Here is a 144,179-nt window from a genome sequence, read left to right as displayed (position 1 = left end):
TCTCTTTGAACATCAACATTCCAAATAGAACAAACCAACAACAAGGAAAGTATAAAAAAAAACATAAACATAAAAAGGACAGACCATTAAAATACTTATATTAACAATGCCACATGGAAATATATTGAAAGGAGTGAAAGTCCTGAGAAATTGGAAAGATGCAAATGAAATTAGAGAGCAAATTAGTGCTGAAGAGAAACTTGGAAATTCGAAGCTGCATCCTAAACTGAGATTGGAACACGAAAGAAAGGGAGAGTTGGGTATGATGCAAGACGAATTTTAAAGATTTATGGCAATTGGGGTTGATGGAAAGACTGAGTGTGGATTGATGATGAGTTTTTGTTTGGTGTAGAGCAAATATTTAGAGAAATATATTATGTGTGAAGTAAGACTGTCTATTTTAACTTGCCTCGTAAGTGGGTGGGTATTGTTATCTCCCTCTGATGTTCACTCAGGCTTAGCATGTGAATTGAATGAGTGATGTTGATTTGAAACTAGTGAAGCATGGATTTTAACACACTGGGATAGGTGTATTGGGTGTTATGATTCCGTCTGTAGGTGTGGCTATGAATGGTGTGAAAATCAGAAGAATATCTATGTCTTGCTTCTAACACTGCAGGAGCACTAACCAAGATTAATCAGGAGGTAATGGCTATGCGTGCTGTGATTATGCAAACTACCTTGTGTTAGATATCCTTCTTACGAAGGAGGGCAGAGTCTGATGGATTTTGAGGGTCTGAGTGTGCTGTATCTTCATCCAAGATAACAGTAAGTGTATTAATGATTATACAAACAATATGACTAACTTATCTTGTGAAGCAAAAGCTTTTGAGGAGTATAGTTTGTGGGAATCGTTTGGTTCTGTCTTTGGTGAGATTGGAAATGGTTTTAGTAAGGTTAGTGAATGGTTTGATAGTTTGGGTATGTGCATGCTGTATGTCATACTAACCTCCAAAATCATTTTCTCAATTTGTGCAATTGTTCTGCTGCTTTTGCTTAAATGTGTTGACCTAATATTTATAAAAATGGGACCAAATTATGGGTTTAAGAAGAAGGTCTTAAAGATGTTTAAGAAGAAAATGCAATATGATCGAGCTGAGAGACTTAAGAAATGAGTCTATGATAGCATCAAAATGTTTACAAAATTGATCCGCAAGAAACAGAAAGTGATTGTTGGACTTGGCCCTTCTTAGGGGAGTTGCCTAAAACGTTTTGCTTTACTCCTCCTGCTTTTTGCTGATTCTCTTTTCGTGGCTTTTGGACTCTGGGCTCTTTCCCACTGTATTGCAATGTGAAAGTGCACATGCACTTCCTACCCATGCTTACACTTCCTACCCATGCTAGGAAATGGCGCTTACTTGACTGGTTTAGGTGTTGTACCTATGAGTGACCAGTAAAAAGGTACACCACATGCCCAGGGCAGGTACTGCACTGGCTAATGGTGGGATGCAGCACTGATTGTACCACCCACCAGAATAGCCTTTCAAACATGTGTCAAGCCTGCCATTGCAGGCCTGTGGGTTGGCATTTCTAACTCATTAGCTAACCCTGAGTGGGCCTTTCACTAACACTAGAGCACCCCTAGGATAATCCCTGATGGGTGGGACAAGTGGTAGGTAAAAGGCATGGCAGGTACACACGGGTGTTCCATGTGGGTATTCCCTACCTAGGCGGTCCGTTCTTCCCGTGGGACAACACCAGAGTTTTGCCGATTTTCTTTTAGAGGCCTTAGGGTCTGAGCTCCTTCCCACTATAAATGCAGTGTGAAAGTGTGCACGCTGTTGCTACATATGTTAAAAAGTGGTGCTTACCTGAGGGTATTAAACATGTATCAAGCTTGCCATTGCAGGTCTGTGTATGTGCACTTGCACATATGATGCTTTTAAAACATGACTCAAGCCTGCCATTGCAGGCCTGTGTGTGTACAATTGCACTTATGCTCAGGTTGGCCTTTATAAATCACTGACCAGCCCTAAGGGGACCTTCCACAACCACTAGGACATGCCTGGGGCAAGTCTTAAGGGGTGAAGCAAGTGAAAGGTAGTACATGTACACGTGTGTTCCCTCTCCAGGTAGTGAAGAATACCCATGTATGTTTTCACTACCTATGAGGTTTGCTCTTCCTGTTGGTTAACATGGGGGAATGTTTGAAAATACTTCAAGATTCAATAGTGGCTTACAATGGAGCAGCCTCATAATGTTTCCTATAATTTGGTCCACGATGACAAACTATCTCCTGTGGTTCAGAGGGATTTGTCATTAATAGCTTAGAAATACCACTTCTGAAAATGAGGCATTTCTTTGTACTAAATCTCTTTTTGTGCCTTTTAGTTTGTCTCCAGTCCACACAGGAGGCTGGGGGAGCATATCTGTGCATTCCCCAGAGACAGCTATAAACACTGGGCATGTAACTGGAACGACAGACCTCTGCCATTTGAGGGCCGGGCTGGATATATTGGAGGGAGAGATTTTGACACTTGGCCTCTGGGAAGCCAGAACATGGCCCCACTAAAGATTAAGATCTACATTCCCCGACCTCATGGCAGACAGGGCTGAACTTTAGGGGAGGCCTCTGTGGTTCAAAGGGAAACCCTTTGAACTATTCCCAACTTCAAAGGCACACTACAGCATAACTACTGGTGGCATAGCAGAGTAGAGATGCACTTGTGAGGATGTGGGACTGGAGATCCTAAAACTATGTGGTGTACACTGCCAGAGGAATCTGTTGTGCACCAGGAGGATTACTGCCATTGGAAGGGACTGTGCACCCTTCCTGAATAGTGGCTGGCCTGGGCTGACAACCTGCTGCTGAATGACACCCTGAAGAATGCTCTACTAGGGCTTGTTGGCTTTACCCCTGTTCTCTTGAGGAGGTCACAGGGACATCAAAGACCTCCTGTGAAGGACCCATACCATTTACTTGTGACACCTGGAGAGTGGTGCCCTCTTACAAAGCTCACATTGTTTGTTGGATCCCAACTGGTAACGCGGCAAGAGCATGGAACTAAGTATAGTGCCTGAAGACCGGGTTGCCTTGTGTGGTGCCCCAAAATTACTGCCTGCGTCTAAGGAGTGTGGCCCATGCATCGTGGGGTTACAACAAGCATAAGCATCTTGGTGGTGGGTAGATTAACCGGTTGCGGGACCCCGCATCGCCCGCTTCATCAATTGTGCCACATCTCACTTGTGCGGTACAAAAGGGGGTGGTGATGGACGGAGCATCAGAACCAATCAAACACTCACACCCAGTCAACAGATCTGGGTTTGATCCATCACCGTTCTTTAGCCCACTCTGCCACCCCAGTTCAGACATGGCCATAGGCAAATCAGTCTGACCCTGTGCCTCGTGGGAACAGTCCAGCCCGAACTGCCAAGCCATGCCTTCCCTGGACCGGAAACAAGCTTCCTAGGACCGGTTTCTGGCATTTCAGCCGTCTTCAGCCAGGCTTGCTTGAATCCAGTGACAAAGTGAGCAAGGGACTCACGTCTGAGCATACCCTGCCAACTTATGGCGAACAAAGCGGTACAAAAGGGGGTGGTGATGGACGGAGCATCAGAACCAATCAAACACTCACACCCAGTCAACAGATCTGGGTTTGATCCATCACCGTTCTTTAGCCCACTCTGCCACCCCAGTTCAGACATGGCCATATGCAAATCAGTCTGACCCTGTGCCTCATTGGAACAGTCCAGCCCGAACTGCCAAGCCATGCCTTCCCTGGACCGGAAACAAGCTTCCTAGGACCGGTTTCTGGCATTTCAGCCGTCTTCAGCCAGGCTTGCTTGAATCCAGTGACAAAGTGAGCAAGGGACTCACGTCTGAGCATACCCTGCCAACTTATGGCGAACAAAGCGGTACAAAAGGGGGTGGTGATGGACGGAGCATCAGAACCAATCAAACACTCACACCAAGTCAACAGATCTGGGTTTGATCCATCACCGTTCTTTAGCCCACTCTGCCACCCCAGTTCAGACATGGCCATATGCAAATCAGTCTGACCCTGTGCCTCATGGGAACAGTCCAGCCCGAACTGCCTAGCCATGCCTTCCCTGGACCGGAAACAAGCTTCCTAGGACCGGTTTCTGGCATTTCAGCCGTCTTCAGCCAGGCTTGCTTGAATCCAGTGACAAAGTGAGCAAGGGACTCACGTCTGAGCATACCCTGCCAACTTATGGCGAACAAAGCGGTACAAAAGGGGGTGGTGATGGACAGAGCATCAGAACCAATCAAACACTCACACCCAGTCAACAGATCTGGGTTTGATCCATCACCGTTCTTTAGCCCACTCTGCCACCCCAGTTCAGACATGGCCATATGCAAATCAGTCTGACCCTGTGCCTCATGGGAACAGTCCAGCCCGAACTGCCAAGCCATGCCTTCCCTGGACCGGAAACAAGCTTCCTAGGACTGGTTTCTGGCATTTCAGCCGTCTTCAGCCAGGCTTGCTTGAATCCAGTGACAAAGTGAGCAAGGGACTCACGACTGAGCATACCCTGACAACTTATGGCGAACAAAGCGGTACAAAAGGGGGTGGTGATGGACGGAGCATCAGAACCAATCAAACACTCACACCCAGTCAACAGATCTGGGTTTGATCCATCACCGTTCTTTAGCCCACTCTGCCACCCCCGTTCAGACATGGCCATATGCAAATCAGTCTGACCCTGTGCCTCATGGGAACAGTCCAGCCCGAACTGCCAAGCCATGCCTTCCCTGGACCGGAAACAAGCTTCCTAGGACCGGTTTCTGGCATTTCAGCCGTCTTCAGCCAGGCTTGCTTGAATCCAGTGACAAAGTGAGCAAGGGACTCACGTCTGAGCATACCCTGCCAACTTATGGCGAACAAAGCAGTACAAAAGGGGGTGGTGATGGACGGAGCATCAGAACCAATCAAACACTCACACCCAGTCAACAGATCTGGGTTTGATCCATCACCGTTCTTTAGCCCACTCTGCCACCCCAGTTCAGACATGGCCATATGCAAATCAGTCTGACCCTGTGCCTCATGGGAACAGTCCAGCCCGAACTGCCAAGCCATGCCTTCCCTGGACCGGAAACAAGCTTCCTAGGACCGGTTTCTGGCATTTCAGCTGTCTTCAGCCAGGCTTGCTTGAATCCAGTGACAAAGTGAGCAAGGGACTCACGTCTGAGCATACCCTGCCAACTTATGGCAGACAAAGCGGTACAAAAGGGGGTGGTGATGGACGGAGCATCAGAACCAATCAAACACTCACGCCCAGTCAACAGATCTGGGTTTGATCCATCACCGTTCTTTAGCCCACTCTGCCACCCCAGTTCAGACATGGCCATATGCAAATCAGTCTGACCCTGTGCCTCCTGGGAACAGTCCAGCCCGAACTGCCAAGCCATGCCTTCCCTGGACCGGAAACAAGCTTCCTAGGACCGGTTTCTGGCATTTCAGCCGTCTTCAGCCAGGCTTGCTTGAATCCAGTGACAAAGTGAGCAAGGGACTCACGTCTGAGCATACCCTGCCAACTTATGGCGAACAAAGCGGTACAAAAGGGGGTGGTGATGGACGGAGCATCAGAACCAATCAAACACTCACACCCAGTCAACAGATCTGGGTTTGATCCATCACCGTTCTTTAGCCCACTCTGCCACCCCAGTTCAGACATGGCCATATGCAAATCAGTCTGACCCTGTGCCTCATGGGAACAGTCCAGCCCGAACTGCCAAGCCATGCCTTCCCTGGACCGGAAACAAGCTTCCTAGGACCGGTTTCTGGCATTTCAGCCGTCTTCAGCCAGGCTTGCTTGAATCCAGTGACAAAGTGAGCAAGGGACTCACGTCTGAGCATACCCTGCCAACTTATGGCGAACAAAGCGGTACAAAAGGGGGTGGTGATGGACGGAGCATCAGAACCAATCAAACACTCACACCCAGTCAACAGATCTGGGTTTGATCCATCACCGTTCTTTAGCCCACTCTGCCACCCCAGTTCAGACATGGCCATATGCAAATCAGTCTGACCCTGTGCCTCATGGGAACAGTCCAGCCCGAACTGCCAAGCCATGCCTTCCCTGGACCGGAAACAAGCTTCCTAGGACTGGTTTCTGGCATTTCAGCCGTCTTCAGCCAGGCTTGCTTGAATCCAGTGACAAAGTGAGCAAGGGACTCACGTCTGAGCATACCCTGCCAACTTATGGCGAACAAAGCGGTACAAAAGGGGGTGGTGATGGACGGAGCATCAGAACCAATCAAACACTCACACCCAGTCAACAGATCTGGGTTTGATCCATCACCGTTCTTTAGCCCACTCTGCCACCCCAGTTCAGACATGGCCATATGCAAATCAGTCTGACCCTGTGCCTCCTGGGAACAGTCCAGCCCGAACTGCCAAGCCATGCCTTCCCTGGACCGGAAACAAGCTTCCTAGGACCGGTTTCTGGCATTTCAGCCGTCTTCAGCCAGGCTTGCTTGAATCCAGTGACAAAGTGAGCAAGGGACTCACGTCTGAGCATACCCTGCCAACTTATGGCGAACAAAGCGGTACAAAAGGGGGTGGTGATGGACGGAGCATCAGAACCAATCAAACACTCACACCCAGTCAACAGATCTGGGTTTGATCCATCACCGTTCTTTAGCCCACTCTGCCACCCCAGTTCAGACATGGCCATATGCAAATCAGTCTGACCCTGTGCCTCATGGGAACAGTCCAGCCCGAACTGCCAAGCCATGCCTTCCCTGGACCGGAAACAAGCTTCCTAGGACCGGTTTCTGGCATTTCAGCCGTCTTCAGCCAGGCTTGCTTGAATCCAGTGACAAAGTGAGCAAGGGACTCACGTCTGAGCATACCCTGCCAACTTATGGCGAACAAAGCGGTACAAAAGGGGGTGGTGATGGACGGAGCATCAGAACCAATCAAACACTCACACCCAGTCAACAGATCTGGGTTTGATCCATCACCGTTCTTTAGCCCACTCTGCCACCCCAGTTCAGACATGGCCATATGCAAATCAGTCTGACCCTGTGCCTCATGGGAACAGTCCAGCCCGAACTGCCAAGCCATGCCTTCCCTGGACCGGAAACAAGCTTCCTAGGACTGGTTTCTGGCATTTCAGCCGTCTTCAGCCAGGCTTGCTTGAATCCAGTGACAAAGTGAGCAAGGGACTCACGTCTGAGCATACCCTGCCAACTTATGGCGAACAAAGCGGTACAAAAGGGGGTGGTGATGGACGGAGCATCAGAACCAATCAAACACTCACACCCAGTCAACAGATCTGGGTTTGATCCATCACCGTTCTTTAGCCCACTCTGCCACCCCAGTTCAGACATGGCCATATGCAAATCAGTCTGACCCTGTGCCTCATGGGAACAGTCCAGCCCAAACTGCCAAGCCATGCCTTCCCTGGACCGAAAACAAGCTTCCTAGGACCGGTTTCTGGCATTTCAGCCGTCTTCAGCCAGGCTTGCTTGAATCCAGTGACAAAGTGAGCAAGGGACTCACGTCTGAGCATACCCTGCCAACTTATGGCGAACAAAGCGGTACAAAAGGGGGTGGTGATGGACGGAGCATCAGAACCAATCAAACACTCACACCCAGTCAACAGATCTGGGTTTGATCCATCACCGTTCTTTAGCCCACTCTGCCACCCCAGTTCAGACATGGCCATATGCAAATCAGTCTGACCCTGTGCCTCATGGGAACAGTCCAGCCCGAACTGCCAAGCCATGCCTTCCCTGGACCGGAAACAAGCTTCCTAGGACCGGTTTCTGGCATTTCAGCCGTCTTCAGCCAGGCTTGCTTGAATCCAGTGACAAAGTGAGCAAGGGACTCACGTCTGAGCATACCCTGCCAACTTATGGCGAACAAAGCGGTACAAAAGGGGGTGGTGATGGACGGAGCATCAGAACCAATCAAACACTCACACCCAGTCAACAGATCTGGGTTTGATCCATCACCGTTCTTTAGCCCACTCTGCCACCCCAGTTCAGACATGGCCATATGCAAATCAGTCTGACCCTGTGCCTCATGGGAACAGTCCAGCCCGAACTGCCAAGCCATGCCTTCCCTGGACCGGAAACAAGCTTCCTAGGACTGGTTTCTGGCATTTCAGCCGTCTTCAGCCAGGCTTGCTTGAATCCAGTGACAAAGTGAGCAAGGGACTCACGTCTGAGCATACCCTGCCAACTTATGGCGAACAAAGCGGTACAAAAGGGGGTGGTGATGGACGGAGCATCAGAACCAATCAAACACTCACACCCAGTCAACAGATCTGGGTTTGATCCATCACCGTTCTTTAGCCCACTCTGCCACCCCAGTTCAGACATGGCCATATGCAAATCAGTCTGACCCTGTGCCTCCTGGGAACAGTCCAGCCCGAACTGCCAAGCCATGCCTTCCCTGGACCGGAAACAAGCTTCCTAGGACCGGTTTCTGGCATTTCAGCCGTCTTCAGCCAGGCTTGCTTGAATCCAGTGACAAAGTGAGCAAGGGACTCACGTCTGAGCATACCCTGCCAACTTATGGCGAACAAAGCGGTACAAAAGGGGGTGGTGATGGACGGAGCATCAGAACCAATCAAACACTCACACCCAGTCAACAGATCTGGGTTTGATCCATCACCGTTCTTTAGCCCACTCTGCCACCCCAGTTCAGACATGGCCATATGCAAATCAGTCTGACCCTGTGCCTCATGGGAACAGTCCAGCCCGAACTGCCAAGCCATGCCTTCCCTGGACCGGAAACAAGCTTCCTAGGACCGGTTTCTGGCATTTCAGCCGTCTTCAGCCAGGCTTGCTTGAATCCAGTGACAAAGTGAGCAAGGGACTCACGTCTGAGCATACCCTGCCAACTTATGGCGAACAAAGCGGTACAAAAGGGGGTGGTGATGGACGGAGCATCAGAACCAATCAAACACTCACACCCAGTCAACAGATCTGGGTTTGATCCATCACCGTTCTTTAGCCCACTCTGCCACCCCAGTTCAGACATGGCCATATGCAAATCAGTCTGACCCTGTGCCTCATGGGAACAGTCCAGCCCGAACTGCCAAGCCATGCCTTCCCTGGACCGGAAACAAGCTTCCTAGGACTGGTTTCTGGCATTTCAGCCGTCTTCAGCCAGGCTTGCTTGAATCCAGTGACAAAGTGAGCAAGGGACTCACGTCTGAGCATACCCTGCCAACTTATGGCGAACAAAGCGGTACAAAAGGGGGTGGTGATGGACGGAGCATCAGAACCAATCAAACACTCACACCCAGTCAACAGATCTGGGTTTGATCCATCACCGTTCTTTAGCCCACTCTGCCACCCCAGTTCAGACATGGCCATATGCAAATCAGTCTGACCCTGTGCCTCATGGGAACAGTCCAGCCCAAACTGCCAAGCCATGCCTTCCCTGGACCGAAAACAAGCTTCCTAGGACCGGTTTCTGGCATTTCAGCCGTCTTCAGCCAGGCTTGCTTGAATCCAGTGACAAAGTGAGCAAGGGACTCACGTCTGAGCATACCCTGCCAACTTATGGCGAACAAAGCGGTACAAAAGGGGGTGGTGATGGACGGAGCATCAGAACCAATCAAACACTCACACCCAGTCAACAGATCTGGGTTTGATCCATCACCGTTCTTTAGCCCACTCTGCCACCCCAGTTCAGACATGGCCATATGCAAATCAGTCTGACCCTGTGCCTCATGGAAACAGTCCAGCCCGAAATGCCAAGCCATGCCTTCCCTGGACCGGAAACAAGCTTCCTAAGACCGGTTTCTGGCATTTCAGCCGTATTCAGCCAGGCTTGCTTGAATCCAGTGACAAAGTGAGCAAGGGACTCACGCCAGAGCATGCCCTGCCAACTTATGGCGAACAAAGCGGTACAAAAGGGGGTGGTGATGGACAGAGCATCAGAACCAATCAAACACTCACACCCAGTCAACAGATCTGGGTTTGATCCATCACCGTTCTTTAGCCCACTCTGCCGCCCCAGTTCAGACATGGCCATATGCAAATCAGTCTGACCCTGTGCCTCATGGGAACAGTCCAGACCGAACTGCCAAGCCATGCCTTCCCTGGACCGGAAACAAGCTTCCTAGGACCGGTTTCTGGCATTTCAGCCGTATTCAGCCAGGCTTGCTTGAATCCAGTGACAAAGTGAGCAAGGGACTCACGTCTGAGCATGCCCTGCCAACTTATGGCGAACAAAGCGGTACAAAAGGGGGTGGTGATGGACGGAGCATCAGAACCAATCAAACACTCACACCCAGTCAACAGATCTGGGTTTGATCCATCACCGTTCTTTAGCCCACTCTGCCACCCCAGTTCAGACATGGCCATATGCAAATCAGTCTGACCCTGTGCCTCATGGGAACAGTCCAGCCCGAACTGCCAAGCCATGCCTTCCCTGGACTGGAAACAAGCTTCCTAGGACCGGTTTCTGGCATTTCAGCCGTCTTCAGCCAGGCTTGCTTGAATCCAGTGACAAAGTGAGCAAGGGACTCACGTCTGAGCATACCCTGCCAACTTATGGCGAACAAAGCGGTACAAAAGTCCCGTGCTCTCCATGCCACTGGAATCAAGCTATCCTGGCTGAAGAGGGGTGAAACCCTGAAACCGGTCCTTGGATGCTTGTTTCCAGTCCAGGGAGGACCTGGCTTGGCAGTTCGGGCTGGACTGTTCCCATGAGGCACAGGGTCAAGACTGATTTGCATATGGCTGGGTTCAAACTGGAATGGCATGATGAGCTAAAAACGATGGATTTAGGCCCAGATCTCTGTACTGGGGTGAATGTATGACATTGTTCTGCATTCTGTCCATCAATTGTTGTTTTTGCATTTGCCACCCCGAGTGGGACGGGAATGCTCAGACGTGAGTCCCGTGCTCTCCATGCCACTGGAATCAAGCTATCAGGGCAGAAGAGGGGTGAAACCCTGAAACCGGTCCTAGGATGCTTGTTTCCGGTCCAGGGAGGACCTGGCTTGGCAGTTCGGGCTGGACTGTTCCCATGAGGCACAGGGTCAAGACTGATTTGCATATGGCTGGGTTCAAACTAGAATGGCACGGTGAGCAAAAAAACCGATGGATTTAGGCCCAGATCTCTGTACTGGGGTGAATGTATGACATTGTTCTGCATTCTGTCCATCAATTGTTGTTTTTGCATGTGTCACCCCGAGTGGGACGGGTATGCTCAGACGCGAGTCCCATGCTCTCCATGCCACTGGAATCAAGCTATCCTGGCTGAAGAGGGGTGAAACCCTGAAACCGGTCCTAGGATGCTTGTTTCCAGTCCAGGGAGGACCTGGCTTGGCAGTTCGGGCTGGACTGTTCCCATGAGGCACAGGGTCAAGACTGATTTGCATATGGCTGGGTTCAAACTGGAATGGCATGGTGAGCAAAAAAACGATGGATTTAGGCCCAGATCTCAGTACTGGGGTGAATGTATGACATTGTTCTGCATTCTGTCCATCAATTGTTGTTTTTACATCTCACTTGTGCGGCACGCTGATTGCGTGCTCATTGTGCACTTTGTCTGATTCACAGGTTGCGACCCTCAAAAGGTGACGGCGTACCCGTAATAGAACCTCATTCTACCATGTGCAGCACTGCTGAACTTGTGCTAGTGTTTGTGACCGGAATTGTTAGGTGTGATGTGTATCAACGCACACCAGGCGTTGTGCCTTATTTCAAGAGTGCAGCCGAGAATTTTCATAAAGAGGGCTTGAAATCAGGACTGTTGCCTGGCTCCCCTGAAGGACCTCATTCACTCCGTGTCCTCCGCATTTTAGAATTAACTACCACATCAAGTTAGGGTTTGACTTTATGAAGCAATCTTCACTCCTTGAACTTATCTGATACATGCAGATCCTCTGACGCCTTTCACCGAGCAAGGGACGCCTCAGCGAGTCACCCCACCTTTTGGGCTGTCAACACTCCCACTTGTCCTAAAGAAGACCCGCCATGACACTCCAATAATGCTCTGCCAGGGTCGAAACATCGATAAACATAGATGGTTCAGACCAATCAAATCTCTAGGTGTCAAATCAATAGGCAAACCTGCTGTTCACCAGAGTTATTGCCTACCCTCGTTCTGACTGCATTCTAATTCTTTGTGTAAATAAATTATACATAATATCACCTTGTATATATGCAATGCAGCACTATCACTGGGCACTGAATGTCACCGTACCACATGTCACCTTTTTCAGTATTTCTTGTTTTGACAGCCTTCTGATTACTTGTAAATATTGACTTAAGCTTAACTTGATATAAAAGAAGAGTCTTTTGCAAAGCATATACATGTAAGTGTTTTGCTTCAATCTGTATTCCAACGTCATTTGATATGCGTTCCAACGCTATTTGATATGCGTTTCATGATTTAACCAATGTAAATGCTATACGTGTAATATTTATTTAATAGGTATCAAGCAGCTCTTCCAGGTTCTCTTTAATATTACTTTTAATTGTATTTTTTCAAAGCAATTAGGTTCTCCCCGAACCATTGTAGCCTATTATATACATACTCAGGTTCTGAGGGACACAGGGTCGCCCCATTGTCGCTATATTTTATTTCAAGGGAGGGCAGGAATTTGCAACTCTTCATTGTGTTTGACCGGAATAGTCTGGTTCGACTCAGATCAACATGCACCACACTGTTCCTAATTTCAAAGGAGGTACTTAGTTTGCGACTCTTCATTGTGTGTTACCAGAATTGTCAGGTGCAACTAGTATCTACGTGCACCAGACGTTGTGCCATATTTTCAGAAGGATGCGGAGGAGCGGATGTGTGTTCCGAGGTTCCCAGATTGCCTGGGTGCTACTTTGATAAGACATTTGTCTGACCGGGTCCCTCCTTCTTCCAAGAGGCTCCCCTGCTTTCTACCCCATTTATCAATTGGTCCTTTAGTGCCCTCAATGCAGTGGACCAAATGCCTTCTCCTCACCTGGCCCGATGACTTTGTGTTGCCAGGTAGTACTGCCCAGATCAGGCCTGAGTGGTGAGAGTAAATGAATGGTCTAAGGAACGCTTCAGAGAGCGACTTGAAGCGAGTCAAGAGAGCTGCATAACCTCACCCCCTGTGCTTCGCAGAACTGGGATGGTGCTGGAATCTTTTGATTGAACGACAATTGCCCTCAGCCTGTATCTGCTCTGCATACCATGGGTGAACTTACCGAGTAGTGGCCAAACCGCCATTTGTCAACTGCTGCCTAATTAGCCCTGCTACCGTCTCTGATCTTTCTTCCCTGGGACCCTGACTAAGTGCGACTCCGGTCCGTGTTCGGCCTTGTATCAGGGGGAAGTTTTTCTTTATATCCAGCTCATGGGTGTAGGGTAGTCGGGGTTAGCTGAATAGTGGAGGAGGTTTTGGGCCACGGGTCTGCATGTGTATTATCAACTGACCTGCCGAATATCAGCTGCACCACTGCATCGGTGCTGAGTGTGTGGGAGTGACTGCTATTACCCTGCACAGCAGTGTTGCTTTACACGTTGATTCCCTGCCAACAGAATACTGATTTTGATATTTATTTTTACCCATGCAGCCTTAGTCCACAGTGCTATTTAAAAGTGTTGTAATTATCTGTATGTACACATTTCTGATATCGTGATCTAGGTTGCACCCTATAACTGTGTGGTATTGAATTATAATAATTGCTATGGTGGGCCTCGTTCTGACAATGTTTCGCACCGCTTAAGGCTGGGGGGTTAAACTAGGATCTTTCCCAAGTGTGCATACTACTAATCATCATTTTAACACATTTGGCCCGAGTACTGCTAGTGATAATTCCAAATGTCATTTTTGCCCAGAAATACATGATGTTCATGTTGTGTTAGTTAATGTATGTGTTGAATACAAACTTTATTTACATACACCACATGCAATGTCTCTTTTGTGATGCTCAGTGTATATATTGTATGAGAGTGCTGTGCCAATGCTTTACACATTGCCTCTGTGATAACCCTGACTGCTCAGTGCCAAACTACCCAAGGCTGAGTGCAGGTTATACAGTGAGTGTAATTACCCACCCCTGAGGGGAGTGGTAGGTCCTTTGAGATTTAGCGGATTTTTACAAATTTGTTATCCTTAGTATGTAATTTCTGTATTTGAGAGCCTTAATGATATTTGAATTCCATGTAACTGAATTGATTTGCTGATATTGCTACAGCATTTGCGTTGTTCGATTTTTTCTGTATTCATAATTACCAATGTTTTCAAGTTACGAAGAAGGAGAGTTGAAAAGATTCCGGGCTAGATTGACTAACATGAAAGCAAGTGCTATAATAAAGCCGTCTTAGTCTTGAAAAATCGGAAGTCTTCTAACTGAAACAGATCTGCTCGCTCATTTGTTATCAAAAATTAGGAAAAAACGTATTTATCAATATTTAAAGTACGGTACACATTAAAATTGGAATAAGTGCGTTCTTTTCCTAATTATTGATCTCAAACTCCCTATTTATGTCATTCCTTTCATATTGATTGCATTTCAATCAATCCATCAGGGGTTAATAGAGCGTGCTACTCACCTGTGAGGGTCTCAAGGCGCTAGAGGGGGGGGGGGGAGCGGCTCTGGATCAGTTGAAGAGCCAGGTCTTGAGGTCATTCCTGAACGTGTGCAGGGTCGGGGAGCGTCTGATGTTCACAGGAGCTCGTTCCAGGGCTTGGCTGTGATGTAGGAGAAAGCTCTCCCGCCTGCTCTGTTTCTGCGGATGTGCGGGACTTCTGCCAGGGCAAGGTTGGCGGAGCAGGGGTTCCTCTTGGTTACATGGAAGGCGACTCTCGTTGAGGTATTTGGGTCCGATGTTGTTGAGGGATTTGTAGGCGTGGGTGAGGTGTTTGAAGGTGACCCTCTTCTCGACAGGGAGCCAGTGGAGTGCTCGTAGGTGTCTTTAGATACACAGTACCTCATAGTTTCCTTAGGTCAACCTTGTACACAACCCTGCAATTAGGCGCCACTATCATGGGGATTAGATTACCTTATAGTGAACACTCAAAATTATTTCCTGAATGGTGCACTTTGAACTCACCATGAATATTAGTTATGTTGTACTATTGTAATCCTCAGGGGTGCGCTGTGTCCTCACTAATCAACCATACTGAAAAACTCACTTGTCAGTGGGGTTACCCCACCCCTCTCAAACTCCACTTTCATTGGCGTTCTGGACATTTAAGTCTTGGGTCAAAGGTGATGTGGATCATTAAACTTCAAAAGTTGTTTCAGTTTGATAACAAACAAGCGTGGGCGCCGGCTACAGCAAAGAGCGCATGCCCATACAATTGAGACTTAAGAGTCCCTACCCCTCTTTCGAGGATTTCCTTTGCGACTATGAAGAACCATTTAGTGCTAACGTGGTCGGAGGCTTTCATCAGTGTGATCCCGTTTAAGTGACCAATAACGAAAAGAGTCATTTGCCAAGTTGGTCGTATATTTTAGAGGATCCCTACACGTTTATAGAAGAGTTTCAGATATGTATATTTTGTTGATTGAACTGTCAGTTTACCGTTAGCTATTTTAAATATGTAGCAGTATTTCTAGATACATATAACGTGCAGTATAGTCCGCTTTTTAAAATTATTACACATGATGCTTGGTGATGTCAACAAAGCACCACCATTGGCAACACTCCCCACCCCACCACACATAGAATGCATGCTAATAAATAAACACACCACACATTTTCTGTTTGGGTAAAATTGCTGCAGGTTTATTACATGCACCGTTATGTAATATGGTGGGTTATCTTAAGGTCGATCCAAGATCAGACAACCATCAGCAGCACTGGGGTGAACACCATCTGTGCTGCCCCTTCTGGTGATCCTCTTCCCGGATCACGTGACACATGGTCCCTTATTACTCATGCCCCTTTCAGGGCGGAGCGTAGCAAGGCAAGCCGCCGGTTGTTCAGGCCCCCAACCGCCCGAAGGACTAACAGGGCGCCGACACGGTTTCCCAGGAACCTCCCATGAGGCCCCTGAATTTGGCTCTGGCACCCCCTATGGTGCCACTCAGAGGTACCCTTCAGTACCCCTTTGCTTCCAGATCGACCTGTAACTCCGCCACAGCTCTGGAGGTGGCCTGCCTCCGTCGCCGCCAGAGCCCCCCACCAAAACAGCTATGGTCTTATCTGCAACCTCTCCTCTCTAGAGCCTCCCACAAATCTAGATGAAATGAACCCCATCTATCTCACGATAGCCCTTGACGTTAGTCTGGATCAGCTAGTGTCTGATGAAACCAAAGCCCCTTTAGTCTGTGACTTGTGCAATTAACTATTCACCCTTCTGCGTGAAAGTTCCACTGCCTTACATGACTCCACCCCGTGCCAACTCTGGGTACCCACTGCCAACACGGAGCATCCCCATCAGTGGAAAATTATCTGCTCTGTTAAATGTTAGTTTTTGTTGAACACTGGACGTGCCAAATGTTCTATTGACATAGTAGCTCATTGTGCTTGACACCTTGTTACCCCATTTATTGGGACGGCAGCACATGTTGGCTGACCGCGTCCACACCAAGCATGGCTAATCTAGCTGACCGTGCGGGGTTTTGAGCTTAACTGCAGCCATAGGTCACCTACCCTTGGTTCTGGGGTGCACTTACTTCACCCCGTTGACCAGCCAATTACACAGACCCCTTTGAGTGCTAACCCTGGTGAACACCTTATTGGTGTGTTATCTGGTTTGACCATATAGGTATTATGCCCGCTGTTGGCGACACCTCGCCCTTTCATATAGTGACAACTTACACAGTGCACCTCGCTTGCTTAACTGTCGTTGGATCACAGAAGCCAGAACCTGCTAACCATCTCTGACCCTGGATGCTTAAACTCGCAAAATTGTCGGAATCCCAGATTCCCAGTTTTATGTTAGCTGCAATACACCCTCAGTGGATCTGCTGGGAAATACCACAAACTGCACTGGTCATGAGAACCTTAAGAAGCACCCAATTCTTAACTGGGCGTACCTCTAAATGAGACTGGCTTCACACAGCTGTAAGGCCAGAGACACACATCTTAAACCTATTTACTGGTTTTCGCCACTTGGCATCCTTCTGGTTACAGCTCTGTGTTTTTGTGTCGCGCGCGTGCCCCTGGGGCACGATGTCGCTGAATAGCCGGTGCATGTTACCCACTCGCTGATACTTATCTATCGCTAACTGCCCTTACTTGGAATGAAGTAATGCTGGATGCTTCCTAAGGATTGTAGACTTAATGCTCCAACCTAGTTTGACCCCAAAACTTAGGGATAACCCAAGTAGTAATCATGCCCTTCATGGTACATCTACCCCTGCGGTGACTATCAACGTGTTTGGGACACTGGTCGCAGAAGATGCCCCTTCCAGTCTCAGGTTCTAGGCCATAGAAGGATAACCCAGGGGGCAGACAAGTCTGTGGGAACCAGAGGGGAACATTCTGTGCAAATACCTGCCCTTTACTGAATATTTGGAATGCCAAATGGTCTATAATACCCTGTCGCCATCAGGCGCTAACGCAGTGTTTACCAAACTTTTTTGCACCGCAACACACTTGTAAGATGACAACTACCACCACCTGCCTGCTGCCCTGGCTAAAGGGCGGGAGAATAGGTCTTGACTGAGGTGACCTGAAACCTGCCTTTGGTTGCAGAGGAATGCCCACCCAGTGTACATGGTACTTGTTTCTATATGGTGCCAGCAGATGTTCCTCATGAAGGCCCTCGTAGCCAATTGCATCATGTAGTCTCAGCATTTCGCAGCGCCTCTCTTTGCGTTGTCATTTCCAGCGTAAGTGTAAAATTATACTTTCCCACCATTGGGCTGGTAACCGGTGGCAAAGGCAGACAGAACCTGGGCATAAGATCAGTTCCCTAGAGTAAAACAATAATTATCCCGCACCATAATCACAGGCAGTGAGTGTGCCCCATGAGACACCCCCCAGTTCTGTGACACAAACCCTAACGCACCGTGTACAAGTTTGTGCATATCATTCTAGGGTGACTAAGCCCTCATGTGCCCCCTTCCCTGGATGATCCCCAGTACGAGGGTACAGGCTGATTACCAAGTGCTGCGCCAGCCAATATCACCAGTCAGTGAAACCACTGCAGGGTGGCATGCCAAGCTAAGCTCACCCAGAATTTGCCTGCCAATGCGAGAGGACCAAGTATTCATCGCTTCTTAAGCCATCACTGTCGATGGTAGGCACGCCCAGCCGGTGAAACCACTCTACATGGGCAACGGTTGTCTCACACAAGGCCTGTGTTACCTCAGTCTCTGTCCTCCTGCAGCACAGTGCCCCACAGGCAACCTCCTGGTTGCGCGGTCAATGCAATCTGGCATGGCTGACCCGTACGCTATCATTTAGTGCTAACCTTAGTGTGCCGCCGGCTGGTGTTTTGCGGCTTCTGTCATTGCCTCTGGATATATACAAAAAAAAACACACTACACCTACAACATGCCAGCACCATTGGCTTTAACAATGCTTGTTGGTTGTATAAATAACTGAAGCCACAATTCTGGCTTCGCTGCGTAGAATATTGAAAATGCTTCTATTCTGAAATGATGGTACTGTCACCTTTACGTGTTGAACTTTTGCATTAAATGTCTCCCTTCAATGATAGCAAGCTCTACCGCAAATGGGACCATTACACTAATCAACACCACCAATCAACTGAAAACAACCATACCCACCTGTAAAACTTGTAAAATGTGTGTAAAACCCAGCCATAGCCAGACGAAACCATTAGAAGCAGTTTACCTGGGGCATTGTAGAGACGTATCAGATACTAGATAACCTGTCCCTTCTATCTTAAACTCGATAATCTCTAACAGAATGCCAAGTGACTTAAAAAGAAGCATATTAGTGTAACAGCTCCACGCGGTGCAAAGGCTCTTGCTATAAGAGGGAACCTCAAATAGGGTGCTTTCTTTACCTGCCTTTGCATAATCTACAGTCATGTGACTGTGGCTGGTGGCGAGCTATACCTAAACATAACGGAAAATGAAAACTCTGGAACTGCCACCATGAAGGCTAATTAAATGAAGACCACTGAACCGAGGCAACTCCTCAGGAGTTTATCCTCGCAAAGCTGAAGTCATGAGACTATCCACACCTTTCGGGGTACCAGAGCATATTGAAAAGGATCCCTTAATAGCTTTCTTGAGTGCTTTAAACTGATGGTGTATAAGGATGCTTTGACCACCTTTGGAATTGCCCACATTTATGAATGGTCCCTTGATTTCTGTTAGCCACCCACAGGTTAGCCAACTCCATGTGCTTGCGAAGACAATCTCTTATCAAATTGGCACCAAAGAAAGTACAAGTTTCTTTTTATTCTTCTCAACCTGTGAGAGCAAAACTAACACCAACGGTCGCACTACCGACCCACAGCGCTCCGATTACCGACCCCGGTATGCCTCCCTGCAAAGCTTTACCATGCGCTGCTTGGGCCATGTGTTCCACACTTACAACATCACTAAAAGGTTTATTTTCTATCAAAACAGAACCTCCTATATGCTAAGTGGTAGAGTCACCTATTATTTTCATTATTAGTGAGCTGCTGCTGTGTTACCGTATTGAAAACACGTCACCATCCCCGAATATTGTATGCAAACACATTTAGAAATTGGAAGGGTGTGTTCGTGCATGGTCAGTAACTTTTCCCACAGTGGGCATGAAAGAGCTGGACTGTATAAAATTCAAAGCTGTTCCAAACAGGGGCCCCCAAATAAGTTTCTATCAAGGGCTGCTGATAATACTACCGCATGTGTTGTTGTGCACGAGAACGCACTCCTGACCTCAAACCTTCGAAATGCCATGTTAAACGCGCCAGAGCCCCCCACGCATCCCAAAGAAGGCTGTGAGAGAAAAGGTATTAATAAATCAATGTGCGCCCAGGCAACATCAGGCATGTCTTTTTGCTTCCCCAGCCGACCATCAAGATTTGCTGCGATACGATAACTAAACATCAAAAGCCCCTCTGTGGCAGTAACTGCAAAACCTACTCTCCTCCGTAACGAGGGTTAAGGGTATGGCTTAACCCGTGCAAGCAAAATTCTTTGCATAGCATGGTGTGTTGTCCGACTAGTATGTTGCTGTTTCTGCCCTTGCATTCCAGGTATATGATACAGCAAGAACATCATACCTGCAGCATGCCACGGTTCTTGGCTTGGTCACAGGTTGTTAGTTGCCTAAGATAACTAGGCAGCACTATGGCTTGTGTATAATATTGAAAAGCTTTCACTTAAAGCCACTGACACCATGACAATGTTGCCGCTCTTGAGTTTCAAAAATAGAAGGGAAATCCACAGAGAAAATGACTCTCTGCAAAGGATTTCCCTTCCTCTACCGCTCACCTGGCCCCGGCGCATCAGAGCCACCGGCGGGCTCGTCGCGACACGACACCCACATGGGGGAAAACCTGTGCGATTATCGCAGCATCACAATTGCACAATAAACCCCCGAAGCCATAAGTCATTTCATGGGTTGCGCCAAGCGGCGCGTTCAATTCCCCGTAACTGCACATCACGTGCAAGGTGGCCGCCCTTACTGCGAACGAGCAGATCCGTTGAAGGATAGGAGTTAACCTGTAGGCAATCTTGATACTAGTTCTGCAACTTTAACTACCGGACTTATAGGGCACAAATTAAGCGCTTAGCGGTCACAAACCTGTCGGTCCTGGTGCCACAACAAACTGCTCTCTTGTCCCCCCCACCAACCAGGGAAGGGGGCGGCACTCCAATGCCACAGCCGCCGTCCCAGCCCAAACACTACACAAACGAGTCAAGGAACCCAGGCAGTCTCAACACCCGACCCGCCCTCCAGGCGGCTGGTCGGCCCAAGCAAATGCCCCTCCTGGCCCGCATTCACTATGCTTAAAATTACTGAGGCTGAGGTGCTCCTTATCTTTCATCCCCTTAGCGTATGGTGCGGCACAACCCCACGGTACCTGGAGGCAGGAGCCACGCGGGCTAGTAGGTCTCACACACAGACAAAGCGCGCTAAAGTTTTCATCAAGCAATAATCAGGCCCCAGTTAGACCTCAGTGGCTGCGATACTGCCACTGAGTATCCACTGCTGACTCTTGCATTCTAAATGAAAGTGTTGCTACGCTAGAACCTTCACTGTATACATTAATCCTGCCGCACCAAATTAAATATCCATACCCTTCTACCACTTGATTCTAGGTCCGAGGTGCTTCTCTAGAGCCGGAGGATCGTGAGCATGTGCGATTGTAGCTCACGGGAGCTGGCCAGCTTGTTATTATGCGCTAACTTCCATAACGTTTGGAGCTATCCTCGTGTCGCCATTAGAGCGCTTCACTTTTGGGCCTCTCTCTACGGCCCGGGGAGATTAAGTGATTAGCAACCTGTCCCGGGATTTTGAGGGGGTGCCGGGAGTCGAGCTGGAGGTTCGCGGCGAACCTAAGGGCATATTTACTAGGACGGCAATAAATAAACGCAAAGCGCACTTAGCGCTTGTTTATTTATCGAAGTCTATTGCAGGAATTTATCCCCCTGGTAACGCGTTATTAACAACGCGTTTCTCCAGGGCGATAATATTCTAGAGAAATGGGCCAACATCGCTGGAAAACCAGCGATATTGCACCCAAAACGGAGATAACCTTGGTGATACAACCCTGTGGTCGTATCACCATAATCCACCTCCCATGTTAGCTATGCCTTAGTCAGGAATTTAACAGACATTAAATTCCTGCATTAAGGCATAGTTAACGGGATTTAAAATATCGCTACCCCTCGTTGATGATATCACGAAGCTGGGGTAGCGATATTTTCCCATGGCGTTTTGTCAGGCACGCCTCCTTTGCATCTCATTAGAGATGCAAAGCGAGGCGTGAACAAAACGGGAGCTGAAACAAGGAAACACGTGCTAGCGTATCCTTGCAAATAATGCAATATAGTTATCGGCGCTTTTCGTCCGAAAACGGCCGCAAAAGTGGCGATAATTATGTCACCAGCCCTTGATGATATGCGCTAGTTCCCCCATTCTAACGTCTGCAGCTTTACCCGCTACGGCCACACCAGGAAGATTTCTTTTTTTTTTTTAATTTTATTTATTGACTGCAAACAAGGCACATTGACATACATAGCTCTGCGCCACCAACCAGGGGCCGGCCACCTTTTCGCAATTATCACTCCAAAAGTATCGGCTATCCCACATCCCGGAGGTCGGGCATCGCCGTGCATCACTGGTACTGGACCCACTGCATGCCAAGTGTCCCTCTCCCATGAACCTTGGCAGTGGGGCGATCCCCTGTCGGCGGGCAGGCCCGAGCGTGTTCCTCCCGCACAGTCCCGTTTTGTGGCCGTAAACTCTAAACCCCCTCCCCCTCCCAAGGGTCCCGCCCAACTCCCCCTACCCTCCCGCCCGAACTAAACAGTTGAGGTCCTCTGTCGGTCGCAGCCTCATCTGCATCCCGCACTCAGTCACCACTCGTCCTCCGCCTGTGTAGCACTCCTAACACATTCTGTCGCCTCTACTCTGAACGTCGTAGGTGAGTCATCATGCTTCCCCCACACGCTCACCCCCCCGGGAGCCTCCTCTTCTGCCATCCCCGAGAAGGGGCCCCCCGCGGGGCTTCCCGCTGCCTTTTCCCGTCTGCCCAGATAGTCTACGTACAGTTCCCAGAAGTTTTTTGGCCGGCTACGCGGTGGCAGCAGCTCACTGAACCTCTCCGTTTGGGTGCAGCAGTATAGCACATCGCGCCTCCACTGCGCCACAGTGGGCAAGGGACCCCGCATCCAGCACATCGCAACTCGTCGTTTCGCAACCAGCATCCCCATATCCACCAGGCGTCGAGCCGCCTTTGGCACCACCTTGGAATGTCCCAGCAATGCCACAGCCGGGTCCGGGGCCATCTCCACCCCCGTCACCTCCACTATCTGTTGGTATACCGCCTCCCAGTAGTTGTATATGCCCGGGCATCGCCACGCTAAGTGCAGGAAGCCCGCCGTCGGGTGCTTGCACCGTTCACACGCAGGGTCCTCCCGCAACCCATATCTGTGTAAGCGCTCCGGAGTGTAGTAATACCTGTTGAGGTACTTGAAATGGACCAGCCGATGTCTGCCATGCAGGGAGATGCGTCTGATCCCCGTGCAGCAGTATGCCCACATGGCATCGTCAATTGTGATATCTAAGTCCCTTTGCCATTCCAATCTGGCTTTAGCGAACTCATGCACCCTCTGAGACTGCGCAATTCGGTACAGCTTTGAGATCAACCCTTGGGGGTTGTCATTGTTAATTATGTGCGTCAATTCCCAAACCTCCGCAGGCTCCGCCATGTCACACCCCAATAACTGTTTCCAGGCATGCCTGACTCTGTGGTATTGGAAACGTTGCAACTGCGTGCACCCCGCGCCCGAGGCCGCCACCGCCTCCCCTGTCTTTACCACTCCGTTATCAAACAAGTCGCCCATGGTGTGCACACCTATCTCACCGAGCGACCGTATCACTCCGTCTTCCGTGCAAGGGGCCAGCCATACCGCCCAGGCAATTGGCATTGCCGGCGAATAAAGCTGCGCCCCCGACGCGCGTTGTAGTATGCTGTTCCAAGCATGTCTAGTGGAGTTCAAGGAGTCGAGGAACCCCGTGCGGCGGTCCAGGCGTTCAAAAATGACAGCGGGGAGCGGCAGCGGCACTGCAAACAATGTCTCTAACTTGAGGTGCGGGACGGTCTCACCACCATGTATCTAGCTATGCGCCTGAGCCCCCTGCGCCACCCTATAATACAGCTCCATATCGGGCGCTCCCAGGCCGCCCATATGGTAAGGCAGCGTCAGGAACCTCCGGCTGATCCGCGCCTGCTTGCCAGCCCACGCCGGCCATAGCATTGACGCCTTCAACCGCGCGAAGAAAGCGCGGGACAGAACCATGGGGATGTTCGCAAACAGAAACAGGAACCGAGGGAGCACCACCATCTTCATGATGGATATGCGTCCCAGTAGCGAAAGGGGCAGCGTGATCCAAGTCTCCACGTCGTCCTCAAGTTTACTGATGGCCCTTCCGTAATTCTTAGATAGCACCACCTCCGAGTCCCTATGAAGCTGGATCCCCAGGTATCGGACCGGATCCTCAGTCCACTGCAACGGGTATTCCATGACGAAAGGAACCGTGACCGGCGTCAGCGGGAACACGATAGACTTGTCCCAGTTGACCTTCAGCCCGGAGAGCGCTCCAAACTGAACCACCTCCCTCAACACTGGGGCCAGGTTAGTTTCCGGGTCCCTGACATACAGCAGGGTGTCATCTGCATATGTGGACACAGTTATCTTGTAAGTTGGAAAATTGATGCCCCGTAGGCTGTGGTATTCCCGCATAGCGCACGCCAGTGGCTCCGCCACCAATGCGTACAAAAGGGGCGACAGGGGGCAGCCCTGCCTCGTTCCTCTCGAGATTGGTATCGCTTCTGTGACTCGATCACCCACTCGTAGTCTCGCCGTGGGGCCACTATACAGCACTCCTATCATTTGAAGAAAGACCGGGCCCAGCCCCATTCTTGTCAGGACCTGCCGCATGAATGTCCACTCTACCGAGTCGAAAGCCTTTTCCATGTCAAGGAAGACAGCGAGCGCGCGCGCGTCGGGGCGCACATGCTGCATGACTCCAAACACCGTCCGTAAATTGTATGTGAGGTTCCTGCCCGGAACGAACCCCGCCTGTTCTGGGGCAACCAGTTCCGGCGCGAGCAGGGCCAGGCGCGTGGCCAGAACCTTGGCATATAATTTCGCATCTACGTTAAGCAGTGATAACGGCCTATAGGAGCTGCACTCCTCGGGTGTTTTGCCTGGTTTCGGTATAGCGACCAGGAGCGCCTCACGCATGGACGGCAGCATATGTGCTTTAACGCACATGTCACCGAACAGCGTCGATATGTGTGGTAGGAGCTGGTCAATAAAAGCGCGGTAGAACGCAACAGTGAGGCCATCCGCTCCCGGGGCGCTATGCGCTTTCATGCCAGCAAGGGCCTTAAGAATTTCGTCCCTCTCGATTGGCAGGGACAGAAACTCCCTGTGCTCGCGAGCGAGGAACGGCAACTTTATATAGTCCAGATAGTCCCCTATGCTATCTTCCATACCGGTTTGCTGAGAAGCATAAAGCCCGGCGTAGTACGACCGAAATCGCTCTACCATGTCTTCCTCCGCCGTTAGTAGCGAACCATCCGCAGCCCTGATCTGGGTGACGGCGGCTCTGCGTCTACGGGCCTTGAGCAAATTAGCTAACACCGACCCCGGTCTGTCGCCTTCCCCATAAACCCTGGCCGTAGCATACTTCCCCAGATGCAGCACCTCTGCATCAGCAGTCTCGTGGTACTCCGCCAGGAGAGTTTTTATCTCCTCTGTAACTTCCTCCCCGCCCGTTTCTCGCAGTCTGGTCTCAAGAGCCTCCAATTTGCGCTCCTGCGTCGTAAGCCGCTGCCTAATATCTCGGAGCACCCCCGAGTGTTTGGCCATCGCCACCCCTCGAATGTAGACCTTAAAGGTCTCCCAGATAGACTGGAAATCCTCCACAGAGCCCAGATTGGTATCAAAGAATAGCTCAATCGCAGCCGCCAGCTCCTCCTTAAAGAGGGGATCCAGCAGCGAGTAAGGGGGAAATCGCCAAAGAAATGGCGGGGGGACTTTTCTGGGCGTGGCCAGGGAAACCAGTATCGGCGAGTGGTCGGAAAGCGTGCGCGGGAGCACCGTGCATTCGTGCACCTGCGAAAGGAGGGACGTCGATAGTAGCCAGTAATCTATCCGCGTGTGCAAGTTGTGGTATGCAGAGTAATGTGTGTAGCCCCCTAATGCCGGGTTACGAGTTCTCCACAAATCCGCGAGATCTAAGCAAAGCATTTCACGTGTGATCGCCTTCGCTGCCGCTGGTTGCGCTCGTCTCGGGCCACCCGATCTATCAAGCTCAGGATCCATCACTACATTAAAGTCGCCGCCCCAGAGCACATTCCGCGCGTCTGTATCCCCGATCGCGCCTGCCAGCGCTGTGAAAAACTCCGGGCAGTCATAGTTCGGCCCGTAACAGTTAACCAGGAGTAAATCTAGACCCATGCCCTGGAAGCGTGTGAGCACAAATCTGCCAGCGCTGTCTACGGCGACGCTCTGCGCCCTGTGTTCCACCCGCGGGCTAACCCAAGTCAGAACCCCTCTAGAGTGTGTCGTGAACCCCGCCGCCTGCGCCTCCCGTAGCTCCCTAGAGCGTAGGATGGGGCTATTATTAGGAAGATGCGTCTCTTGAAGGAAAGCTATATCTATCTTATGTCTCTTAAGGTAGTGCATAACTTTACGGGCTTTGCGGTGATCATTCAGGCCCTTGACATTCCAAGTTAGGATTCTGAGCGTGTCTCGTCTCTCAGGCATAGCAGTATCGGTTTTCATTAGCGTTGACGCCAGGGCTCCAATCGCCCCACGGAGCGCCTCTCAAAGTGCAGGAGCACACAAACAGACAGGACCATGCACACCAACATTGTGACCTCAAACCCCCATAACACAAACCCCCTCCTCCCCCCCGCCCACAGCAGACCCACCCCAACTTGGCCTTGCCGATTCCCATACCTGGGCACCCCATACCTCCCGCCACCCCGCCCTCAACTTGTGAACCCACAGAAAGGTGTGGAACGCACTCGCGGGCGGAGGTTGCTCAGCGCTCACACCCTAGTGTGGAAGCGCCTAGTACCTAACGGCAACTGCCCGTCCCGGCGAGCCACTATTTTCTCTTCCATCCCGTCCCAGCGTTAGTCTACCACATCTCCTATGCCCTTCTCAGTCATAAGGGCCTAGTCGTTCCCTTGAGCACCATATAAAAGAGTGGATAAATTGGAGAAGCCTCACTGGCCATGGGCGTTACATTCGCGCCCAGCCAGACATCTCTTCGCTGTGTACACTCTCCAGCGGCTGCGTCACTGTCAAGGGGGGGGGGCGCGCCCCACATTTTACTGTAATCCCCGACAACATCATCAATCAGCACCCCATCCGTTCTCCCCCAAGCCTACCTCCCTACATCCCAGCTCATCATGCCTGAAATGCAAATCAGGTAAGTCCGCACTACGGGGTCAGTCCTGTTCTTCCATATCGCCCTCTCTCGCGCCTTCCCGCAGCGGCGTTGCGGGGCTCCGGCGCTGCTCCTTAGCCCAGTCCTTCAGCGCCTTTTGCAGTGTTTTAGGGTCTTGGAAGATGTGTGATTTGCCCTGCCTATTGACCCGCAGCTTGGCTGGGTAAAACATCGCATAATCCACTCCCATTTCCCGGAGCTGCTTTTTGGCAGGGGCAAACTGGCGTCTGGCTTCCTGCACTCTAGCTGTGAAGTCCGGGTAGAGGGAGATAGGTGACCCTTCATACATCAATGTCTTCTTTTCCCGGGCAACCCTCAGCGCGGCATCCCGGTCTCTGTAGTTCAATAGTTTGGCAATTATCGGTCGGGGTGGCGCTCCCGGCGGAGGCCTGGGGCCCAGGGATCTGTGCGCTCTCTCCACCACGAACATCCCGGAGAACGCCTCTTTTCCCAGCAGTTCAACCAGCAGCGTTTCCACGAAGCTCTCCATCCGACCCGTGGCAGTGGACTCCGGAAGGCCAGTAATTCGCAAGTTACACTGCCGTGAACGGGCCTCTAAGTCCTCCGTTTTGTCCTGTAACACCTGCATTTGACGCTCGAGCTTCTTGTGTTCAAGATCCAGAGTTGTCTGCGCGCCCTCCACCTCCGATAAACGTCTGTCGGATTGGTCCAGGCGCTCCGAATGTTTGTCCAGGCGCTCCCCCATGCGGTCCATTCGGTACGAGAGCGCATCTATCTTGGCGCCGAGGGAGGTGATGCCGCTCTGCAACCCTTTCTCCATGGACAGCAAGAGCCCCCGTAAGTCCTGGTCGTCCTCCGGGGGTGCAGACGCGCCTCCCGTCGCCCCCTCCAGCGGCGTCTGTGCCTTGGGGCGCCGCTGCTCGAACGTCAGCCTTGACTGGGTTTTGTCGGATTTGCCCATCGCGCTTCCCCACGCGACTCAGCGCAGCGCCGTCTTGCCTGGGGACTCTCTAGTCTCCACGCGGCTGTGTCACGGTCAATGGCCACCCGCGCGTCCTTCACTCTGTGGGCGCCCGCGTTGCTTGCTCTCCGCCAGGCGCCTCCACCAGGCGAGCCGGTCTCTTGCCGTCTGTCCCGCTTCTCCGCTAGGCCGCGCGCCTGGCCACAACTCCACTCCCTCCGAGTTCGATACGTTGGCACCAGGCCCAACTCGGGAGGCACACCGATTGCCAACTCAGCGCCTCGCCAGGTCCAGCGTCCATCAGGGGCTCCCGCCCGGCATCCTATAACCCGACGGCAAGCTCTCCCCTCCTGCTGCCTTCTCTGCGCCGCCGCAGCAGGGTTGCGCTAGTCTCCCCCGCTCAGGCTGCTACTGCTATTAGGCCCAGGCCTGCCTCAAATTATTGCACACAGCGTGCCTCCAGCGTGCCCCAGGGTCACTCTTCGCCAGCTACCACCTCGCCGTCCGCCGCTGCCCGTGCCCGCTCAGAGTTTCAGGGGCACTCGCCGCCACAGCAGACCCTCCGTGCGCCGTTCGCTGTGTGGTCATCTCCAGGGCCCCCAGAGTGATCTCCGCAGCTCCCGCTCAAGCCCCAGCAGCACCCTGCTTACTTTGCCGCCGGTGCGCCCGCTGCAGGGTGACGCCTCCGGTCTCTCCTGTCCGCCGCGAAGAGCCTCGAGTCCGTCCCCCGCGGCCGCTGCTGGCCGCCCGTTACACCACGTCGCCGGCCGGCCTCCTCACGCGAGGTCGGGGATCTTCAGCCTAGTCCGCGCTCCGGGTCTCCAGCTCCAGAAGTTGCTTCACTGCTCGCCCGGGCTCAAAATTCCGCCGGTCGACTGCACAGTACCCTATGGAGCTCCGCTGGTGCCGCCAGTTGTTCTAGGCGTCGTTGGAAGCAGGATTGTTGACGAATCGATCGTGTGGCTCGCCGGAGCTCCGAGCTCAAGCAGCCATCTCCGCTGCGAGCTAAGCTCCGCCCCACCAGGAAGATTTGTAGCGTCGGGGTACCGTGTGGGAGTTAGTGCCGCTCACCCCCATGCCCACTGCCGAGCCGCACCCAGGGACATTACGCCAGCTCCCGTGCCCCTCATTCTAAACCAAAGTGGCACAGTTCCATCCCCAGGTGGGATGTGTTACGAGTGAGTGCAGTCGCGGTGTACAGTGTGGAAACTGACTTGCAGACTAAAAGCACACCTTGTCGCTCTACTGCGCCAGCTCCTTTCCCCTGTACAGCTAGGAGACCGCAGCCCGGCCTGAAGTGGGTGCCAGTGAAAGCTGCCAAGTGTGTGTGTGTGTGGGGGAGGGGGTGAGGTGGACGCACAGCAGAAGAGAGCAGGCACAGCCCCCCCCACGGATTCAGCTCAAACATTTAGCTGCACCGGGCACACACTGGGGGCCGATTGAGGGCGTTGGTATAGCCCTCCCACCTCTCTTCACACGCAGATACATCTTGCGGCCCCCCAGCCCTGGGGCGTAGGAGACACAAATTCGGGGTGGGACGGGGGGGACAGGGAAAACCTTGTGGACTTTCCAGTGACGCTATACAAATCACCGCCCGTTAAACAAATACAATCACATACTTTTGAAGTGAAATATTGAGAAAAGCAGGCATGTAGTCACAGTTTGCATGTATGCTTTATTGCCATTTACATTCATACAGTAATGAGACCAAATGTTTAAAAAAAAATATGTATATGAATCTTGAATCTTCATGCACAAAGCAAACAAAGGCCGCTGACTTACGGTGGGGGCGTCGTGTTTGCAAGTGCATTATGGTTTGAAAAGTACCTGCTGCTGCATTCCTGGTCTCCAGCAATTTTCAGGCAACAATAAAAATGTGAAGATAACTTTGGTGATTAATGTTCTTTATTGAGAGAGATCGAATGTTTGTCTAGTGGAAGTTTTAACTCATGGTAAGGTAGCCTCAGTGGGGTAATATGACTGCTGCAAAGAACGTGTACCACACAGATCACAAAATGCATATCATGTAAATAGGTCATTGAGTTACTGCTTTTGTGTGAGAGATTCTTTTGGTATTTGCAGTTTATAAGTTAAAATCCTAACATTGAACAGTGAGCTATTAACCGTCATCAAAGAGCTGCATGAAAACTTCAAGGTATAGATTAGAACGTTATGATTTTTCCCCAGTATTTCCCTATCCTAATGTTGGAAAATGGGTTCATTAGGATATAAATCAATTCTGATTATTAAAGAGAACCCCCCGACCATGGTGTTATGTTTTAAATTCTGAGTTTGTGTTTCTCTAGAGTTCCAAAGCCACTCTGTGCCCTGGGCACTCCCCAACTATTTGCTGACTGGTACTGGTGGTACCTGACTGACTGACCTTGGCCTCTGCCTAAACAGCCAGTGCTATTCTGAAAGAGACACTTAAAGATTCAGTAAAAACACCTACATACACTAGGGTGCACTATGGGTTAGGGTACCCCTATGATTGGCATGACCTCTCCTATAAGGCCCTAGTACATAATAAGGCAGGGGGATTTGATATACCTTTAAGTCCCTAGAATATAATAGGGCATGGCAGTTTAGAGGCCAGCAGCCCTTTCTGCACTTGCATGTGTGCACTGCTGCAGCCTGAGGTCAGTTTAAAAGTAGCCCTGTGTTGTAGGACTGCTTTTAAAATGCTAACTGTGCCCAAACTCGACTTTGGGGTTTGGGAACTTACAAATTGATCAACTACAATGTTGGGGCAAAATTAAGTTAAGTGGAAAAATGTTTTCCACTTAACTATGGCTGTATAATATTTGCCACATAATACATCATCTGCTGCATAATCTAACGATTTCCCCCAAAACAATTTTGTAGCTCAAACGGATGACAAATTATTAAATGAAAAGTGACTTATGTTGCTGTGAAGTGTAGGGCCCTTTGCAAAGGGTAGTAAAGAAAACAACTGGTCCCAGACACTCCTAATTACACTAAAATTAATACCTGTAGGAGTGTAGTATGCAATTGTCGGATGTCAATGGCATATGCATGTGATGAGCCACTAACCTCTGAGGATCGTCAGCGGGAACAATGGTGTGCAGAATAGCCTCCCTCGTCCCCAAAGCACAGTGGCGCATAGGGTATGTACAACTCCCACGCGACCCTGCACCCCGGGGAAAGGGGAAGTGGATAAAACAAAAAAGGAAACTGCCAGCTGTTCTCCTTCTCCTGTTTACCCTCTATGGCCCTGGGGGATGTGTAGAATTCGTGGGAGCAGGATGAGACTGTATGCACACAGGAGAGAAAATAAATGATTAATCACTGTAGTAGTGCGTACCATATACTACTATTCTATGCCTGCGGTTACTCACTCAGAACAATGGCAAGCGGATCTGAGAACAGTGCAGTCAACACGGGAGGGTCCAGGAAGGCTACACTGAATCCGGATACAATATCCCTGTCAGCGATGAGGGCCCTGAACACCAACCACGACAATAATAGTCCCAAAAACAAAGCAGCGCAACCGCGCACAAGTCCAAAAGAGATCCAACCTAAATACCTGATAATCCGTTGATACTCGAAGGAGTCGGAGTCACCCACAGAGCCCAGGGAAAGTGGCTCACGGAGCTACAGCAGTCCTGCGGGGAATACCATCCGCTCTGCCTGACTCCGTACCACCACGAGTGCTATAATAGGTGATTCTGTGGTCCCTCTTCCGTGAGTAAATGTTCAAGGGAGGCAAAAATGGCATCGGCACTTGAATAACGAACCGAGGAAGTGAGGGCAGCGGAGAAGCGGCGTGACACACCCGCTGCGAGGCTGCAATCAGGAACGGCAGAGACTGCTCAGCGGCTTCGAACAGGGAAACTCGGCAGAGAAGGATTACGGCAGGAACCTGGCTGCAAGGCAAATTGCAAAGCCCCGCGCTGAACCAGGGGCGGGGCTTTGTAGCGTCTCTTCCGGCCGAAATGCGAGCTTCCCTTTCCGGTGTTTCCGCTGTGGGGCTTATGGGATTTGTAGTGTCCTGCGACCTGAGGGATCATAACTTGTTTTATGCCGCCCACCCTGCCTCTTCCTGGCACTCCACCCAAGGGAACGCAGATATGGCCGCCTGCACCTTGTCGAGAAGCTAGCGAGCGCTACAGCAATCAGTTCATACAACCGAAAATATATAATGTAAAGGCACTTTCAACAGGGAAAATCTCATATTTAAGAGGCCAACCAAAGTCAAGGTTGTACCTTCAGAGACACCGACGGATGCGGTACGTATCCTACTTGTTCTAAATTAAGAATTGAACGTCCCATGGGGACCAATGGCAGCATACGATTAGAAGGTCTCACGCCGCTCCAGTTCAGCGGTACCTCGCGGTGATTTCTCTCCCATCCTGAAGTCATTTCAGGATATTTTGACAGAGTACAGCCTGGAATTTAATTTCATCACACCACAACCGTGTTCGGGTTCTTTTTCCTTTATCCTGAGGAAAACCAGCAGCAGAGGAGTCTACTTACCCTTTTGCGTCCGGGTCGAAACGTCGACATTTCCCCAGTGAGCCTACACCCAACAGCTACTCTCCTCCTAGTCCAACCACAGATTAAGTTTCACTGTGCCTCCAATTGAGAAACATTTACCAAAAATTAATATTGCGACTGAGCTTATGGGAAGGCCCGTTGAATGCCTTTTGATGATCTTCATCTTCCTTCTCTACCCCACACATGAGCACCTACTTTCACTTCTTTCTCCTTTCTTGGAAATAACTGCGTTAATATCACATGCTGCATACTATGCCTTTGTGTATGTTTTTCATTTTATGAATATGACTCAGCGGGAAATAAATTGATGTTTGCAATTTAATTGAGTTTGGTTGGCCTCTTACCTATGAGATTTTCCCTGTTGAATGTGTCTTTACATTATATATTTTCGGTTGTATGAATTGATTGCATACTACACTCTCCTACAGGTATTAATTGGAGTGTAATTAGGAGTGTCTGGGAGAAATTGTTTTCTTTACTGATCGATACCCAGGTCCTTTGACACTATACTGGGTTACCCCATTTATTACAATGGTTACCTTTGCAAAGGTTGACTGGTCACCTTTCCCACTGCTTTATTTGTATTTTACACATGTACTAATGAGGCGAAAGCTTTGCAGAGGCTGTTAATATGTATAAATATGTCAAAATAATAAAGTATCATAAAATGTACCGCATTATGCTGCAGCCTTTTTATTGTTGCATAACTTAGTCAACACTGCGACATAATTTTGGCCTCCATTGCTGCATAACTCCAGTGGCCCGAAAGCAGGCTGCACATGTTAAAAGTGTTTGTGCATGAAGCACAGACCATGTTTGCAAACTTAGGGGCTGATTACGATGGCAGGCGGACTTCAGTCCGTCCGCCATTGAATCTGGTAATGGGACCGCTGGCCTTGAAGGTGGCGGCCCCAAGATAGGCATTACAATGCGACCGCCACTACGGTGTTCGCAGTGCCTATCTTTTACATTGCAGCAGCTGTTGCTGGCTGCATCATCCGCCGCAATGTAAAAAAGGGATATGTTACATATATCACTGCACTACGTGGCAGGCACAATGCGGTGCCTGCCACATAGTGCAGTGATATGTAGGGGGGCATCATAGATGCCCCCCAGGTCCAGTGTCTGGGGACGGGGGTAAAGGAGCCTGCTATGGACCCCCAATGTCCCTTTCCGCCAGCTTTTCCATGGCGGGGGACTGCCATAGATAGGCTGCCGGGTAAGGGACATCGTGATCCCTACTGCGGTGCCTGGTAGGCACCACCTTATTATATAAATACAATGGTTCTGTCGGGAATTTCTAATTTCTTTTAGAAAGTTCAAAAAATATTCATTACATGTAACAGATATCAGATAAATGAGGAAAAAAGCACACACCAATAAAAAGTTAGCAATTTGGTAATTTAAGGGAATAAAGTATTATGGGCTGCCGTAATACATAAGTTCAAAAGAGCAAAATATTGGTGACTTGTGGTGATAAAGTAACATGTGAGCATAAATAGTATATACAATATATTTCAAATGCGGTAAAAGTGAATAAGTAGAATAGAAAGGTACATTATTTCTTGATATGTCTTTATGATTTTTTACATATGCTACAAGATCCTATGTGAATTAATCTGTGATCAGAAGCATTGTGTAGACATACAAGGGTGCGTCGACGTTTCGACCCCGTGTACTGCGCAAAATATAATAAGCGTCACGGCGGGTCTTCCTCAGGACAGTGCAGATGGGTATATAGCCCAAGCGCAGATTTTGGTTAATATCTGCGGGTGAGAAGGTTTTCTCAGTCAAAGTTGTAGTCCTGGTGAATCAGGAGGCGGCCTTGAAGATTTATGAGGTAAAAGGATGAGGTGTTCAATAAATTTGGGGTTTTAAGCCAGTCGCTTCATTTACGCGATCTGTAGTTCAGCACGTCTTGTCAGCTATCAGTCCGGTGGAATGATGTTTGCAAACTTAGGGGCTGATTACGATGGCAGGAGGACTTCAGTCCGTCCGCCATTGAATCTGGTAATGGGACCGCTGGCCTTGAAGGTGGCGGCCACACGATAGGCATTACAATGCCACCGCCACTACGGTGTTCGCTGTGCCAATCTTTTACATTGCAGCAGGTGTTGCTGGCTGCATCATCCGCCGCAATGTAAAAAAGGGACATGTTACATATATCACTGCACTACGTGGCAGGCACAATGCGGTGCCTGCCACATGGTGCAGTGATATGTAGGGGGGCATCATAGATGCCCCCCAGGTCCAGTGTCTGGGGGACGGGGGTAAAGTGGCCTGCTACGGGCCTCCAATGTCCCGTTCCGCCAGCTTTTCCATGGCGGGGGACTGCCATGGATAGGCTGCCGGATAAGGGACATTGTGATCCCTACTGCTGTGCCTGGTAGGCACCACCAACATTGAAGGAACCACGAGCCTCTCCACCGCACCGGCAGGCTCAAGGAGCCCGTCGGGTGCGTGTCGGTTGGTCTTTCCGACTGCTAGGGAACCACCTGCCATTGTAATATGGCGGACTGTGATGCAGTCACCAATGGCGATGGGACCGCCACTGACGGGGCGACGTGGCGGTCCCACCGCCAATATAATCACCCCCTAAGTTTGGTGTGCATGCAAATCCTACATTGCCAACCCCTGGCAAGTTGCACTACTAGTGCTGGAAAAAGACCAATGGAGGTACCAATGGGTGAGGTGGACTGGCCTCAAGGGTCTTATGACCTCAGTGACAGATTCACTGTTGATCTAGGGTGTGCTTCTTCGTATGTCTGCCTGTAAGACTGGAAGTGAACTGCAGTATGGATTTTGGTGGACAGGCCTTCAAGGTTAAGTACACTTGCCACCGTTAGGGTTCACCTGCGGGTGCTAAGACACCTGGGCATCTAAGGTCTATCGGGATTTCTAAGATGTAGCATTGGAATAAGCTGTCAGGAGTGTGGTCTGGTGGACTGGTCATGAAGGCTGAACATGGTTCTCCAGTTCCAAATTCAGCAGCTCTGGCAAGAGTGCCACATCCTCTCCCACACTGAACACCATACTGCCCCACTGAGAGAAACTCGCACTGCCTTCAGCTACAACTCAATTGTGCTTCGACTAAATTCAAACTATGCACTAGACAACAGTAAAATGCGGCCTAAAACAAAATGTACAACACCCTGGAAAATGCAAACACTCATAGGGAATGCAAGAATAAGCAAAGCATGTGAACTGTAATCAGTAACAACATGGTTACCTTAACGGTTTTAAACTCATTATTCAGAAATCAGTAAGTGATTTTGCCTGAAAAGTTCAGGACATGGCTACAGGACCATGAAGGGACCCGTTTTAATACCCATTGCTTATATCCTTTCAAAATGTAAGCAGTTTGGTTTAAAAAAAAGACCACATCCCAGAATACAGAGCCGCGTTTTATAAGCTAAAATAATTAAAACTGTTAAAAACGATCATATTAAAAGTTTCCACTCTACCCATCAACCAGGTATTGCAGTCTCTTTAGGAATGGTGTACTTTCCCACCCTGGGAAAACAATGTTGTTAAAAGAAAGAAGATAAAAAGAAAATGGGGGCATATTATCAAGGACGGCGTTAAAAATATAGCTGGTTTAGCTGCAGAAAACTGCCGCTAAAGCACCGATAATGGGCTTGATAATATGCCCTGGAGAATTTCAATATAAGCTCAGGTTCACACCGGAACATGGGCTTCTATTGGAATTCTCCAGAGCACATTATCAAGCCCATTATCGCCGCTTTAGCGGCAGTTTTCTGTCGCTAAACCGGCGATAATTTTTAACGCTGTTCTTGATAATCTGCCCCGTAGTGCTTTCACTGGCAAACTCTGTAAAGTGGCGCTGATGTGTGTGGGTGTAAATAACAATCTGGCCTGTCTGCTGACCAATCTGTATTGCTTTATTTAGGTATTTAATAATTTTTTCTCTCCGTCCCGAGGTTTTTCTTTAAAATAGAAAACAGTCAGAAAATGAGGACATTTAACAAATAAAGAAAAAGAGAGGCAAGAGAGAGTACCTTAAGAGCTGCCTCTTGAAATCAGCACGCAAGCAGGAACGATACAGAGACAGAACGAGATGAAGGAATAAGGAGAGGGAGAGGGCAGCTGCCAGAGGCAGATCAGGATTAGTGGACACGGTCCTTCCCATGAAGGAAAAGAGACAGCGTTTTTAGGTCTCGCCTGACCCAGCGCATGCGCTGGTCTGGCGAGACATTTTGTGAGGGCTCCAAAAAGTGCTACCAGGCCAGCCTAGACCTACAGTGCAGGTGCGCGGGCACGCGCGTTGGCTTTACCGCGATTACTTTCATTTTCGCTGCCGCAGGGCTGCTTTGTTTGATCGTGATCACTTTCGCGGCCGCTTTGATGTTCTCCGTGAGGCTTAAATAGATTGCAGCAGTTAAAACAAGCATTGGCATAGCTAATATGTCTCGCTTGTGGGACCTTATAAGTGTTTAGTTATGCAACTGTTGCATGGCTAAACACTTATAAGGTCCCAAAGGCGAGACCTATTGGCTATGCCAATGCCAGTTTTCCTTCTCTGCCCTTCCCACAATGTGTGAGCCTTACTGCAGTATAACAAAAGGCAGAGGGTGCCAGGTGGGTGGCCTCTTTGACTCCAGGCAAGTCAAGTACAGGGCCATTAGGTAGCGCTTTTGCGTGCTAAGGGCCCTGCGAATAACAGAAGGGCGAGGGGAAATTCTTGTGTCCCCTCGTCCCCCCCACCCTTGTCCCCCCCTCCAAAATCTGAGGGGGATATGTCCCCCACACTTCCAACGCCCATGCCCAAGCCTTTCTAAGCACCCAGTCGAAGTTTAAGTGAACGTACGCCAGACCCACGCAAGCCCACAGAAGCAACCAGCACTTTCTACCCATTGATCCGCGGACTTACCCCTAGGCGGCGCAATTTACGCGAGAGAAACAACCTCCTCTGTACGTAGCCTAGACATCAGGTTCCTCAGAATGCCTCAGCTAATACGGCGCCCCAGCCTTGCCGATTTGCTGGGGCGGTGCGCTGCCACACACTGTGGCCAAACGGAAAGGCACGATTACTCTGATCCCCTCCGCGGCTTCCGACCGATAGGGTGCCTTGCCAGCGCACCCGGTTGACCTATGACCTCGTGTGCCGTTCACCGTTGCAAATACCTGGGGTGATGTGCGGCAACAGCCAAGCCCCTTCAGGCCATACCACCGGCGGTTAATGGGACAAACATCCGCCCCACAAGCCCCAAGCACTGCTGTGTGCAGGGAGCTGCGGCTTACGCACTATTCGCTCAAGGCACCTCGCTGCAGTAACAGAGGGCAGCAGCAGACACCGCATCTTCACAAGATGGCTGACGTAGAGCCGACCCAGGACAACCGATCTGAACGTTAGCTAGTCCGTCTTCAGTTTCCATGAGAGAGCGAGCCCTGGACAGTCTGAAGATGGCGGCGTCCGTGGTGCTGAGCCTGGACACACTGCCCACTGACCCTTTGCTGCTCATCCTGTCCTTCCTGGACTATCGCGACCTGACCAGGTAGCTGGGGGCGGGTAGTAGGGAGGGTGTAGGGGAAGCGACGAAGAGCGACACGGAGTGCAGAGGGTCGATGTTAGCAGTGGAGAGGGAGCAGGAGCCTGACAGTGGGAGCTACTTCAGCTGATGCACTTTCCACTTTCTATGGTGCGAAGTTGGGCGCTGTTACGTTTGACGCTTGGAGCCAGTCTTGGCTTTTAGCTGACATAAACTGCTACTTTGGGATTTTAAAACTTTACCTTCACCTGAAAATATGCAAATTGCAGGTTTCTCGGGGAAGATGTCACACAGGACACGGGGATGTCCACTTGGCAGCTCAGTTAGTCATTACGTGTTTGGCATCACTGCTCGTACAGGCAATAGAGTTGTTGGCACGTCTCTCCACACCCCCAAGTTAGCTTTAAGATGCCCGTCAAAAATGTCTAGCTCCTTACTGGCGGTCGCTCATTCAGCCCAAACTAGCGTTTGAGTCATTAGCACATTTTTTTCTGTTCATTATTACGTTGCTACAAAAATGGTAGGTAGATTGTATTTAAGATTATATTAAGTTAATAGAGAATCCCTTAAAAATTCAAACATCACAAAACTATTTTCACTGTCGAAATAAAATTTCATATAGCATAGACTACATCATTATATTTCAGTTCACCATTAAGTTTCCTAGCCTCTTTATGGGTAAAACAACTGCATTTTAAAAACAAAGGGAACTTCGTTCTAGCTCCGATTAAAAGAACGCTGTAGTCCGATAAAATGAGCCGCCTAAAACAGATACGTTTTTCATCGTTATCCTTGATAAGCAATAATAACTCCCCATTTCGCCACCATAGATCAACACCTACTCTCATTCTAAGAACGCTATTTCATATGGACGGATTTGGGATTGTAGTTTACATTGTTTGGTGAATCCCGGTACTCTCTAACGAATACACCTGAATATTTTTTTTTTTGTTTAAATCTACCCAATCGAGACTTGTGCTCTCCAGAGACGCAATTTTTAAATCCTTTTTTGCCCCCTTTCTCTTTGAATTAAAGTAATTCCCATGGGTAAAACCTGCAAATCATGAAAAGGGCTAATTTTTTATACATTTGAGCCAGTGTCCTACCTGAAGCCTTCAAGATCTCCAAAAGGCTAATATTGGTGAACTTAATCCTACTGAGATCTTTTACATTTACTAAAATGTGTAGTGAATAGCAATTTACTAATACGTCAAAGAACTAATAAAGTAGCTCAGTTCTGATCATCAGTAAACTTGCACTAGATTTTTCATGAACATAATTTCAACGTCAGAATATTTTGTATGCCCATTTAACATTAGCATTTTACAGCCACACAGCAGCATTGGTACCGTTTTCCTGCAATAGCTTTCAATTATGTATTAGATGAAAACCCCACATAGAAGCACAATTTAACTCTCAAAATATATTACATTTTGTTTCTGCTAGCCACAGAGGGAAAATGTTATGTTTTTCTGGCTAACACAGATAATCTTTGTTTTGTATGTTTTAATTTGTAGTCTGTTGGTGTTACAGTAAACTTTTAAAAGCATCAGGTTTTCTTTTGAATCATATTGGGTTTAGTCCATTACGACAGTATAACCAGCAAAGAAAAGGGAACCAATATGAACAAATTCAATTTTGAAAGATTAGGTGTGTGATTTGGCAAATGCCACTGGTAGGTCATAAAAAAAAATGCTTAAAACTGTAGAAAGATAGGATCCTTCTGCATGGTTACCCCAACTTTTTGAATTGTGCTATGCTGGTTTTTGACTAGTCTCACTGGGATCCTGCTAATCAGGACCCCAGTCTATTTGCTTTGTCCCTAAATTGTTATGTTCAGTTCTTGGGTACATCCCAGATTGGATACCAAGGTACCCTTATCCGTCCCTAGTATATGGTACTAAGGTACCCAGGGCATAGGTACCCCAGAGGTCTCCCATGGGCTGCAGCATGTAGTGTGCCACCCATGAGCCGCTCACAAAAACCCTTCCTGATCATAACTGTGAATTAACTACATGGTCAAAAAAACCTTTGAAGTCTAAGAAGCAGCAATGTAGAGTCCATGCAGCCACTACAAATCTTTGAACACTACCCTAAATCACAAACCATTCCTCCATTGTGGAATGACCAAGTTGGAATCCTGCTTGTTCCAGAGGAACAAAACGTTTATTGATGGATTCATTGTTAAGCATTTTTAGGACACATTTTCATGCGACCTTTTGGCCATGTCCATCAGTGAAATCAAATGGTAACTTGCAGGATCATTTATATTACCTCTTTGGAAAATGGGTTTAATTACGGAACCATTCCAGGAATAAGTAATTATTCCATTTAGTATGATCCTTCTATAGAGTGGTTGGAGATGTTAAGCGCACCACTTGGGGTATTTTCTATAAAATCATGCTGGGATACATACAGATCTAGCTGCTGTAGAGGCTTCTATGGTTAATGACTTCAGTAGCTCTTTGTTAGGGCTATAGAAAAACATCTCACGAGGGGCTTCAAAGTCCCATACACCGAGTGAAAATATGTATGGGACTAAAGATATGTAGAATGGTATAGCATCTGCATACCTAGATTTATTTGGTCCCAAAATAGTAAGGAACCACCAGACTGAACTATATTTACTATCTTTTCCCACTATTTGAAATAGAACCCCTTATTTACACTTTACGATTTTAAGATATCTGTGTTTTTACGTAAATTATCGTATATTTAAATACATTTTTTTTCTGTTATAATCTTTCAGGCTATTTGTTTTGGCTCATTGTAAGATTTTACATTGTTTATGAAACGAGAAATTTCGCCTATTTACATAAATATGGCCCTTGTCATGAGTAATTTGAAGAGTATTCATATGTAATCAGTGACCTCAATAATTTATGTTATGCTACATCATTGCAGCACCAGCCAAACAAGGATCAGGCCCAATGCTCGACGGGTACCCGCAAAGGGGCTCTTTAGCGGAGATCTTTATTTGATGAAGCCGTTGGGTGTGTAAGGGTATATGGACACTGTAGTGAGTGTGCAGTGTAGTTTAAAATAGGTCTAATACTGCCCTTAGCAATGATTTTATTCTGGGGGTGCACTAACCTAGCTTGCAACTGCGAGCCCTACCTGAAGGTAATGGTCCTGCAGGGTCTACCTGGTGCAAGTGGTAGACATGTTTCTTGCCTAAGAAAGCCCCCTAGCGGGTCTGTTGGCAATTCTTCCGGACGGGGACCGGAGCGAGGGTAGGACGATAGCTAGTTGCCACACCACCCTACGGTACAAGCAACGCAGTGTTCTGTTGACACTCCCCCATCTTCTCTGACCTCAGAGTACAGGGGTCACAGAACTCCAGGCCAAATGACCTGGTGAAAAACAGCAACGCTGGTTACACCGTAACGTTCAGAACCAGCATTGCGGTAGTGTAAGAGTCGAGATCACCATCCCTTTTTTACAACGGTCCTGAAGAATTGCTACCAGACCAGCTAGGGGCTTTCTTAGGCAAGAAACATGCCGACCATTTGCACCAGATAGACCCTGCAGGACCATTACCTCCAGGGAGGACTCACAGTTTTTAGCTAGGTTAGTGCACCCCCAGAATAAAATTATTCCTAAGGGCAGTACTAGACCTATTTTAAACTACACTGCACAATCGCTGCACTACCCTGTCCACATACCTTCACAAACCCAACAGCTTTATCAAAAAAATATCTCCGCTAAAGAGCCCCTTCGCGGGTGCCCGTCGAGCATTGCAGCACCGGCCCGACGAATAGCAGGCCCAGTGATGAAGCATGACATTCTCTGAGGTGTGTGAGGGCAATCCATAACTGACCTGAACACTCCTTCACAAATAGGAACTGCACATTGACATTTTTCGTATCGTATTTGGAAGTATATGTGCAGGGCCTATTTAAAAAAGCTCCTGGTTCCTTCGATTTAAGAAACTCAGTAATTTATGTTCATACCAGCATAATGGGTTTATTTCGTCACCAACTGAATTAATTTTAATCCACCAAGGAGTGTGGTTATTCTAATTAAGGCTGATCCACTATAGTGCTTTGTAAGCCATAATAGATATTCTGTTACTCTGATGCATACTGTTTTGTTTGCCCTTGAGTTAGCCTATTAACATCATTGACGTTGCTAGATGGATTATCATAAAAATCAATTGATTGGAAATTTCTACAAAAAGAAAAGCCTTCATGGAAAACAAATACATTGATTACATGCCTACATTTTTGCGTTTTTTTTTTTTAAAATAACATTTTACCAGCATTTTGCTGCTTATAGATCGACTAGCCATAATCACCAAATGAGTATTAAGGAAAATCTTTCCTAATGTTTGCACTTTGCTAGAGGGTCTTACTGTATGGTGTTCAGCTTTGGCATTCCATAAGCTGGCTGATATTCCCTGACAGGTTTTTAAGTATTTAGTAATCTAACATTACATTGTTGTCACCCTCTCCAAGAGCCAGTGTGAATTTTGGTCTTAGATATAGCAGTTCAGTATTAAAATGTTTAGGTTCGTCTTCAGAATTGTACTTTTGAACATTTTGCTAAACACTAACCACTATCCTTTGTAGAGAGACCATTTATGAATCATTTTTTTTGGGAGGTACAAAAAGAAACACATATGCTTGCCTATATCCTGTTCGCCGGCAGGTAAGCAAATGAAATTCATAACTGTTACTACCCATACCATTCGCCCTACACCGCCTCTCTTAGTATTGTTTCAGTGCAACTCTTCAAGGAAGCATGACATACCATTCGCCCTACACCGCCTCTCTTAGTATTGTTTCAGTGCAACTCTTCAAGGAAGCATTAGCTCATTTATCCCAAGTCCCCAGTTCTAACCCTACTTTTCTCCCTTCCAACGCCTGAAAAAATGTATATTTGTGCACCCACCTCATTCGTGACTGTTAGTCACAGTACCAGAGGGTATTTAAGGCATGTAGGTTCAGTGAAATGGTTTGTCAGACGTTTCAGAAAAGGTACCCAGTATTTCTCAAAGTCCGACCCTCTTTACTCCACTGTCATTGATATCTTTTCGATGCCCATTATTTGCCAAGTTTAGGAAAGCCATTGGCCTTGCTTTTACCCCACGCTACTACTATCACCAGCTTGGCTGCACATAGTAAACTCATTATCATCTTTCCCTTTGGGGGTTTTCAGGGAAAATTGAGTTTTTCATGTAGCCCAAAGATGATGTAGACTCGGTCCCTCATTGTTGAGCAGTCAAACATCTAGTCAATATCATTCAATACTTCCTTCCAGTATTTATTGAGTTCATAGGAGTGCCACATAAGAGGCACAAGCGAACCCATTCTCCTGGCAATAATTTCTGGTATTAACCTTCTTCAACTCATGTAGGGAATGTGATACCAATATGAAGTCAGTTTTATTGAGATTTACTTTACTGCTGCACTGGCTGCCCTGACTTTTGCCCTCTGGTATGCCACATGCCATTCACTGACTTCAAGTATTCTCCTCAGTTCCTTTTTCCACTTCTTTTTGTTCTGCTGATTTCCTGTGTATCTGTCCCTGTTGCAAGTGCTTCTATATTTTTGAAAGAGTGTGCTTATCGTCTGACTTGATGATAATCTATTTCTCAAATGTCCATAATTGTCTAGTAGCTGCTTGCCTAATTTAATGATGGGCAACCCAGTTCCACAGTTGACAGTACCTAAATCTCTCTTCCTCGTGAGCCAGTATTACAACTAAACGTGTTCAAAAGATTTTAGTCTCTCCCAGTCGTACAGTTCCCCAATCTTTTTACACCTCAACCTTTGCCATTTGATGTGGGTGTCATCCCTCACAGCCAATGTGAAGTTTGGGTCCCCTTTAATCAGTGACATGGGTGATGGAATAGTAACTAGGCCCTTCTTAACAAACCCCTTATCCCATGCCCACATAGTTGCCAATGTAACTGGGCACAAATCCAAGCTCCAAGGCCTATGCTTTTTGAAAAAGTTTGATTATTTTTCTATGTGTGAGCCGCCTGTTGTTTGGTCTATGAGAACCTATGCTTCTCCCTACCACTCGGATGCCACTCTACAGTATACTGCAGTTGCGCCGCTTAGTAATAGTTTGCTGGGTTTGGGATGCCCAGGCCCTTCTCCTGAACCAGCCTGTACATTTGTTTGGCAAGTATTCATGGCTTCTTCCAAGCCCATATAAAGTTATGGAATAGTTTTTGTATGTGTTGCAAAATTCCTTCAGAGAGTGGTAAGGTCTGGCCCAAAAGAGGCGTCTCTTTGGTTTGTAATACAATTATGGAGCAAACTCTTCATCTATAGAATTGGGGAAGCAATCAGGGCAGCAAAAGTGGAGACCTTAATTAAGGGGAATGATGTACCATGGTCTATCGACTTAGAGAAAGCATTTGAGTAATTGTAGCACTCAATCAAATATCTAGCGTCTCATTCACTGGACTATGTAAATCAAACTTGTAGGCATAATAAGGGGCTTCTGGATCCACAAATATTACCATGTTTCATTTGACTGAATAATATGAATATTTCCATTGTCTAATGTGCATGAAAGTTGGTGTATTTATTGGCATGTCATGGGACTTATTAATGTGGCAGACACCCATCAACATGTAATTTTGTGGATATTTTCATACCTTTACAATACGTTTTTCAAAGTCTGCCTGGTAAAGTAGTGTACTAATCCACAGTACTTTACACGTTTTAGCTCACACTAACCTAGTGATATGTTCATGTAGGTGTCGGTGATATGTCAGGAGAGGGGCTTATGATTATTGCTGATTGCCAGCTTTTTACATTTATGTGACATGGAGCTGCTTGGTGCTCCACTCTCAGATAAAAGCATCAAGATTAGGCAGCATGCTGAATACACAACTGTACTTGAAAGTATCCTCTGATTCAGACATTCCACACCTCAAACACCACCAGCACATCATCCAAACCTGTATGTCCAGTGCCTACTGAAGCGTAAGCCAGCCTAGAAAGAATTCCTGTTATGTTTTTCAGAAACATTACAAACCTAATTTATTGACATGAACCCTGAGGGTTTCGAATCCCATCTTTCACTGCACGCCGAGTCACTTGGATTCAGTCTATATGGCAAAACCTCACCCTTGGGGAACACTTTGCTGAAAAAACAAAGATGGACTGTTCTCTCTTCTAAAGAAAGTTAAATTGTTTTTCACAACTGCTGCCCAAGCCCATTCACATGTGTATGGTGATAATGCCCGCCTACATGGCCTTCCAGGCACCACTGTAGAACCCCTTAGGAGCATCCTACACACACCAGTGTGTCCCATCCAGGGCCTGAAGTAATTTGATCACTTCTCCATCCTGATTAAACTTGATTTTCTCCTCTTTCCAACCCCAGCCATATTCAAAACCAGCTGCATCATTTACAAATTAAATAAATACCAGCATTTGTAAATGACAATGCCATCACAACCAGCATCCCCGCGTATCTAGCAGACAATCTCACCATCTCTGGGGGATCTCGGCACACTCACAGCCTGTACACCACCAGACTGCAGACTAAGAAGTTTCTAAAAAAATCAACAAGGCAGCAGGCCTCAATTATCTTTGCACACAGGAGCTACAACATCATCTCCATACCCACCAGGTTCACTCCAACGCTGCTACAATTTAGGAAATAGTTGAAGACGCACCTTTTTAAAGAACAATAGATCATAATACAACAGTCCACAAACCAGCTACCTTTCTTGACGTTATGCTCATCTTCGACCTTCTGCAGCGTTCCACTGCCTTTTGGATAGGTTTGTGCTTTACTTATAAGGTCCTAAAGGCGAGACCTATTGGCTATGCCAATGCTTGTTTTGAGTGAGTGGCTCGTGCAGGTATACCACTGTGATGTAGAGATGCTGTGAGTGCTTTTACAGGAGCCCCTGTGACATTGCGCCTCTTCAAAATGTATCTTGGGTCTAGTGTAATACTTCTAGCCCCTATTCCCGTCTTCTGGCACCCAATGCATTCTTAAATGTCCCATGTACAGCCAGGGTTGACACTCCTATTACCCCTGCCCTCCAGTGACACTTTACCTGTCACGGGTGGTGGTGGATGTGGTGGTGATGGTGGACGTGGTGGTGGTGGTGGATGACGTGGTGGTGGTGGATGATGTGGTGGTGGTGGTGGTTGACATGGTGGTGGTGGTGGATGACATGGTGGTGGTGGACGTGGTGGTGGAAGAGGACGTGGTGGTGGAAGAGGACGTGGTGGTGGAAGAGGACGTGGTGGTGGAAGAGGACGTGGTGGTGGAAGAGGACGTGGTGGTGGTGGTGGACGTGGTGGTGGTGGATGTGGTGGTGGTGGATGTGGTGGTGGTGGACGTGGTGGTGGTGGACGTGGTGGTGGTGGACGTGGTGGTGGTGGTGGTGGTGGACGACGTGGTGGTGGATGACGACGTGGTGGACGACGTGGTTGTGGATGTGGTGCTGGAGGACGTGGTGGTGCTGGTGGACGTGGGGGTGCTGGTGGACGTGATGGTGGTGGTGGTGCTGGTGGACGTGGTGGTGGTGCTGGTGGTTGTGGTGGTGGTTGTGGTGGTGCTGGAGGACTTGGTGGTGGACGGGATGGTGGTGGACGTGGTGGACGTGCTGGTGGTTGTGGACGTCGTGGTTGTGGACGTGGTGGTGGGGGACATGGCGGTCGTGGATGTGGTGGTGGTGGGCGTTGTTGTGGTGGATATTGTGGTGGACGTGGTGGTGCTGGAGGACGTGGTGGTGCTGGAGGACGTGGTGGTGCTGGAGGACGTGGTGGTGGTGGACGTGGTGGTGGATGACGTGGTGGTGGTAGTGGTGGACCTGGTGGTGGATGATGTGGTAGTGGTGGACCTGGTGGTGGTGGACATGATGGACGTGGTGGATAAGGTGGTGGACGTGGTGGTGGACATGGTGGATAAGGTGGTGGACGTGGTGGATAAGGTGGTGGACGTGGTGGTGGTGGATTTGGTGGTGGTGGACGTGGTGGTAGAGGACATGGTGGTGGTGGTGGACGTGGTGATGGTGGAGGACATGGTGGAGGAAGTGGTGGTGGAGGACGTGGTGGATGTGGTGGTGGTAGTGGTCGACGTGGTGGTGCTGGATGTGGTGGTGGTGCTGGATGTGGTGGTGGACGTGGTGGTGGTGGATGACTTGGTGGTGGCGGATGACTTGGTGGTGGCGGATGACTTGGTGGTGGCGGATGACTTGGTGGTGGCGGATGACTTGGTGGTGGCGGATAACGTGGTGGTGGCGGATGACGTGGTGGTGGCGGATGACGTGGTGATGGTGGACATGGTGGTGGTGGATGACGTGGTGGTGGACTTGGTGGTGTATGTGGTGGCGGTGGACATTGTGGCGGTGGACATGGTGGTGGAGGCTTGGCACCTCATCCCAGGATGTGCATTGTTTCAGGCCCCGAGAGCGGCAGCTCTCGACCCAGGGATCCAGAAACATGTCTGGTGGTGGCAGCTTTGGCAGCCACTCAGTCAGGTCACTAGAAGTTGGTCGAGTTTCAGGGGGCATCTCTAAGATGCCCTCTGTTGTGCATTTTACATTTAAATCCCACACTGGCACAGATACCAAACTTCCCAGTCTTCATTGTAGCCATTATGGTGTTGTGGAGTTTGTAATGACAAACTTCCAGCACCGTATACTCTTAATGGCAGCACTGCTTTTACAGTGCCCAGGAATGGACTTGGGCACTGTAGGGGTACAGGGCTCCTGCTCCTGTACCCTCACCACTGGCATAGGGCACCCAGCTAGAGGGGTGACTGATGTATGCCAGGGCAGTGATTTGTGGGCATGGCACACAGGGATGTGTGCCATGTCAACTCTTCACTTTATTCTGCACCAAGGCACTCAGTCTGCAAAGGCAGTGTGTGAGTGTCAGGGTACAGGGCCTCTGAGGGTGGCACAATAAGTGCTGCAGCCCTTAGAGGCCTTCTCTGGTCACAGTGCCCTGGGTACCTGTGGTACCATTTACCAGGGGCTGACATGTGGCCAGAGATGCCAATTAGGTTTAGGCTTCAATGCTGTTTTAGGGAAGGAACATAGGCCATGGGTATCTGATTAGTAGGAGCCCAGGGCACACTCAGTCAAAGAATATTAGCAATTCAGCAAAACGTGGGGGCACACCATGCAAGAAAAAGGGGACTTTGTCACAAGATGGACCGGGCTGCGCCTCTCCCACTAACCTCTGCCCTTTACAATTGCTATCAGAACCCCAGAAGGGAGATTGACATGGTTGGGACAATTAGATGGGCATGGGAGGGGCTGCGGAAAAGGGCGAACGTCAACCGGATATATGCACTGTCCATTCCACTAGCTAATAACCCTTAAATCCCCCTGCTATTAGACAGAGGTGCGGTGGAGTGAGTGCTCAAACACCACTTCACCCAGATGGGCAGTTTGGCATAGTCCCTCAAAATAACACCCCGAGACACGTACTATACTGTCAGCTGTGGGCTACCTGCCTCGCGTTCAATGGCTCATTTCCGCCTGTGCCCCCGTCTCTACCTGCTCTAGAGCATATACTCACAGGCATTAAAGCTTGGCTGAAGGATGGCGCTTGCAGCAAAAAACACCTATCCACCTTCTGGGAACTCATGCCATTTGGATCTCGGTCAAAAGCTATACGGGCCCTATCACCTCTTGGCTCTGCCTACAAAATCCTGACTCCCAAGGGCAGACAACTACATAATACACTAACATGGCAAATAGGCTACCCTAATTCCACAAAGCAAATTGTAGTACCTTGCTATTATGTCCCACCTGGTCCACCAAGAAGGCACTGAATATTGAATAGTAAACTCTTTCTTACCTTTGAACATGTGCAGGGAGGATAGCATTTTAACACCTTAATGTATCGTTGCGGCTGTGGTTTAGTAAAATAGTGGAATTTAACGTGGATGTACAAAATAACCATGTATAATATATAGCTGTACCCCACTAGACTTACATAAGTGTGTGGATGCCAAATGTGTTACCAAGCTCTATCACAGCTGGTATGTAAATGTCAAATTGATTGTTGTGACATTTCTGTGTTTAAAACAAATCATTAAAAAATAAAAAGTGTATTCCAGAGAAACTGTTAAAATCATATTGATCCCTACAGTATTCATGGGCGGTGTGAATTGTAAAAGATCCTGCACAGTACACAAATCACAGCCAAAAGCCTGTCTAGTCTTTATTATTTTTCATGAACCTGTCCTTCAGATTCTGCATGCTGGACAGGGCTAAAGTAGATAATTTATGACATAATCAAGTGTCAAATGTAGATTAGTAGTGGGCACAATTCCACTGTCTTTTTAAGTGGTCTGAAAGTGGTAAATAGCAAATGAGACTGAGTGTTGTGTATAGGAGGTTGGTGAGATGTAAAGGTTCCACAACTATATACATGGTTGTTGATAATTACATTCCTTCCAACAACGGCATCTATGGGGCTTTTTATGTTGCGGTACCAGAATCTCATTACCTTTGAGGCAGCGTAGTACTGCAGCAGCACTGAGCGGTCGGAGTGAGGTTGCAAATGTATTATCGCCCACAGGTCCTTTTACATTCCAGGTCTCCAGGAGCTTGGCTGCTCTACCAATAGATCACATCCCTGGTACCTGCTGAACGAGGCTCGTCTTGGAGACAGCCGGGCATGAGATCTTGTAAGTCCTCGTCTTCACTGCTCATGGATTCAAATGAATAGTCCCAGTCAAGGTCTGCAGATGGCATTGCTCCTCTAAACTTATTATAAAGACATTTTCCCTTCAGTAGAATTATGATCCTGATTGGTGGTCACCAACATAACTTTACTTTGTGCTTCCAACATGGATGGTCATGATTTGAATGACAGATGCAACCTTCTTTGTTGTGTCATTCCTGATTTAGTTACTAATAATTTGTATATAGCTCATACAAGGCCCAAGAGCACTTTACGTTTGAAGGGATGAAGAGAAGAAAGCATGAGCAATAATAGCTGAATTGACAAGACCATGGCTCAAAACCACATTACGAATCAATTCAAAATGTCAAATAATATGGAGAATCACATAATGTCAGATTATAAAACAATATTAAAAATTGATAAAGTAGTTCAACACATGTATGTTGAGATATCAGCAATATGATCACAGAGAAAGCAAAATAGACCCGTTGAGTTGCCACCACATATTTCAGGAGGAGCACAGTGTGATGTTCCCGTAAACCGTAGACCAGGTGTTACATCACAATATCCAGTGGCACTTTCTAGTTATTGTGGTCTATATCCTGATAATGAAGGCATTCCATTCCCTGTTGAGTCCCTTCCACTCTTATAAAATGTCTTCGGACCTTTACGCTCACAAATTCAGCAGACTATGGAGCAGTTGTGCCGGAGTCTGTTTGAGTCACAGTTAGTTCAGCATGAGTATGTATTTCTGCATGGCATGGGTGCCATCGACACGACTCGCAATGCTAGTGGTTTTGCAGATCCAGTAGACAAAAGTTGGGTTTTTGGTGGGCTTGAGCGGTGATTTTGGGTTCAGCATGCAAAATGGCTGATCTGACATGACAATGAAAGATGCCCCATTTCCCTGGTGTACTACTTACCTGTCCCTGGCATGCAGCAGTTGAATAGACCTGCCTAGGTCGTGGATAGGATTGACGGGCATAAGATGTTAGATCATTTTGATTTTTGCCAGCGGATCACTTAAGCCCTCACACCCACTGCTCCTTCGTCTCTGTCAGCTCTGTACAAATACTAGAAATAATATTTGCCAAGTGGCGAGCATTCTGGGTAAGAAAAGCTTAAGCAGTGCACATAAGTGGAGATCACTAGATTGTTCCATCTCTCTCTGCCTCAAAAAAATAACCACTAGCTTCCCCAAACCAAAAAGCCCCAGCACATAGGTTTATATTTTTAGTGTTCATTTCATCTGTGATATGATCGCCCACATGTGGGATAGCTGTTTAGGATTGCACAAAGATCATGGGGGAGAGGTCCTGTAAATTCCTTACCTTTTTGAAAAGAAATCATTTTCTTGTTTTTTACTACCGGTCCCAAGGTGGAGATTGAGGGGTGCTACACCATTCCGCCTCCTAAGAGGTGTGAAAAGCAAATGGTGGTAGAGGACTGAGAGACACCCCTCTTTTGAAAGTAAGGCTTCTGCTCCAGTCTTTATATTTTTGCTTCACCAGAAATGGTCATTAGTGTCCTTGGCACTTTCTTGGTCCTCCAAATTGTCAGGGGAAAGTAGATGATGTCCCACACTTGTTCCCCCTTCCCATTAATGAGCTATTAAGTGGAATGTTGCTGTGGGATTGCGGCTATTCCCTGAGCAGTAATTCTTTTAAATGGTCGTGGATCCACTCACAAAGATGTCTGCTCTGGGAATGCAATCCTCCAAGAACCCCTGGGTGTGAGAGGCTGGCCTGGTATATGATGTACACTTATGCAAGTGAACACCCTGCACCAGTCCAGACAACCCTTATGGTGATTTAGGAGGTCTTAGACAACCTTTGAAAGCTCCCTAAGTGGTAGCTGTGGAGAGCAGCCTTCAGGCTTAGTCCAGAAGTAGTGTAAAGCAGCTTGTTGTTCCAGAATGCAATCTTATAGGTATAGACTAAGTGAAAAAGAACCACACAATGTATTTATAAAAATATGTATTTATTATATAATACTCAATAGCGCATACAGATATCTCCTACCTGGAGATATGCACAATGCACACAATACTTTGCATAGAAATCACATAACTAGCACAGAGTACACAGTGAGAGGGACCAAACCATATACTAAGAAAGTGGTATAAGAACCATGACTCATATCAGGACAATGCCCACAGGGCGTAGAAGTGTCGGGGACCCAAGGCACTACCCAAGGTGAGTGACTTGGGCCCCCATGGAGATCGTGTGCAGTGTGGAAACACGACTGCGTTCTCCATACAAATCAATGTGTAAGTCGCAGTTGCAATTTTAGAGATTAAGGACCCTTATCAGAGGACCCCGAAGAAACCCCTTGGAAGACAGAATGTTGGAGAGCCACCCCACCCGTAGATACCCTAGTACCCCTAGTACCAGGGAAGCCGGGTGCATAGGTGTGAAGTGTTGTCTGAAACCGCACTCAAACCCAATAAAGGACTTTAGGAAAATGCTGCTGCTGGGGAATGAGAAAGTGTCCGGTGGAATCCGAAGGTAGATTCAGGATAAGAAGTACCTGCAAGCAGAGGGGATAGAGTCTGCCACTCAGGAGTGACCCAGAGACCTGGAAGACGGATGCCAACCGATGTCAGGAGTTGCAGCAGAGTTGACGGTGTCTTTGAATCTGCAGCTGTGAGGACGAGGCAACGTTGTGGAAGACCAGGCGCCGTGCACGAGCTGTCCCACGTCTGATATCGAGAGTCGAGGGGTCAATGTCCGTCGGGAGTACCAACAAGCCTTGGCGACTGCAAACAACGTGGATGTCGAAGAAGATGCAATGTCTGTACCAGCAAGGTCCAGTGGACTCCCCACAAGCAGGGGAATCGGGGCAGGCCCCGAGCAATAAGGGTAGCCCAATAGAAACAAAGGTGACCATCAACAGGACCCACAGGCCGGAGACACTGGAGTCGCAAGAGGACCTTGAGTAGCTCACCAAAAGATACAGGCCACGGTGCAGGCAATGCAGTGTGGACGAAGTTTCTGTTCACTGGAGATGCTTGGGATTGGGACTGCTTGGAGCCCGAAGATCTTGGTGGAAGGAAGCCAACAAGCAATTGCAACAGCAAGTCGATGCGGTGCACAGGGGTTCGTTTCATGCGGCTGCTACGAGGGATACTGGCCTCAAACTTGGTGAGAGGGCAGGGCAGGCCTCGAGAGCTATGGAGAACCATCACCGGTGTTTCTGAACATTTCAGAGTCTGTGGGAGCTCAGGATCAGCATACCAGTCGGCTTAGTTGCAGTGACTGCAGATGCAGGGAAGTAACTCCTTCTCTCCAAGGGAGATTCCTTCAGGTATCTTGGATGCCTATAGGCCTTGGAAGGTTCCTGTATGGTGCACAGGCACAGACGATGCACCAGTCTGGAAGGGAGAGGATGTCGAGCCCAAACGAAGTTCAAAGTGCCCAGACGGTAGAAGGTGAAGTGGTGTCTGAATTGAATTGTATCCCATGACGCATCTAGGGACCTACAACCAGGTAAACCCTTAAGTACCCTTAGCAAAGGGTTGGGATGATTCAGGGGACCCTCCCAGGGGAGGGTTTGGACAGGGGGGAGGATACTCCAATATCCTTTGTCCAGCTTCGCACCAGAGCAGGAGCCAACGGCTCCTAGAGCTGGTTTGAACTGGACTATGCAAGAAGTCACAAAATGTGCCCCTCATGCAGACTTCGTGGCGCTGGCAAGCGCACCTACCCCACCCCAATACACCACATCCTGTCTGGGAGGTGGTCACACCTTCCTGTGACAGGATACCTATTGTTATGACTTCCCCTGGTCGAGCTTGGCTCTGCAGTAGGAGGGCAGAATCATTTCTCTGGTTGGCAGCAGCCATGTTGTGCTGTCCGGTCTAGAAGACTGAGTACTGAGAGCCTAACAGAGGGCTCTCCCAGTGCTTGGAATCATACCACCCATGATTCCAAGCCAATGTCGAGATGGTCATCGTTTAATTACGCTGTGCCAATCTATATGGCTGCTTTACTTACAAGCCAGGAGAATGCACACCGTAGGCTGTAGGGTTGTCCTGCTCATGCACGGGCACCCTCACACAAAGCACCCTGTCCTCAGGATCGCTAAGGCCTGCTATAGGAGTGAATTATAGGTTTTAAGCATGACTTACTAACTCCCTATTCCCGACCCGTCAATTAAGATCTAGTGGGACGGGGAAGGTGTGTATCCCAACCATCAGGAGAGCAAGGATGGGTGGACGCTCCTTTCGCTATCTGGCAGCGCAGCAGTGGAATAAACTCCCTCAGGGCCTCCTGGGGGAGGTCTCGGAGACTATTTTCCGCAAAGAGCCGAAAACTCACCTTTTTCCCTAGGTTCCGTTTCTCGCCCGCTACTGTCCAGTTTTGAGGGTTCCCGATGAGAGGTGCTTTTCAGAATGTACCGCAGCGCGGGGACACACTAGTCTAGTGTAACCATGCGCTTTGCAAATGTGACTATTATTATTATAAGTGCAGTGACCCTAGAAACCTATATCTTTTGTAAGTGGTGCCAGCATCAGCTTACAGTCTGCAATGGCAGGCATGTAATTACAGTTTGAATTGTCTCCCATAGGTGGCACAATGCATGCTTCAGCCCATGGAGGACCTCTGCTGTACCTATGCCCTGGGTACCTTAGTACCATATACTAGGGACTGATAAAGGTACCTCAGTATCCAACCTGGGATGTACCTAAGCACTGAACATAACAATTTAGGGGAAAAAGCAGCAAGACTGGGGTCCTGATTAGAAGGATCCCATTCAGACTAGTCAAAAACAGCTTAGCACCAGGCAAAAAGGGGGGGGGGGGGTAACCAGAAAATCAGAGCCTACTTTCCTACACTGGGCACAAATCAATTTGAAAGTCTTACAGTTGAAGATGAAGAGCACAAATGCGGACCAGTCTGTGACTCGGACTGAGCAAAAAAGTACACTGGCGCCGCATGTGTAACTGTTAGGGCAGGACTCGGAACCCAAAGCAGCCCTGGCAATTTTGTCGCACCAGCCCCCCGAAGAGTGGGTTTTGCAAGTGTGAAGCACTGCTGCTTTTATTACTCGGGACGGATATAGCAGCACTGCTGGAAAAACCAGCCCCCAGTAACAAAATCGGCCCTCACAACTGCAAATCCGGCCCCCATAGTTCAGCCTTCTGGGGAAACGCCCGATGCCCACTACGGCCAGTCCGGCTCTGGTAGCTGTTTTTCACGCATATGGCATGATGACTTGCAAGAGCAGCAGGATCCTGTCTCAGCAGCCAGCAATGCTTGTATCATGCTGCATCACTACCAGTGCCACTAATTCAGTTGAGCAACTTTTTTAGGTGGCGGAAACAAGGATACATTTGTGCAGTTGGTGCCTCCGCAAGAAACTCCAGTAAACCTACTTCCATTAGTTTTGTAATGCTGGCTCGACTAAGATAAAACTGACTTTATGTATGCAGCTTTGAAGCTTTTGAGATGGGGGCACAAGCAAGCACCTGCCATTTACCCTCTGCTATTAAGCCCACACTTAGCGCTGCATAGAGGTTGATGGTTCGTCATTTCATCCATTGACTACTCCATTGATGTGTCTGTTATATAAGACGTGCCCAGTATGACGTTATGAAGCATGTCAAGGAAAATGCCCCTCCAATGTGTGTACAATGTCTCTGCAAACATTGTAGAAAGTCTCTTTTTCAGGAGTGGGCAAACACCCAGCAGTCAAGGGTTTTATAATGATAAGCATCATGAAGATAAGGAGAAATGAGTTCCTCTGTAAGTGTGTAAATTAAGTAAAGTTTTATGCTCCATCTACAGACTCCTCCATATTCACAATCAAATAAATGGCCATCCCAATTACACCTGTGACATTATCTATCTACACTAGAAATGTAAACTGTTAGAATAATAGGAACAATAAAAAGGCATACGCGAACAAATTGTGGAATACAATGAGCAAATATATCAGGTGCGACACAAAAAACAACAAATAACACAACAAAAAACATACCTAAAAAGGGAGATTGTGGAGGAGGGGGAGGTGAGACCACGAGGACAAACGAGGCATCCGAGCAAGGACACACGGGAAACCTGGGAGGAATCACGCCAAAAAGAATATAGGATCTGTGGAAATGAAGAACAATCAATTAAAACCAATAGGTAACGAAAGCAAGATACGCGGCTTCAACTGAGTCAAAGCCATATCTGGCCATAGCATTCAAACAACCAAAATTTAAGAAAAATAAGCCAGAACATTAAAAGAGAAGACTTATGCAAAACCTGAAAAAGTAACGACAAGGCAGTAATAGAAGCAAAACATTAAGACTTGGAAAAAGATGTGGAGGCGGAGGAGTCCATGCTGACTGGTCTGCAAGAGTTAATGAAGCTCTGTAATTTCACCGGATCTTCATATGTAATGGTCTTGTTGTTATAGGTGACCTTAAAGAGGCAGGGGTGGAAAAGTCCATACCGAGCTCCCAAAGAGCGAAGATCAGGCCTCATACTGAGGAATGCCTTACGTCTGTTAGCGGTAGCTTTGGCATAGTCCTGAGCGAAAAATAGCGTAGAACCAGACTATGTGATTTTCGAGATGGCTTTAGCCGCTGACAGCACCTTGATCAAATCAGTATACTCCAGGAAATATAAGATTACGCCTCTTGGCCGTTGGGATTGCGCATTAGGAGAGGCGACTCGGCCCAATCTGTGTGCACGTTGAACATTTAGCACGGTACCCTCCGGGAGGTGAAGCAATTGAGGTAGGAAAGATCTGAAAAAGGAGACAGCGTCCGACCCTTCAAGACCTTCAACCAAACCATAAATTCGCAGGGTATTACGTCGATTCCGGTTTTCAAGGCCCTCCACTTGACGCTGGAGCTCAGACACTTGGGAATGGAGTTGAGTAACACTTGCGCTCGAGGTCTTAAGTGAAGAAACACTATGCTCAACTGCTGAGACTCTGGCGTCCAACTGAGACCAATTGTCTGTGAGGACCTGCAATTTAACATTTGTCTCCTCCATAAATGGGCGGAGAGCTCGGATTTCCTCCAACAGGAGCTCCATGGTTTTCAATCGCTTCGTGACAGACTTCCCTTGCAATGCAGAAGGAGGATCCATTGCTGTTTCAGAGGATTGTGACGCAGACGACAAAGTATCCTTGAATTTGGAAAATTCTGTAAAAATTCTAGAGTTCTTAACAAAAGATTGCTTCACGACAGAGGAACCTCTGGACCCGCCCATCAATTTTAATGAAGGTGATGAAAAAACTGTGAAAAATAAAATGACCAGTCCAACTATGACCTGCGCAGAGTGTCTATTAGTAATTCCCCCTCATAAGGGAAATCTCATTCTCTTGTGGACATCTGTAAACCCGCAAACGACGATGGCCAGAAGCCAGAACCTGTTGATGATGGCAAGTGGTAAAAAGGCTAAGTAACATAGCAATAGGCATATGAGCTGAAACTCCTCACGAACATCATAAAATAGCTGCCCAAAAATAAATCAGCTCACCCTGGAAATAAACATGGAACTGGAAGTACATGTAGTTGAGGAGGAAGAGGTACAGACCAAAAAGTACCTAATTCATAGCCCACATCGTCTGCTTGTAGTCACCGGAGGCACTAGACATCACGAAGCAAGCTGCGCTGCCTGAAGGCTCCGTTCGCGGCAGGAAGACAAAATGGCGGCCGCTACGGAGCGTTGTTCGTCAAGCGACTAATGTAGAGGCGAAAAGCAGCTTCTCATCGTGCGTAAACAAGTAGAGATCTTCGCGCTGCAGCCAGCATACCTTTATGCCTCATTTCTCCCCTTCCGACTTCAACGAGGACAGCGGAAAGCGCGTTTACTCCGAGGTGAGCCCGGGAGCCTCACTCGGACGCCGCCATTCTCTGCGGGCATTAGCCACGCCCCCCGAAATGTAAACTGTTAACAAGGGAAACACTCAAACACAAGTAGAATGTTTGAATTATATTAGAGATGCCCAATCTAGTTGCATTAAGAATCAAAATAAGTTATTTAAATACAAACCTTTAGTGAACAAGACGAGGTAAAACCACCAAAGCAAGTTTCTTGAACACAAGACAGGCATATTAATAGATTGTATCATAAAGAAACTTGTATTTATAAATCACACAGCAGGAGTCCAAGATACAGATGTATCCGAATACCCTTTGATAGTGCAATGTATCGACTGTTTCACATCACCTGATGTAATTTCTCAGTATATAAGGGCCCACTCTCCAAGGATCAATCTCAAGTGTCCATCTATCATCAAGAAAAAGATCAACGTGGAAGATGGAATTAAAAAAGGGACTAAAGAGGTGGGCTAGGACTCGACGTTTTGTTGTCAAATGATATCAATCCGCGAGACCATCCTCAGGACCAGTGTAACTTAAACGGAGATACAGGCATGGCCCCATCAAAGAATTAAGGAATTCACTGCCAAGTCAGGAAAGTACTGGTAGTGACAGCTCAATAGCACAATCAAAATTGCTTCTTAATTCTAATATATGAAATGCTGATGGACACTGTCGGTCCGAAGTTAAAAGTATTAGTCAACAAAAATTAAAAACTGTTTCTCTTTTTCTTCGTGTAGTATAGATAAAAGGGGAATAGACTTGCTGCATATGTTCATTATTCTCCGCAGGTGATGCTGAAGGCAGCACTCGGCGCCACTGAAGACTCCCGCCGTCTGCATCCCCCTGATTTTGGAAATGTACTGAATTGCCAGGCCTAGGAGGTTCACAGCACGTTTCTGACAGCGGGGTAACCCGCTCTTTAAAACATGCGCTTCTAACAGGTCACAAATATTTGTAAAACAATGTCCAGTCAAGGAAGAAAAAAAAATAGAGGTCCAGTCCTGCTTAAAATAAACATTCAGTCTTCATAGAAATTTATAAGATCTGCCAAAGCATAATGGAGGAAGGCTTTTAATTTAATGTTTTAAGTATTTGTTTTCGTCTTGCTGGTCGTAAGTGATTATCTTTAATAGATTACGTGGTTTTAGGTCTTTGATTTAGCATTTCCTCAATTAGCTAGTCTTTAGGGCTGGGTCTGGTGGCTCAGTGGACTAATGCCTCCACTGTAGGGGTCTGTGTTTGACCTCATGGCCATAGGTTCAAATTCCAGCGGGTCCACTCAGCCTTTAATCCTTCTGAGGTCGATAAAATGAGTACCATTGAGTAAGGTAGCAATAAACATCTGTTATTCAACAACAAGATACCCATTGCAGGTGAATATGGGCTTTACATATACCCATGTTCTGTTACGATACCTATTGCCTCACAGACATCAGTGCAGCATGTTTATCTATCCTGCAGCAGAGAACTGTGCACTTCTGCTATTTCCTTCTAAGCGCCCTGCTTCATACATAGTAGACGTGTTTAGAAATCAGAACTTTGGATTGCCAAGTAAGAATGGCAATTACTGTAATGAAATCCAGATGCCTGCCTTATCTCATGCCTGCTTAGCTGCAGTGCAAAGCTCCTAGTACTCAACTGCATGGAAGTGCATCCAACTCATGCCCAGAGCCATCCAACTAACCGAGGGACAAAGATGTTGAATTCTGTTTTTTAGACCATAGCCATTTCTAAAGGCAAAAACCGTATCAGGTTCCACCATTACATTAGACCATTCTTCGAACAAGAAGAGCTGATGCATGCTGTGAGAGCTGATCCTTTGATGTGATTCTACTAAGCTGATCTATACGGTATGGGGTCGCCCCCGTTAGCCTAAGAGACCTTCTAATAGTCTAATAATAATAATAATGTATTAGATTATAGTGAAAGGAGTGTGGTCGTATACCACTGTCGTTAATAGTATGATTGCTCCTTTCATTCTATATGGTATTGTAATAATGCTCATGATTCTGATCTGTACTGTTAGTCTGCTAGTGTTAGCCAAAGTACTGCATCTTAGGACGCGAGGTTTATAAAATAAACTCTTTAAACTTTACAGTGTCTGTATTATTATGTTGTGGACTAATAAATAAGTACGAACAGGTATTTCAGATTCCCACCACTCCTGAGAAATATCTAAGTCGCTTGTTCTGGTTTGTCTATACATTGGGACCTCCTAGCTAGATCTAGGTTAACGAATGAGATACTAAGCTAGTCGGATAAGGGGTTCTGGGTTCTGAGGGGAGTTTTCTGGTACACCACAATTCTCTGAGGTCCTGGTCTCCTGCGCATAGTTCTGTGCAAAAGCAGAATCCCTGCAACATGGCACACCTAACGTTTGGTCTTAACGTCTGAGACACTTTAGTAGTGCTAGTTTTAGTCCACAACAACCCTCGCTCTCGTTTCCGGAAAACCTGAGTGACGGTTTAACCTACCTAGGTTTAGACTAAAGGTTCTATCAAGCTTGAAAATTAAAAAGGTTATAATTTTTGAGCCCAAGTGCTACTGTGAATATCGTTGTTACTCTTGAAGGAGTCCTAATGGCGGTTAATATTCCCGCACATAGTAGGGTTCCTCTGTGCGCTCATTTGAGGGCGTATGGGGTACCTGATGACGGGATGTCCGTAGTTTTTGTGGTCAGTGCTGATACCACCTACCCGTATGAGTTGTTTTACTCATGGGTGACCTTTGCGGAGGTGGATACGGACGATAATTTGTTCCACGAATATACAGCCTCTGTTGTTCCTGCGGCTTATGCCCCGTATAGGACTCTGGAAATTCCTATTTCTGCCTGGCAGCATACAATTTGGTTTAATGGCGCCCTCCCCCATGAGGTCATATCGGCGAGAATGGGCCCGTTGTCAATTGCAGGGGCTACATGGCCGGTACTGGCCGGATATACTCCACACCCACGCTACATGACGATAGGCGTGGGTGATTTACGAACACTACACACAGCCCTGATTACGGTCCATAGGGCTTTAGTGCAGTATGTGTCACGCACAGTTCAGGTGGGAACACCTGCGGTTGCTGGACACGGTGCGGATCACCATCACGCAGTGGTGATTAGCCCTGTTATGGTTAACGCGGTAGTCGGCAAGCGCCCCCTCAGTAAGGATGAATTTCCTTACTGGCTTGCGGAAAAATTTGATCAATTAGAAGCCGTGTTTCCAAACACTACGCCTGTGGATAAACACCGGATACTCACCATTACTTTGCCGAAAGCCCTGGTCCCTGAACTTGTTGATTGTGACAATTGGGGCAAGGTCTTTGCTGCGACATATTCGAAGTGCTACGGCACTCCGTCTATGGCTGTACTACCCTCCGTCATCAAGAAAGTTCAAGAAAGTCATGGTGCGGAGGCAGCTATTGAGTTGGGAATGAGGCTTGTCGACAGTTTCGATGTGGTTTGTTCCATGGTAATGGGCAACCTCAAAGGAGATGCCATGCAGTTCCAAGTTGGTAATATGCTGGAGCTTGTGGCTGATGCCGACAAGCCTAGGCAGTTCGCAAAAATTATCGCGAAAGCCTATAGGATGGTTGGACGTAGTGCTTAGGTGTGAAGCCCACCATCAAAATTCCAGATGTAGTGCAACAAACTAAGGTGAGTTCGTCTACAAAAGACGAAAAGCCCAACTTTCCTAAGCAGAGTTGGCGAGCCAAAAAACAAGAGAAGCAGCAACAGAAACAGGTTTCTCGTCCTGCCTCACCAGTTCAGTCGTATAGTGAACGCACTTATGATTTGCGCGATCGTACTCGTATTAAGTCACCTGATAGGTTTCAGGTTTCTGAACAACGCTCTCCTCGTTCTTCACAGGAAACATCGACTTCGCACTCTGGTGGTGGAGATCGAGGAAGAGGACGGGGCACTCAAGGTCGAGACCAGCCCCGCCAGACTGACGGTAAAGGCAAGCAAGAAGACGCTGCCAGACCACGTCCACCGTTTCAGAAAAAGAAAGTTGCTGCTATCTCAGCGAGATATGCCTCAGATGGTCAGGACACAGCTTCGGAACCTGACATGGGCACTAACGCTGCTAGACAGCGCGGCGGAAGTTACAGTAGTGCCGGAAGCATTGCGTCCATTTCTGGAGGCGACAGCAACTGACATATATGTGACAGTTGAAACTGCTGATACTCGCGTAGCCCCCCCGGAAAGATTATTTCAAATAGTCCTTAATATTGAGGGTGACATACAACGCAAAATTAACGTGGTTTTTTGGGATAATCTTACCACCACATATGATATTCTTTTGGCGGAGAAAGATTGGCCTCCGGCTTTCATTTTGGACGCCCCTAGGGGAGAGGAAGTTATACTTCCTTCCTTTGGGCACGCAGTGCCCACGGAGGAGTCTACTAAGTTAGCCGGGGAGTGGGCGCAGGTGCTTGCGCCTGCGTTATATCGTAATCAGGTTGGTTGGGACAAATGTTCTCCCAATCACGAGATTCTGTTGCGATCCGATCCCCAGCCTCAACCCCAATATCCCATGCGTCGTGAGGCTAGACCTCACGTCGCGTCAATCCTTGTACAATTGGAATATCAAGGAGTGATTGAGACATGTGTGTCACCCATGAATAATCCTTTATTCACTGTAACGAAGCCTGACGGGTCGTACCGCCTAGTTTTGGATTACCGGCATTTAAACTCACATTGCCGGACGTGTGCGGTACAGAATACTCATAGTTCGGCTCTCGTAGATAGTCTTGTGAGAAAACGTTTCAAAACTACGCTCGACTTATCCAATGGCTTTTATTGCCATAATCTGGCCCCTCTTAGTTATGAGTGGAAAGCATTCACCTCGGGTGGCAAACAAAAATTGTTCAAGAGGCTCCCGATGGGCTCGAAGAACAGCCCTGGAGTTTTTGCCGCTCGCGTGGTCTCTCTCTTAGAGATGGTAGACCCGGAAGCATACTCGTATGTCGATGACATCTATCTGACAGACGACGAGTTGCTTCCTCATCTTGCTCGTGTGGATAACATAGTGACTATGTTTGCAGACTTCGGTTACAAGTTTAACTTTAAGAAGTCGAACATTGCTGAATTTACAGTGTTGTTCTTGGGGTACAAACTCAATAATGAAGGTCGAGGCTTGGCACCGCAGTTCCTTGAGAAATGCGCAAACCTTCGTATCCCTACGACACTGAAAAAACTACAATCCTTGCTGGGTTTTCTGAATTTCGGTCGATCCTACATTCCTGATTATGCCCAGCGTATCAAGACACTTTATGCCTTGATACAACCAACTTATACCAGATCTTGCTGGCTGCCAGAGCACTCGTTGGCATTATATACTTTGCAAACTGATCTTCTTACAGCTAAATATCTAAAAACTCGTGACAACCACACCAACCTGGTCATTAGAATTGTTCCAGGCGCGGAAGGTTTCACGTACTTAACGTTCAATGAGGGTGACACAGTCCCCATTGCTAACAAATCTCATCTGTACACTTCGGCTGAGCTGCGATTTTCAACTGTTGAAAAAGTCTTGACAGCAGTTCAGATGGCGATCCTGAAAGAACGAGCGCTATCACAAGGAAAACGCATGCTGGTAGTAAAACCGTTTCCTGCTCTTGAAGCAGTCACTAAAGCTAGTGTACCAAATTCTAAGGCTTTGCATCCGAGGTGGATACAATGGGCAACCTCCTTGGCTTCGCCAGACGTCGAATACATCTTTGACGCGGCGTTGCAGACTCAAGAGAGTTTGGAGTATGAATTCGTTCATCCTGCTCCACAGTCATTGCGCCCCATCGAGTAATACCATTGTGTCATATACACTGACGGGTCGGCGCAACCCGCAACTGGATCAAGGCACGCTTATTCAGCGGCTTGCGCAATTGTAGTCGGTACTTTCGTGAATGGAGAGTTCAAATCTGATGCAGTGCATACACAGTCATTGGGTGATTGTACCGCGCAACTGGCGGAGCTTCGAGCTCTGGTGCTTGCACTTGAGTTTGCTGATCACAGAGTCACTACTCTTATAGTGAGTGACTCTTACTATTGTGTTCAATCTTACAACGACAATATACTTTTTTGGATTATGAATGGTTTTCGTGATTCCAAAGGTTGCTCAGTGAAGCATAAAACGATTTGGGCTCGAGTGTCGGAACTCAAAGGGAGTCTGCCACTTGTGGATGTAATTCACACTCTTGGTCACCAACGAGTTGGTGTCCATGCTGTCGGTAACAGTTTGGCTGACGAGGCAGATAAAACAGCAGTGGCGACATATTTAGTAGCGGCAGTTTCAAAATCTAAGATGGATGCAGACATCTTAGCAGCTATAGCTGCTTCTGAGACAGGGACAAACTTCCCTAGAGGTTTTCCTTCTCGATACCATTATCACTTAAGCCCTGATAACGTCCCATTAGTGAGGATTAACGACGTTGGTGATAGATTGATTCCCAACGCGGACTGCAGACCAAATTTGATAACAGCTGCCCACGAGGGTGTTGCGTCTGCGCATGCTGGAGTGTCAGCAACTGTCTCTCTTTTGCAGCAACGTTATTGGTGGTACGGTTTGTATAAACAAGCGTGGGCTTATGTACTTAATTGTGACATTTGCCAGCAGATCAAACCTTCTTCTGTTGCGCGTCCACCTCCAACGCAGCTGCATATATCTAATCAACCACTAGCGTGTGTTTATTTAGATCACTGCGGTCCTTTTACCTCTGATACTGCGTACAAGTACATCTTGGTTGCAGTGGATTCGTGCACACGTTTTCTGTGGGTGTGGCCACAAAGGAGTGCTGATGCCAGGACTGTCATCAAAGCATTGCATGTCTTTATAGGGAGTTTTGCGTGTGGTAACTTTCACTCTGATCAGGGCCCGGCGTTCGCCTCTAAGGCTTACAAAGAGGCTATGAGAAGTTTGGGGGTCCAAGTCAAATTTTCGTCTCCATACCAGCCTGAGGGCAATAGTGTTGTGGAACGGATGAACTGTGACCTAAAGCAATCGTTGACAGCCAAGGTGTTAGGTACAGGCCGGAACTGGCTTGCCTACTTGTATGACGTCCAACGTGCACTTAATAATCTCCCTAGAAGGTCTCTGGGTGGGCGGACCCCGTACATGATGCTCTTTGGAGTGAGAATGTTTGTTCCGGACCTTGATGGTCTAGACATGGCGGCAGCTGCCGCGCCTTTTGACCTCGATGACCACTGTGCTGTATTATAGAATCTACAAGAAGCAAGAGACACTCTAGCTAAGGAACACGTGCCCTCTACATCTGAAGAAGCGCTCCTGATTCCGGTGGTCGGCTGGCTGCCTCGAGTTGGTGATCTGGTCCGTGAGAAGGTGGAGAACAAGAAGGAGTTTAGCCCCTCTTATCGTGCACCAGTCCCAGTGCTTGGAGTATTGGGTACACGTACAGTTGTTTAACCACCGCTTCCTGGTCGCAAAGAAAAAAGGTACATTTCAATTGAAAATGTCAAGCTACACAGGGTGGCCGATTCTCCATAGTATGACACCTTCGGTTTCCTGCCCTTCAATGCTGAGAAACTCTGTTGTGTTGCCACCCTCTATCATCGTGCCTGAAGTTTCCATTGAGATGATTACAGTTACTGATCCACCACCTACTGCTGGTGGTTTGCCCGCTGATCCTGAGTATGCTTATCCTACAGAAGAAGCTTTGCCACTATTCAATACAACGACACTTAACCAGTCACATTCTTCCTTTGAAACTGAATCATTGACTTCCACTGTCCCTTCCAAAATCTCTATATTTTTTGCCTGGTTCAAGAGACATTTTTTGGTTGCACCTTGGACTTACATCTGGTTGGTGCTGATTTGTATTTTTTTATTCATGACAATTGGCTTTGTGGTAGTGTTTTTTAGACTTATCAACGGACACTACCTGAATGAGCGTTCTACAATTCAATTAATTGATGGAACTTTGGCCCCCCATTCCTCATCACACATCATGAAAAGAGACCAGACGTTTGTGAACATCACCGCCTGGCCAGTACGTGATGGGATTGCATGAGATGCAGTGAACTTTCAAATTCATGGTCCCACCGAAGTTATTAATGTGCAAACTGTTTTTCCTGTTTCTATGGGTGATGTGTTAAACAAAACATCCGCTCAGATGATTGGGATGTACAAGCAATAGAAGCACTGTTTTCTGATTTAAAATATTATGCTGCATTTGATGCTAAAGATCTGTATTTAAATACTGCAAACTATGATGAGCAGTTTTGTTTTCAACATTATGGCACACATTTCCTACACAGAGCAAATACTTTTAGAAATTTTGTTAATTTCACACAATGGGAACATTGTCCTGTCCCTATGCCCGGCAGCTCTGCCACTTTATTGAAAAAATTCACATACTTTTCGGATTTTAGTGTGTCAAACCCTGAGTCTTTTTATTTTAAGGTAGCGGTAGAACCCACTTCTAAGGTCAGACTGACACACACAAAATTATTATATTCCAAATCCTTTATGGAGGAATTGGCTATTGGGAGGTTATGACGTATGGAAAGCTACTGTCGATCTTAAATCGGTTTGGGGAACTAAACCATGGCAGATACAAGGAACAGAGGCTTTGCATCATGCCTGTCTTATCCCAAACCATATCTTATTTTTAAATTCATCTATTTTTCAGACCACCTGTTTTGGATTGGCTATATCTAAAAAATTAATTACCCCCTCGATCCCTGATCTGGGTGCTTATCCTGGTTGGGAAAATCACTCAGATCTGTCCCTTACTATGTTGCAGTCGCTTGTTTCCAATGGCACCTTCAATATTTCGACATTGAATCCTGAGGGTTGGTTGATATGGCAAACAAGCTCAGATTCCTGTCAACGTCAGTTTCTGGATTTGGCTCCAGGATATACACAACTTAGAGTTGACCCTCGTTTTACATCTTCACACACAGTGACTACCTACTCTGTAGGTAAATTATGCCAGTCATGGTTGCAACATTCCACGTTAACTTCAGTTAAGCTTCATTTATCACGCTTAAATGACAAAATAGATTTAAATGATTTTATTAAGGGTCCTGCAAGTGGCAGGTCTAAACGATGGGCTTATGCTATTTACAATGAAATCTGGAAATCGTCGCAAATTGAAGCTGCTTCTAGATTACGTGCTATTGACCAGGCCAATATGGAAAAAGTATTGGCTGTGATAGATAATAGTATTAATACGTTGTCTTCTAGAATTTATACATTAGATAATATTGTTTCTTCTGTCGTAGACATTGTGCAGGATGATGTATCTGTGTTGTATCATGGTCAAAGTCAGTTGCGTTCAATTATGCAGTTTGCATGGACATTGCAAACGTTAAAGGCAGGGAAAGTCCCGTGGGATTACATGAATATTTCATCATTGTTCCTTCCGTTTAATTTGACTGAAAAACAGCAGTTCATGTCCATGAAAGATGCAACTTATGCATTGCTGCACATTGAAAAATTAGAACCTTTACCTTTTTCTGTAACTGAGTTAAATTCAGCCGTGTGGTTAGTTCACGGATTAGTAACTTTACCGTTCAGTTTGTTCAAATTTAGTTCGTGCATGAAACACTATACTATAGGTAGATATGAACAACTTGGTGACGCGTTTCTGCATGAAGTTTGGTCTCTTCCGTTCACTTACAGATGCGTGAGGGATGGCAAGGAAGTTTACTTAAAAGGTGAAGAATGCATTTCCGCTCCTGATCACTCTGTTGTTTGCAGACATATACAATTACATGGCGCTTGCAATATACACGCTCCTAATTTAGCTTGTGTCCTAAAGGGGATTCCAATGCCAGTTATAACGTCTTCTTTTAAGCTGCTTGCCAACGGTAGTTATTTGCTTTTAAATAGTGAAGCTTGCTGTGGGATGCTAGTGGATTTTCCTTACATAGTGACTGTTTCACAAAAAGTAGTTTGCTGTAATAACGTCCTTTTCCCGCCCCCGCAAGGCCGACTCGACATATCCATCTGGCCAGCGATTCCAACCTTGAACGCACAGTTCAATAGAATGAGCAGAATAAGGGCTCTTTTGTCTAAAAAAGAGGTTGCGTTGACTTCATTCCGTGAAACATTTCTTCTTAATGTTGCGAACACACGCACTGAGGTACAAGCTCTTTTAAATACCGACCTCCCCCTCCATTTTGGAACCTTGATTCAAACTATTTTTAATGCTTCGTCTACGACTGGCCTTGTTCATTTTTTTAAAATTGTGGGCTCCGGCCTCGTGACATCTTTCCAGACTGTTTTTGGTGTGATCCCCCGCATTTTTACATTCTATTTTTTCGAGTGTCTTCGGATGTTTCCCCTTGCTCCTCGCTTTGGCGGCTGGGATCCTCTTGTTGATTTGCGCACTTCGATATGGCTGCACACCGGGAGTTGCAAGACAGAATGCTGCGCTTGCTCCATCTTCGTAGCCGGATGCTTGATTTCTACGGCACCTTACCACTGGCGGTATTAAGCGTCAAGTATGGATTGTCTTTCCGGTTTCCCTTTTTTACGTGTGTGCAACCTGTTTTTCATTGCCTAGATTGTCCCTTCCAATGGGCTCTGGACTTGTGCCTGTCAAACTTGGCGTCACCTGACCCGGATTTTGATGAACTAATGTGTCCCTTAGTGGCTCATGAATTCGACTGTTCTGGTGTCGGGTCTATGGCTTTGGGTGCTGCACACGGAGTCCTTGGAAACTGGGATATCGGAGAGGCAGCTATTGATTTCCTTGAAAGGAGTTATATTGAGGAGACTGACAGTTGTCCTATCATGGTGCTGGATGCTCCGATAATTGATGAACATGTGTGTTCCTTTCCTTTGCTCAACTGGATGGCAGATACTTTTGCGGAACGTTCCAATGATTTCCTCTTGGAAGCAGTCGCAACTTACGGTGCATATACCTTCATGGATTGACTGATTGACATTGTCAATGCAGCTTGCTTCCAGATTTGTTAATTTTCTACGAAAATTTTGTTTAATTTTTAGCACATCATTTTTCATTTTCTAAACTAACATTTTTTTTTATTCTCGGACTTTACACTTACATTATATGCCCTTGGTTCCGCTCTAAATCGCTTGAACTCTGCGTTCTTACTAAGTGTATCCCTATTGGTTAGTGCTCCGATCATGGGGGGGTGTGAGATGGATTAAGCCACGCCCTATTTACAACACTAAGTTAGCATAACCGAGATCATGGTTAACAAGCAAACTTGTCGTTTCTGCTGTGCTGCACACGACACTGTTGTTATGTGTTATTCATTTTAGAAATGCTGACTCGACTTTGCCTTACAGGATAACGAACTGTTGTTGCACATTCTTAACCGTGAAATGTGCCCTTGGTCTGTACATCATGCAAAGAACGCGTCTGGGTCACTAGAAGGTACAGAGTGTTGTATTTAGATTGATCGTACCACTTGTTAGACATATCATGCATACAGCTGCCAATATTTGAAGGACAAGCGTCTTTAATATTGCAGAACAGTTTGGTTTTACATTCATTCGAACAAGAAGAGCTGATGCATGCTGTGAGAGCTGATCCTTTGATGTGATTCTACTAAGCTAATCTATACGGTATGGGGTCCCCCCCTGTTAGCCTAAGAGACCTTCTAATAGTCTAATAATAATAATAATGTATTAGATTATAGTGAAAGGAGTGTGGTCGTATACCACTGTCGTTAATAGTATGATTGCTCCTTTCATTCTATATGGTATTGTAATAATGCTCATGATTCTGATCTGTACTGTTAGTCTGCTAGTGTTAGCCAAAGTACTGCATCTTAGGACGCGAGGTTTATAAAATAAACTCTTTAAACTTTACCGTGTCTGTATTATTATGTTGTGGACTAATAAATAAGTACGAACAGGTATTTCAGATTCCCACCACTCCTGAGAAATGCTTGTTCTGGTTTGTCTATACATTGGGACAACCTAGCTAGATCTAGGTTAACGAATGAGATACTAAGCTAGTCGGATAAGGGGTTCTGGATTCTGAGGGGAGTTTTCTGGTACACCACAATTCTCTGAGGTCCTGGTCTCCTGCGCATAGTTCTGTGCAAAAGCAGAATCCCTGCAACAGTTATAGGCCAATAAGTTTATGGAGCAAATAAAGTGGCTAGTGAACTAAAAAGCCTCTGTGAGGTATAGAAAATTTGGAGTTGACGATTTTCCACTTTGAAACTTCGAAAGTTTTTTATTTCTTTTTAGTAGTTTGCAAAAATTGAGACACTTAAGCTGTAGCTGAAGGAAGCTAATAGAGGCTTGCAAAGTGGAACTTTCACAGCCAGGAAGGAGGTACCAGCAGGAGTATTTACCGAGGTTTAACATTATCAGATTAATTTTCATTTTTAATCTGCTCAGTCACAAGTGATTTTCACACTACACTATAGAACACCAAGAACCTTTAATATGAAAATGGAGATTTCAAAACCACTGCATAATACGTATAGAGTAAGGCACCACCCATTGGAAAAGTGAGCTTTGCAAAAGCTCAGGTTAGTTTGTTGCTCAGGTGAGTCCTGAATACAAGAGAGAGTTGATTTCATAGGTTAAGTGCCACATTTAGCTGCACTTCCTTCATGCAGTACGATGTAATACGCTTCATCCCTTTGGTGGATCAGCAAAGGTTGGTAATTCTGCTGTCTCTGGAGACCGGAGAAAGCCCTATATATCCCAGAGATTTAGGGAATGTGCTCGAAGCGAGACACTTGGATCAGTATTCGAGCACTTGCTTTGAGCACAAGCTGCAGCTTCATAACTCCATGCATTAATATCTTGGCATGCAAGACATTGAATAATCCCAGACGATTGAATTAATAAATGAGGTAATGATTCTTGTTGTTGTTTGCAGTGAGGTTGCTTAAAAGTTGAGTATCTAAAGGAGCCAAAAACCCGAGTTATTTATTTGACGGATACATACTGCTCTCCCTGAGGCGTTTCAAGCCACTAGTAAACATTAAAGGAGGATGCAAGCCAGAGTGATACAGGTTGTAATAATGATAATGGAAGAAGGTAGCAGAAGATTGCACTTAATAAAAAAGGAGAAATTGAGGTAGAGGACGGTCGCCCCGTTTTACTATTCATATATTTTGTGCTGAAGCTGAGGAAAAGTGAGGTTCCCAGATGGATTTAAAGTATTATGATGGACAGTGTCCTCCCCCCAAAAAGACTCCTTATCTAAACACTGTTGAATTCAATACACCATATTTTTGCCGTCTGAGTTTTTTCTAGAGCTCTGGGTGGTTTTAAAAGTATCGTTTATAGTGTTTGTTGTTGAAAGCTGAGGTTATCTTTTTTGCATGTTTTTTTATCTCCGTGACATTCATGAATTTTAAGATCATTCTGTTCTGCTCTTTCTCTTTTTGGTACTAATTGAGCGAGCTCCGTGTCTGCTCTTTCTCTTTCTGATACTGATTGAGCGAGCTCTGTATGTGCTTTTCACTAGACCAGGGACCTTGTGTCAGTTTTGTGGGTATATGGGGCTGGGTCTGTGCAGGTGCAACTAGTTTGGATGATTTCCCCCCTCCAAAAGTTGCTTGATGTATTGCTGTATTAAGTATCAGGGTTCCACCTGAGGGCAATCACATGCTTTGCAAATCCAATATTCAGTAATTGATTGATTCATTCATTCATTGTATTAGTGTTTGACCTTGTTATTAGGATCTTTAGGGAAATTGACCAGAATAGATATCAGAAATTCTGGATGACACTTGGCTCATGGTAGCAAGACGGAACGTAAGCAGTTAAAAGGAGAGGGCACAGTGAATATGCATCTTAGAGAGACAGATCAGTACATAGATGCAGAGCGAAGTACGAGGGGACTGGTTGCACTCAAAACCTTCAAAAAGATGGCGAATCCTCTTGATTTTGATTTGAATAACGATTGTCTGAAGATTGGGAATGACTGAAATAGAGTGCTGTAAATGAGCACATGGGCAGCAGGCATGATTTGATGACTGAAGTATTGTTTCATAAAATATGCATGCTGATGGGGACAAAAAAAACTAGTAGCGAATGAGGTTTTTGCCAATTTATAGTGTATGTAGGTTCTCTGTGTAGGTCTATGGCCTATTTCTTTCCCAGTAAACTGGGGTGTTTGGGGTAGCTTCCAAAACTAGCTATGTCCTAAACTTGTTAAGTGAGTGGTGCGACAGGTGCATATTTCTGGCCTGACGTTCCTTATCTCTCTGCACGGAAAGGCCCACATGACTATGACATGAGCATATTTGTCATTGCAAAGAAAACAAACTTGAACTTCATTTCATGTTTGTGTTTATAGCTGCAGCTATGTTAACCGGAGATTGAATCAACTCTCTGCCCATGAGCCACTGTGGAAAAGGTTCTGCAAGAAGTATTGGCTTTTGTCTGAGTAAGTATATATTTCTTTACAACTGTCGTATTGCTCTGCATTTTTAGTTAATGGCTTGTGTTTAAAGTAGGGGTGTCCAACTATGAATTTGTTAAAAAGATTCACTTCTCTATTTGGCAAAGATTGAAAACAAATAGCAAGTGAAAATCCTAGAGGAAAAATCCAAACTTTACCTTTTTTTCCTTGAGGGATTAGCTCATAACATTCTTGAGGAGGAAGAAACTCTATATATGTAGGAAAGAGTGGACTGCTGAAGACCTTGCAGCTTCATGTTACAAGCACATTACATTTTTCCCTATGGTCTTAAATCATCATTTAGAAGATGGTGGTAGTAACGTCATCATTTAGATTACGCTGATTTAGAAGACACCCAGCGAAAAAAAAGCCGGGCGTTTAATCTGCCCTCTATATTTTCCATCATGATTTAGAGTGCAGGGGACTGCATTCTGGTGGCTTTACCTCGGGTAATTCCCTCATAGAAAAACCAACCCCAGTGGAAATGGTATCCTTTCTGTTTGGAATCCCCCTATAAACCATGACATTGCTGTACAGAAAATGCAACTCAATCAGTGGGAGAAAGCTGCACGTGTGGGACATTAAGCATGTGCTTTCTAAAGATGAACATGTTCGTCTTCAGGAATTATTTGGGATGACAGGTTCATCATTCTAGCATGGTAAGGTTAAACTGCTGTCATGGATCATTTTCCCCAGAGTTGCCCCTTTCATGTACGCAGAAGCCACGTCTGGGGGGAAATTTCTGCTTTGACATAAAAAAAGTTGACATTTGGCCGTCCAAGTGCCACTGCACTGCAGCGATGCAGCCTAAGCCATTTAAGAGTATTGTCGGCAGTCTAATTCTAAGTGAGGCCATCAGTATTCTTCATCTTAGGAACAGCATGACACAAGGCTTGCTTTTGGCATTAAAGTGTCCGGTGTTCAAAAGTGTTTATTTCTACAGCATGATGGTTGAATGAGTTAAAGGACCTTGTAGGTTATGCCACAACTCGTGAAGATTATCCAAGTTTTGGGTCTTAGCTAGTGAGGAGTTGTGAGAAGCTGGCCTGATGTATGATGTTTACTAATGTAAATGGGTACCTTGTACCAGTCCAGACAACCCTTATGGTGATTTAAGTGGTCTTAGACAACCTTATAAAGCTCTTTAAATGGTAGCTGTGGAGATCAGCCTTCAGGCTTAGTCCAGGAGTGTAAAGCAGTTTTTCCCCCCAATAATGCAATCTTATAGTATAGATAAAATGAAAAAGAACCACACAAAGAAGTTATAAAAATATGTATTTGTTATATAACACCCTCTAACACGTAGAAATATCTCCTACCTGGAGATACGCACAATACACACAATACTTTAGCTATGAAACATAGTAAATAGCACGAAATACACAGTGGCCCCAGGGGGACCAAACCATATACTAAGAAAGTTGTATAAGAGCTACAACTGGAGTCAAGACCGTGTTGAGAGGATGTAGAAGAGCTGGGGACCCAAGGAACCACCTACGGTAATTAGGGACCCCACGGAGAGTGTGTGCAGTGTGAGTACACAAATACGTGCACCGTACAACTCTACGTGTAAGTCACGGTTCTATTTTTAAAGATAAAGGACCCTTCCCAGTGGACCCATGGAAGACTGAATGTTAGAGAGAGCCACCCCAGCCGTTGATAAATGTTACCTACACCAGGGAAGCCGGGTGCATACGTGTGAAGTGGTGTAGGAAACCGCAGTCGAACCCAATTGAGGACTTCAGGAAAGTGCTGCTGCTGGAGGAGGAGAAAGTGTCCAGTGGAATCCGAAGCAGAGGGGATAGTCTGTCACTCAGGAGCAATCAGGAGACTTGGAAGATGAATGCTGTCCGATGTCGGTTGAGGCAGGATGGACGACGATGAACTTGACTTTGCAGCTGTGAGGACCAGGCGACGCTGAGGATGACCAAGAGTTGTGCACGTACTGTCCCACGGAGGACGTCGAGTGCTGAGGGGTTGGTGTCCGGCGGGAGCACCAACAAGCCTTGCCAAAGGCAAGCCACACAGGAATCAAAGAAGGAGCATCGGCGGCCCAGCAAGATCCAGGGGACTCATCAAAGGTAGGGGAGTCAGGGCAGGCCCGAGCAAACAGGGGAGCCCAAAAGAAGCAAAGGTGATCCTCAAATGGACCCACAGGCCGGATGCACAGTAGTGGCGAGAGTACTTCAAACAGCTCACCAAAAGGTGCAGGCCACGATGCACACGATGCGGTGTGGCTGAAGATTCTGGTCACAGGAGATGCTCGAGGTTGGGGCTACTTGGAGCCTGAAGATCTTCTTGGAAAGAAGTCAACAAGCCTTAGCAACTGCAAGTTGACGTGGTACACAGAGGTTCGGTTATTGCAACCCCCATGAGGAATACTGGCCTCAAATTTGGTGAGCGGGCAGAGCAGGCCTCTAGAGCTATGGAAATCTACCACCTGTGTTACAGAACCGTTCGGAGTCCGGAGGAGCTCCGGATCAGCAGACCGGTCGACTTAGTTGCAGTGCCTACGAATGCAGAGGATTGACTCCTTCACTCCAAAGGAGATTTCTTCAAGTGTCTTTGATGCTTCACGGGCCTTCGAAGGTTCCTGTATGATGCACAGGCACAGACTATGCAGCAGACTGGAAGGGAGACTAAGTCAGACCCAAACGAAGTCCAGAGTGCCCAGACGGTCGAAGTGCAGTGGTGTCTGATCTGAATCTTATCCAACAATGAATCTAGGGACCTACATCCAGGTAAACCCTTAAGTACCATAGAGAAAGGGTTGGGAAGATTCCGGGGACCCTTCCAGGGCGAAGGTCTGGACAGGAGGGAGGTTACTCCCATGTCCTTTGTCCAGTTACGCCCCAGAGCGGGAGCCAACGGCTCCCAGGACTGGTTTGAACTAGACTATGCACAGGGACACCAAATGTGCCCCTTGTGCAGACTGAGTGGTGCTGGCAAGCGCATCCACCCCAACCCAGTACACTAAATCCTGTCTGGGAGGTGGTCACACCTTCCTGTGACTGGAGGCCTATTGTTCTGCCTTTCGCTGCTTGAGCTTGGCTCAGCAGCAGGAGGGCAGAATCGTGTTTCTTGTTGATGACAGCCATTTTGTGCTGTCTGGGTCAAGAAGGCTGGCACCGAGAACACTGAGAGCCTAACAGTGGGCTCTTCCATTGCTTGGAATCATACCTTCCACACCGTGTATGGTGTGGGGGTATGATTCCAACATGTTTTATACCAAACTAAATAGGATTCGTAGCAGCCGTTTTCGAGATGGCCATCTCGTAATTACGCTGTGCCGCTCTATATAGTATATGATTTGATTTATCTATTTATATAGCGCGCGATTGCCCGAGGGCGTCTTGGCGCTGAGATATACCACTGGGTCCGATGATGTTGATTACAGATGCGTGGAGAAAAGCCATGTTTTAACTTGCTTTCTGAAGGATTTCAGGGATGGACTAGTTTTTATATCTAGTGGTAGTTGGTTCCATATTCTTGCTGCGTGTACCAGGAAGCTTCTTCCGCCCCAGTTAGTTTTCCGAAATCTAGGGACCCTGATGCATTTCGTTTGGCTGGATCTGAGTAATCTGTTTGGCTCATATAGCTGCAGATGTGTTTTTAGAAATTGTGATCCAATTCCATTTAGTGCTTTGTACGCTAAGCATAATGATTTAAAGTGTATCCTACTTACAATTGGTAGCCAGTGCAGATTTTTTAGTTTATGGCTTACTTGTTCGAATTTTGGGATTCCTAGTATCAACCTGGCTGCTGCATTCTGCAGGCGTTGTAGTTTAAGTAGGATTTTCTTCCTTGCTCTGGCGTATAAGCCGTTCCCGTAATCCAGTCTGGACAAGGCTAGTGCTGTCACCACTGTCTTGCGTGAATCGTACGGTAAGTACGGTAGAATCTTTTTGATCATTTTTAGAATGTACCAGAGTGACGAGGCTAGTTTGCTGGCTTGAGCGTCGAAGGAAAGGTTAGTGTCTAACATGATCCCTAGGTTTTTTACCTTTTCTGACGACTCTGGGCATCTTCCCATATCTTTAGGCCACCATATGGGGGACCATATGTTTGTGTCTTTTCCTAGTATCATGACCTCACTCTTGTCCCCGTTTAGTTTTAAGCAATTCATTTTCATCCATTGACTGATTTTTGTCATGCAGTTTTGAAATTTTTCTGCTGTGTCCTGTATCTCCTTGCTTATTGACACCACAATTTGGGTGTCGTCTGCGTAGGATACAGGAGTGAAGCCGTTGTTCCTTATTATTTGTGCAAGTGGGGCTACATATAAATTAAAAAGAGTAGGGCTCATTGATGAGCCCTGCGGGACTCCGCATGGTAGATTGAACAGCTTGGATTTCGCTTCTCCCAGTTCTACTGAGAAAGTTCTATTCTCTAGGTAGGAGGCTGTGAGAGCGCATGCTGTGTCATGTATGTATGCTGTTTTTAACCGTGTCATAAGGATTTCGTGGCTGACCGTGTCGAAGGCCGCCGATAAGTCGAGTAATATCAGGGCGGCCTTCGATCCATTGTCCATTATTTGCCTAAGCTCCTCCACTGCTGTGATCAGAGCCGTCTCCGTCCCGTGTTCTACCCGGAAACCGAACTGGGAGTGATCCAGCCAATCTCCATCCGTTAGATGTTGGAATAGCTGGGATGGCTGCTTCACTGACAACCTGAAAGAATGGACTCCGTAGGCTGCAGGGATGTCCTGCTCATGCAGGGGCACCCTCTCACTTAGAACCAAGCACCCTGCCTTCGGGATTACAAACTCCTGCTAGAGGGGTGACTTGTAGGTTTTAAGTGCAATGACCCTAGATATAGGAAACCAATATCGGTAGTAAGTGGTGTAAGGACCAACTTATACAGGCTGCAATAGCAGGCTTGTAGATCCATTTTGAATGGTCTCTCATGGGTGGCATAATACATGCTTCAACCCATGGGAGACCTATGCGGTACCTATGCCCTGGGTACCTTAGTACCATATACTAGGGACTGATAAGGGCACCCCAGTATCCAATCTGAGATGTACCTAAGCATAGAACACAACAGTTTAGGTGGAAAGCAGATAGACTGGGGTCCTGATTAGCAGGATCCCAGTAAGGCTAGTCAAATACAGCTTAGTACCAGGCAAAAAGTGGGGATAACTATAGAAGCAGATCCTACTTCTCTACAGGAGTCCCCAAAGGGTGAGAGAAGAAATATGGTGCTTTTTTATACTTGTGAAGCAGCATTAAGCTGAGTGATAAAAATAACTTGCCATTTGATAATCTTTTTTCCTCCCTTTTCTAAACTTACTTAGTCACTTGATTCTTCTGAATTGTGAGAGTGGCAGTATTTTATCTCCTTACTTTTTAAAGTGGAAAGTCCATTTATAAATCCATATAAATATTTTTTTAAACAGTGAATGTTTGTATGAAAACTTTGTTTTCATCAATTTAATTAAATGTTTATGGGCGGAGTACCCTGAAGCTGTGTTTCTGGCAGCACTTGAAGTCTGCTAAGACCTTTCCGGGGATAGCAGCAGCTCCACAGACACTAATGCAGTCTAGCTCCAGGACTGGAGTGGAGAGATAAGGCTAATAGCAACTAGATTGACTGTTTCTAGAGGTAAACAGCTGAACAGCAACAAATGTGTTTCACCCAACACGCGCCTGCTCCTAATATTATGTTTTAGATGGCACAGAAGGGATATTTAAAAGGTGGGGTAAACACAGATAGTGGCAGAATGCCTACCTATTATAAAGAAAACAGTTGTTGACCAATGCATATCAGGTGGCCTGCTAGGGAGGTTTTGTAAGGCTTAGGGACTCGTCTTACTCTCTCAGTATGGAATTTACTGTGTGGGCTCCAAAGAAGTGCTCCTCCAGCATTTACAACGATGGGCTGCTGAATCATATCATGTAGTTGTGAAGCTGAACGAGAAGTGTGTGGCCCTGCCTAATGAGTTGTATTGTTTACAGCCACTTGAAGCAGAACAGCGTGAGCCACACAACCGGACGGTGTAGTCGCAAGGACAATTTCTGTGACATTTCAAGGTCAGTTTAGTGTTTGAGTGCCCTTAGCTCCAGCTTCAAGGGTGGTGAAGTGGGTTTGTGCATCATCTGCTGTAATTCAGCCTAAAACAGTTTACACACGTCCTGCATCTGTAGAACCTACCATAGAAACTCGGTCGGTTTACCACCCAAAATCCTTTTAATAGTTGTTGGTTCCTTTTGAGCAAAGTCGGTATTCCAGTTTACTGGTAAATGGGGAATGATGGGAAGTGCCTGGAGTGTGTAGTCTATTCGAGAGTTTAGAGTCCGCTAGGCAAAACTTAACTGAGCTCCCAAGTTTCAGTCCAAAACTCACTGGACAGTCCCTGGGATGCCAACTTTTAGGAGCCCATAGGTCAAGAACAGAAAGTTGTGGTCCATATTTTTGGTTCACTCAAGCCTTTAAGGCGCCACCGGTACTACCTAGGAGCTGTACGTACGTGTTTGCGATCAACTACAGTATTAAACAATAAACTTTCCAGAGCCACAGCAGCTGTAAAGAACCTTCAATAGTTCTGGAATCGGGAGACTAGCTCCAGCCAGCATAATCTGACTTCATGCATCAGTGTGTGGTTCAGGTCCTTGAGTCCCCCTCAGACTGTAAAGGAGTTGGCACGGACATTCCAAAGGTATATGGTGGGATGGCAGCGGCTCACCAGGTCAAATACAGTCAAGCATCATTGCAGCCATACAATGCACACAATCTTTTGTCTCTGGTCTTTGGATCTGCTTCTCGGTCAACTGTGCTGCTAGGATCTTGCCTCTTGCAGTTTCCTTCACGTGCGGCATCATTCACACAGAAAGTCTGTCAGATGGATCTTTTTTTTGTCTTCCAAATGTCAGGAAATCTCCTTTTCTTATAAGACAGTCCATCTTTTCATGTCCCACAAGTCACAGCAGCAAGAAATCCAGATTTGGAATCACCTTTAGCAGCTGTTCTTTCACTCCCAACAGTTAAGATTGGCATTAGGAGGGTAGTTCTGAGTACAGTGAAGAACAATCTTTTCATCTCTATCATGGACAAATGATACCTTGCAGGGAGATCACCATCTTTTCTAGCCATGCCCATTGTGTCCCAAATGCTCACGGTCCATTAAACTCTATGTGGGGAATCGATAACCCACACAGCGCTCACACAAGCAGTACTTGTCCCACACATAAGTAAAGGCAAGAAACTCTAGTTATAGAGATCTGGATGGGCCTTTGCCGTGAAGAGCCACTTCTAGGGGGCTTGGAAAAACGTCAGTACCCCAGAACTATAATAGCTGTGAATGGTGTTCACTCTGGATGATCAGCAGAGCCAGGCTGTACTGATGAACAGTGAAGTAAAATCTAGGAGCACCTCCAATGGACTCTGCATTTGAGTTTACTGGAGCAAAAGTGCAGGTCAGACCTGGAAAACCCAAACAGGACATGGTGGCCCGTTGTTTCCAAATGACGATAATATCTTTTGTCTCAACTTCACCTAGATACGAAGATGAGAGGCAAAGTAGACTAGAAGGTCTAGGCATTCATCTCCGCCTTCATTCACTTCATAAGGTAAGCCAGTCTACTAGCCCTCACTGAGTGAAAAGGTGCAAACTCAAAGCTTTATTGGGTTCTGACATCAGGTAAAATTTAGAGTAGTGTTTACTGTTGGAAATCTAGGACTTCCTGGCACAAAAGAGGAAGAGGCTTCCTCATTCATATACCTCTCACTCTTGGGGGGTAACACCTCTGAGGGAAGAATGAAGCAGAAAGTGGTTAGGGACTGTCCCTGCACTCGCAAAGAGAATGTGCCACCCTGCTTCCTTTCACAGAAGCCTAGTCTACTTTAAACAATTTCAGCAATATTCCCGCAATCTGCATCCCCATTTGGCAGGCTATCTCCATCCTACATCTAGTGTACCTAACACACTACTGGATTTAAAATTGATTCATGTCATATACATTAAGGCACTACAAATATACTCCATGTCCACCAGAACTTACCCAAATCACTTCACCCTAGCTGTCCACAGTTCACTAGTTTTATATTAAGACAGGCACTACAGGTTGCAGCTCATCTTCCAATTTAAACAGAGTTTACTTTGTGTGAGACTCCATTAGGAGGTTCATCATACAACCGGGATCCAAATGAAAAAGGTCAGAAAGTGAAACATTGTGAGTTTTCATGGATTAGAATCTATTTTCTGACATGCGTAGGTGGAAGAGATCACAGCCCTAACGATCAAGTCCTGCCAGCTCTTTTTCTTATCTCGGTGGTCCATTATAGCATTTCTTCATTCTAGCTGTCCCTCTTATAATGTGGTCACATAAAGGAGAACTTTAATAAAGATGTCCCTACTTCCGCCCTATTGGACGTTTCTTTTCTTTCGCTTTTTTGATTTGAAGAGCACTATGGGAGCCTTGCAGTTCACTGACTGTGCCTTCCATTGTACTTCTACCAATATGATCATAAATGGGGGACTTGATCACAGCATTACAGAAAGTGAGAGGGTATGTGCTGAAGCATTTTTTAAATCCGCCAGGAATGCTTCTTTGTGACTACAGTGATAGAGTGTGATAACATTACATCTTTTGTTCTAATTCTGCACCACTCCTCTTTGCCCTGCTTCGGCTAATATTGCAAAAGAAGGTCTAAGTGAGCCAGAATTGTCCAGTCTAAGGTTAGTCATTATTCTGAGACTCGCACTCCTGATGCCAGCAGTTGTGTTCATACAGTATGTTGAAGTTCAGTTATCGGCCCAAGACCGGCTCTGGAGCTGTCGATGGTTCATTGATTGCTCATCCAACATTGAGGGTCTGCTCCCATTACAATAAGGCACTCGATCTGCTTTTTCTTTTCAGAAGGATAGAATGACGAATCTGTAAATAGAGTTCTAAGTTCAACCAAGATGTTGGAATCCTTGTCTTAAATTCAGGACATGAAAAGCCCATGCATTTGCACAATTCTCAAGCTATAACAAGTATGTTTATTACTGGCTATATCGTTAGAAATTCTTGAGAAATCTTTAAAATTGCTCTCACTAGCACCTGTGTACATCATACAAATAAACGTGGTTTTGACTGCGGACTGACCCCTTAATTTCATTCTATCTTAATGTGGTTCTAAAAAAATAAAAACAAAAAAAAGATTATAAGATGTAGGCATATGTTCATTGGTACCTCCAAGCCTTTGTTTCCATACAGCATTCTCTATTACTTGTTTGTGTGAACTCCTACCTGGTTGGACTCTGATCACGTGCTGCTGTTGCTGCTGTTCTTTGGACTTTTTCGTTGGTTCCCGTACGTGTTTTTAAGTTTGCTGTGGATGTTTGCCATGAATATCGGTTAACATTAACCTATTGGGAAACCTTTTACTGCCGGGAGAATTAAATTACTTTGGATTCAGATGTTCTTAGTACTCACTTGTAGCTCTGATCTTAATTTCCTTTCTGATTTGTGATTCTGTTTTCATGCTCCATGCTAGTGTTTGGAATAGAGTGCAATTCTTTTATTGTTTTCCAGTACTTTCAAGTCCTTAAGAGCATACTGTAACACTAAACCACACCGTTTCTTTCACAGTAGTAATTTTCCCCATTTTGTCGAAATGTGTGGCTACTCGGAGACAGGATGTACTTCTGTATTTAACCTATTCTTGGGAAAAGAAAAATTAGGTGCCAGGGTTCCCAAAGGAAGCTGCAAAATTCAACAAGAAGTCTAAAATTACCATCAGGGACTGTACAAATTAAAATGCAGGGCCAGAGTCTAGCCTAAGGTCAGCTGAAAAATACAACGCAAAATTATACAGAGCGGTGCAAGTTTTATGGATCCAGATGTCCCAAGAGCTCAAGCCAATCACTCCAGTGCTAACCATCTGTCACCCTTGACATAAAAAACTTGATACCGTAAGGATATTATACTAACAGCTAACCACCTCAGCAGCTAGTGATCAGGTTGTACCATCCTTCCCACAGCATTTAGGTCTATATCCAAAGAAAAAGAATTAGATGTCTAAGCTAACTAACCCTTGCATGGTTACCACAGCAATTCAGAACACCACCTGTAGAGTAAAAGATAAATTGGGTGACACCTCAACCGCCGTCTGGCATCTAAAGGCTCGCAAGAGTTACGATGATGGCACTCCCTTAAATTGCAGTGCTTTACTTAAACTTTTTAAAAAGATCCAAGTCTTCCACATGCTATCTACTAAAGATATCAATATTACACTTGGTTCACTCCCCTCGGTTCACTCTCCTTTTATCTACAACATGGTCAAATCGGTATCAACATATTCCTGGTCGCATCACATCATTTATCGGTCTTGTGAACTTTTTCAGTCATTTATCCGACCAGGCACAAGTCTTACTTAAGGGCCATCAAACTTGTGTGCAAACAATTTGAGTGTGTGCACTCCTTCACAATAACTTAGCAGAGAAGTATACTAATGTTGACAAATCAGACAGATAATGTGGTCAGAATCAGCATCACCATTGTGCAAAGCAAGCAGAACTATGTCAGCGACTCAGTTCCAGCTTATATGCCTCTGTCACTCCCCGGTATATGATTTGTTACGTCTATCATACAATTGATGACACTTTTATGATCCTCCTGGAGACCTTTCCATCAATGTTATATCTCAACAGACTGTGCTTTGCTTCAATGTAATTTTCTCCACTGTAATTTTGCTTCACACAATTATACTACGACCTCCACCTATGGTACATCTGCATCTCCTCTAACCACATTGACCATTCATAACCTACTTAATGCTTCAGCTTAATCAAATAGAGAATCACGTCACTACCACTCACTTTATCCATACTTCTTATCCACTTATTGTCATCTGGATACCATAGTTACATACACATTCCACTACCACACATCAGGTTGATAGCATACTGTGCGATACCACTTCTTTTGTCGCCTATCACAGACACTACTGACCCATCAAGAATCCTCTCTTCTACTCTCCTAGTCAAAATTCCCAAAAAGCATTTAAACTGTCTGAGACGTATCCGGCTAAATACACTGCCTTTTTTTCTTTTCTTTGAAATGCTTGGTCAAATTAAAAGAATACCACTTTCGTAACAGAATACTTTAGCCATACGCCCCCACCCCTTTAATTCAGTGTCATCACTGTAATCTTGATTGATCCCAAAGACGCTGGTGTTTCTGCTGCTTTCACATTCACCACACCACTGTCTCCTACACTCATGTAAAATTCAAAGGTGGAGAAACTGGCATTCTTCTCTGCAAACCACTCAAGAGCCCCGAAGGCCACACAATTCTACACACACTTCTCTTTCTCCCTCATAAGTAACATCTCACATAGGCCATTGCCTTTTACCAGGCGACCTTCCTGACCCTCTACCGTTTTCCTGCTGCCATGTACTGTTTTTTTAAAGTTTTCCCTTACAGTTATAGGAGACTTTAACCTAGACCTCAGTAGTCAACTGCAACATACTTGCTTCATGCATCTTTTTAATGTCCACTTAATACTTAACACATCCACACATACCCAGGGTGCAAAGACATTATCTCAAATCTATTGTCGGACTCCCTACCTACCGCTTACCCTTTTCCCTTTGTTTATGCCATCGCTGCCTTATCAGTGACCATCCCATCTGCACCCACCCCATCGCTACCCCCTGTTTGTCTGGAAGAAACCATTCTTCTACCGCCCTTCTTGCAATTCCAGGGCAAATGCACAGCAACCTCTACTTCATAGCACATCATCCCCAACATTCAGTCAGACCTTCCTACTAGTTTTTGACTGTGACTACCTCAAGTGCATATTTTCTCCAACGAGGGCCATTAATACGTGCCTAACTGAGCATATAAGAACTAAAAGTACCACGGCCCCGTTAGTGCAACATTACATTGAAAAGAACCATACTCCGAATGATGTACAGTGGTACATTTTTTTAAAACTTTTTTTAAATTCGTTTTATATGTACAATATGGTCATAGCCCGACATATACAATGTATATAATGCAACATACACAGCGTACACAAGATTAATTTTTTATATGAACTTGGCCTGGAGAACACCAGGCTGGGAAATTAACACACCACACCGAGCCCAGCTGACAGTTCGTAATTACATGACCATACTGTATGTAAAATGAGAACAATTAGAATTATCTGTTTCTGATGTACAACTGTATTGCATTGTGTCTCTTGAGGGCTTATGGGGTGGGGTCTGTATCTGGCAGGGGGGGCAAGATAATCCCTCGATATGTCACCCAGCAGTACCAAATCTTCCTATGCTTCTGTGGGCATCCCTGTGCTTGGAAAACCACCATTTCGACTCCCATACATTCATCTGAGGCTTTTTTCCACTTTTGTGCAATGTCCCTTTTGGCCAGGGTAACGCCCAGGGACAGGAGGTGCTGTTTGTAACGATTTCCTCCATTCTCATCTGTGCTGTGGAGGAGCAATAGTCTGGGATCGAATGGAATGGTCCAGGCCAGGACCCTGCCCAGGAAGGACACCACCCTCTTCAAGAATGGATGTATTACCTCACAGCTTCATACTGTATGGAGAAATGAACCCTCCTCTTTCGTACAGCGGAGGCACTGGGGAAACAGGATAACTCCCATCTTCCCCGGTCTGGATCTTGTATAGTAGATACGGTGAAGATATTTAAATTGTATAAGGCGGAGTATAGAAGAGACTGCCACGTGTCTGGGGCTAGCTGGGGCCTCGGTCCAATCATCATCATCATCGTTGGTCAGGGTCGGCACGTCCATTTTCCAGGCAGCTCTGATCTTGTGTAATGTAGTTTGTGTATTCATGTTTAGAGTCTGACATATTTGCTTAATTTTATGTGCCCCTAGGTTCCCCATTAGTAACTAGCCTTCTAGCGGGTGGAATTGTGGAAGGGACTTCAAATGTTTAATGTGGGGGTTGAGAGCATGCCGCAACTGTAGATAGCGATAGAACTGGCACTTATGTAGGTGAAACTCAGTTTGTAGTTGCCAAAAGGATTTGAGGATGCAACCCTGCATAATATCGCCTAAGGTGGATATTCCAATGAGATCTAATTTACGGAAGCCCGATAAGGTCGAGGCGGAATTTATGTATGTTCCCTGCCAAAGGGGGGGTTGTTTGTGTCAGTTTCCCTTTCCAACCCATGGTCTTCACTGTACAGCTCCATAGCTGTATGATGGTTCTACAGGTATCTAGTTTAATCTGACTGTATAGAAGTTTTTGCAGTAGGGTGTCCTTCATTGCCATCCTCTCTACTGCATAGGTCGGGTCTGACTGGGACCCATACCACCATTCGTTAATGACTAGGAGGTGTGATGCGACGTAGTATGACTGAATTTCAACTGCCGCATGCCACCGCAGTATGTCGATTGTGTACAGGTGTGGAGCGCCACTCTCCAGTGGTACATTTTCGAGAAAATCCAAAACAAAATCGGGATTAACAGTGAGGCAGTAAGAAAACTTAGGGAGGTCTATTGGATTGGATCGGATCTTTATTCTTGGGACATCCACAGTGGTCTTGAATCGGGAGATTCTGTGGGATCAAGCAATCAAATTTAACATCTGAACAGACTTGCATCTCTGCACTACTGCAATGTGTCTGTTGAACCACACGTCTACATTCAATCGGACAAGTGTACTTGGACCAGGTTGTGACTTGTAGTATGTTCTTGGTCTCCACCTTGTACATACGAACTAGTATTAAAATGAAGGGTGTCATAGTAGCCACTCATGTACATATAGAAGTACTGTCCCTGTACCATACCCATTTGGGTTCCCGCACATATTTTGGGAATTTTCTACAATTCCTGTTAAATGAGCATCATTTAAGTGCAGTCTTTCCTCTTGATTTATCTACAGAATCTTTTTGATTTTTGTGTTTTATTTTTGTATTCACTCAATTGGGTAATAATTTGCATAATTAGGCATGAATTCACCGTAGTCATTATCACATCAGAATAAATCTAGCTACATCGCGATGAATTGGAGTTATCATGTTCTCTAAATCTTGAGTTAGTAATAATGCTCCCGCGTCTTCCGATTTTGAAATCTTTAATGCTGGATAAGTCTATCTATTACAACATGGCGCTCGCAAGTCAAGTCCTCTTTCATTATTCATTGACTCCATGAGGATACCAGAAGGAAACACCCCATAGAGGTCAGCGTATGCGGTAAATTTAAAAGCTCGGTGTAAGTGCTGACGCATACAGCAATTTCAGAGGGAAGCGCAAAGCATCGATTACGGACGGATGAGGACATCACTCTTTGCATCTTCACTGTTTGTGTATTTGGGAGCCAGATTATACGCTTTGTACTAGGGGTGTTCTTGAAGAAGGAGGGCTTATCTGTGTGGGCGCTGTATGTATGCGGCCCTCCATTTGCCGGTATTGTGAAATGATCGGACTACTCAATGGCATTACTGGCCGACAGTATAAGTATAAGTATGGGCATATTAACAGGGCAATCTATAGAGCAAGCCCTTAAGTATGGGCGTAAGTTTGCTTTTTTAACCATATATTAGGAAGGCACATAATGACAACTTGTTATGATAATCTTTGCCTAATATACCGTCGCATTTAGCACCCTGTCCCTGCAGGTATTAAATTCACGGGTGTGAGTGCGCCTCATAGAATATTATTTAAATGTTCATGTTTTGGTACAACATTGAATATTAGGATGCCCTTTCATTGTATTAAGACCAATATGGCACTCTATCAAAACAATATGTTTAGACTCTAAAGACCAGGAAATTTTAAACGATTAGACATACCATTTTAAGACCAACAGTCATTTATTAGTTTTAATTAGAAACGACTGTTGCCACCACCCAACCCAACTCACCCCCATCTGTTAACTGGCGTCAGGGCTTACTGTTAGCCCACACCATTTACAGGGTGCTTAGGCCATATATATCTTAAATGTGAGCTATAGTTTATAAAATCGAAGCATATATGGTTTATAAGGGATGTGGTCATATTTATATGCAGACTATTGACACCAACACCTTTCAATCTTTTTAGTTGCATGGCCTTGTAAGCCCCGTCATAGGCTTTGATTAGAAGTTGCTCTAGCTGCCGGGACACTAATGCGTGATCCACACAAGTTCTGGAGAAATCTTACAGATGTTGGATTTATCGCCCCAAAAAAAAAAACTATGCAGGGTAGTACTGGCACCATTATTCCTTTGGTGTAGGGGCCATAGGTTCAAGTCCGGCCTTCTAGTCCTGGATAGCACAAAATGGTTGCTGCCGGCCAGAGACACGATTCTGCCCTCCTGCTGCTGAGCCAAGCCCGAGCAGGAGAAGGCAGAACAATAGGCATCCTGTCACAGGAAGGTATGACCATCTCCCAGACAGGATTTAGTGTATTGTGGCAGGGTGGGTGCGCTTGCCAGCGCCGCTCAGTCTTCATGAGGGAGTAACAATTAACAGGGAGTAACAATTCAGGCCCGTTAACCCAGGTGAGACCGGGTGTAGTTGTGGATTTGGGGGTCTTTTGGGGGACCACCCAAAGGTGCAGGGTCACCCTATAGTCCACGGGTCCAAAATACAAACTGAGACCAACACTGGAGCACAGAGAGAAAGGATATTTATTACAATCTCATTAGAGAGAAAGCATCAACAACAGACACCCATAGCTGTCTGAGGAGGTAGTCTGCTGAGTGCTTTGCTTCTGCACCTTATATACCCTTCATCCCCACCCTTGGCGTGCTAGGTGAACAATAACAAACACCAATAATATACAGACAAGCAATGGTCAGTTCTGATGCAATCAGCAGGTGGTGGCTGTTTGGCCCCTGCAGGGCATAGGTGAAAAAGGCATGATTATATGTCAAACAAAGGTTAATCTGATAAGTCCACAGATGGTAGCGGTGAGACCCCTGCAGGGTGTAGGCGAAAAAGATGTTTATACAACAAGTAAAGTTCGATCGGATAAGTCCGCAGATGGTAGTTGTTGGACCCCTGCAGGGCACAGGCAAGAGGAATGATTACACAGCAAGCAGAGGTCAATCTGATAGGCCTGTAGATGGTAGCTGATGGACACCTGTAGGGCATAGTGTGCAGGGTGAGGACGATAAACATCTGGGAAATTCCCTGTCCGACTTGTTGAGCATGGGCTGGTCAGTTTGTGGCAGGTCAAAGCACGAACAGGGTGTGAGCGTCCATGCAGGAATGTGGGAGGTCAAAAGTGGAGCTCCAGAGTGTTCGTGATACAGAGAGAAGGTCAGTCATGAAGGGTATAGCACAAAATGGCAGAGTGCATGGCAAGATAACAGACCTACTTTTCCACAGTCCCTCCTTTTGCCATAAGCAAAACCATTTTTATTTTTTTAGTCAATTACAATGTTCATCAATAGCTGTGTCTCACGTTCAGTCCTTATTTTATCGTTCTTGACCTGTGCGTTTACGTTGACTGACTTGATAGCATTTGCGCAGAGGCCACAGAGTGGGGGACCACATTGAAGGCAAAGACAACAAAAGAGAACCAGGGCAACAGGTATCAGGATGATCATTAGAACCTTCCATCCCCATGTCAGTGGAAGTTGCCATATCCAAGAACCAAGGGACCATGAGTCCGTATCTTGATGGAGGTCAGAGGCTATTCGATGGAGTGCGGAAATAGCCTCGTAGACAGATGATGAATGATCCGGAACATACACGCAAAAGCTGGTGCTGATGATGCGACATGCTCCTCCGCGGTCAGCTAGGATGACATCAAGGACCATGAGATTTTGTAGAGTGACGCGGCGTACCGCTTGGAGCTCCAGTGTTGTTGGCTAAAATACCAGCTGTGATGTTGACGGTGGCTTCCATGGCTCTGGTGAGGTGGCGAATAGCTCCACTGTTTGCCATTGGTCCCCAGAAGGGAAGGATGCCCTTCATGGCATCCAGGAATTGTTGAGAGGTTGTGTCTGTTTGTTCATCCACATCGTTGCTGCGGCAGGCGCAATGATGACGAGGAGAAGCAATGTAGACAGGGGGAAGGAGGAAAGATATGTAACATGTGCCTCCCCAGTTCTCGTGAAGCCAAGTGTATGCCTTTGTTCCACACACGAAGTAGGTGTTTGGGGAGGCAACAAGGGGCGGTGGAGATGTCGTATTCAGAGTTGTTGTCACGGCACAAGAGCTGTCCCCAACGTACCCAATACCTAAGCCTCTGTTACACATTAGTCCAGGAATGCGAACAACAGCTAGCGGTGGGGTCCGCTTGGCGGGTGTTCTTGCTTTGAAGCTGGAGAAGCGTATTCTACTGGTAGAGTCGAATACCAGCATTTCCTCATTCTCATCCTCAGACATGCATGTAGAATTGTTCTTTGGACATACCGCATTGCCCGTTTTGTTCTGCCAGAACTCATCTTGCAATTGTTGGAGAGTGATGTCGACAAGGCCGCTGGACCGATGGGCGCCCATGATGAGCGACATCCAGGCAGCGCAAGAGGCGTGTTTAGAGTAAGGGAGGAAGGGTATGTTATTCTCCATGGAGTGAGGCAGGAGACCACAGACCCAACAGTTCGTTTTATTCAATACCTCATTAGGTTGATTCAACATTTGGATGAAGGTGTTGTTCCAAATCTCTTATTTTGGAGATAAGGGGACAAGGAGACATGGGAGTGTTCAGGAGGCGTGGCATCAGTGGGCAATATGGTATCCTTGACTGGTGCCCCTTCCTCTAGGATCCAGAAGAGGATGGGGCAGATAATAGTGAGGAGGAGAACTGTCGTCAAAGCTATTGACCTGTTATTATGCAGTTTGTTACATAGTGCTATCTTCTTGTTGGAAAGTTCCATGGTTTCGTTGTTTGTTATAATCAGTCTTCTTTTGGGCTCTACAGCTGTTGGAGAGAAAAGGTGAGCCCTACGCGTCGCCGGTAGTTGCTTCTCCTGGCTAGGCTTCTCAGTACCCCGCTACCTGGAATACCAATGCACCCTTCCAGATAATACGACCGCCCTGCGACTTTTGGCTCACCTCCCCTGTCCGGTCGCTGGAGCTCCAGAAGCCGTGCGTGGGCGGAGGTTGTATCTTTCTTTAGTTGGCACGGTGTTATCTTTGAATAATTCCAGTTCTGGTTCTGGGAGACTACACACAGGGGGTCGCACGTTAACTTCCTTGTAGGTGAACAAGGTAGGATCAGTTTGAGTGATGCTGGGGATCTTCTGGCAGTGCACAGCGTGTATCCTGGATTTCTTGCCTTCCACTCGCAGGGCCGTTCTAGTGGTCAGAAGAACTAGCAGGGGCCCTCTCCACCGGGGTTCCAGCGTCTTCTTTCGAGCGAAATTCTTAACCATAACAAATTCCCCCAGTAGGATGGCATGTCCCGGCCCGGTGGATCGATCAGGCAATGCTTCCTGGACCTGCTGATGAATGGAAGACAAAGTTTGTGTTAGTACGGACAAATACTCACTCAATAATTCACAAGGGGAATCAGACAATGTGGTAGCGGGGGGTGCGCCCCAGATGTTCATTGGGCGTCCAAAGACCACCTCATATGGAGTCAATGAGGTGTGGGAATGCGGGACAGATCTTATTGGTAGAAGGGCCAATGGTAGCGCATCTGGACATTTTAGCCCCGTAGTTTCTACTATTTTGACTAGTTTGGATTTGATCGTGGCATTGTATCTTTCCACTAGGCCTGCTGATTGGGGGTGGAAGACGGCATGAAATTTTTGTTGATGCCCTAATCCTGATAGTATATGCTTGACTATTTCTCCAATGAAGTGACTCCCACTGTCACTCCATAGGACTCTGCAAAGGCCGTAGCGGGGAAAAAATTCCTTCAGCAATATCTTGGCGGTGGTTAGGGCGGTGTTGTAACCGGGTAAGCCTCCACCCATTTGCTGAATGCGCAAACAACCACCAAAACATATTTAAGGTTGTTGCATCGTTCCATTTGGATATAATCCATTTGCAGCACTTCAAAAGGTGATGTGGGGATGGCATATCCTGCCCGAGGTACCCGAGTCCCTTTACCTACATTGTAGCGGAGACAAACCAAACACTGTTGGACCAGCCTGGAGGCGGTAGACCGGAGTTGGTTGTTATCCCACATTTCCTGTAATATTTTAGTCATGGTGGCAGCATTGGTGTGTGCTGGCAAATGAGTCATGTTCAACAATGGGAGGAGATAAGCATTTGGTAATTTCCAAAGTTTGGGATCTTTGGATCGTCAACAATTTTCTTCATCAAGCATGCCCTCCTTCTACCAATTTTGAAGTTCTTCAGAGGTGGCAGTGGACTGGATCTGTTGTCTAACATCATGCCACTTCTCTGCTTGGGATTTTACTATGTACATAGGGGTATTTATTCTTTCCTGTGCAGTAGCCCGTGCTGTCTCATCAGCAAAGGCATTTCGTAATCCTATTTCATCTGTGACCTTCCTGTGTGCGTTGCATTTAACAATAGCTAATGTTCTGGGTAGTGTCAAGGCTTGGAGCAATGCAGTGACTAAATCACCATGCTGAATGGGCGTACCGTGTGACGTTAAGAATCCTCTCTCCTTCCAAAGGATACCAAAACTGTGGGCTACTCCAAAGGTGTACTGGTTGTCGGTATAGATGGTGACAGCGAGATCCTGGCTAAGAATACAAGCGCGGGTGAGAGCTATAAGTTCACCGGCCTGGGCCGATTTCTGAGGTATGCGTGCAGTCTCAACAATGGTAGTGGTAGTGGTGACGGCAAAGGCAGCAGATGTGGTACCGTTTGATAGTTTAATACAAGACCCATCCACCCACAATTGCCCATCCTGTTCCTTGAGAGTGGTGTCTTTTAAGTCTACCCGTCCCTTAGTCTGTTCTTCTGTTCAAAAGAGGCAGTCATGTGGAATGTCTGGGATGTCAGGATCTGGTGTGGGCAGGAGTGGGGCAGGATTCAAGTTCGCACATCTCTTTAGCGTGATATGGGGTGCTAACAGCGTAAGTTCGTATCCTGTTAGTCGTGCACTAGTGAGGTGTTGTGTCTTTGTCTGATCCCAACACAATCCCTTCACTTTTTCGGATAGAGACGGCTGCTGCTGCAACCGCTCTAAGGCAAGAGGGCAGACCTCGGGCCACAGGGTCTAGGGTGGCTGAAAAGTAAGCGCATGGGCGTTGTTTGGTGCTGTGAATTTGGATCAGGACCGAGAGAGCACATCCTGAGCGCTCATGGGTGTAGAGGCAGAAGGGTTTAGAGTAATCAGGTGTGCCCAATACTGGTGAAGAGCAAAGAGCGTGGCATAAGTCTTAAAAGGCTTGGTCGTGTTCATGTGTCCAAGGAAGAGGTGTGGGTGTGCCTTTTGTAAGCAAAGTAAGGAGTGGCTTAACTATGAGGGAAAAATTCGGTATCCATTGGTGACAAAAGGAAGTGAGACCAATTAGTGCACAAACATCTCTATGGGTGGTGGGAAAGATGTAGTATTGTTTGGATGCGATCAGAGGTGAAAAAAATATGATTATATGTCAAACGAAGGTTAATCTGATAAGTCCACAGATGGTAGCGGTGAGACCCCTGCAGGGTGTAGGCAAAAAGCATGTTTATACGACAAGTAAAGTTTGATCGGATAAGTCCGCAGATGGTAGTTGTTGGACCCCTGCAGGGCACAGGCGAGAGGAATGATTACACAGCAAGCAGAGGTCAATCTGATAGGCCTGCAGATGGTAGCTGTTGGACGCCTGCAGGGCATAGTGTGCAGGGTGAGGACGATAAACATCCTGGAAACTCCCTGTCCGACTGGTTGAGCATGAGTTGGTCAGTTTGTGGCAGGTCAAAGCACGGGCAGGGTGTAAGCGTCCGTGCAGGAATGTCAGAAGTGGAGCTCCAGAGTGTTCGTGATACAGAGAGAAGGTCAGTCATGAAGGGTACAGCACAAAATGGCAGAGTGAATGGCAAGATAACAGACCTACTTTTCCACATAGTTTGCAACAAAAACAATGTCTCAACTGGAGATTATTAAAAGTAGGACAATTCAAAACGGTGAATTAAATCACAATTGGGAAAGGGGAACAAAGGGAGCGAGATAACGTAAGGGTAGGGTGAAGTGAAATAAACTATAATTCTATAAGTAGTTAAGAAGCATTACAGTACATGATTATACAATGACCATAACTCACAAGGTGAGCACTGGGCGTGCTAGTGAAAGTGGAAGGCGCGTGACATAAGTGTGTGGGAAACAGCGTGAACGGCGATAATAGGTAAGATAAAGGTGGTCAAAATTTGCTAGTTATATACAGTGTTTATATACAAAACAATCTGATAAATAGATTGACCACAGTAGCGCCTGGGTTCTAGGCTGAATAGTCGACGGCATTTCAACCTGAATGATTGCAGGTCATCATCAGGACAATGGTCATTAGTTTGAGGGTAGTGCTCTATGGGAGAATGGATCAACACATGAGTGGACCGAGGAGAGAAGGTGAGGAAAAATAATTGAAATAAGTAGAAATTACCTAGTAGAGAGAGTACAAGGTGGATGTAGGGGATCCCGAGGTAATCAAGATCTGCGAGGTGTCAGGGTAGCTTGTAAGTTATGTCGGGGAATAGGCAGGGTACAAAGGCTGTCGGTGTATTGGGTTATCAGCAGGTAGTGAAAAAGGATTGGATCACTGTGTATACAATTTAATAATTACCCAGATTCTATAGTCCAAGAGCGCAGTAGGAAATATATCAGGGACCAGGGAGGAGCTTTGGCAAGGTATCCAGAAACAGCCCGGTTAATGGGAGTGGAGGATGAATCTGAAAAAGGCGGGAGGAAAAAAAGTCAATACCGGCATAAAAAACGCTTGGTATCCGATCACGGGTGACGGTAATGGCTGGCTTATAGGAGCACTTACTTGGAGGTAGAAGTCGGGAGGAGATCCATGGACAACGCCGCACGATGGCACGGGGAAATAAATTGCTGTGGCAGAGGAACAAAACCTCTGTGTTGCAGTCGGGTGAAGGACGAGTGAAGTGTCCAGCGCACACTGTAGTCATCGAGTGGGTTGGTGAAAAGGACCCGGAGAGGTGTCACTTGACGTGAGTCACGAGGGGCGGGAACACTAGACAGGGGAAAGGGCGGCGTAAGCCAGGAGACCAGGGGGGACAAAGGAGCGTTGATTAAGGAGGGAAAGGAATTGTGCATGCCATGTTCTAGGCTGCACTTGGACAAAACAGATATCAAAGAGAAATAATAACAATTGCCATAATATTAAATAATGATACTCAGCAAGAGCATATAACAGAAATTATCGGTTATAACAGCCTCCTAACGAGAGTATGAAGAAGGAAAAAAAGTGAACACAGTCAATGTAGAAGGGCGGAGCTAAACAAATTAGATGAAAAACATTTAGTCAATCAGACATTACATGTGGCTAAGGTGGCAACATCCTTATATTACTGCCAATATGATGAAACAGTGTCCACGAGTGAGTAAAAAGGACACAGGGTAAAAAAGCTGTGAGTAACCTAATGGTGTGGAGACCCCACAATGGCGGTCCAAATTAAAATAAATAAAGTAGATAGTCAGTCAACATGGCTAAATAGAAGTCCATAAATAGTTTTACATCAATAATTTCACACAGCTATAATTGCAGGTTTTGAAGGTTAAACAATAAATAATAAGGCATAGAGTTATCAATTGATAGCATGAAGGTACAGAAGGGCCCATAATGCATGAAAAGATTATAGGTATCAACCTATGAGCTCAGTATGGTGGGTCCTAAACTGGGAAGGGAAAAGTAGCTCAGAGGTAGGTAGTGGGTTCATGTAGCTATAATGACTGTTCCATTCATCAAGGGTGTTGAGCCCATTTTCAACAGAATTGCAGCGTGCAATCCATCTGCATTCACATTTGTTCAATAACAACTGTAGATTGCCGCCCCTGAGTGGAAGCGTGGGGTCAAGTCTTCATGAGGGGGCACATTTGGTGTCCCCATGCTTAGTCAAGTTCAGACCAGCTCTAGAAGCCGTTGGCTCCGGCGCGAAACTGGACATAGGACATGGGAGTAACCTCCCCACTTTCCAGACCATCCCCTGGGAGGGTCCCCTGAATCGTCCCAACCCTTTCCTTAGGGTACTTAAGGGCTTACATGTGGGTGGGTCCCTAGATTCGTCGTGGGACAAGATTCAGATCAGACACCACTGCTTCTTGTACCGTCTGGGCACTCTGGACTTTGTTTGAGCTCAACTTCGTCTCCCTTCCAGTGTGCTGCATCGTCTGTGCACCATACAGTAACGTTGCAAGGCCTGTGGGCATCAAAGACACCTGAAGGAATCTCCCTTGAAGTGAAGGAGTCACTTCCCTGTATTTGCACGCACCACAACTTAGTCAACCGTTCTGCTGATCCTAACTCCTCCAGACTCCGAAAGGTTCTGCAATACAGGTGGTGGTTTTCCATAGCTCTCGAGGCCTGCCCTGCACTCTCATCAAGTTTGAGGCAGTATCCCTCATGGGGGCTGCAATAACTGAACCCCTGTGCACCGCGTCAACTTGCAGTTGCAAAGGCTTGTTCGCTTCCTTCCATGAAGATCTTTCGGCTCCAACTAGCTCCATCCTCAAGCAACTCCAGTGACAAGAATCTTCGGCCACACTGTATCGTGTGCATCGTGGTCTGCATCTTTTGGTGAGCGTTTTGAGGTCCTCTCACAACTCTAGTGCCTCCGGACTGTGGGTCCAGTTGAGGGACACCTTTGTTTCTTTTGGGCTCCCCCGATTGCTCGGGGCCTGCCCTAACTCCTCTGCTTGTGGTGAGTCCCCTTGACCTTGCTGGTCCCGACATTGCACCTTCTTCGACTTCTGCATGGGTTGCATTTGCCAAGGCTTGTTGGTGCTCCCACCGGACACAGACCCCTCAGCATTCGACATCTGACATAGGACAGCTCGTGCACTGCTCCTGGTCTTCCTCGGCGTTGCCTGGTCCTCACAGCTGCTCATCTTGTCAACTCTCCTGCAACTCCCGACATTGGTGGGCATTTGTCTTCCAGATCTCGTGGTCACTCCTGAGTGACATAGACTCTGTCCCCTCTGGTTGCAGGTACCTCTCAACTAGAATCCACCTTCGGATTCCACCGGGCACTTTCTCCTCCTTCATCAGCGGCACTTTCCTGGAGTCCTCCATTGGAAACAACGGCGGTTTCAGACACCACTTCGCACCTATGCACCCGCCTTCCCTGGTGTAGGTAAAGTGGCTACTAGGGTATCCACGGGTGGGGTGGCTCTCCAACCTTCTGTCTTCCACTTGGTTTCTTAAGGGCCCACTGGGAAGGGTCCTTAATCTTTAAAAATCCAACCGTGACTTATACGTTGAGTTGTACGGAGCACACGGTCATGTTTTCCCACTGCACACACTCTCCGTGGGGTTCCTAGTAACTCACCTTGGGGAAGTTCCTTGGGTCCCCAGTGTTTCTATGTCCTCTCGACCCCGTCTTGATCCGAGTCATGGTTCTTATACCCTTTTTATTAGTATATGGTTTGGTCCCCCCCCCACTCCCCCTTCCCCCCTGGGTCCCCTGTTTATTCTGTGCTATTTACTGTGTTTGTATGCAAAGTATTGTGTGCATTGTGGTTATTTCCGGGTAGGAGATACCTAAACATGTTAGCAAGTATTATATAATAAATACATATTTTTAATAATACTTTGTGTGGTTCTTTTTCAATTAATCTATACTATAAGATTATGTTCTGGTAAAACAAGCTGCTTTACACTCCTTCTGGAGTAAGCCTGATGGCTGCTTTCCACAGCTACCACTTAGAGAGTTTTCTATGGTTGTCTAAAATCAGCATAAGGGTTATCTGGACTGGTGCAGGGTGTCCACTTACATAAGTGTACATCATATACCAACACACACACACTCACTCCGTCACTCACTCACTCCGTCACTCACTCACTCCGTCACTCACTCACTCCGTCACTCACTCACTCACTCCGTCACTCACTCACTCCGTCACTCACTCACTCCGTCACTCACTCACTCCGTCACTCACTCACTCCGTCACTCACTCACTCTGTCACTCACTCACTCTGTCACTCACTCACTCTGTCACTCACTCACTCTGTCACTCACTCACTCTGTCACTCACTCACTCCGTCACTCACTCCGTCACTCACTCCGTCACTCACTCCGTCGCTCACTCCGTCACTCGCTCACTCCGTCACTCGCTCACTCCGTCACTCGCTCACTCCGTCACTCACTCCGTCACTCACTCCGTCACTCACTCCGTCACTCACTCCGTCACTCACTCCGTCACTCGCTCACTCCGTCACTCGCTCACTCCGTCACTCGCTCACTCCGTCACTCGCTCACTCCGTCACTCGCTCACTCCGTCACTCGCTCTCTCCGTCACTCGCTCTCTCCGTCACTCGCTCTCTCCGTCACTCACTCACTCCGTCACTCACTCACTCTGTCACTCACTCACTCTGTCACTCACTCACTCCGTCACTCACTCCGTCACTCACTCCGTCACTCACTCCGTCACTCACTCCGTCACTCACTCCGTCGCTCACTCCGTCGCTCACTCCGTCACTCGCTCACTCCGTCACTCGCTCACTCCGTCACTCGCTCACTCCGTCACTCACTCACTCCGTCACTCACTCCGTCACTCACTCCGTCACTCACTCCGTCACTCACTCCGTCACTCACTCCGTCACTCGCTCACTCCGTCACTCGCTCACTCCGTCACTCGCTCACTCCGTCACTCGCTCACTCCGTCACTCGCTCACTCCGTCACTCGCTCTCTCCGTCACTCGCTCTCTCCGTCACTCGCTCTCTCCGTCACTCGCTCTCTCCGTCACTCGCTCACTCCGTCACTCGCTCACTCCGTCACTCGCTCACTCCGTCGCTCGCTCACTCCGTCACTCGCTCACTCCGTCGCTCGCTCACTCCGTCGCTCGCTCACTCCGTCGCTCGCTCACTCCGTCGCTCGCTCACTCCGTCGCTCGCTCACTCCGTCGCTCGCTCACTCCGTCGCTCGCTCACTCCGTCGCTCGCTCACTCCGTCGCTCGCTCACTCCGTCGCTCGCTCACTCACTCACTCACTCCGTCACTCACTCACTCCGTCACTCCGTCACTCGCTCACTCCGTCGCTCGCTCACTCACTCACTCACTCACTCACTCACTCACTCACTCACTCTCACACACACACTCACTCTCACACACACACTCACTCTCACACACACACTCACTCTCACACACACACTCACTCACTCTCACACACACTCACTCACTCACTCACACACACTCACTCACTCACTCTCACACACACTCACTCACTCACACACACTCACACACTCACTCTCACACACACTCACTCACTCACTCTCACACACACTCACTCACTCACTCTCACACACACTCACTCACTCTCACACACACTCACTCACTCTCACACACACTCACTCACTCTCACACACACTCACTCTCTCCATTCATGCATACAAATGGGCTCTCATCACACACTACCCAGTAGACTAAATCTTCCTGCTTCCAAAACCTCATCACCTATTTTCCCCCTCAGCCCAAATGTCTGGCACTGCCATGATTCTTCAGTGGGTTTGGGTAGAAGATGACAGAAATTCCGAAAATAATTCTCCAATCCTTCACTCAAAAGACACGAGGAACATGGTAGAGAGCATGACTCATCACGGTCACACAATCTCCTGAGTGGAAATTGAGGAATTGGGTACAAGGAAGAAGAGAGAAATACTCTTGGTTTGTCTCCCACATGCCTTGTACTTTGGCCATAGACTTTACCCTTCAGTATGTCTAAGAAATATGTAATCGATCTCTCTGTGAATGTAGGTCTGGGCCATACATGCACCACAATCCATTTCCTAAGAGTTGTCTGAACTCATGCCCTGATGATGTTCTCCCTAAAAAACCCCAGGAGGTACAGTGAAAGCTAGCCTGTCTTGGGAGTACTAAGAAAACAAGAGGAACTGCCGGGCATCTGCAGTTGATGGAATACTGTGTTGACAAGGCTTAATGGTAGGAAAACGCAAGAGAGGATAAAAGAGAGGAAAAAAAACCAAAGGTACGGGAACTAAAATGGTGAAAGCATGCCAGGGCAATACCACCAGTGAAGTTGCGAGACAGCATGGTTCAAGTACTAAGTTTTTTTATGCTGCCCCCGGAAGTGTTGTCCTCGTGGTTCTACTATTGTTATTGCCTTTATTCTCCCTCTGTCGCTGTAAGGCCCTCCTTACCTCTACCTCCATCAACGGAATTCTGCTCTTTCCAGATCTTCCAAATAATTTGTTGTTTCTGAGTGAACCTTATATTTGCATGATCTTTTCTCCAACCGTTAAGTATTTTTTACTGAATCCTGACATTCACATTGAGTGAACAATTTCATTTTACTTCCTTAAAAAAACTAGCTCTGCATCATCTATCCGTCTCAGACTTTGCTACGCTCTTCTCTTAAAAAATGACATTTATTAGGCAGACATTTGCATTATCATATGCTTCTGTGCCTCAATCCTACTACGTCCCCACCACGACTCAGATGTCCAGCTGCAATAGCCAACTTCAAACTTGCGTCCCACTTTGTGTGTATTCTCACACTCAAATGTGATAACCTTTCATGTACCCCTTCTGACCCTTTAGTCCACAAGCCACTAAAATAAACTTGCAATCACCTCCAGTGTACTATTTTGTCCTCTCTATTTAACCAGTCTACATGCTGTTACCTTTCTCTCTAGCTTAAAAATTGAGGTTGCCTTACCCTTACTACTCTCCAGTGTCTCTACTACACTTCTTCTCCACAATACTTGAACGTCTTCTTTTTAAGTTCCTGACTTTTCATCCCATGCCAACGATCTGCTTGAGCCCTTCAAATCTGGTGTCTGTGCCTTCCGCTTCCTCTTCTTTGGAGCGATCCTAATTTCCTTGGCACACCACAACCAACTCTAATAGATGCTAAGACTCCGGGATCTTTCTGCTGCTCTCAACACCATCAAACATCCTGCCTAACTTACCATCCTTGCAACCATTGGCATTACTGACTCTGCTCTTATCTGCTACTCCTTCTACCACTCAAACCGATCGTCCACTGTGGACTGGCAAGTCGTCAGAGTCCAGCTCACTCTTTTACCAGTCCTTGTCCCTCAAAGCGCTGTGCACTAGCCCCACTCCTTTCCTCACTCACCTCCACCTCACTTGGTGATATCATTTCCCGTATTTAGAGGACAAACACGTTTTTCTCCTCGTTCCCATCCTTCTCCCCCATTGCATCCTCGAATATGAGAGTGCCTGTTTGCATTTATCACTGCTGACCTCTGCTAAAATGGAGGTCCTTTACTTTCTCTTCTGCGAAACTAGGTCCACTTATAGCTCCATCTACTTCCCACAAAACACCCCCCTCTTTAACTCATCATTCAGAAACTTAGGCGCACATTGAAGTTTCTCTATGCTGACGCAATGCTTCATTATACTTTGGCATCTGGGTATCTTATCTTAATGCATAACCTGTTATGTCCCATTCAGTACTGTTAAAAGTACTGATCAGCTCACTGTCCGTTGCAATAACCTCTTTCAGTGGGCCTTCCTCATCATGGCTTTGCGACCCTTGACAGAATTCTATACTTTGCCATCAGAGGACCTTTCAGCGTCTCATCCTAAAAGCTATGCATGGGTCAGCTGCAACTGGGTGTCAATTAAACATATGCCACCATGCACCCCCTTACAACACCGAGACCGCCATGCGTCTCATCCAGATTCTAATCTTTTTACCTAAGACCCAATCACTTGCGGGCTCTCCCACTAAAAATTAGCGCCTGCCCTACAATACAGGACTTTAAATCTAAACTGAACACCCATCCCTCGATGTTGGAAGGCCACATATTTTAAGCATGTTGTCTTCTGGGCTTCACTCTCTAATATGTTTTAATTGTATATGCCCTGTAGTACTGTATTTCATAAGCTGTGTCTGCTTTCCAAACAGCCCCTTAAGTTCAGTTTCCCTTTATGCTCTTTGTTTATGTGACTCCACCCTTCCCACTGATTAGTCCAAATATCAAATGTCTAACTGGCCGTATGCACATCATTTATGTTTGAAATATTTCTCTATGTACTAATAGAAAAATACTTGTGTCTGTGTTTACTGATGGTGACCATGATCTAGAGAGAAGCCTGAACTGGCCTTTACTGCTAAACACAACATTGTAGTGACTGCCCTGAAGCTACATATGCAATATCACTTCCTTGTACCTCACATAAGTGTAATAAACTTTCTTTACAACACAAATACCAAATTAATTGTCTCTGATAATGCTTATTACAAAGAATTTAGGGTGCGTTTATTCAAGTACATCAATGATGTGTAGCCATAGAGCATATTTGCCATGGAAACAACTTCCATCACTGATTGTGTATCCTGTTCTTTCACCTCAATCTAGGGATAAGAAGGGACCGAGGAGTCGGAGCTGGAAAGCTACCTTCAAGGAGTTCTATGCCGATCTAGGGCGGTACATTCAGCACTACGCCACCTTAAAGCAAGCCTGGGATGATCTTGAGCGATACCTGCGAGAAAAATGTCCTCGCATGATCATGTCCTTGAAAGGTATTACTGCAATGTGAATTCCTGGCCGATCGTCTTTTTCTAGTAAGATGCCACATGTACAAATAAGTCCCACTGTGTGTAACATTTTCTTGTAATATGTATTAAATTGGGACTTGAATGAAAAAGAGCAGCCCCTGCTTGAAGCAACGCTCTAATGCAACTACACCCGCGCTTCGTTGAGCCACATTGAACTTGGTACTGATGTTGGTTCTTAAAAGGCATACCATTGAGTCTGGGCGCAAGTTATCCAAGTGCAAAGGGTTGGTTTGCTAGCAGGCCTGAACAATTGTATTTGACCTCAGTAGTTTAGGTAATGATTAGTCATGCAAGTTGCGTACTCCAGGATCTCACAGCATTGTTTTATCCGAAAGCATTCTGGCCACTTTGCTTTGTGTCAATGAACATGGAAATGCTTCTCTGCTCATTACCAACTGGCTGTTGTAATTATTAAAGAACAAACTAATAGTTGTGCAAAAGCAATTTTTAATTTCTTTTGGAAGCCTTGGCAAATGTCTTTTTAGAGACTTTGTAACTTGGAAAAGCAACCAAATACAGAAAGATGACATGGTCCAGAGTAGATGTTTCTCTTTTGATCTGTCGGCGCAGTCTAACTCATGTCTGTCGGTAAAAAACTGGCTAAGATTTCTCAGGAGAAAAAGTGCTGCTGCGGGCAAGATCAGTGCTTAGTGACTTCTAAAGCAGCAGATTTAATGCCAACTCAAGGCATTCACGCACCAGTATTTGGAGTTCCACTGGTGAACTAAATAATGGTTCCGCACTTAAACAGGAAAGCACACAAGTCTTGAATTATTTAGAACCACTGGACCCATAACTCGGCACATTTTTTTTAGTTTTTCTGTATCTCTTTAGAAGATGAACAACCACATGCATATCAATTGTGGCCCTGAGCCTGTAACAATCTAGCAGGTACTGATAGGCCACATCTCCACTGTATGGGAACTCAAAAAACCCAAACTCGTTTCAGCTTTGTAAAGTCTTGTCAGTGAAGTGTAGCCTTTAGTGCCTGTGACAAGGGTCCCACCTCTGGTATATCGCCACCATTAAAGTGACTCACTTTGACTGAAATAGGGTGATGGATGTGAACACTTTGAGCAGCAGGTATTTACTTGCTGTGCATTCCATAACAAAATTGTCTTAACTCAACTTCGTTTTGTCCACACATGGGTCCACCAGCTCAGTATGCTGTAGTTTTCACGCCGCACCTCGCCGATAAAGTCTAATAAGGCCTTTCCCTTTCTGGGGTTGCTTTTGTTCCCATGCATGAGACATAGCCCAGAGGCTCAGGATGACTGTCCCTTGTTGAAGAGGGGAGGGGGCAAGAATGATGCGGTAATGCTTGGTCCCTGTTCGTGGTGGTACAGTGAGCATAAGACAATGGTCTAGAACGCGGCTATGAGTAATACCTATAGCAGCGATGAACTCAAAATTCCAACAGTCACTATTTTCACTATTGTCTAACACCAATTTAGTTTAGGAGGATTCTTTAAACTTTGATTTTTAGTCAAGCACCAATCCTTTCACGTTAACTTTTGAAATGATACTGGCAGTCTTTGACGGGTGTACCCTCTTTGGGTGTATTCATCTATTTGGTCATCAGGCTTTCAACCTTTTGTCGGCCTGTGTCTCTTTAAATCCTAGCAGTTGGCCCTCCTTTAACCCAGTGTAACACAACTTGCATTTCAACAACCTTCTTGGACATCTGTTAACAACGTTAGACAATTCTACAGTGATTGCAACATGTGATGACCTCACTTGAGAATAGCTATTACTTGAGGCAAAAATGTATAACATGCAGTGCTTTACAGTAACAGTGCACTAATATCTTCCTGTCCAAATACCTTGATAGGTAGGACAAATTTATTGTAAGTAAGAGCATGTTTACAGCATGTACTGCTTTCTGTTGAATACTTGCTCTGCACTCTTCTGCCAGCTAGTGTTGGACTCAGAATATTATGTCTTTCTGTTCAAAGAACTACATTTGCTGTCCAAATGTGGTGAGGACTGCCAATACCGCGTTCGATTGGCCAAATCTCCCTACCAAGCAATGTTGTCTTGGCCCGCCGGAGGGACCTGCCGTTACCCAGTATGGGTGTATTTCTGTGCCAATTGAACTCTAGTACCACCGGTTGTTGACCTAGACATCAGCGACACTGTACCAGTGGCTGGCGATGCAGTAATCCCCAGATAGAAAAGGTTTAAAAATAATATTTTCTTGGACATCGTATTTCGAAATTAAGAATCGTCATATACACTAACAATGTGTGCAATTTTGTTGCGTTGCACTTTGGTTGCTTTTCTGCCAGTTTTTCTTGATTTACATAAAAATTACTACTCCAAACCTTTTTGGACGAATCACGTGTTGGCTCTATGATCTAATTGGACACCATATAAGAAACTATCAACTGTAGCCTATTATGTCTTTCATTGTCCGAATTATTCACACGTTGCCCTACAATGTGAAAGCACGGTACACTATTGTTTTGCTATGGGCATTTACAGTACATGACTGCGTAATCTGTGTTCTGTTCTATTCATATTACAACATTATTGATCTCCCTCTATATATTTTTTAATTTACTTATGTACTAAGTTATTGGAATAAATGTTGTCATACTTTTTGTTATCAAACACTCTTTGGTGTATTTGATCGAGTGGAGTGCTCTGGATAAGTATAGAAAACTCCAGACTGGCACTGTTCCATTGCGTAACCTTTCGAGGCAATGGTCAGACACAGAGGCACCCAAGAAGAGGTACTTCTGAAACGAATCCGTGACTCTTGCATGCCTCAAAATCACAAGACACCTGTCAGAGGAGACTGAAGTTTTATTTTCCTCAATGGGAGAACATAACCTCAGACTAGCGTCTATTTTCAAAATGGCACAAGGATACTGGCTACAATTTCAAACCATGCTTCCGTATCACCAGCTAAGCATTACAAATCAAGATCTGCCCTTCCTCCACTGTGGTTCACAGTTGTAGGAAGAGGTTGCTTCTTTACTTACAAAAGAAACTGTACCCACATCGGGGGGGGCAGAGAAACGGTACCCACATCGCGACAAGGAGTGTATACTCTGTTTACTTAATCTAAAGAAAAGATGGCATGCCTCCCTTACCCAACTGAGATCTATGGCAGCTCATCAACTCCACTACTGCCATTCCCGTCAGAAGGTTTACCTTCTCCTCTAGCAGCCAGCTTACATGACATAACTTGACCACACAAATGTTTATGTCCACATCCTAATACACCTAGCGCATCTCTATTGCCTGAGATTTGTGGTTAGAATACAAGTTCAAAGTCTTTCCCTTCTGCATCTTTTCAGTCCCACAAATAAAGCCTCTCACTGTGATAGCAGAGAGTCTCCGTCATAGATATATACTTATGTATCCTTATCTCCACGACTGGCTGCTTAAGGGGTGACACACATTGTCTTTTCAAATGTTTATGTTTAGGGAATTTGTTAAGTGCTCGTATACCAACAGGTCTCTTGGTGCTGAGAGGGAAGGGAAGGCCATCCTAAGGAACTCTTAACAGTAGGCTAGGGTGAACACCCATGTTTTCAGTTTTTCACTGAAGCTGGTGTACTCAGATGTTTGTCTAATGTCTATCGGTAAAGAATTCCAGAGTGTAGGGCCAAGTACAGAAAAGCGGGAACCACCCGTTCTCTTGCGCTTGAATCTAGGAATAGTCAGCAAATTCATTATGGCTGATCTAAGATTCCGGTTGGGTAAGTACCTTGAAATCTTTAGATATGAATTTGGGGCCCTTCTCATAGAGTGAGTTAAACACCATACAAACTGTCTTAAACATGGACCGCTGAGTCACAGGAAGCCAGTGTAGCTGCCTCAGAAGTGGCTTGGTGTGACAATGTCTTGGTTGCTGAAAGACCAGCCTAGCCGCGTGATTTTGAATCCGCTGCAGCCTATGGGTTTGATTGGCAAGGAGTCCTAAATAGAGGGCATTTGCATAATCCAGCCTGGACATGATCAGGGCCAGCATGATTACCATGCTTGCTTCCCTGGTGAAAAATGTCCTGATTTTCTTAAAGGTCCTCAGGTGGTAGACGCAAGATGATGTTACCAGGTTGTTCTCTTCATGCATGGATAGTTTGGCATAAATTTTAATCCCCAGACTTTTGACCAAATTTTTAGGGATAGGTGGAGTGCCAAATGCAGCTGGCCAATGTACTGGCGTCCACTGATCGAGTCTGTTATTGGAGATAACTATCTCAGTTTTATCAGAATTTATTTGAGATAGTTACAACTCATCCAATCTTTAATGAAAAGCATAGTATGTTGGAAGAAATCCTTGGATTCCTCCGTCTTGTCAATCGGGGAAAATCAGCTGCATGTCGTCTGCATAATTGTATACCTTCACTCCCCTGGATTGAAGAGCGTGAATTAGGGGACAGATATAGATGTTAAACAGATGTGGGGAGAGGGATGAGCCTTGTGGTACACCACACGTGGTACTGACCCAGGCTGAGTTAAAAAGGTGCCAGCCTAACAGACTGGGTACATTGCCCTAAAAATGAGAGCATCCAGTCCAGTGCCGTGCACCTCAAGCCCGCCACTGCCATTCTATCCGCTAATATGATGTGATCCACGGTATCGAATGCAGCGGACAGGTCCAGTCATACCAAGGCCTGTGTACACCCCCTATCTGCACCCTCCTTCAGATCATCCACTAAACTCAAGATAACTGATTCAGTAGGGTGCGATGGTCTGAAGCTTGCCTGATGGGAGTTCAGAAAATTTGTTTCTTTAATGAAAGCACAAAGAAGTTTTGCTACCAGTGCCTCTAGTATCTTCGCCGGGTATAGGAGGAGCGATATTGGTCAGTAATTGCTCAGTAAGCTGGGGTCTACTCCAGCTTTCTTTTGCAATGGGACCAACACTGCCTCTTTGAAGGCATGTGGAACCACCCCTTCCTCTAAGGAAAGGTTAAGAAGAGAGAGAAAACTATCCGGAAATTGTGCGTGGAGGTCTTTTTGTGTCCTAGTGGGACAAGGGTCATTGGGGGAGCCAGATTGTATCTTGTTTCTAAGCTCTGCAAGCCGGTCTAGGGAAATGTTTTGAAACACAGACCTAGTTATGGGATTTTTGGACTGCTTATGTGATTTCCATTCTTGAGAGCTAGAGGAGATATTTCTGAATGACCTTAATTTTGTCAACAAAGAAAGTATTCAGGTTGTCACATAAGATTTGGGAGGGAGAAATGGCCAATGTTACGTGGTCAGGACTAGAGAGTTCTCGGACTATTTTGAAAATATCTTTGAATTTGTTTTCAGAGCTAAGTACACTAATTGTGTAGAATGCTTTTTTGCCTCCACAATGGCAACTTTATAATCGGTTAGTGCTTTTTCATACCTTTTCCTTTCCGTAGGGGAGTAGCTTCTCCGCCATTCCGTTCCGCCTGGCCGGTTTTAAGTTTTACTAATTTTAACTCCATAGGTAACCAATAAGATGTTTCATGCCGCCTTGAACCCCTCTCTTTCCATTGTAGTGGGGCGTGAATCTCACATGCCCGTAGTTGCTTATTTGGCGATGGCTCTCTCCAACTCGTTAACATTATTCGTTGTAGGTGGGAGTGCAGATTTCAGGGTATTAATGAACTGGCAGTCGGACACGATTCCAGTTTCTAGTCCGTAATTTCGTACCACTCAACGATTTAGCTAAGGATAGGCCGTTTATAGCAAAGTGTATCAGATGGTGATCTGACCACGCACACGGCTTGACCATTAAGTTGCGGACCAAGAAGTTAGAGGTCCATAGTTGGTCTAATGCATGCCCTTTAATGTGAGTGGGTCCCGTTATATGTCCTTCCAAATTCAGAATGTTTAATAAGTCTGTGATCCCTTTGGAGCACCGACCCCCCCCCCCCGCCCCCCCCTTCCTCTGTAGACCAGCAGTTCAAGTCTCCAATTAACAAAATTTTCGCATAGTCTATGGTAAGTGGGGTCATGTAGTTAGCTAATTCCATAACAAAATCTCCTATTGCAGCGGGGTTCTATAGCTCAGTATGGACACTAATGTAGATTTGGGAAATATTAATTTTAGTGTGAGACTATCCACCGATGCCACTTCAAAGGAGGCAATAGAAGTGGCCGAGAGATCTTTTTTAATGATTGCTGCTACTCCTCCTGCTCTTTTCCCAGGGGGTCTATTGGCCTGCATCAGATAATAATTACTTGGAAGAGGCGCAAGAATATCAGGCGTAGATTCCAAGGTTAGCCAAGTTCTGTGACTAATAACAGATCTGGGGCTTCAGTATCTAAGAGGTTGAAAATTTCTAACTGATGCTTGACCATAGAGCGTGTGTTAAGGTAAACTATATTCAACTCTTTGGGATCAGAGGTCTTTGTCCTAGTAATAACGTGCTCATTCTGAGTTTGGGGCGGGGGTTCTTATACTGGGATAGGCAGTGGTGCAATAGGATCAAGGTTTAAAAGTCTCCAGCGTTCCAGCTTATATTTCATTCGGCTCGATCCCCTGGGAAGCATTAGGGGCCAGGTAGCGTAGTTCCAGCGAGGAATAGTTAAATAATTGGACATAATGGCTGGCCGCCTGGCCCCGGCCACCACGGACAGGCGCAGACGGGCTTGCCTTTGGCACGCCCGCTGCGCGCCTGCTTCTCCATCCACTTAAGTAGTGGTCGTGGTGAGAGCTCCGGACCGTTAACCCAGTCCTGGCCTCTCCTCCCGGCAGGCAGAATTGGGTGAGTCAGGCAAGGTCAGGCAAGATATCTACCCCCTCCGCATCAATCGAGCTCTCAGCTCGCAGTGGACCGAGGGGGTTGCACTGCAAATCCCCCCCCGCAGCAAGGCTCAGGTGAGTGCAAAGTGAATGTGCAACAGTTCTATTAAAATCAATGCTGGGTTAAAAATAGACGCAAGTTAAAAATCAACGCAGATGACCAACATGCGATCGGTGCAAATTTAGTAGAGGTATAGCCCACAAGCAGGTCGGACTAGCGTTTGAGAGGAAAGCTCCCTCTCTGCTGTGCGCCTGCTTCTCCATCCACTTGTAGTGGTCGTGGCGAGAGCTCCGGACCGTTAACCCAGTCCTGGCCCCTCCTCCCGGCAGGGGGAAGTGTGAGAGTCAGGCAAGATGTCTACCCCCCCCTCCCCAGCTCTGCTGATTAGGGTGCACAGTCAGCACATTCACAAGAGGTTCAAACATTTCTGTGTGCCCTATTAAATTCAGCAAGAGTCAAAGCTAACTCAAAGAGAGAGTCCTGGCATTTGATATCACTTTCCCTTTAACATTTGTAACATCCTCTAAGAGTGAGAATGGTGATAAACTGCTGGGAATGATGGCCTAGTTCATCGCACTGGTCCCCAGTGGTCCCCTCAATATGTTCCAGCTACAAGAAAATTTATCCGAACAGAGGCCTCAAGCGCCTATGAACTGGAAAGATTTAGTATTACTGGAGTTCACATCTCATCGCAAATTGATGTGGTGGATCAGGTGAAACCTTCTACCGGACAAGTTTTCTCAAACCCGCAGACACAGGTGATGATCACAGCAGATGCATTCCTCACATAGCGGGATGCATATATGATTCCTCACAGTGCATGGCCAGGTGTCCCCACAGGAGCGTCTCCACCAAATAAAGGTGCTGGGGTTGTAGGCGGTTCGACTGACACTAAAAGCATTTTGGACCATGGGTCAAAACTTGGTGGTTACAGTGTGAAAAGCCTAGAACACAATGTATTAGATTGGGAAACAGGCAAACAATCGCCACAGCGCTCATGTATTCATAAGAGATTTGTCACTGGTCACCACAGTATCATATATACTTATTGCCAGAGCATCTTCTGGAAGTGCTACTTTCAAAACCCTTAAGCAAACACCATCTGAAGATTCATGAATGGGAGAACAAATCTCACAGCTACATCAATATTTTTACTGTTCAGAGGACCCAACGATAGACATGTTTACGACCCATGCAAAATGCCTCTTAGCCTCTAGGTATCCACCCTTCTAGTCTTTTGGGGAATGTGCTATGGAGAAACTGGTACATACCCTTTTTACCTGCTATTACCTACCCTGTATTTGATGCAAAAATAATTGGGCAGGGTTCAGTAACCATAATTTTCACTGCACCAAGATGAGCACATCAACTGTGTTACTCCCTTCTCTTAGGTGTCCTTACAACCATATCCAAACTTTCAATCTGTCTAGATCTGCTCAGCTGCATCAAGGGCAATTGCTTCAACCCAATCTGAGGCCCTCAGTCCAGTGATTTAGCACCTAAGATCTTGGAAGATGACAATTTGCCGCACCCATACGAATCTTGGCACATTTTAAAGAGAGCTAGAAAGATTCCTACTTGAGCAGGTTATGCTGCTATTTGGTAACATTTTGCCAACCACTGCTATACCTTTATACACTAGCCCCCTCATGGCCACAGCTCAGCATATAGTTTGCTATGTTCTACACTTGTAAAAAGCTGTTTTAGCATAGCGATTTATTTGACTGCAGTTGCAGCATGTCTTCAAAGCAGAACACCATCTGTTTTTAGTATCTGGGTATGTAAAACGAAACAACTCTTTGTTGTTTCCACTCTGCCACATCTTGCTTATCCTACAGCAGGAATTGCAAAATGGATTGTCAAATTCATTGAGATTTGTTATGTTAAGCTATGCAAACACACTGTATTACTTCTTCCATTCTTGTCTCAGAAAGGGAGTAGTAACAGATTTCTTATGGAATATGTTAATACTTTTAGTAGACTCCTATAAGGCTACAATTGGTTCTCATTCAGTCAGTTAGCAAACATTACTGTGTAGATGTTCAAGACTGGAAATAAATAAAAACACAGTTGTCTTAGATTAAGACATAGTAAAATGATGTGCTCAAAAGAGAAAGAAGAAAGTTTTGACCAAATTTCACTTCTTTGTGATCCCTGAAAACACTTGAGTTACACCCAAGCAATGTATAAAAAGAATCAAAAAACATCCAGGAATTTTTTGCAATTGAAATGTAATGAATAACTGAGACTTCTACTGGGACCAACATCTACCTGTTGAGTTCTGCAATGGAAATGGACATCTGCTGCCATTGTAAGACTGGGAACACCAAGGAGAAGAATTCAAATGAAAAATCACTTTTTTGTTTGACTGCACTACACAATTCTTGTGCCAGATGCTGACATAGGAAGTATTGCTGTTCATGATCCTGATGTTAATTGATGGGACATTATGTACAGTTACCATGGCAATATTTTTCTCAGATGGAGTGCAAGAGCAAGACCTAAATGCAATGGAAGACCAGATCAAATGCAAGTTACCAGACGACTATCGTTGCTCCTTTCGGATTCACAACGGGCAGAGGCTGGTGGTACCAGGGTAAGTTGTAGAAAAGCGGGCTAAAAGAGAGATTGCATACATAGATACTAGTGTTAGTCTTTTCTATAAATATATGTTAATTGTGAGTTAGCTTACATGAGTGCACACCTAAGCCTCTGCATCTAATCTGGCAAGTGTGTGTGTGTAGCTGGTGAATAGAAATTGGGTAAAAAAAAATGTTTGCTCCATTTGGGAGTCATGTGCGAAGCATACCAATGGCTTAAGCTCACTCTAATTTCCTGGTTTTAAGGCACTTTTGTGAAAATATCGGAAGACATTTGAAAAACGAGACGGCAAGCAATAAGGGCTTGAATAAATTAGTCAGTATTTCAGTAGTGTCTCCAAAACATGCAGGATAGACTTTCTTTTTTGTGATACTTCTGTAATTCATTTGTTAAGGACCTTGCAGTGTGGTGAGGGTGGACATTATCAGTTTCTGCTTCCTAAGTTTGATATGAATTTCATCTTCACTAGGTTTGTGGTCTACATAACACCTGGTGGTTTAGTATTCGGTATAATGCGCTCCCTATTTTAATGGCTATTGATTTTATTGTTTATGTACCTTCTTTTCCGCTGATGTTTATGTTGGCACTTTAGTACATGGGCCACTTTGCTACAAAACACAATGTGACAAAGATAGAGGAAATCGATGTGTGTTACTGCACATCATTGTAACTGTGTTCTCTTCTATTTTGCACTCAGGCTGATGGGGAGCATGGCTCTGTCCAATCACTATCGCTCAGAAGATCTGCTGGACATTGATACTGCCGCAGGAGGATTCCAGCAGAGACCTGGACTGCGGCAATGCCTGCCTCTGACCTTTTGCATTCACACCGGCCTGAGTCAGTACATGGCACTAGAGAATGTAGAGGGGCGTGAACAGTGTGATATTTTCTACCAATGTCCAGTAAGGCTCTCTTCTACCGAAGACGTTAACGCCGATATAGCAATGTATGTGCTTTGTTTCCACTCCTGTAGTTCCAAAGTCAGAACGACATGCATTTGAGAATTATGATTTAATGTGGGTTGCATGCTTGGCTTGGAAGCCTTACACCCAGTTAGAACAACATGGACCACTATCTGCTTGATGTTTCTTTTAATACATTCTGCTTCCCATTTGAGTTGTTAGAGTAACATTAGCAGTAGCATTATTTGAGTTCAATGCATCTCTGAGAAAAAGAGTACAGTTAACTATAAATCATTTGATTAATTTCTGCTGGCCTCATGCACATCGTCTATTTTTATTGGGTTAGCATTGATACAGCATGTGATATGATCACAGCGAAAAGACAGTGTAAACTTATTTGTAGTGGTGAGCGGAACATGATTTTCCGTGCAGTTCCGCAAACGGGTGGCATTAGGCATATCTTGCTGCGCGCGCTGATTTTTAGCGCAAGGAGCCCATTCCCTGCTGAAAAGTGTGAGCGGCACAACGCAGAATACCAGAGGGTGCTGCTACTCAAGTTGATTTTGCTGCTGCTCAAGTAGATTTTTTACTCGAGCGGCAGCTTTCTGACTACGAATGTTTGTGACCGCTTGTATGGGGGAAATCTCCCTGGGTGACCTCCTAGTGGCCGAAAACCGCACTAGACGATGCCAGATCTTGCTTGCGAACTTGCTGTTGGAAGCTGCGCATGAGAATAAACTCCACCACATGGCAGTTGGCGGAATTTGGGCATAACTCTGCGTTACATGCGTAACGCAGAGTGGCCAAAATTCTACTGGCAGAGCGGAATTTATTGCCCACCCCTAATTATTTCCTCCGCAAAGTGAGACATGCTGGACAGAGGAAGAGAAAGCCAAATGTCAGTGAGAGGCTGCATGTGGTAAGCAGGCATTGAAGAGAGACCATTAAGAAGTCAATTTTGAAGTGTAAAAGTTAAATTTTCCTCCCATCAAAGGGTATTGAGTTGTGTGTCTCTAGTTAAGAGTGAATTGAAAGCATGCATCTTGTTTTACAGTGCCAGAATCTTAAGAAGCCCCACTTAGAGAGAGTGGTGTTGTCTCTTCAGTGTCTTCCTGGCTTTCCTGTACTATTTGAGAAACATCCACATTTCAGCACTGGCTGTGATGGATTTTGTTTTTGTTTTGGTGTCAGTGCTGGCATGCCGTGTTTGTTTGAATTAGGTTGTTTGAATTAGGTTGAAATCTACCTATGGTTTTGCATCTAGACCTTCAGTCACTGCCAGCAAGAAGGGATATTGGAGAATTCCCCATCATAATCTCCATCCTCTTAGGAATCTACCATGCTCCTTTCGCCATTGTACACTTGAAGTTGATGATGGAGCCATGGGGCAGTGGTGAGGGATTGAGGTGACCCGGAAGTAGTGGTGGGATGCCTTAAATGAGTAGATGCTTGAGTGATGGGTCCATGAGTCAAGTTAGTAAGAAAAACTAGAGATTGCGGGACTGGCTGACACAAATTGGCAAAATCCTTAATGCCCTCAGTTCCGGTGACTCTATTTTATTTTTATTTGTCATATGCATCCAATGGTTGGATTTTACAAAATGTACATTTGTGTCTTCTGCATACATTCAAGGTACGAGATACACTTACGGAATTTTATTTTTCAATTGCGGGTAGACTCTGCTCTTAAGTATAACTATCCTTTAGATGGGGTTTCCAATGAGGGGCTTCCATTAATATGACATTCAAAGAAATATGATGATACAAGACTGAAGGAAAAGACTAAATGCTCCATGTTTTGGGGTAATACAATAAAGGGGTGTTTCCAATAGTCGAATTAATCAATCATAGAAAACAAATCAGTGGGTCAGAAACATTGCAGGAGTAATTCTTTATTCATATTATTATATTTTATAATCCTAATTTTTTTTTTCTCTTATTTCTATATGTAGGATCAAATAGCACAGAATCCATCTGCAATAGACATGTTCATTACAGGTAAGCAAAGTAAAATTCAGTGGATATTTTCCTCAAACGTGGTGTACATTAGAAGGCTCAAGTTACTGTTGATTTCCTAATGACTGTGATGGGGTATGTATATATATATCTATATAATCTACTGGCGGTTGCCAGTAGATAGTTATAGTTAGGACCCTGTTTCCATAGGAAATCAGCAACATTCTATTTGGAATAACTTTGGCGCCGGTCGACGAATCCTCGCGAAATTTTCAAAATAGGTGGGGCGCTACGCTCCGCTCCTACCCTGAAAGTCTCGGGGGGATTCGTCAAGCGGGGGCTGAGATAAAAGGGGGGTCCCAAAACGCGTTTTTCTCTTGCATTTTTCCATAGGACCTTTAGACACAGCTACAGCCCGAACGGCTGAACAGAGTTACTTGAAATTTGGCAGAGAGGTAGTCCTCAGGTCAAGGAAGTGCCATTTGTAGGTCTGGTGTAAATCTGTTCAGTAGTTCCTGAGAAAATAGCATTTAAATCAATATATATATCTGAGCCAGCTTACGGTGCGCTTACGGTAAGCTTACCGTACGCGTACGGTGCCGTGCGCGAGCACGATTCTGATTGGCTGTTAGATCTTAGTAAACATTCAAATCGTTCCAAACCAGGAAGCGGCGAGCGCCATTTTCTCTCTCGCACTCTGACGGGGAGAGGAAAAACAAAGGCCAAAAACATGTAAAGGGACTGTTCAGACAGCTCCTAACCACCTAGCTTTGATGTATGTTTCGCCAAAGTACCCCCAAGGCCAAAAAAACTCATTTTTTTTATGAAAAATCGGCGATTACGCTTACCGTAAAAAATATTAAAAAAATAATTATCCACACTCTCTCCATCCCGTGTGCAAATGGTGCCCGATGGGCACCATTTGAGCATGGCTTATATGTTGATAAAAATATAAAAGCTTACCTTTCACAACGAAGCGCACAATATGTCCTCCATGTGCGCACGGTGCGCGAAGCGCATCGTGCGTACATGGCCCATCCACGGCACTAACTGTGTAAAGTGGGCGCGCACGGAACGAACTGCGTTAAGTGGGCGCGCACGCCACGAATGGCGTAAAGTAACTTAGCATTTAAAAAACCGTACAAATTCACTGAAAAAACCATAGGTTTCACACACGTTATAGTTAGGAATTAGCATTTAAAAAACCTTGCAAATTCAGTGAAAAAACCATAGGTTTCACACATGTTATAATTAGCTGGACATTTTACTGATAAAAAACCAATGAAATTCCCCCGTTATAGTTAGTGCAGGCAACTATAACTCACGCAACCGCAATCCTCTGCTGATGACATATGTGTCTTTATGAAAAAAAAATATTTGTAATATATGTATAGCTAAAATTTAATGGAAGAAGACATGGGCAAATAATTGTCTAAATACAATATTAGCATCAGCAGAGGATTGCGGTCGCGTGAGTTATAGTTGCCTGCACTAACTATAACGGGGGAATTTCATTGGTTTTTTATCAGTAAAATGTCCAGCTAACTATAACATGTGTGAAACCTATGGTTTTTTCACTGAATTTGCAAGGTTTTTTAAATGCTAATTCCTAACTATAACGTGTGTGAAACCTATGGTTTTTTCAGTGAATATATATATATATATATATATATATATATATATATATATATATATCCCTGTCTGCTCCTTGCATTGACAGAAGGCAACTTAATTACTTCTAGGTGCACTTACTATATTTGCTCACTATATCGAATCAGTTAAGGTGTGTATAATTTAGGCATACCAATTTAATTATTGACTCAAGCACTTCTATCTTCGTCCCACACCAAGCTACCTGTTCCTATATAATTTCACCACGCGTTTTCCATGATCCTTAGATTCGAACAGCCCCACCACCCCTCTGTGATCCCTTATGCTCCAGTTTTTTACCTCAATTGCCGGTGCCTATTCAGTTCTATCCAAGGCCACCTTGAACAATACTGACTTCTATGCTACTCTCTAGCCAGAAGGAAAGACATTCACAAGACCCATCTTCATTACCGGGCCACTTTTAGACCCCTTCCTCAATTTAGTAACCCCCTTCATAGGCAGGTAGCCCTGTCTCATATACTACAGTGTGCTGACTGAACATCAGATTAAGTTCCCAGATCCCTCTCCATGACCGCAATGCCTAAACCGTGTGGTCTCCTGTCAAAATCTGAAACTTCATCCTTCCCAGTATGCCTCTTGAAACTTACTTGCATGTTACCGATGAAGAGGCTTCATCAAGGCAATTTGAATTTGGAATTTAGGGGTGTACCTTCACCCGGACTTCTCAGCTGCCTCTAAACCCTTGTCTAATGCTGACCCGTACCTAAAGGCAGGCTAATCAGCTCACATTCATCCCAAATTTACACCTTTGTTACACGCAACCTGAATTCCAAAAACATAGGAAAAGTAACAAAAACATGGTTTGGCTACAGATATGTAACTGTCATTATGCACTCCTTTCTGTGACATAAAGTTGCAGAGGAAAAGAGATGTTATAAAAGGAGATGGAGTAGATCTAGTTCGCTCAACAGTAATGTTTTTTCAGAAATAGCTGGTAAGCGTTACTCTTTGCTCTGGTTTGTACTTGCCTGCTTTGTCATCCCCAACATCCCCTTCTTCAACGTTTGACATAATAATCCTGGAAGAAATCCTCCAACCTTACCTTCTTCTGTTAGGAGGACCCCAGAAATTCAGTAGCAATAGGAGACTTCATCCTTTATTTATTTAAAAAAAAAAAAAGGTTTTGTGTAGTGCAAACATGACCCTAGAGGGTATCAGAGCACTTTACATAGAGATGCAATACACATAGGGAGGCAATTGTGGCAGAACATCAGCAATAGACAAAATTAACAGTAGGTACATAATGACAAAATAATGGGCAAAAGAATATGGTGGTATAATACAGCAAAAAGAGTCGTAGTGACAGTAGATGAGAAGTAGCTGATCAGTGGGATAATAAGGACCCATCAGTACTCGGTTGATGTAATTCAGGACCACGGCTAAACTTCAAGTTAGAAAAGTACTCATCAGTAACGCTTTCACTTCCTTTTTGAAGGACACTGTTGATGGACTTAGTCTCATTACCGTTGGAAGGGAGTTCCAGATTCTCGGGGCGATTCCTGAGAAGGAACGATTGTAAGTTTTTTTTCTTTTTTTCTTTTTTTTTTAGGTTTAAGCAATAAGGTACTGGAGCTGCTGGAGGAACAGGCACCACCAGACAGCTCAAGTTTTTTGTGAAGTATAGAGGAGTTTGAAGTGAAGGGCTTTATGGGTCATGCAGGCACGTTTTAGTTGTATCCTTGCTTCGAAAGGCAACCAATTGAGAGATTTCAAGTCAGGGGAGATGTGATTGCTTTTTTTGGAACCTGTGATGAGCCTGGCGGCTGCCTTCAGCAAAGCTCTGAGGGAGGCCAGTCTGTACCTCGGAAGACCGCAGAGTGTTGCACTGCCTTATTCCAGCTGTGAGATGACTAATGCTTGCACTGTGGACTTGAAGTCATCATGGGGAAGAAAAGGTTTTAGTTTCCTTAGGATGCTTCTTTAGTGGATACGCTGATGTGATCCTGCATGTTCAAGTTCTTATCCAGCACTATTCACAGGGATTTTGTAAAGTCTATGATATGTGGTGTGCAGTTGAGAGTGGAAAGATTTTTAATATATTCTTACAGGATGGGGGCTTGCTTGGGCATGGAAATGAGGAGGGATTCTGTTTTTAGGGTGTTCAGTTTGTGATGGTTGAAGGTTAGCCAGTTAAGGGTTTTGTGCAGGGTTCCGTTGAGTGTCTTGATATCGTCAGGGGAAGAGATTTTCATATACAACTGGGTTTCGTCTGCATACATGTGATATTGGATGTTAGATGCTTTGAGGGTTTTAGTAAAAGGTTCAATGAATAGGTTAAAAAGTGTGGGTGAAAGCCAGGAGCCTTGGGGCACTCCGCGTGTGCAAGGACTGGGATTGGAGAGGGACTGATTGGTTTTAATTTTCTGTGTTCTGTTATGGAGAAAAGAGGCAAACCATTTTAGTACTGAGACAGAGAGCCCCACTTTATGTTCTAGAAGGCTCAGGAGACTGTCATGTTTGACCGTATCAAAAGCTGATGAGCGGTCGAGGAGGATTAATAGGCAGGATTCTTTACGGTCGAGCAATGTAACAGCGTCGTATGACTATATGAGTGATGGCTGTTTCCGTGCTGTGGCCTTGATGGAAGACCGATTGGAAGTAATCCAGCAGCTGGAATTCCTCAGTGTGGTTACACAGTTGTACATGGACACATTTCTCCACGAGCTTTGCCAGAGCGGGGATGTTTGTGATTGGTCGGAAGTTATTCAGCTCCTCTGGGTCAGCCATAGGTTTTTTGAGAATAGGAACAACCAGCCCAGACTTAAGGCAATCAGGGATCTCGTCTTGTAGTAGGGACGCATTAACAATCTTGGTCCAGAGCGGAACTAGGTACCTTATTATTGATTTAAAGAAATAGGAGGGAAGGGGATTGTTGAAGTGATTTGAGAGTTTCAGGGTAGAAAGAATGTTGAGAATGTATGTATCCTTGAAGGTTTAGAATTGATACCAACGAGCATTAAGTGAACAGAACTAATGTCAGAGGGAGAGTAGAGCTTATAGGAAAAGTTCTGTAGCTGGTGACTGCCCAGCTCAAACATCCTGCCACTAAATGTATCTGGTTTTCTCTCATTTGATCTACTTACAAAAATCTTATTGCATCCACAGTTTTGGTCAGACCTTTCACTAATCACCCTCCTCCTATCTAAGGCACAGCAGAACCCATCACCCTGTCGTCAGCCAGATTGCACCCATTCCAATCAGACAATTCTACAAAGGAAGCGTGTGCGTCTTCGACACAATTAACAAAACAATCCCTGTAATGCCTACCAGCAGTGTGGATCCAGAAACCCTCTTTGAAAATCTTCTTCACAATAATGCATTTACACTTCTAAACTTGACGGGCTTAAACTGAAAAACTGAAGACCGGAACCAACTCCGACAAGTAGTATAACAATGAGCCGGAAGAAAGGAAAAGAGTGAGCTACAAGATTGTTAAGAGAATAAGGCTTGTTTCAGCAAGCACATCTGCGAAGCATCGTACCAGGCATATTAGGCCTATAGAGACATTTTCCAAGAATTATCTAGTCCAAATGTCCTAACACACTCTACCCCAAGCCATGATGATGTTCTGGGGCCCTACTAGAGTTCCACAAATCTAAATTTTCTAATTATTGTGTCTTAACCAGAACTCTTTATTCTCATCGATATTGTGCTGCTGTACTGACCAAACTCACCATTGAGGCCTCTAATGCATGTATATGCAGACCTGCACACATCTGCATGTGGCAGCGAGGGGATGCAAATTGATACAAGTTTTTTCTGGCATTAACCGCTTTGCATTTTCTTTGTTTCCAGGCACCTCGTTTTCAGACTGGTTTACCACGTACGTGCACAATGTGGTAACTGGCAACTATCCAATCATCAGAGAACAGATTTTCAGGTAATAAGAGACATGCCAGTAGGATTGTCAATAATCAGTGCCAGTGATGTACGTCGAAAGAGTGCAATCTGAGGTGTATAACATACTCATAATATCTGGCTGCATCTATTTCGTAATGATTTTCATTTGAAGTTGCTGAGTTTCCAGCTTTGAAAATGAATACACTGATTACCTTTTAGTGGCTGTGCTTTGATCAATTTTAGCTTTATATCTGGATTTTTACATTTTTAGTTGAATGGCTGATGTTAACCTGTTGTAGTACACATACCTTTGTATATCTCTTATTGAATGGATTGTCCTAAAGAGTTACCCCTGTAATTATCATTTGACATTTTCTAGGAGAATGAGAAATCCAAGTGCTAATGGTGTGGGGAGTAAGCTCTTGTATTCAGTATATGGCATAGGCTCTTAGTTCCCCTGCTATAGTCTGCTGTAGGACACTTGGGTCAAAGCCATGGCACAGCTTGAATACAATTATGTATATCTCATGCTGCACTCCAGTCCCAAATTCTAAAAAAATGAAAATTGGTAGTTTATAGGCTTGCATTTGTTAGATGGTATCCTTTAAAAGAGTTTTTTTTCCTCTCCTTTCTAGATCTTTTTTTAGTGGTTGACATTATTGGTTTGCTGCACATTGCAGAATAATTTACAGTGTAAATTATCAAAAATATAAATTAGGAGACTCTGTTAGAGGTTTGAGTTATAAATCAATGTGTTGCTAATTTGGCTTTCTATTCTGAAGGTGTAGACTGCAACCGCACATAAGGTTGAAGAATCTACTTTTGCTTGGAGATGCGCTTGTTGAGAAATGTAATTGTACATAATCGGAATACTTAAATAGCCCAGAATGTGTGAGTGGCTAGACAGCCTTCCCTTGTAGTTTTCCTCTGCCATTATCAGGCTTGCTACTAGGCCAACCATTCAACTCCTAAACATCACATATTGTCTTGGAAAAACTGAATATTGTTCATAAATCATATTGGAGCTACTCTATTCAGGGTAGTTGGTTAGGTGATGCTCACAATCACCGTCACATTACTGAGTCAGGTTGTCTTTCATACAGTTGCTGCACTGGGAACAGAACCTTCATTCTGATCAGCGCTGTCTTCATTCTCATCCCAGAGGTTAAACTAGCTTTTAATCCTTAATTTTGGCTATTGTGTTGAAACCCTTAACCTGATTTCTAATTAACTGGCACCATCTCAGGAATATCAGGGCTTAAGGATGCTGTAGTCACTCCAAAATGACACCCGGTCCAAAGATAGTGGTGGGCACTTTTCATATTCTTGGATTCATTACAGGCATCATTACTATGCTAATATTTGCTAAATAATTTTGATTACAAACAGCATGAAGGTACCCTACCCTAGTAGGGCATGATAGATTATTTCCTTTTAAAGTGCTTAGGAGCCATAAACTCGGAAATTAAAAAACCTCATTCATGTTTCTACAGCAAAGTTTTCCAAACTGTGGATAGGGCACGAGCTGATTTTTAGTTGTTTGCCAAAGTCCAGGCAATAAATAAAGATGCCTTTAAATTCAGTATTTGCCTTTGCTGCCCTTTAAAGACAAAGGTGAAATATTAGGATATGTCCTCTACTGCTTATTTTTGAATAGGGAGATTCATTTTTACGAACAAAGAAACGTAATTGGGTGACAATCCTGCTGGGGTACATGAAATGTGAAAAGAAAGCTGGAGGAGATCATTTTTTTCCTAAAACACAAAATGCATAATGTAAATACCTGTAAATGAACTGTTCACATTCAGCAGTTAGAAAAGCAAAGTGAAGCTCATTTTTTTTGTAATACTGAAGTGTGACGTAAACAAATATTTTAACAGGATCAGAACAAACCAAGACACTTTGCTTTGCGATGCACAAATAATAAACATTCACTGAAACCTGATTGCCACACATTCTCATTTGTGTGCAGTATAGTTGTATCTATAAAACTGTATGTCTGTGCAAACGTAGTGGCAATTTCCACAGAAAATGTGCTTTCTGTAAAGGACAGTGCGCCACCACACATTAAAAATAATCGGCTGCCTCATATCCATTACAACTGGGTGGGTTATGAAACTTTGTTCTAAAAATAGTGTTGTGGTTCTAAAAAGTTTAGGAAGTACTGGTCTAAAGTGGATACTGAATTTAGCAGTGTGTGTGGGGAGAAGAGTGATGGCAAACTCTGACCAGCACTAACCCTATAAAGCAAACTACAGCCTTAGGGGTACTAACACACACGTGCTCCCAAAATGCAAATCCCACTTGCATGTACCCAAGCATGTTTATGCTCACTTAAAACAAATTGGGAAATGAGGGCTGCCAGTAATGACATACAAGGATTTTCCAAGGAGGGAAGATCGACAATCTCTCTACTGGGGTTCAGATTAAAAAAAGGTCTGTATCCTACTGCTATAATGCGTTACATCCCACCCTTAATACTGTGAAGAACCCGTCAGTCACCGTTGTTAAGAGGAGTATCACTTGGATAACACCAACCCAGCAGCTTATCAGTGTTATGTACAGCTCTTGTTCTGAGACTCGTGCCACAGGTCTCCTGCACCAGTAAACCACATGTGTTCCAAAATGATAAATTTTGGAGCAAGTTGTCATACGCACTTCACACTAATGTGTATTATTCCCTTCTCTCTTTGTGCTTTTAGCTCTCAGTCCTGTCTCCTATCATGTAGTATATACCCCATTTACAGTACTGATGTATTCTGATAGGCAACTTAAACAAATGTTTTGAATTTAGTCCCTCAGGTGACATTGAATTCCATGATGTGAAGATCGTGACCCAAAAATATTCTCTTTTCTAAAACACTACTCAATTTTATTTTAGGCATGTATCACATTTTTATCTAATTCTCTGAAGGTACCCTGTAAATTAATTTCCCGTCGCATATCCTATTTCGCAGGTATGTTCATGACAAACAGTGTGTTGCTACAACTGGAGACATTTCTGTTTCTGTCTCAACATCATTTTTACCAGAGCTGAGTTCTGTTCATCCACCTCATTACTTCTTCACATACAGAATCAGGTAAGAATAAAGAGAAACTAAGAAGCACTTTCTTGTTCTCAGACGTTTTGCTGATTAATTTTCGGTGAGCCACTTACAATGGCTGGTGAAATGCCAACCTAGACGTAGATGGTGAAACTGGTATTGGTAACATGCCCTTATTTTATTTGGTGGTGGTCTGAATTGCTCAGTGATTGTACCAGTGAACCCATGTGCAGGATCACTGGTGCAAATCAAAATCGAGTGTTGGTATCTAATTTAACGTGGTATCTCCATCTTTTCTCATTTTCCTTTGTCAGTTGATCTGTTGGGTTCGTTCCTGTTGCTGGCATGCAGATGTTACTCACCATAGTTAGCTGCTTCTGTAGCATTGTCAGAGATAGCGTGCTTGGAGCCTGCACAACGTCAAGCAGAATGAAAAAACATTGGTGGTGTTTGTTCAATTGTTTGCATGCCATCTAGTAGTTACTTACATTATTGGAGGGCTCCTAGTCCAGTGATATGCCCACTTTTTCATCCCACCTTTAAAATAATCTGTGAACACTTTAATTCTTTTAGGAGACTTGGTTACAAATGCCTATAAAATCTAACGAAGACACAACTCTGAAAGGGCTTTCTGTAGTGCTAAATTTATATCAGTCTCTGATTTCTTCAAGTCACTCAGTCCATCCTGGTAGCATTGTTCTCGCCTTCTTGAGGACCTAGCCTGTACTCTGACGGTTCGCCATCTTCGCTATGAGTGGAGATTTTAATCTGGCACAGGACAGTTAGGTTTTTCTACTTTTTGTGATGTTGAATAGCTCCTAATCACTTTAATTTACTATCTTTCTATAGCAGTATTGATGTCTTGCAAGACATTGTAGTCCGTTAGCGGGGTTAAGTTTTGATGAAACACTGAATGGAGTCACCATTGGATACAGAGAACACTTAATGGTGGGAAACTGAATGCTACAGGTACAGGACATCTTAGGGAATTAGGGAAAAGCTACAGATAAGAGATAGCTGTGCTTTGATAGTTTTAAATTGACATTTTAACTGAAGGGAGTATGTATAAGTGGGAAAATAAACTTGTATGGAAAAGGGATATGAAGAGTCTAGCATTGGTAAAGGTGTTGTAAATCTTTCATATAATCGTTATGTTTGATGAAAAGGATTGCATGTTTAATGTATTGTGCATGTTAGCACATGGCCATGGGCAATGTCTGCTGCTCTATAATAGCTGTCTAAACACATCTCCATGTGTTTGCTATAATAGCTGTTATGTCACCTTGGCAAAGTATAATTATTTAAATAAGTCAAAATCACACGCATCAAACCCACTTTACTGAATGTGCATTACATGTAGTTCAGCGTTAAGACGTCTTTACAGTCTTCCAACAATTGGAAAGTACTAAATATGTGAATGGACCATTTGCTTCCTTAGAATTGAGATGTCAAAAGATGCCTTTCCCGAGAAGTCGTGCCAACTGGACAGTAGATACTGGAGGATAACAAATGCCAAAGGCGATGTTGAGGAGGTTCAGGGGCCAGGAGTTGTAGGTACGTATTTTTCGATCAGGTGGAATGGTGCATCTAATCTTCTTACTTAACAAGTCTGTAATTTCATGTTTGTAGAAATGTATTGCCAGATATCGGGATCTTAGCACACTTGATCTGGAAGTTTTATCATTTGCAAGTGATATTGTGTGGGAGCTTTAAAAGAATGAAGACAGATTGATTCAGTGGCAACTTCACGAAGACCTGATGCTATTCCATTGAGTGAGAATGATTCTCAAGTTTAATTTGCTCACCATTGTACTGGGACAGAGGAGCTGAAACTGGGACATTTCTGGGTGTACATAATGCCTTGGGAAAAAAAAATACTGTCCTTGAAAGATTCATTTAAAGAGAACATTACAGTATGGCTGTTTTGCATATGTTGTGGTCCATATGTAGATTGCTGGACAAATCCGAAGAAAGATGATGGAAAATCATGCATATAGTGCTGTTTCCTGTAGAAGATCCAACAATTACACACCAATGTTTTATTCTGTCTGACATCTGCACCAATAGTTTTTACAAACTGCTTAGTGATGATAGATGTCGTGTTACGATCATTCAGGCAGACATTCTCATTCACCATGATAGTGAGGCTCAGAATACTGATTTGGGAGGTGCTGCACACCTCCTACCTCAAGTAGCAACGAGGGACTTTGTTTATAGGGCAAATGAAGACTGAACATGACCTCTCTTGTCTACAAAAAGAGTGGTCCCTGAACGGGGAATGGTAACGGAATGCTAGTCAATCATCAGCAGATTGGTTTTACTACAACACTCACAATTATATTCACATGCAAATTATTTATAATTATAAATAATTTGTATATAAATAAAAAGGTATGTGATCTAGTAAAATCAGCCCACTGATGTTGATTGACTAGCATTCCGTGGAAGCTGAGGCTACCCTTCCCGCTTCAGGGACCACTCTTTTCCTTTATCATTATTCTACCCAGGGTTACTGGGGTGCCCCTTGTTTTTCAAATATGCCTTCTGTCTGGTGTCATCCCTAAACTAGACTGTAACAGGGACTTAACCACGCCAATGCACTATTCATTACATGTCTCTGGATATTCATCACATCAAAAACATGTGAATTCATAGATGATAGGTTGCTGGAAAAAGAATGTTTCTTACTTGTAACTAAGCTCTCCAAAACTGTAAATCTTCTTACCTTAACAGCCTTTATTTCATAAAAATGAGTGGTTAGGACAATTTAAAAAAATGAGCTGTGCTAGTGGTAAGGTATGCTTGAAAAACGGTGCCAAATATATTTTATTTTGAGTTTTTGATTTAGAGCAAACCTATTTCCAAAGAGAAAACAGAGTGGTTCACATGAGAATATTTTACCAGCATTACTGTCTGACACTTGAAGCGCTGCACATAAAAGAGTATAGTGTGTATGTTGGTGGGGGAGGGGCTAGCTGATAATAGATTTTCTAAACCATGTCATAACTTGAAGAGAAATGGAAACAGCCCACAGCATATTTTTTCTATTTTTTACATTATGCATGTTTTTTTAATTTCTCAAGTATGTGCGTTATCTATATTTACAATATAGGCACAATGTGACAGCAATTTGCCCAGAATCACAAAATTTAAAATGTGCCGAAATTAAGATCAGAATACAATTCTCCAGGCTCCATGTCACAACACAGCTAATAACCCACAACTCCTTCCCTTTAGTAGTGATGGTGAGTCTCAATGAAGCAGCTTTGTCCTATCTCAAAATAGCAAGTTTGAGCAGTGAGAATTGAGGGGTAGCACAAACATCAATATTAGTTTTGCTAAAGCAGACATTTGTAGCCAATTTAGAAATTTGGGACTAAACCATGACATTTGATATGTAAAATTGGGAAATAAGGCAAAATCCTTTCCCACTAGTCAGGTAGGTAATTGCTCTTGTTTTCTCTAATCTTTTAGTGATTTAATTGTCTTTTTACCAAATGTTTTCCGACTCTACTTAATTTATCTAACAATGGGCCCATTGGCCTATGGGTTTAGGTAAAGGTGCTTTAGTTCCTTCATGATTTAGTGCACTGCTAGACCAATCAAAATCATGAATGTTAATAAAGTACTGAAAAGTAACCGTATACTGGCTTCTGCTCCCATCACTAAGTTAAACCAAGTCTGCTTCCCTAGTTCCTCGGTTTGGTCTCAAACTTTGACTTATATTTGCAGGGGAATACCCAAAAATTCGGCCAGGGAAAGTGTACGAATACACCAGCTGCACCACATTCTCCACCACCTCCGGATTTATGGAAGGATACTACACCTTCCATCGTCTTGGCAAGAAGGACGAAGTTTTTAACGTAACCATTCCCAGGTTTCACATGGTGTGCCCGAACTTCAGAGTGTCTACGGCACGCTCGGTAAGCTGCAGTGCATGTGCGTTACATTTACCAGTGGGCCTTTCAAGGACCACATGCACACCTTGAAAAGCTATGGTTTGTATGTTCCTGCATGTTCCATGCACCATAAAATCACAGCAGTTCTTTTGTCATTGATTGTGTATGGTACTTTGAAGTTAAAATGTGAACAGTCTTCGGACTTGGATGGTAGCACATGCTGCAAGACTGGAGGAGAAAGCAAGCAGATCAAGATTAGCAGCAGAAAATAGCTGGTGATCTAATGGAATGCAGCAGGCCATCATGTGTTGAAACAGGAGTAGCATGTGGACATACTTGGCAGCAAGGGCTCTAGTGAACGACAGTAATAGGAGGCGATTAAGTGGTCATTTTTCAGGTGAGTGACAATTTTGAGTTTCGGAGCATTGCAAGATAGGAGGGACATAGTATAAAGTTGGAAAGTGAGGGGTAGAAATTGAGTGGTGTTCGCAAATGGTTGGTGGTTTGGCAACTGCAAATGAGCTCAGGAGCAACTGTAGAAGATAAAAAGTTGCCTCATAAGAAAAAAAGAAAAGAAGTATGCAAATTATAAAATGTACGCATCCTTACAAATAATCAGCAGATGGGATTGGATGGGAGCCTGTGGGTGGGGTAAAGCATCCAACTGGTAGTTGTTGAATATCTATAGCAAATAGAGTTGATTTACTGTCATAGCAATATATTTCAGTTAAATGGTAAAGGGTGTTTTGGACCACCTTGTAAAGTTTCATAGAATAAGTTAAGTAGGCTCATCTCTTTTGCCATTTGTCATATTTGATAAAGTTGAGAGGTAGAGATGTAAAGGAGCATTAAGATGTTCTTTCTCAAAACAACACCAATTTTGTAAGCATTTCTTGTCCAGTATTTTAGTGATGACAATATTCCTTTTTTCTAAATGAATGCATGTCAGCTATTTTGGCAAGATTCAAGAGTTCTCCCCAAAATACTTTTTATTAAAACATCTTCTTCAGTGCTGGCAAGACGTGCCATGGATTGAAGAAGGCCATTTTAAGGACATGACCTCAGTATAATTAAGCATAGAGGAGTTAAGCCAAAAACCTAAGGCATGTAGCATTTTCTGTTTTCAGTGTCTGAAGCCATCAAGAAAGCAGAAGAAGCCATTAATGGTGTATATGGGGGCCAGAAGGCTTCCAGCGATATGGATTTCAGAGACTGTCATTCTGCCCCTCTCCCTGAAAGGGAACACGGGTCATGGAAAAGATTTCTTACACATTCTTACCATGCCATAGGTGAAGGTCACTAGAAATGCGACAAAGGGCATAGCAATGGCACATTCTCAACATCAAAATCACAAAAACACAGGTGGCATGAGATTAATGGAGACTCGCCTGTAGGTGTTGTGATCAAAATCATATTCTCTGACATGAAACATACTAGAACTTCAGTTACTTCACATCAAAAATGTTTATTGAAATGAAGGGTGTCTACACTGATGACAAAACAGAGAAGGAAGCCGTGGAACCCACACAATTTCTCACTAAGCTTCCTTTATCAAGTTGATGCCCAAACCTGAGAACACTATGTAACTTTGTTAGAATTCTCAGCTTTAGCTTTGAACATAGTGGAATCTAAAATGTATTTCTAAAGCTCTTTAAAGCCAACAGCTTTTTAAATAAATGGAAAAAATATTTCAGTCCACTCACGTGAGCAGACCTTCAGATATGCCTTAATAAGGCAAACGTGACAATAACCCTTTTAGAAAACAGAGGACATTTTCTAACTTTAAATATGCCTGATGGGGAGGTACAAATTTACAATGAAATCCAAAACATCTTGGACATCTATAACCTAGAATCTCCATGCCAGATATTAAAATCTATTCAAAAGACTGTCAAACAGAGAGCATTTGTAAAGTGTGCCTTTCAGAGTGAGCCACACACCCTACCAGAGTAGGCCACTCACTACGCATCCAAGCCAGGGAAGTATTAAAGCTCTTCAATTGTTGCTAATACAATCAAAGCATGCCTGCATGTGAGATAGATGATAGATTTTGGGAAAATCACATGAAATGACTGTCAAGAGGTTTCCCAGAATAGAAGCTCAGATGTAAAGCATGCTGGTGAAAGTTCAGTAATTGGCACAGTTGATGTGGTTTCAAACCAATCGAAGATAGAAGCGAAGGCTGCAAGTCAATGTGTGCACTAACTGTATTCTGACACTGCACCCATTGTAAGGCCTTCAGGGCAGAAAAAGGTTACATAATGGCAACAACTGCAAACTACGTTCCATGGTTAACACTTGACCACCCCTTCAGATGATGAAAGGGTACTAGTGGAAAAGGAATTCCCTCTCCCTCTGTCCTCGAACAGACTTTGACTGCCAAAGAGAACCACACTACCGCTACATTTACTGACTAAGGAAGGCTGATGTTAAAATCTTCAGGATTTAGAAGAAATTATCCAAGAAAAGTAGTGGTGGAAACCAAGTAAAGATCAACAGTTAAGAATGCGCCAATACTTCAGGAAGATATACTTGTCTAGCAGCACATGGATGCTTAGACGCAGTCCCATAGAAGGAATGATGCAAAGAAGCATACCCCTGAAACCCAAAAAGCAGTAATTCAGAATTTCAGACACAAGTGGGTCAGAACGCACATTGAAAAGATACAATGAACAAAAATCAGTATACCGGAGGCACAGGAAATGAATGAGGTTAACTGACTATGCAAATCATTACCAGGTCACAGTATTATATTCGCTATAAATTCTGGTTGAAGAAAATACAGATTAGCAGTAGTAAATTATCTCTATAGGAGAGCATTCATGTTCTACCTGTGTGTAGACAGTTTGTTCAAGTATGGGGTAAAATGGCTTAGACTCCACTAGCACAAGCCAATTGTTGCGATGCCTGGGTGGGATATTCGCAATACATGGGAAGTAGTCAAAACTAACCCCATCAATAGATAACTGATAATACTTACAAATCATCTGCCTTACAGAGGATCCGACTTGGCCTTTGAAGAAGACCAATCCCCTTTTCCTGTCATCACAGTGTTTGACAGCGAGGCAAGTAATGAAGTTGCCTAGATTGATGGCAGCCACCCAGTGCCTTGTGCCAGACTGTCAAGACCACTTCAGGGTTGGCCCAACGTGTAGTAGTAAAAACAGTGGTAGGATCTTGTGTTTGCAACACTAATGATGCTTAAATCCTTTTATTGGTGGACTAGGGGATATCATCCAGAGGGAAGGACTTTCACACACCATAAGCCCCAGGTGACCACAAGCACATCCTTCACACGAGCAAGGGCACATGCAATATGTGACAGCACATGATCTGTGAGCTTGGACAGATTAACATCTACAGGTACATGTTTTGGAAATGGCTATGGTGAGATAAGCTCTTTGGGTTTTTTCAGGTGCCACTGGCATACAAGTGCAGAATAATGGATGTTTTTAATGCAGTGCACCATAACACTGTTTTGCCATCTGTGAGCTTTGCTAATGCCAGATGATACTATAGCCCCATTCGATGGTCCTCAATTTACTGCCCGTAGAAAGATGAAACGCAGAGTTTGTTTTCCAGTGATTGGAACACAGCAGAAGCTATCTGCAATTCTTTCACTCTCTGATCCATCTTGCTAAATTGTGAGCAGGGACGAACTTGGTGACCCCAATTTTCTAGGGCAGCTCAGGCAAAATAGCAATGGCCCATTGCACAGTGTATCACACTCACTGAAATGCATGTCCCAAGAGAAGAAGGCAATATAACATTGAGTTATCATATTCAGGATACACACAATTATACACGAGAACTAGATAGCTTACAGGAGATAGTTTGTAAATGAAGTCAGTCTTTGTGCAACAAGTGAAAGAAAAAATGACAAAATTCCACATCCATTTGTACAAAAGGATGCATCAGCAATGCACTGTAGCTGAGCTAGTACATGAGATTTGCTGACATTTTTCCAAGTATTACAGCTGATGCGGTAAATAATCCGAAATATGCAGAAGTCATTAATGAATATAATTACGCTTTGGTGTACTGGACTGAAGTGGCAGCCTTAAGTGACGGAGAGATGCATAATGCCTCACAAGGTGAGTGTAGGCAATTGCTTTTCATAATAAGACCGGAAAATCGTATCATGGAGGTTTATCTCAAATCCTTCACCATCGCTTGAGGCCTTGCATTTTGCTCTAGTGCGCCTATTCCAGGAATCTGTGGAAGTCTCGAGTGACTCTAGGTGATCTGTCACAAAACTGTTTCATCCATTTAGGTAGTCATTTGTGATATGGTACTTTTAGAGAAACACATTGCCAAGAAACTGTAAGAGTTAAGGTTGTATTGATCTACCTCTTTTAGTAGTGGTGGAGAGATTGTTATATCCTTTGGTACAAGTGATACTTTAAGATCTAATACTGTTTGCGAAGACTGAACACAGTGGTTTCTTAGTTCGGAATGCCAGTAATTAAGACTTTGGGAAAGGGTCTAAAGTAGCATTTGCCACTAATAATGGCCCCTTCCCGCACGGTTTTGACAGTGTATTGTAGAAGGGTTAGTTAACTACATGTCTGGTAGTCCTGTAACCTTTTGTACATAATTATGGCCCCTCACAAGTTCATGTTCATTTGGTGGTTTACCTGTCTATTTTATTTAACATTTCACTAACCAGTGTAGAGAGAAGTCTATAAGGAAAGTAGACAGCTCTTCTTAAGGTAGGAATGGAGGTTTATTGGGGGGAGGGGGTCAAAAATCAATTTGCTTGCAGTGTTTTCAAATCTGATTTTATTTACATTTCTTTCTATTATGTGCATTTATACGGCACATCACCAATTACCAGTCCGACACCTAAAGTTCTATAAAATTCATATTGCAAGAATCAGAACTCATAGTGCTATGAGCCAAAAACTAGGGCTGACTGTCTAGCTGAATTCAGGTCAAATTGAGAACTCTACTAACTTTGCAGCTTCTTTGTGAAGCATGTGCTTAGATGCTTGTAGCTGGAGTGAGGAGTTGGAGATAATTGCTTATCTGTTTATTGTTTTGCTTCAGAGCACTTGTGAATGCAGAAACATCGAGCAGACAGCTTTTTAGTTTGTTTTCCAACTCCAGCACTAATGCTATAGCTGCCTTGAAACAGAAAGATTTGAGCTGGCATATAGTGCCTCTTGGGATACTCTTTGAAGCATAATTGAAAATGCATTAACGTATATACCTGAATTTTCAGAAAGTATGACCTGGAAGTTATCTGAAGTCCATGCTAATTTAATGACATTTGTAGCATTTCACAGTAACGTACTGCACAGTTTATTGGTGAACACTGCAACAAACCATTTTGGCCCATTCTCAAAATAAAGGTGGCCTTGGGTTCTTTTATGATTTGTGTACCATGTTGTGACAGAAATGCAAATGACTTGCCTGGCTCTTGTTGATCTCTAGGAGAGTGGCACAGATGAATATGCCTTGTATGGAGAGGAACCAAGAGATGAAGACTACGATGAGCGACCACGACGCCGTGTCTTGGTTCTTCCTGACCCAACCATGCGCTGCCCGCGCCACACCTGACTTCACACTAAGTGGCCATGGTATAACCTCATCCCTCTTTATGCTTCACTCCCTGCAAAACTTTTTTTGGCTTCTACATAGGAGTGACTTAGCTATGCCACCAATATAAAGGGAGGCTGTACAGTGTACATAATTCTTGTATTGTATTTAGATCTGACCTATGGCTGGCGGGTTCTACCCACAGATGTCAATGCCAGATCCGACTTCTTCGAACGAAAATAGTATCATAATTGTATTACTATTCGTTTTTAAGGAGCATATGTTATTGAATTTGTTTTTGTTTCTTTGGCTTTTGGTATGTCTAGAAAAACAAGATTGTTTTTTATAATTAGCCTTTGAAACGTACCTGTGGTGCGAGGCAGTAGGTAATAATTCAACCCTGATTTTCTACTCCTGAGAATAAGTTGTGTACTGACGAATACTTGTTTTTAAGCTTGTGTGACAGATATTCCGATTTTGACATTTACGGCCTTACATTTAAGTCAAATGAATCCGGTCTATAATCGTTATGGGCTGCATTTGAGTTGTTTTCATAATTCCTTCAGACACTTCTAAAAAATGCTTTAATGTAATACCGTCAACCTCCTCAGCTCTTGGTTGCATATAATTGGGGCGCAGAATATGTCTGCAAACAAGTAAAACAGGGTTTTTTTGGTATACTTTGTGTGTTGCACATTTTCTGGTTTACTTAATGCTCTTTCTGCTCATGTTGCTTTTTCCTCCCACTACCCCCTCCCCCTCTTGAAAATCTGACCTTCTGTGAACTGAAGCTTAGTTCCCAAAGTGGGAGGTTTATTTAATACAGACCTTTTTTGGTTTTGCTTGGTGTTTTAGCTGCCTCTCATTTGATGAATAAAGATGATATGTGTGCTCTTGTTCAGTTTTCTTGTCTTTAAAAGGCAGGAGTTGAGGTCTATTGAATGCATCATCTTTTCTGCTTAGATTAGATTTAGGCAACATCGTTCAATAACCCTTTTAAATCAAGCGCATAGCCTTGGAACCGACTCTGTCGGTGTCTGAGTGACACAGTCTGATTACTTTTGTGTGAAGTGGTTGGCCATTACATGTCCCAATTCATTAAATCTTATTATTAGTGTGATCTTTCTACATACTTCAACTCTTTCACAGCCTGGCACTCTCTCCTCCTCTTCACATGCTTCTATCACCTTGATCGGATTTTCCAATTTTAAAGGATTTATAAAATGGCATTGCACATGGGATGGTAAGTGTGCATTTTTGCACATAACTTGAAAATCTGCCAGTCGATGTCGAAGCACGTACATTATAAAGTTTTCAAGATAAAATGCTAGCTGCCCAAATGGAACACCGAAAGAGTGAGTAAAGAATAGAAAGGTAAGCCTGAGTACTGATATTTGCTCTCATGCAATTGGAACGAAAAACCGCTGTAAAGTAAGATGAGGACATGATATTGGAAGTCTCCATATTGACAAGTCCATTAGAATTATATGTTCTTTACTTGATAGTTAGCCTAGTAAGGAGTCCGCACCATGGAACAACAGAATATCTTACTAATATATTGTCATAGAAACAAACACTGAATATAGTGTTGTATGTAGAAGTGCAAAGTGTATGACGGTTTAGTTGAGACAGGATTACAGAAACCAGGATGCTATTGGGAGGTGCCAACATGCAATACAGACATCACTATAACACACATTGCTTTTGTTTACATACTTGCAATATATATATTTACAAGATGGACCTGAGTGTCTTGCCCAGAAACACCAGCACTTTGTTCAAGTACTTAAGCTGGTATTAGAACTCAGGTCTGCAGATTTTCAAGGTCAGTAATTGAAGCCACATCTCCCCCAGACTTAACTCAAAAGTGCCCACTTGAGAGCTTCTGCTGCCATGACACTTCGTACAGGCCCATAAGCCTGTATTGACTCTATTTCAAGTGCTGAGCGGTATTCCTGGGTGGGTATCCACTCTGCTCAATTAAATCCGGCCTGATGTTCCCGCATACAGAATTCCAGGGTGCAGTCACGTTGGGTCAGAGTTTACCAACGAGAAAATCCAGCGGGTAACATCACAAGAGTTGCACATGCAGTCTGGCTTCAGGCCATGACCCACTTCTGCCTCCCTCCTGTGTACAGAGGAGTACAGAATGCTCACCATGCTAGCCCACATCCTCTCCTGTGTCCTGACACCTTCTCTTTTCCCTGCTTCATGCCCTGTGCACAAACCTCGCCTCTACTGCCTGGTGTTATAAGTTAGAGCCAAGTCTGAGTTTTCAGAGAGTTGGGAAGGGTCATCAACCAGGTTAAATCTTTCAGCTGGATCCTGAGATTATTTCTGCAGGATGAACTATGGTTTTGTATAGTATTTTCGGGATGTTTGGGAACATAGTAAATTGAGTTCAGAGTGATATGTATTGTTTCTAATATTTTTGTTTTAGCTGGGATCTTGAGTACAGGTATCACTATGTATAAACAGGCAAGTCCAGCATGAAACACAAAATTGATTCTACTCAAGCAGCAAATTGCTAGTATGAGTACTGAGAATCTGAGCGTGATAGTCCAAAGCAGAACAAGGGCGCTCTTTAAAAACTTTCTATCTGAAACATTAGCGGTTGAAGTTGGCTGTCTTATCTAAACCAACAGGCACCACTGACTTGAGGGATGAACATGCTGTAATTTTTGGAAGATTAGATTGGAAGTGAGTGCCTTTAAGGGGTTCAGAAGACATGAATGTTGTTAGAATCCCTTACATGGCATTGAATTTGAATCCACAAAATGCCAATGGAGAGGTGGTTGTTTGATATCCAGCTCATTTATGAATTATTAAATGCTATCAAATCACAAAGGTGGACAGGCTTGGTCAACAGAGTTGTTATGCAAACGAATTTTGCCCAGTTACCTTTTTGCCTGGTGTTCTGTTAAGGATACCTTGCTACTAGCTTACATTTATTTCTATGTCCCTACGGAAAGGTTAATTCTCGTAAAAAGTAATAATACTGATTTGATTTTATAAAGCTTAACTTTTTCGAGATCAAGCAGGGGAATATCTTAGAAGTGAGCTTCCAGACCTAGTATTCCTGGGAATATGCTGATGAGAAACAGCTTTTCCTATGATTGGATGAGTTGAAATGAAGGACTATATTGAGCAACAGAGTCCTGTGTGGCAACTCAGCCAGGGAGTTAAGTTGTGTAACCCATGGGACCAATTATTTCCCAATTGTCACAACTGCTACTGGTATACTAAGGGAAGATGCACTGTCTGCTGATCTCTCAACCATTTTTCGATCAATAGCCATTCCTTCTTCTTGTACATAATCTAAAATGGAGACCTGCCTTGTGGCTCAATCCATCCATGTTTCATGAAACGTCTAAAAACCCAAGATGGCATATAGAATGAGGTGAGGCATGAGTTGCAGAACCTTCAGAAAGAAGAAAGAAATATTAACATATAATCTGACACTGAATATAAAGTCCAGTGGAAATAAAACAGTACTGGCATGGCACACTGAATGCCACGTAAGATCAAACATTTTAACGAGATACCCTCGTACTAAATAACCATCACTTTGGCATACAAAATTTCATGTCTCTGTACCTGAACACACGGACTCTTTGCTGAAAGGATAAACCTTTTATTTAGAGGAGAATCTGTTATTTCCAGTTTGTTTATGTTCTTGGCCATTTCATGATTCTCAATGGTTTAGTAGTGGTCAGCTATGGTTTGGACATATTTCTGACCAGTGTTCTATAAGCTTCACTGAATTCCATGAATCAAATTCTGTTACTACCAACTTTAGGTCAATTGAATAAAGAATTTACTTATAGATGATAGAACAACCAAAATAAATGATATATCAACCATTATTTTACGTACCATTGTGAACTTGACTAATAATTTCCATGAGGTGGTAGTGAATCTTGAAGGCATTAAAGCAGTTACAGAATTGCAGAAAATACTGCAAGAGATTGATTCAAAGCTGGAACAGAATTATAATGACACTCAACAAAGAAATATTAGGTATACTTCACAGTATAAAAAGGACGTCTGCCCTTAGTCTAAACTGTATACGAAAGAAGGGGTAGAAAATCACGCCAGAGTAACAGATATTCACTGTCAAGTAAGAATTCAACTGACTCCAGAACACTCAAAATATGTACTACCCCAAGTGGACACCAGTAGGTAAATACACAACCATCTACTTCATGTGAATTTAGCACTTCAGCTTGTGTTCCTGTTTAAAGAAAAAATACACTGGTTCAAAGGCAAAGCCAGAAGGAGCAGAGGAAGGTGCAGAAACAAGCTTAATGAGGAAATCGTATTGAAATCAACAGATAAAGATGGAGTAACAGTAATAATAAATAAACAGAATTATGCCAAACAAGATCTGTCTGTCTCTCTGTATGTCTGTCTATTTATCATTGTAACATGTGTGGCTGTAGATACACATGCTTAGCATACTTCTGCCATCTAGTGTTGGGCTCAGATGTTTACAACTTGTTTTTCTTCTAAGAAATTTCTTGAGTCACGAGTTTTATTGCGGCGACTCTTCTTAAAGAACATTGCACATGGGCACCGACTTAATGTTTGATTGTTTTGTTTTCTACCAGCAAGTTCGGACATGCACCTTGTAGGCTCCAGGTTCCTGTGTAGTACATTAAAGTATTGTTGGATCCTTAGTGTCCTTTTTCAATATTTCAGTTCTAGCTCTTTGTCTTAAGCGATAGCCATTAAACCTGTGCTCAATGGTCGTTATTCAAGGGTGTCCGGGCCAAGGTCTTTAGGGAAGCAAAAAGACTTCTCTTTGTGGAATCCTATCCAGCAATGAGCACAGAAGATGGAATGGTCACTATTACAATACAGTCCACAATACCATGCCAAGTACCTGTGGACCGCTTCCATCCTGGTGTGCAATCTCTGCCTCTCACCAGACCACGATGATGCAAGCTGCACACTGTATCAGCTATTCCAGTCTAAGAAAACTTCACTTCATCAGATGTCGTCAGTGGGCATGCACCATGTAGGGGGAAAATAACTTGTTTGCCCCAGAAAACATCAGAAAAGAGGGAGACACTGCCTTCGTCACCACGAAGAGGATGATCATGGACTATTAGGGCTGTCTTTTGGACAGAGACTCCGCAACCTAGCAGACCTGATGATGAGCAAAAGGTGATTCCATCATCGTAGTCTAGCCCTTGGATGAAGACTATTCTGAGAACCATGAGCACAACTCATGAGAAGCATAAGATAGTCTCTGTGCTGAGGCAGAACACCATTCTTGTGAAAGTAGTTCTTTAATTCCCAGCACGTTGGCAAGGATAAAGTTGGAAAAGGGCCACCGCCCCAACAGGGTCCGGTCGGCACCCACAAAAGCCTCTGCCAAGGTTGGCGACATCCAGCCATCGGCTTTAACACCAAGACCTTTATTAGCTCTAAAAAACTACAGGACCACTGGTCACCTGTTTGAAATTCAAAAAGCCTCATTGGCTCCACACCCTACATAAGCCACCACAACAGCTCAGAAAGGCACATCAGCTCTGAAATGTAAATCAGTGCTGAAAAAGTAGTCCACACCCAAACTTCCCTCAATCTTGTGGCCATAGTTGGCACCCAGACCATATTCTACTCTTATATCTCATCCACATCGAGGGCACAAGGACACTGAGCCATGCAAACCTCCAGTAATTACTTTAGAGAAGGAGACTAAGGGCCCTGTCATGGAGTGGCTTCATCAGGAACTGGATGCTCGTTATTGAGCCACTCAAAGGAAATATCACTACTAGGGTCCTCCAACAACAGACCATATACCACATAAAAATAAACTCGATTTCCACGATGAAACTGGTTCAGAGCGCTCCACACATAAACCAGCACCTAAAATACATAGCAACAGTTCAACTAGCACTATTTCTCTCCCACACACTGCACTGGTTGGTTAAACCTGGCCTCCACCTACCAGGTGGCTCATGTACACAACCTTGCTCTGCCCTATCTGGCACTTAGGGGCCTTGATAGTGAGGCCTGTTTTCTGCAGATCCTCAAACATTCTTGAGGTGGACCAGGTGATCCTCCCAGGTGGAGCTAAAGACAGCTATATCATCAAGATTTGCTGCACTATAGGCTTCCAGGCCTCTGAGAACTTTATTCACTGACCTTTGGAATGTGGCAGGTGCATTCTTCAAACCAAAGGGCTTCACAATAAATCGATAATGCCCACTAGGGGTTGAGAATGCTGTTTTTGGCTTGGCATCCTCAGCTAGTCTGATTTGCCAGTAGCCAGCTGTCTAGTCAAATGTGCTCAGAAACTTGGCTGAGGTCAAAGTATAAGTTCATCTGCCCTGGGAATTGGATGAGCATCTGTTGTCCATGATGACAAGACATGCGAGTATTGCAGTGCCATGTATCCCAAGGAGTGGTCCCTCAAGTTCCTTGCTGTCTGATGTCAGTCCAGATCTTGGTCGCGAGGAAGGTCCAGAAATCGTTAACAGAGTCGTACCTGGCAATCATCGTCCCATTCCAAGTCATCAGGGAAGTCTGGTAAATTCCAGAAGAAAAAGTAGTAGTTGTAGTTTGCAGACCCTCATGGCTATCACACATTTGAATATCCTTACAATACCTGGTATGAAGAGCTGGTGGATGCCACTGGGCTGGTCATTCCCCATACCGTGGTTACTGAAGAGGGTGCCTCATTTGCTTTTTTTCCCCCTTAGTTTTATATAGAGCGTACAGGACCCGAAGTTATTGGGTATCATAGCGCTTTACATAAGCACCAGTTGCATTACATTAGGCACAGGGAGATGAAGTGATTTCCCCAAAATCACAGGATGTTGAGCGTCGTTGCCGAGACTCAAACATGGTTCCCCAGATTTGAGGTTGACCGCCCTAACTGTTGGGCCACATCCTCTTCCCCAGGGTGTCTGAGGTCCTGGACGTTGTCCTGCCCTCAGTGGCAGTCAAGTTGAACGTCTGGAAGGAGGTGCTTCAGACAGAAGCTGCACCCACAGAACCATTAATCCCACTTAAGGAAGCCCTTACCAAAGTCCTACTTAGAATCTGGTCCAGGCCCTGTACAAAGGCTCCTGTGCATAGGACAATTCCCTACTGCCATCACCCCATCCCAGGGGACCCCTGTTTCATTCCACAGCGTCCTTCCCCAGAGAACTTGGGGAACCAGAACTCCACTTCCAAAATTAACTCCAGCTCATTCCCTGCCACTCAACCGGATAGGGAATACAAAAGGCTGAATCCCTTCGGGAAGAGAATGTTCTCTTCTTCCAGCCTGGCACTACGGTCGGTGAGCACCACATTCTGAACGAAACACATCTGAAAGAAACATGTTAGTTAGATTCCTTACCTTAGAATATCCCCAGGCGTCCGGCTGGATCCGGAAAGATTTTTCGTCAGCAGTACCCCTGCGTGTCGGTAGGCATAGTCTGCGGCTCTACGTCCATAGTCGGTGTCGCGATCGCCGGGATGACGTTGTCGGAGTACTTAGAAGCCTCCCTCGCGCGCTGACGTCAGTTCTTTTTTCCGCACCAGCAAGCGCAGATCCGGGAAGAGCGTACCCTTGGTCATTTTTTTACTAACTTTTGGACATTTTGTCTATCTTTTCGAGTCGACTTCGACTCCTGGTGCCAGTAGGGATGCCCTGGTTCAAGCCGTGTGACGTCTGTCACCGACTGATGTCGGTTACCGACCCCACCATCGGTGTGTCTACTGTCTTGGGGCCGACCACGATGACAAGTTGTACCCCGACTGCCGGGCCTTGAAGTCGAAAGCTAGGCGGGAGCGGTCCCGCAAGCTCCTCGAGATCCGGCAGTCGGCTCCGCGCCGCTCGAGGTCCCGGTCGAGGGGTAAGTCGAGGGACCGGTCGCGGAGCCGCAGTCATCACCGCTCGTTGGGATCCAAGTCCTCGCTTTCAGGTAAGTGGAGGCATGGCAAAAAAGTCAAAGAAGCGACATCGCTCTTCTGACTTCCCTCACTGGTCACGGGTTCGGGTGGCACCACCCGTGCGGCTCCGCCAGAGCCGCAAGAGTCGCATCTGGCCCCACACCCTCCGGTCCCTGGGCTTCATGCGACTCCGGGCAAGATTCGAGACTTCCTCGTGGCCATGAGGACTCTCTTCCCGCCGTCGAGGCCTGCCGGTGCGCCTCCGGGCCCCGCAGGTCCGACTGGGGGTCCTAGCGAGCCTGCGACTTCGGCCCCGGCGCCATCTACTTCGGTCCCGACGCCGCAGGCCCCCGTGGGATCCAGGCCTGGATCCTGGTGGACGCCAGTTGACTTCACGACTCCTCCGCTGGTGCCGACCCCCATGGTGCCGCTCCTGGTGCCGTCCTCGACGACGCTGCCCCTGGTTTCGGTCCGGCGTCTGAGCGGCACAGCTCGGCGCCGTCTCCGGCGTCGATGGGTGGGGAATTCACCTATGACCCGCCTCCGTTATTTCTGCCTGTTTATCAGGACACTGATGAAGAGGAGGACTGGGAGGGGTCTGATGACCCTCTGGCACAGCAGTGCCAGTTAAGTCAGGACTGGGCAGATGAGCTGGGGGAGGCCAGTAGTCTAGACACTTCGCCTGACACTGGTTTCATCTCTCCTCCTTCTGTGGCTAGAGAGAGGGTGCAACTTATGCTGTGGTGCTGCGCTTGTGCCTGGAGCTCCCTGTAGCGGCCCTGAGGACTAACCTCACTGAGGTGTGCCAACCGCCAGTAAGCTCTTCGGAGCCTCTGCTGCAGTTTAATGAGGCCCTCACTGACGTTCTGATAGGCATTTGGTTCAAGCCCTCCACAGTCTCTCCTGTGGATCGGAACGTGGCCCGGCACCACCACCCAGCTCTGGGCGACCCCTGCTTTCTGTCCGTACTCCCCACTCCTGAGAGTCTGGTTATCCAGGTCTCCACGTCCCAAACCGCCTTCCCGTCCGCACCTCTGGACCGGGAATCCAAAAGGATGGAACAGTTTGGCAAGAAACTGTTTTCCTCACTCAGTCTTGGGTTGCGGTCCATTAATACTGCATGCCTTTTGGACCATTACACCTACTCTCTGTGGGATATGGTGTCGGCCCTGCTGCCCCAGTGTCCAGAGGAGGCTAGGACACAGCTCACCCAGGCTCTTGATGAGGGGCGTGATGCAGCACGGTATTCCATTAGATGTGAACTTGACACCACAGACTCGCTGGGCAGAGCGATTGCAACGACGGTGGCAATTCGTCGTCATGCCTGGCTGAGGTCCACGAACTTTTTGGGGGATGTCCAGAACACTCTCATGAACATGCCCTTTGATGGCCTTCGCTTTTTTGGCGACAAAGCAGATGAGGGCTCCAGGGCTACGACCAAGTCCTTGGGTCTGTCGGCCCAGTGCCAGCAAACTTCTGCTTTTCGCCCCTTTCGTGGCCGAAGAAGGGGCCGCAGAATCAGCCTCAACGCGGCCGTGGCCGTGGATTCTGCCGTGGCGGAGTAGGGGGGACATAGAGCCGTCAGTCTAAATCTGCTCCCGCAGTTCGCCATCACCTGCTCCACTGGCGTACCATCACTTCGGACAGGTGGGTGCTGCAAATCGTCCGAAGGGGCTACTCCCTCCCCTTCGAGGCAACCCCTCCACCATGCCACTGTATGTCATGGGATCACTTGCAAGTTTTGCAGGAGGAAGTTGCGGCCCTCTTGGCCAAGGGGACCATCGAGCGCGTTCCTGGCCCAGAAGTAAGACGGGGTTGTTACTCCCACTACTTTCTGGTCCCCAAGAAGGGCAAAGGTGGCCTACGCCCTATCTTGGACCTCAGGAGCGTCAACGCCTTCCTCCGGAAGGAGAACTTCAAGATGCTGATATTAGCTCAGGTTCTGGTTGCCCTAGACCCTGAAGACTGGATGGTAGCGTTGGACTTGCAGGACGCTTATTTCCAAATCCCCGTCCTGCCGGCCCACCGGCGTTACCTGCGGTTCACGGTAGGCCTCGAGCACTTTCAGTTTACCGTGCTCCCCTTCGGCCTCACCAGTGCCCCTCGGGTGTTCACGAAAGTGATGGTGGTGGTCGCAGCCCATCTGCGCAGATTAGGGGTTCCAGTCTTCCCCTATCACGATGACTGGTTGTTGAAGGCGGGCTCGCCCCGAACAGTCGTCTCCCACCTCCAGACTATGGCCGATCTCCTGCATTCGCTGGGGTCCTCCATCAACGTGCCGAAGTCCCATCTGAGTCCCTCCCATAAGCTCCTCTTCATCGGAGCGGTTCTGGACTCGGCGCAGTTTCGGGTCTATCCTCCCGAACAGCGGGTTCGGGATATTCAGGCTCGGATTCCGATCTTTCAGCCTCTATCCTGGGTTTTGGTCAGGATGGCCCTACGGCTGGTGGGTCTGATGGCATCCTGCTGGTACATCAAGCCAAGTGGCGGATGCGGGCTCTGCAGTGGCACCTGAAGTTCCAGTGGGCTCAACATCAGGGCAACCTGTCCAACCACATCCTGATCTGGGAGGGCACTGCAAGACAGTTGCAGTGGTGGCTCACGGACCACGATTGGGTCAGTGGCAGATCCCTCTCCCTATCCCAACCGGAGCACATAGTGGTGACGGAGGCGTCCCTCCTGGGATGGGGGGGGCCACATGGGCGAGGCGGAGATCAGAGGTCTCTGGTCTCCGGCGGAGTCCCGGCTCCAAATCAAACTATCGGGCGATCCGGCTTGCACTGAAGGCATTCCTTCCCTCTGTCCGGGGAAGTGTAGTGCAGGTGTTCACGGACAACACCACCGCCATGTGGTATTGCAACAAACAGGGCGGGGTGGGGTCGTGGACCCTTTGTCAGGAGGCTCTGTGCCTCTGGACATGGCTGGAACATCAGGGCATCACCCTGGTGGTTCAACACCTGGCGTCTGAACTCGGACGTGGTGCAAGGTCTCTTTCGGCAGTGGGGAGAGCCTTGGTTAGATCTACTCGCCTCCGAAGAGAACGCGCAATGTCATCAGTTCTGCGCGTTAGAATTTCCAAGGCGGCACTTGCTCGGGAGACGCGTTTCGTCGCGAGTGGAGTTGCCGTCTGTTATACGCCTTTCCGCCTATACCACTTCTGCCATGAGTGCTGAAGAAGATCCGGCGCGACCAGACCCAAGTCATCCTTGTGACTCCGGATTGGGCATGAAGATACTGGTATCCTGAGCTACTCATTCTGTCCATCGATCCCCCGATTCGACTGCCTCTTCAGGAGGACCTTCTGTCGCAGCAGCAGGGGACGGTCCTCCACCCGAACCTGTCCAGCCTCCACCTCCATGCGAGGAGATTGAGTGGCAGCAGTTGATGCCATTTGACTTGCCTCCTGAAGTCTGTGATGTCATTCTGGCAGCCAGGTGTCCCTCCACTAAAACGGTATATGCCTGCAGGTGAAACAAATTTGTGGCATGGTGCACAGCAAAGGCTGTGGATCCCCTTTCCACCCCTCTTTCTGAGGTTCTCCTCTTTCTGAGGTTCTCCTCTTTCTCCTTTTCCTGGCTCAGCACGGCTCTGCTCTGGGCACAATCAAGGGATACCTTTCAGCTGTTTCAGCCTTCTTGAGGTTTCCTGATCAGCCTTCTCTTTTCAAGTCCCCTGTTGTCAATAGATTCTTGAAAGGCATTACTCACATGTTTCCTCCTGTTCCCTTTGTAATGCCTCAGTGGGACTTGAATCTGGTGTTAACTTATCTGATGTGTGCTCCCTTTGAGCCACTTCATAACTGTCCTCTTCGTCTTCTGACTCTCAAGACTGCTTTCCTGGTTGCCATCACCTCTGCCAGAAGAGTTAGTGAGCTCCAGGCTCTTTCATCTAAACCTCCTTTCCTTTCTGTCCACCCAGACAAGGTTGTTCTGAGGACTCGTCCTTCTTTTCTTCCTAAGGTGGTTACTGCCTTTCACATCGGGCAGTCCATTACCTTGCCCACCTTCTTTCCGCCTCCGCATCCCTTGAAAGAGGAAGAGAGGCTCCACGGTCTGGACCCAAAATGTGCGCTCTCCTTCTATCTGGACCGCACAAAACAGTTCCGTGTGGACGACCAACTCTTTGTTGGCTACGTGGGCGCTAAGAAGGGACGGGCGGTGCACAAGCGAACCATCTCTCGGTGGGTCATTTTGTGCATTAAGGTCTGTTATTCCTTGGCTAAAAACGATCCTCCTGTGGGGCTGCGCGCACATTCCACTCGGGCCACAGCGGCTACTACTGCCTTGGGGCGGGGAGTCCATCTGCAAGACATTTGTCAGGAAGCTACGTGGGCCTCGCTGCACATGTTTGCCAAGCATTACTGCCTGGACAGCCAAGTCCGGAGAGACGGCTTCTTTGGCCGCTTCGTTCTCCAGGACTTCCTGGTGTGATCTTGGTTCGCAGACCCACCAGGGTTGGTATTGCTGGGGTATTCTATGGTAAGGAATCTAACTAACATGTTTCTTTCAGATGCACAAGTTACTTACCTTCGGTAACGATATATCTGTAAGAAACATTAGTTAGTTAGATTCCTTACCGCCCTACCCATCCTCCCCGTTCTGGGAACCGATATCTAGGGTTAAGGTCATCCCTTTCAGGGCCCTAGTTTCATGGCACCAGTGTCTGTTTCTTGCATGGCTCTGCGTTCCTGGCGTGGAAAGCTGTGTACAGAACTGACGCCAGCGCACGAGGGCGGCGTCTAAGTACTCAGACGTCATCCCGCCGATTTCGACGCCGACGACAGATGCAGAGCCGCCGCTGACGCCTACCGCCGCGCAGAGGGGGTACTGCTG

The 144,179-nt window shown here is 45.8% G+C and overlaps 1 protein-coding gene across 2 annotated transcripts; it reads left to right on the top strand.

The window, feature by feature from the left end:
* The first annotated feature begins 37,536 nt into the window (after positions 1 to 37,536).
* On the top strand, positions 37,537 to 132,353 carry FBXO3 (F-box protein 3). 2 transcript variants are annotated; one of them, XM_085643518.1, is made up of 11 exons: positions 37,537 to 37,937; positions 71,634 to 71,723; positions 101,065 to 101,228; positions 110,485 to 110,599; positions 111,302 to 111,506; positions 113,459 to 113,504; positions 118,929 to 119,013; positions 121,931 to 122,053; positions 123,456 to 123,571; positions 125,750 to 125,940; positions 131,353 to 132,353. In XM_085643518.1, exons 1-11 carry the CDS (start codon positions 37,816 to 37,818, stop codon positions 131,476 to 131,478), a joined length of 1,383 nt encoding a protein of 460 aa, XP_085499644.1. In that variant the 5' UTR covers positions 37,537 to 37,815; the 3' UTR covers positions 131,479 to 132,353. The 2 variants fall into 2 exon arrangements, with proteins under 2 accessions (XP_085499644.1, XP_085499645.1); XM_085643519.1 differs by lacking the exon at positions 71,634 to 71,723 and having other exon boundaries at positions 37,672 to 37,937.
* Positions 132,354 to 144,179: the final 11,826 nt, after the last annotated feature.

The sequence above is a fragment of the Triturus cristatus genome, chromosome 3_1, assembly GCF_964204655.1.
Source record: "Triturus cristatus chromosome 3_1, aTriCri1.1, whole genome shotgun sequence".
Taxonomy (NCBI): domain Eukaryota; kingdom Metazoa; phylum Chordata; class Amphibia; order Caudata; family Salamandridae; genus Triturus; species Triturus cristatus.
Note: the sequence above shows the minus strand (reverse complement) of the source record. Positions and strands in the feature narration are given on the sequence as shown.

Excerpts from the sequence above, each read along its gene's own strand:
- FBXO3 (XM_085643518.1), top strand. The coding sequence starts at position 37,816 with ATGAGAGAGCGAGCCCTGGACAGTCTGAAGATGGCGGCGTCCGTGGTG. Across the intron at positions 119,014-121,930 it reads ATCAGAGAACAGATTTTCAG|GTATGTTCATGACAAACAGT; the intron begins GTAATAAGAGAC and ends CCTATTTCGCAG. Across the intron at positions 122,054-123,455 it reads TTCTTCACATACAGAATCAG|AATTGAGATGTCAAAAGATG; the intron begins GTAAGAATAAAG and ends TTGCTTCCTTAG.